At 44.2% G+C, this 140801-nt stretch overlaps 1 protein-coding gene and 1 long non-coding RNA gene across 9 annotated transcripts; both read left to right on the top strand.

Moving 5' to 3' along the window:
- Positions 1 to 19222: 19222 nt before the first annotated feature.
- SLC25A37 (solute carrier family 25 member 37) lies at positions 19223 to 62218 on the top strand. Of its 8 annotated transcripts, none has more exons than XM_038573790.1 (6): positions 19499 to 19637; positions 26566 to 26683; positions 28418 to 28511; positions 54421 to 54649; positions 56648 to 56704; positions 58582 to 62218. In XM_038573790.1, exons 4-6 carry the CDS (start codon positions 54427 to 54429, stop codon positions 59100 to 59102), a joined length of 801 nt encoding a protein of 266 aa, XP_038429718.1. In that variant the 5' UTR covers positions 19499 to 19637; positions 26566 to 26683; positions 28418 to 28511; positions 54421 to 54426; the 3' UTR covers positions 59103 to 62218. The 8 variants fall into 8 exon arrangements, with proteins under 8 accessions (XP_038429716.1, XP_038429718.1, XP_038429717.1 ...); XM_038573789.1 differs by having other exon boundaries at positions 28415 to 28511; XM_038573791.1 differs by lacking the exon at positions 28418 to 28511.
- A 29006-nt stretch (positions 62219 to 91224) lies between these two features.
- LOC111092402 lies at positions 91225 to 108220 on the top strand. The gene is made up of 3 exons (XR_005378240.1): positions 91225 to 91476; positions 96793 to 96841; positions 108025 to 108220. It is a non-coding gene; the product is annotated as an uncharacterized LOC111092402 (long non-coding RNA).
- The last annotated feature ends 32581 nt before the right edge of the window (positions 108221 to 140801 follow it).

Here is a 140801-nt window from a genome sequence, read left to right as displayed (position 1 = left end):
CCCCCTTTAACTGAAATATTGCTACTTTCAACCAGTTATCGGTCAGATTTTATGGACCTGGCCATCTTCTCTCTTTCAAATGACTACATACCTCTGATGTACTGTGTGTAGGTTTTTGAGTTTAGCACTCAGAAGAAAGCCAAATATTCCTCATGGTTAAGGTGGTGAGAAGCACCCTCCTGTAGCCCCCAAGTACTGACAGCAGCTATGAATCAGGCTTCTGGAGAGACAAGTGTAGGAATTTTAGTTTTACCTTTTTCTCCCCGACCCTCTCAGTGCTGTGGTGTCTAGTACAGAGAGCTTAGGTGGATGTTGGCCCAAACCTCCAATGTCACCGAAGGAGGCCACCGATGCTGAGGAAATCCCTCTCGGTATGGGTTCAGAGTGGGAAAGTGTAGTGGGCACAGCTTTGGCCCACCCCGCTCGTGACCATTCCCTCCCTCCCTTTCTTCACAACTCCTGAGGACTGTCTGACTTGTCTGAGGAGCCTCTGCTATCAGTTGGGAATAGACATTTTCAGGTTATGAAATCAACCTCGCAACAGAGAAAGCACCACACAGAGGTTATGGGGCACACACCAAAAAAGTAGAATTGGAAGGAAGCAACAATCAGAAAGCACCTAGAACAGAGACCAGTACTCATTAGGCAATTTTGCTGTTCATTGACTGGCTGAATGAATTCCTGAATACTTCAATTGGCTCCTTTCACGAAGGAGGAAATTTTAAGTCCTGGAGGGAGTGCTGCCAATTTGTTTCAAGTCACACCGCTGAGCCACGGCACCTGGGGGCAGACCTGTAGGGGTTGTGAGTCTCAGCTGTGTGATATTACAACAGTGGCAACTGGGTAAACCAAGAGCTGCAGGGGTGAAGAGAAGGGAATCAGGTTGACAATTAGAGATCATAAAAAGAGTAAAACTATTTTAAACAATTATAGAAGAACCCAACCAGCAACAGCCTGAAAGCCTGCCCTTGTCTTGGGATTTTGATACTGCTGGCCCTCAACTTCTCCTCTGTCTCCATTTTTTTTTTTAAGATTTTATTCATGAGAGACACAGAGACAGAGAGAGGCAGAGACACAGGCAGAAGGAGAAGCAGGCTCCATGCAGGGAGCCTGACCTGGGACTCGATCCCGGGACTCCAGGATCACGCCCTGGGCCGAAGGCGGCTCTAAATCGGTGAGCCACCTTGGCTGTCCTCTGTCCCCATTTCTATGCAGCTTTTTCCAGGATGAGGCACCATGATCGACTTCCTCTTGCTTCCATCTTAAGTTTCTCTGTCTTCTATCCCCCAGTCAACAGGTAATCACGCATTTTGTACCAAGGAAAACTCTCCCTAGATCCAGCTCCCCTTACATCATGCTTGGTTTCTCTTCCCTCTTCACCACCAAACTCCTTGAAAAGCAGAGACTAGACCTGTGGACCTCAATGGTCATCACCAGCTCCACTGCCTATTAAGCACTTGGAAGATAGCTAGTCTGAATCAAGTTGTGCTCTGAGTATAAAATGTGCACCAATTTCAAAAACAAGATGAAAAAGAATGTAAAATATGGCATCAATAATTATCTTGGAAAAACTGAGATGAATAAAACATACATATTACTAATATTAGCTTTACCTGTTTCTTTTTAGATTCTTTTTTTAGAGATTGATTTGTTTATTTGAGAGAGAGAGAGAGAGAGAGAGAGAGAGAGAGAATGCAGGGGGAGGGGCAGAGGGAGAGAGAGGATCCCAAGCAGACTCCACACTGAGCCAGGAGCCCGAGGAGGGGCTCCATCCCACGACCCTGAGATCATGACCTGAGCCAAAACCAAGAGTCAGACGCTCAACCGGACTGAGCCACCCAGGCACCCCTCTTTTTACATTCTTAATGTGCCTACCAGAAAATTTAAAATTACATATGCAGCATGTGTTGTATTTTTATTGGGCCGTGCTGGTCTAGACTCTACTTCAGAGTGTTTAAAGACTGTGGCAGATATAAAGCACTACGCTCATAAAATAAAAATGGGCTTTGAGTCTATGGAAGAGCTTTTGTTCTCAAACCATCATTTACAGTCAGCTTTTAAGTAAGGGAATGCAGAAGTTGTGACATGAGAAACTGTGAGGGAAATGACAAGGTACCCTGTTTAGCACTCCAGGAACTTGACCCTGAAAGAGCAGTGATGGTACAGCCAGTGCTGGGTCAGGCTTTCTGTCTATCATGACACCAGAGCAACCCCCTCAGAAGCTGTGTGAGGATGTGCCTTCCTGGGGGCCACATAGTGCCCTCTGTGACTGTGCGGGAATGCCCACATCGTGCATTTGATGCCCAGGGTGGAGCAGGAAAGAGCAGGAGGCAGCATGTAGTTGCTGGAGGAGGCCCAGACAGCATGGGAAGACGTGGGCTCTGATGCTAGCTTGGCATGACCTTGTGTATGTCACAAAGGCCTCTGGGTCTTGTTCTTGGCACAGAGCAATCGATGCCCGGTAGTACAGCACCCACCCTCGAATTCCCGCCTTTCTGCCTCATGCTTGGCACCTGGGAGGCCATGGGCAAGTTCCTGGTGGTCTCCAGGCCTCAGTGTCCTCACCTGTGAGCTGCAGACTATGATAATCATGCCTTCTGGAGTGGTGCAGCATGCATGAGCTATTCCGCGCACAGGAAGTGCCTCATCCATGTTAAAGCAAACAAACAGAACTGAAGGGCCGAGGGACTGTGAGGCCGTGCAGTCCGACTCTCACTCGGCCTCGAGAGCACCCTTGGATTTTCCCTGATGTCCAGCCACTGCTGGCTCACTGCCAATGGTGGAGGCTCACTGTCTCCCTGTTTCCTTGTTTGTTCATTTAATTTTCTTGCTGTGGTAAAATATATAGAACGTAAGACTTTCCATTAGGGATACTTAAGCACATTAAATATATTCACATGGTTGTGCAACCTTCCCACTGTTGAGCTCCAGGGTTTTTCATCACCCCAAACAGAAATGCTATACCCTTTCAACAATACCTTCCCATTCCCTGTCCTCCTTCCCATGCCCAGGTCCTGGTAACCACTGTTCTTTCCGTCTGTAGGATTTTGACTACTTTAAGTAATGGAATCCTCCAGTGTTTGTCCTTTTGTGATTGGTTTCTTTCTTTCTTTCTGAATTTTATTTTTATTTATTTATGAGAAACAGAGAAAGAGGCAGAGACATAGGCAGAGGGAGAAGCAGGCTCCCTATTAGGAGCCTGATACAGGGCTTGATCCCAGGACCCTGGGGATCACGCTTGAGCCAAAGGCAGACGCTCAACCACTGAGCCACCCAGGCATCCCTGTGACTGGCTTATTTCACTCAGCTTCATGTCTTCAAGATTTATCCACATTGTGGCCTGCGTCAGAATGTCCTTCCTTTTTAAGGCTGAGTGATATTCCGCTGTATGTATACACCACATTTTGCTTATCCATTCATGTGTTGATGGATCCTCGGGTTTTGAATGGTACTATCAACTCCTCCACACCGTGAAGTGGAACCTGCCTTTCTGTGAATCATGCCCATCTGCCCAGCTCTACCTTTGGGGCCCACAGCCTCCAACTGACCCCCTTCCCACATGAATCCCAGGATTTGAAGAGAAGTCCTGAATCTGCACTGCCAACTCCTCAAAGGCTAAGCAATCTCGGACTAGTTCATAATTTCCAGATGCTTTGCCATTGTGGAGTAGGTCATTAGACGCACTTCAGTTAACTGATCTCCTTCTCAACTGGAATTATCCGAAACTGAGCTGACTTCTCCTCTGTTTTGGGACTACAACCTCTGTTATCTCTTTACTAACATAGCCGGAGAATGCATTGCCTTTTTTTGGGCAGCCGTATTTCCTTGATTCATTTATTGGACGAGTTTTATTGGGTGCCTTGTAAAAGTGAGGCAATTCAGGGCAGTTGTTTGGAACTTGAGCTCCAGAGCCAGACTCTGTAGGTCAGATTCCAAGATCCAACCCTTACTAGAAGCCATTGGGCATGTTTCTTAACTTCTCAGAGCCTCAGTTTCTTTGTCTACAAAATTGGAGTAATAATAGAAGGCACCTCATTGGGTTGTTGTGTGGATTAAATGAATTAGTGCACCTAAAACATTAGAAGTGTGCCTGGTGCTCCATAAATGTGCTATTTCTCTGCTTGGGGCACTGTGCCCAGGGCTGGGGGCACGGTAGTTGACCAGGCAGACCAGCTCTGGGCTTTTTGTGGTTTGCAGTCTAGTGAAATGGTTGGACAAGTAAACCATTACATGACAACTAGACTTTATTCATGGGCAAACGTGTAATTAAAAGATATGTTTTTTAAATATAAATAAACCCCAGTTGTCCCACAGTGTATTAAATCTTCTGATGAGAAAATTACAGGGAGATATGGGAGCACAAAGGTGTGGCACCTAACTCACCTCCATTCACACTCACTTATTTCTTTTTTCCTTTTTCTTTCTTTTTGAGAGAGAGAAACAGTGTGCGAGCTAATGGGGGGGGGGGAGTAGAGGGAGAGGGAAAGAATGAATCCCAAGCAGACTCTCACTGAGCAAGGAGACCAATGCGAGGCTCCATCCCACGACCCTGAAGTCATGACCTGAGCTGAAACCAAGAGTCGGATACCCAACCCACAAAGCTACCCAGGAGGTCCCAGACACCCACTCATTTCTTTTTTTTTAAATTAAAGTTTTCAATTTAAATTCAATTTGCCAACATATAGTATAACACCCAGTGCTCATCCCATCAAGTGTCCTCCTTAGCTCTTGTCACCCAGTTACCCTATCCCTTACCCTCCTCCGCTTCTGCAACCCTTTGTTTCCCAGAGTTAGGAGTCTCTCATGGTTTGTCTTCCTCTCTGATTTTTCCCACTCAGTTTCCCTCCTTTCCCATATAATCCCTTTCACTGTTTCCTGTATTCCACATACAGTGAAACCATATGATGATTATCCTTTTCTGATTGACTTATTTCACTCAGCATAATACCCTCCAGTTCCATCCATGTCGAAGCAAATGGTGGGTACTTGCCCTTTCTGATGGTTGAAATGCTCACTCATTTCTTAAAGTTAAATACTTATTAGGTTCCTGTCATGTGTGAGGTACAGTTGTAAACTCAGAATTATCAGTGGAACAAAACAAAAATCTCTCTCTTGAGAAGCCTACAGGGTATTGGAGCGAGACAGACAATGGTGTATTGAATAAAACTATAAGTAGTGAAAGTCATATTATGCATTAATACATGATAAATACAACTATATTGTCTATGGGCAGGTAGGTCTGGCATGATTCTTGATAGGCAGAGTGTTCGATGTAAACAACAATGAGGACTTTGGGATAACTCCAAGGTTTTTGGCCTGAGCTGTCAAGGTGTGTGGGATCAGGATGGCTTCCCAGAGGAGGTGACATCTAAATGGGGATTGGAAGGACAAGTGGTAGCTATGCAATTGAAGAGAGCCAGGAAAAGTGCTCTAGAAGCAGGAGCTTGTGCCAAGCTTATGGGCAGCTACAGTCATGTGAAGACTCAGCAGTTCCGGAGGGCTCTATCCTGTTCAGCATATCCATGCTGTTTAGGATTGAAGTGTAATATTTTCTGTTTTTAGAGATTTTAAAAACAATCTTGACTGTTAGCATTCTGGGAAGCTACTCCTCCTGGTATTGTGTCTTCTAAGAGGTTGATAAGTCTGTCTTCCATGCTTTTTTCTCATAGTTGATTTTAAAAAAAATATAGTGGAATTGAACCTGGCCAAGGTCAGAGTCCTGTGTCATGCCTCCCTTCGAGCTGATACTGGTCCCATTAATCAACCCTCAGGGGACAACTACAGATCAACCCGACCATACGACAATATTACACAGCCCCAAGAATCAAATTAGATAAGACATGTCAAATTGCTAGAAAGTTCTCCAGAGTCACACAAATTGCCAATGTTTACTATGACTTGGCCACGAATTTCTGGGAATGGAGACACACATGTGCTAAGTAAGCAGGCTAAGTGTCACAGAGCAGATGAGGGAAGGATTCCTGCCCGTTCAAACGTGCTACAGTAGAGCGTCCCTGACTTGTGCCAAGCTGATCAGTTTGGACAGACTGCTATTGCTCTTGAGGTCACTTTTGTGCATGTGAAGCCAATGGTGAAAATTTGAATTGATCCTGTTTATCACAACATTGAAATGAAGCTTATTAAATTTAGCAAGTTGTGTTCATGCCCTGATTTTATACACTTGCATTTATCAAAAACACTTTGGTAAACATGTTATAGACTTGCCTCTTTTGGGGAAAAAAAAAGAGAACACCTAAAAAGCGGAATTAACTCCTGCTTAAGAGAAAGCCTTTGGTGATCGTAAGCATGCTATGAAATATGTCCATGGTTACAGTCATAGATGACAAACTTTTTGTCAAACATTAAAGGGGAATTGACATTTTGAATACACACACACACACACACACACACATTACTTTATATAACTTCTTTTTAAACCCTATGATAGGGATCCCTGGGTGGCGCAGCGGTTTGGCGCCTGCCTTTGGCCCAGGGCGCGATCCTGGAGACCCGGGATCGAATCCCACATCGGGCTCCCGGTGCATGGAGCCTGCTTCTCCCTCTGCCTGTGTCTCTGCCTCTCTCTCTCTCTCTGTGACTATCATGAATAAATAAATAAAATCTTTAAAAAAAAAATAAAAATAAACCCTATGATGTAGGAATGCCTGTACTCGTTTAATAATTGAGAATCTAGACTCAGAGATGCTAAGGAAATTTTCCAAGCATACTGCTAGGTGTTAAGTGGTAAGTGAGCACTTCTGATTACAAAGTTCACCTTTTCTATTGAGCTCTGCTTCCTCCTCGGTGGATTGAGCACATATTTATTGCTTTCCTGTTATGAGCCTGCTCTGAACTAGGTTCTGGGGATAGAAAGGAGTTTAAACCAGGAGCTCTGCCTTCCAGGGACTTAATATCTAGAAGGGAGACCAGGGCATGTACCGAAATGAACCACAGTATGAAGTAGTAAATGGTGAATGCCATGTGGGTGATGTAGCAAACGAATCCTAGAAAAGTTCAGTGACAGAGATGTGTGTGGGCTGTCAGGGTCAGGGAAGACTTCCTGGAGGAAGTGACATTGCATTTAGTCATTCACATCTATTTAGTGATAGCTGACTCTGTGCCAGTCATATTTCTAGGCACTGGGGACACGGCTTGGAAGATGTGACACCAGTGTCTGTTTTCTTGAAGCTTACAGTGTGTGAGCGTGTGTGTGTGTGTGTGTGTGTGTGTGTGTGTGTGTGTGAGAGAGAGAGAGAGAGAGAGAGAAAGAAAGGGAAAGGGAGAGAGAGACATATGGGGGAGGGAGAGAGAATAAACTAACAAACAAGATATAAATAACTATAAATAACTAACAAACAAGATAATTTGAAAGAACAATGGGTACTACAGGTTTTTTAAAAAGTGACTCGGGGGATCCCTGGGTGGCTCAGCGCCTGCTTTCAGCCCAGGGCGTGATCCTGGAGACCCAGGATCGAGTCCCACATCAGGTTTCCTGCATGGAGCCCGCTTCTCCCTCTGCCTGCGTCTCTGCCTCTCTCTTTCTCTGCCTCTCATGAATAAATAAATAAAATCTTTAAAAAAATAATAAAAAAAAAAAGTGACTCGGGAAGTGACTGAGTGGCTCAGTCAGTTAAGCGTCTGGCTTTGGCTTAGGTCATGAGCTCAGGGTCCTGGGATCAAGCCCCAAGTCAGGTTCCCACTCAGAGGGGAGTCTACTTCTTCCTGCACCCCTGCCCCTGCTTGTGCTCTCTCTCTCTCTCAAATAAGTAAAAATGTTTAAAAACTGACTTGAGGGGCCGAATGCCTGGCTGGCTCGGTCAAAGGAGCATGTGAATTTTGATCTTGGGGTCTTGAGTTCAAGCCCCATGTTGGGCGTAGAATTAAATAAATAAGCTTTAAAAAAAAGGGGGGGGGACTGGAGGAGCACCTGGGTGGCTCAGTGTCTGTCTTCTTCTCATCATCTGTCTTCCACTCAGGGCATGATCCGGGGGTCCTGAGATCAATTCCCGCATCGGGGTCCTCACAGGGAACCTGCTTCTCCCTCTGCCTGTGTCTCTGCCTCTCTCTGTGTGTCTATCATGAATAAATAAAGTCTTTAAAAAAAAAAAGTGACTGGGGACTGGTTTGGATTGTTTTCTTGAAGGATGAGACCTTAATGCTAATAGTGAAAGACTAAGAAGCTGCCCATGGGAGGAGTTGGCAGGGGGAACAGCAGGTCCAGAGCTCTGGGGAATACGTGGCTGGAGCCTGGTGTGCAAGAGTCTCAGAGAGTGGGGAAGATGAGATGGCTAAGACAGGTGGGGCCACACCACCCGAGCCCCCGGAGAACCAGCTCTGGAGGGTCTGGCTTCGTTCCTAGGGCAGTGGGAATTCCCAGGGGGCTGCATGTTCCCTGAAGAATGGATAGCTTGCAATAGCAAAAAGGAGTCTAGCTGTGTGTAGGGAACTTGAGGGTTCCACTGTTCCTAACTGGGGATAATCATGAGGGACAGAAGCAGCGGTCACCCTGGATTCAGTTCTAAAGTGTCGGGGTAGGAGGAGCACTTCACTGGATTTTCCGCACCCCTGGTTCTCCATATACCTCACTCTTCTCTGTGTGGAGGGCGAGAAACAAGATTAGTAGGATATTTCAGCTCTGGATCTATCATCTACAAGTCCCATCCATCCATAAGGAAAGATTCTATTTTTCCACCAAAATATACAAATATTTCCATATTTATAGTTATGTATTGACTTATACATGTGGAAGGGTGTAGAAATCATAAGGGCCCAATGAATTTGCACAAAATGAACACAACTGTGTGCCAGCATCCGGATCATGAAACAGAACACAACCAGAATCTCAGAAGGGTAACCCTGTACTGATTTATTTCTTTCTTTCTTTCTTTCTTTCTTTCTTTCTTTCTTTCTTTCTTTCTTTCTTTCTTTCTTTCTTCTTTCTTTCTTTCTTTCTTTCTTCTTTCTTCTTTCTTTCTTTCTCTCTTTCTTTTTCTTTCTTTCTTTCTTTTTATTATTTATTTTTATTTTTTCCCCCTGTACTGATTTCTAACACTAACGAGTAGCTTGTCTGTTTGGGAGCTTTATATAAAAAGAATTATACTAAAAAAAAAAGAAAAAAAAAGAATTATACTTTGTATTTTGTGTCTGGCTTCTTTTGTTCAATATCACATGTTTGAGATTCATTCATACCGCTGCCTCAAGCCAGACATCAGACATCATCCAATTTTACTGCTGCATAATGTTTTTCCCTCGTGTGAACATGCTACAGTTGACTTACCCATTCTGCTATTGATGGACATCTGGGTTGTTTCCATTCTGGGGCTGTTGTGAACTCTGTTGCCAGAAGCACTTTTGTAAAAGTAGAAAATGTGCATGTTATATATTTTGGTAACAAAGTACATGTTTTTGCTGGGTAGATACTAGGAGGATTGCTGGGTTAGTAGATACTGTGGACGGTTTTCCAGATTGGTTGTATCGGTTTAGTTAGTTTTAAAAACCAGACTAAAAATACTCCTTCTGATTATATTGATCAAACACCTTGGTTTTTGATAACCTGTCCTGGGTAGGCAGATTTCTTGGGAAAAACAGCTACATAGCACACTGCTTACCCAAATTTTGTGAATTATTACATTTAGGGTAACTTGAGAAGGATATGTGTCTCATAGCAAGTGAGACTCTACTAATTAACAAAGCAGAATTAAGGATTTTTAAAAAATAATTAATTTATTTATTTGAAAGAGACAGAGCAAGAGAGTTAACACAAGCAGGGGAAGGGGCAGAGAGAGGGAGAAGCAGACTTCCTGCTGCATAGGGAGCCCAATGCGGGGCTCGATCCCAGGACCCTGGGATCATGACCTGAGTTGAAGGCAGATGCTTAACCAACTGAACCACCCAGGTGCCCCTGGAATTAAGGACTTCACAGTTTATGTGAGGTAGAATTTTCCCATAGACTGGGGCTTTAATTTAGGGAAAGGTATCTTCCAGCCCATTCTAGCAAGGCCAGATTGGGAGTCTGGATATTGGTGCTCCACTTCCCAACAGTGTGGCTGAGAGGTTTGGACTGGCTGGTCTCTGAGGTCACTCTCAGGGCTCTTCTCTTCTACTCTCCATTTCTGAAAGGGACTGTGGAGATGGATAATCCAGTGGTTACCACTGGTTAACACTTCTCCTTGATCAGACTCCAAGTGCTAACTCAACCCCTGCTTTGTTCACTAGTGACCAGAGCATCTCCGTGTGTCTTTCACTTCTTAATTCACAATTGCTCTGCAATTATTCCTCAACAGCAGCTGAAAATGAGTCTGCACCAAAAAGACACCTGTAACCAGAGGTCAGGAGAGACATGCCATGCATAATAGGATACTATGGACAGAGGAAACAAATATGAAACCCGAATGAAAAATCCCAATGGTGGTGCTCCAATTTGCAAATGAGTTGCTTTGCTCAAGGACAATTCTTGGAAGCAGCAGGTATTTACTTAATTGATCTTGGTCTGTCTCCAAAGCACATGCTTTCTATTTCTTCTGTATTCCCTTAAAGAGCACCTCTTCTTAGCTCAGTAGCCTATTTGAGATGTTTGAAAATGGTCATTACGCTGTCTGAAGGATCATGAACTCTTATTCATAAGGCCTGGAGCTCAATGCAAAACTCACATGTGGAATTTGGCAAATGTGGCCATGTGCTAATGTGCTGTGTCAGGTAAACCTGGCCAGAGTGGAGGATTGATGACTATTGATTTTTATAGAGCAGCCATCTGAGATATGACTAATATGGCAGCAATAAAGGAGTCTTATCAGCCTCAGGGTTTATTTCAAAGGTGTGGAGTGAAAGAGTACTGATGAAACACCTGGGTTTTGATCCCAGTTCTGCCATTAACCACTTTGTGTCCTTGGACAAGTTAGTTTACCTTTTGGATCTCTTTTTGGCATGTGAGATGAGACTTAGAGACTAGATCACAGTCTAGGTCTCTTCCAGTTCCGGGGCTTTGCAACTTCATGTTTCTAAGAAAAGTAGCAACCTTCGTTAGCATTTGTGACATGTCCTTTGGAAGAAAAGAAAATGCCACTTTTTTCTCTTCTTCATGAACTGTATTCAGAGCCTTGGGATATAAAGTGCAATGTGCTTTAATTTTCTGGAGATCATGAGTCTGCAATGTTTTAATGTTATATAAGAATACGGAGCTCTTTGGAAAGAAATGCTTACTCCGTTAACAAATATTGGTTGCTTACTCAGGTTACATCCTCAAGGAACTTAGATTGTAGTGGGAGAGCTAAGAAGACATGGCCACTAGAACTGTAATGCAAGGTGAAAGGTAGCAAGATCCACGAAGGAAGGATGAAAGTGTGACAAGGTTCAGCTCACTTCTTCCGGGTCAGATAAGGCTTCATGAAAACAAAGCCATTTGAACTGAGAAATGGGTACCATTTCAGCAGGTGAAGACACGGAGAGTCCTCCCTTAGAAGAAGGTGTAAGGAAGGGACAAGGCCATAGGTTGACAAAGTTTGGGGGCTGGCTTTATGTAGAGTGACCATGTGTCTGAGTTTTCCTAGGACAGTCTCAGCTTATATTTTCTGTCCGGGTGTAATTATTAACAGCAACCCCTTTTTACTCTCAAAAATCTTCGTAATTTGGATGATAAACTATATAGCCACCATAGTTATAAGTGATGCTCTCTAAGAGGCCAAATCATCACATGGCTAATAAGATCTTCGAGGAAGTAAAGGAGTGTTACTGAACAACTAGTAGGTCAGTGAAGAAAGCAAAGAAGAAATCAGAAAATACTTTGAGACAAATGAAAACAGAAACACAACTTTCCAAAATCTTTGGGATGCAGCAAAACAGTCCTAAGAGGGAAATTCATAGTGATACTGGCCGACCTCAAGAAGCAAGAAAAATTCCAAATAAAGGATCTAACTTTACATCTAAGGGAAATAGAAAAAGAACAACAAACAAAGCCTAAAGTTAAAAGGAGGAAATAATAAAAATTAGAGAGGAAATAAATGAAATGGAGACTTAAAAAAATTGAAAAGGACAATGAAACTAAAAGCTGATTTTTTGGAAAGATAAAAAGAAATGAATAAACTTTTAGGCAGACTCACCAAGAATAAAGAGGGTTCAACTAAATAAAATCAGAAATGAAAGAGAAGTTACAACTGATGCCACAGAAATACGAAAGATTGTAAGAGACTATTATGAATCATGATATGCTAACGAATTAGAAAATCTAAAAAAAATGGATAAATTCCTCGAAGCATGCAACCTTTCAACACTGAATCACAAAGAAACGTACCCTTCTCAAATTATTCCAAAAAATTAAAGAGGACGGAATGCTTCCGTCCTCATTTTTCAAGTCAAATATCCCCTGATACCAAAACCAAAGATAACACACAAAAAAGAAAATTACAGGCCAATATCCTTGATGTAGTTGCAAAAATCCTCAACTAAATATTCACAAACTGAATTCAGCAATACATCAAAAGGATCATAAACCATGATCAGGTGGGATTTATTCCAGGGATGCAAGGATGTTTCAACATACACAAATCTGTCAAGGTGATACATCATATTAACAAAACAAAGGGTAAAAATCATATGATTGTCTCAATAGATGCAGAAAAAAAATTTGACAAAATTCATCATCCTTTTATGATTACAAAGTCTTAAAAATGTGGGTAGAGGAGGAATGTACCTCAACATAATAAAGGCCACCTATAGGTAGAATATAAGTAACAAACAGAACAGAAATACGCTCAACGATATAGAAAACAAACTGCTGGCTACCAGAGTGGGAAGGGGAGGGGAGCAGGCAAAGTAGGTGAAAGGGATTAAGAGGTACAAACTTGCAGTTATAAAATAAATAAGTTATGGGGGTGTAATGTACAGCATAAGGAATACACTCAATTGTATTGTAATAACTTTGTATGGTGACTAATTGTAGCTAAACTTACTGTGGGGGTCATTTCGTAAAGTATAAAAATATCAAATTACTGTAACATACCCTTGAAACTAATAAGATATTGTAGTTAATTAGACTTCAATTAAAACTAGGAGGAAAGGGACACCTGGGTGGTTCAGTGGTTGAGCGTCTGCCTTCAGCTCAGGATGTGATCCCAGAGTTTCTGGATCGAGTCCCACATTGGGCTCCTTACAAAGAGCCTGCTTCTCCCTCTGCCTGTGTCTCTGCCTTCTCTCTGTGTCTCTCATGAATAAATAAATAAAATCTTAAAAAAAAAAAAAAACCTAGGAGGAAAAAGAAGGGAGTCAGGAATGACTTTACGCTTGCCAGTTGGTTGCCTGGTAAAATACAGATAAAAATGACATTAGAAGAGTTGCCAATTAGTAGGAAAGATCATGAAAAAAAAATGCGGGGCTGAGCAGAAGGCAGACGCTTAACCAACTGAGTGACCCAGACACCCCAACAAATTCAGTTTTTGATCAGAAAGATAGAGCTGGGGGGGGCCTGTGCACCACTGACTCCACCCCCTCCTTTCACAGGCGAAAGGAATGGGGCAAAGGACGTTACTCAGGACAGGAACCCAGGTCACCTGCCCCCCTTTGCAGCTCTTGCCTCTCTACCTCACTGTATTGAGTTGAATAGTGTTCCTCCTAAATTCACGTCCGCTGAAATGGGACTTTATTTGGAAACAGGGTCTTTGCCAGATGTAATCAAGTTAAGATGATGTCATCCTGGCATAGTATGGGCCTCTAATCCAGTATGACAGGTGTCCTTATAAGAAGAGGAAAATCTGGACGGTAGACATGGGGATGCACATGGAGAACACAATGTGAGAGTCGAGGCAGAGGTTGGAGTGATGCATCTAGAAGTCAAAGAACATCAAGCCAAGCATAGCTGGGAGTCACCAGAAGCTAGGAGGAGACTAGGAGGGATCTTCCCTTCAGGCTTCGGAGGGAGCGAGGCTTTGCCAACATCTTGATTTTGGACTTGTCGCCTCCAGAACCATGAGAGAGTATAGTTCTGTTATTTGAAGCCCCCGTTTGTGGTATTTACTTATGGTAGCCCGGGAACACTGAGGTGCCTTCTGAGGTTTCGGTTCAGGTGGGGTATTCAGATGGCCCTGTCTGTGAGGCATGAGAAAATGTGGGGCCCACGTGCAGGGGAATGGTCAGGATTCAAACAGAGCCAGGGGTGGTGATGGGGATGTGGGAATGGAAGACAGGACCCAAGGGAGGAATAGAAAGGGGCTCTGAGGACAGAGTGTGGAGAAGTAAGACAGGAGGCAGACATCACTGCTGGAAGTTCAAGAAGAGAGAGGAAGTGAGGGAGGAATTCCAGAAGAGGCAGCGGTCAAGAGGTCAGGACTGGCCCCAGCTGATTTGGCATTGAGGTCACTGGTGACCTTTCCAAGAGCTCCTTTCGAAAATTGTAGCGGTTAGAATCTGGCAGAGGCTGCAGGGGTGAGGGTGTTATGAGTATGGAAAGATGAGGGGAGATTACTCTTCGGGATGAAGGGAGAAACCAGGCAAATAGCTTAAAGCGTGGAGCAGGGAAGAGGGATTTTTTTTTTAAGCTGTGGAGAATCAAGTGTATTTTTGGAGAAAGGTGAGGAGAGGGAGTAATCACAGATGTAAGGGGTTGTGGTGGGTGGCTAATGGATGGCCCAAGGTCCAGTCATGCAAACACACGGACATGGTGCCCCTCACTCAGAATTTAGCTGATGCGTCAGTACTCCTGTGCCACACCCCTGTCCAATCCTGGAGCCTTGAGCCATTCAGTAGGGGATGCGCTCTTGAGTGGAGTGGGCATGGCTGCAAGGCAGAGAGAGTCTGGGTCCTGATGTGAGGAGGGGGCAGCTGGCGTCATTGGGTCTCATTAGGGAAAGTGCATGGGGGCAGCTGCGAAGGTGGATGGCATGGGCATCCACAGAACAGGAGTCAGGGGACTGTCCCCCAGCTGTGGGGCCCAGCCTCCTCACCGGGACGATTACCAGTGGACTCAGTAGTAGAGTCTACAGAAGTGTGAGCAGGGCTAGGCTCTCAGGAGGCAGAGTAGGTCAACACTCCACTCCCAACCTGCTGATTAAACCCTCAGCTCTCACCCTTGCCCATCAGCATCCTTTGAAAAGATGGTAAAGTGAAACAGCTCCATGTTCTCTGGGCCTGATGGCTCACACTCACTACTTCTGTATTTGACATGGGGCTCTGGAGTAAGACTAGCTTTTTTTTTTTTTTTTTTAAAGATTAAAAAAGAATATTTGAGAGAGAGCACAAGCAGGGGGAGCAGTGGAGGGTGGGTTCGATCCCAGGACCCTGGATGACCTGAGCCATAGACAGATCCTTTTTTTTTTTTTTTTTAAGATTTTATTTATTTTTTTTTGAGAGACACAGAGAGAGGCAGAGACATAGGCAGAGGTAGAAGCAGGCTCCCCACAGGGAGCCTGATGCAGGACTTGATCCCAGGACCTTGGGATCACACCCTGAGCCAAAGGCAGATGCTAACCCACTGAGCCACCCAGGTGTCCCTAAGAAGCAGCTTTTTGTCTTCATCTCCTCTTCTGCTTATGGAGAGACTCATCTCAAAGTATGAGTCACAGAGCTTTTAGGAAACACAGTGCCGTCTTTGGGAAAAGTGGGAGATTCTGGGAATACATGGTCCAATATACGTATATATAGGAGGGATCCTGCACATCTAGAGGTCCTCCCAGCCTTTCCAGCATATAACCCTGACTTAAAATAAATGGATTTGTGGATGAGTGCACATTGAGAAAAACAAAGACAAAATGCACCCCCCTCACACCCTGGTACCACACCACATGGTGCTCTAGGAAACATCATACCAGCTGCAGTCACTCCAAGGCACAGAGCCTCCACTGGCTGAAATCTGGGTAGGGTGTTAATGTCTGTGTGTTGCACAGGTGGGCAGGTGGATGCCAGGGTTGGAGCAATTATTGTGAAAAAAAAAGTAAGATTTTGGAGAAAGTCTGGACCTCTTACCTCTGTACCATTAACTTTTTTCCATTTTCTTTCTTCTCAATACTCCTAAATTATATATCCTTCACCACGAGATTTTATTTTTTCTCTGTTTCATTCACCATGTGTTAGGTATGAATGCCTACCAACAGATGAGGAAGCAGGCCAACCAATGGGCAAGAGCCACATACCTAGTAAATGGTGGAACCAGGGTTTGAACAGGTCTATGACTCCAAGTCAAGTGTTCTTCACCCTACACCCTCTGTAGCTCCCCCTTTCTAATGAAGGCTGGCTCCCAGTTGGGAGAGGGCAGTATGATGACATCTTCAGAACTTCAACATTCAGGAACTTTATGTAAGACTCCAGGGAACCAGCAAATCATTTTGTGTCTCCAGGTCCACCCTACAGGACAGGATTGCTATTCTGCTCCTGGCTCCCCATGGTCCCCCCTTTTTGCCGACAGTGTGGCCAAAGCACTGGGTGATGGTATCTGGGATGTCCAAACAGGCATTCCACAGAGATCCAGAACCAGGGCTGGTGGCTGTATTCTGATATCCAGGAATGGCGCCTTCATTATCATGTCCTCTTGCTACCATATGCAATATTGTTAGAGCTGAAACCTAGACTGGGCCTCTGGGAATAACTCTCAGATCCACATTGCCAAACCGGCTTCCCGAGGGAACCTCTGCCATGTCTGAAAGGTGAGGAAGGCTACCTATTGAAGCTATGGTGCAGGGATCCAGAGGCTGCCACCATTCCTGCTGCCATTCCTACTCCACATTGCTTCTTGACATCCATGAATCTGGTGAGCGGACACTGCAGTGCTGTTGCAATAGGAAAGCCACTGCCTACCCCAACTGCTCCTTACCCAAGTGTCTCTGACTTTGCAAGGCAGCAGAAATCATCAAAACAGCAGGAAAGTGACCTCTGTCTCCTTACTGCCTCCCAGGTCTCTCCAGTTCATCCAACTAGCAGAATATAATTCACATCTGGACTACTAGCTGCAAAGATCTGATAAATATGGCTTAAAAAATGTCTGGCTGCTGCAAAACAAAAAGGTGTTTAAGATGGATGCTGAGAACTAAACCACCTTATATGATGAGAAAAAATACTGAATACTTATAACAAATGTACCAAAGATTTTCTAAGAAGCTCTGGCTTCACATTTATTTAATGAAATTAAAACATATATCTAATGTCTCTGAAGATTATGGGCTTGTTCACATTTGCCAAGAGTCCCCTTAATCATCCAGTGGGTGGCTCCTCTCTACAAATATCACCATTGCAAAGTTCAGAAGGCTTTTTCTCCATTAGGAGATTATATCCTAAAAAAGAATTAAGTTATAAAAATAATACAAGTATTATTTAGGTCTGAAAAATATAGCAAAAATACTTTTAATGCCAGGTCACTATCACAATGACCACTTCCTTCTTCCCATGTGCATAATATTTACATCTTTATAAATGTCATATTTATAGAGGTTTGTGTTTTTCTTCACCCAACGTTGTATCATACTCATTTCTCATCTTATTGCATAATACAACCACAATTTTTAATGGCCCCATAATAGTTTACGAATATACATGTCATAATTTACTCAGCCATTCCCTTCTAGTTAAACATTTCAATTGTTTCCAATTATTTAGTATTATAAAGAGCGCTTTGAAGAGGAGATTATGAATACTTAGACTTTTGTGGCACATTCCCAGAAGTGGAGCAATAACACATACTGGTTAAAAGGTATCCATTTTTAAATGAGTATCAATGGCTTTTGGTTAATGTTTCTTAAAAATCACCTATGGCAAAAGCAGGGAAAATTTTCTCTGCCAACCACTAAACAAAGAACTTCCTTCTCCCTGTGACATCCTTAAAGGGGAATTATGCCTTTGGCCTTGAAGCCTTGATGCACAATACATCACTGTATCTGAAATCCCTGAGAGGTGCCTAGGTTGCTGTGACCTGAATCTTGGGACCAGGGTGAGAGTAGAGTGGGTGCAGCATCTTCAGGCTCTCCCCCACCCTTTCATATCTTAAGGCCCAGCTCTTCTGACCAGAAGGCTTCTCTGGATAAGGTGTCTAGTACCTTAGAAGTGCCAAGTTGCAAGCCCCGGAACATGCACTTTTAGGTATGCAGATGCCATGCTTTCATGGAGACTTCCATAGACAGGTCATTCCTCTACTTTTTGATTTCTCCCTCTTCCCCGAGATAAAGCAAGACAGTATTGTTTAGGTTGAAATAAAGCCTGGGTTACACTTTTGGAAGTCAGCATGGGATACTTTAAGAACCAGGAGACCAGGGTCTTAAAAGGCAGGCAGATGCAATGCTGCAAGATTTTACTCAGGGCCACTTTGCACCTGAGAGACCAGCCTCCAAAGGCCTCGCAGGCATACCAGTCCTGAGAAAAACGCGCTTAAGAGGCCTCAGAGAGGTTCCATTCGGATGCCTACTCATGTCTTTTGATCAGTCCAGGGCAGTGGGGCTTTAAGTTTCCTTTTTTTTTTTTTTTTTTTTTTTAGATTTTATTTATTTATTCACGAGAGACAGAGAGAGAGAGAGGCAGAAACATAGGCAGAGGGAGAAGCAGGCTCCATGCAGGGAGCCCGATGAGGGACTGGATCCTGGGACTCCAGGATCATGCCCTGGGCCGAAGGCAGGCGCCAAACCGAGGAGCCACCTAGGCATCCCTTAAGTGTCCTGATGAGGATAAGAAGAGAAACAAATTTAGCTCTATGTGTTCTAATGAGATGAAAAAATTTCCACTAAACGAATGTTCTCTCCAACAAAGCAGCCTCGCACAGGACCTTGAGTTTCAGCTCTGTCTCCTCCACCGTATATGCCCTTGTGTCGCACAAAAGAGGCTGCTGCCCCCCAGATTTCGCGCAGTGTGTCTCCAATTCTAGAACTCCACTCCACCCCCACGTGGGCCCCCCCGCCCCCCTCCGATCCAGCCATCGGTAACTGCCCCATAAATGGCATTCGCAGTAACTGTCCCCACTCGAGGCCTGAGGAATGCCAGTGCTTGCTGAGCAACAACGTTTGCAAAACCCCGGGCTCCGGGGAAGGATTAACCGTTGTTCCTGCAGCCCTGGGCACGTCCCCCGCGCTGCGGGCCCAGACGACCCTCCCCAGGGACCGCCAGCCCCGTCCCCGCCCCGCCTGCGCCAGGCGCCGCAGCAGCCCCCGGGAGGCACTACAACTTCCCGGGACACCCCAACGTCTCCTCTCGCCCCCGTCCGGTTGCTTGGAAATTTGCACTGGACGGTGACGTCACACAGGAAGGCGGGTCCCCAGGGTCCCGCACGCCAATGGCGCGGCCGCGGGCGGCCTCTTCTTTTCCAGCGATTGGTGTCTCGGGCCCCTTGGCTCCACCCCAGCCCGCCATGGCGTCAGGCGCCGCAAAACCGGGGAGGTGGTTCCCACTTTAAGAAGTGAAGTTTTTCGCCCCCTCCCCCTCCCTGCCCACCTCCTGCAGCCTCCCGCGCCCCGCGGAGCCGGCGGATGGAGCTGCGCTGCGGCGGCGTAGGGGGCCAGGCTGTGGGGCGCAGGATGGATGGGGACAGCCGCGATGGCGGCGGCGGCGGCTGCAAGGACGCCGGGTCGGAGGACTATGAGAACCTGCCGACCAGCGCCTCCTTATCCACGCACATGACAGCCGGAGCGATGGCCGGGATCCTGGAGCACTCGGTCATGTACCCGGTCGACTCGGTGAAGGTGAAGCGCGCGGGGACCTCAGGGACCGGGCGGGCGGAGCGGGGAGCGCGCGCGCGCGTGCGCTTGCATCCCGCGCGAGCAGCCTGGGGGAGCGCCCCGAAACCACCTCCGCTCCCGGCGGCGCGGGCCCCCGGGTCTCCTTCCGCCGCGCGCCGGGGCCCCGCCCCGGGGGCGCCCCAGCCCGCAGCCCCCAGCCCCCAGCCCCCAGCCCACGAGGGGGCCCCGGCAGGCGCCGCGCACCGCCGCTCGCGCCGCCTTCCCGACCCGGGCTGCTGGCGGCGCTGCGGCGGGGGAGGAGGACTGGCGAGCGCCCCCGGGCTCGGCGGCGGCGGCGGCGGCGGCGGCGGGGTGCCCGAGGGAGGCGATCGGTGCGGCTTTGCACAGTTTTACCGCGCCTGCCCACGCGGTGCCGGGGCTTTGGGGTTCCCGCTGCCCGCGGCTCCCGCAGGCGCGCGCGCTGCCCCGCGGCTCGGTGCGGGGTGGCCCAGGCTGCCCACACGTGCGCAGTGTCCGGGGAGCCCGGCAGCTGGCCGCCCGCAGGCGCTCGCTCGGCACGCTCAGCGCTGAGAAACGTGGCCCCGGCCTGGGTGTGTGGCTTCTGCTCCCGGGTCCCTGGGGAGGCGTGGGAGGGGCAGGGGTTCTACCGGTTCTTGGCAGCTCTCTCGGGCATACCGGTTCAGCGACGCTCCGCGTGATCCCCTTTTCCCAGGGTGTCTGCGCCTCTTCCCGCAGAAGTTCGGGCAGCCGAGCAGCCCACAGGCAAGCGAGCCCTGCAGTGACATTTGCCTTCTCTTTTTGTTGCAGGGAAGGCAGGCAAGGAGAGCATATGCTATGCTCTACGACTCTTTAACTGTGGGTTGTGTAATAGGCACTCACTTGGTTTGCTCGCCCTTCCCCGAGGTAGTTTTACGTGCATTTTTTGCAAGGAGGCAGCGTTAGCCAGGCGGATTTTTCCTGTTAGGCTACAGCTGCCTTCTGCCCGCCTGTGTAGGACACCCAGCGGCAGGAAGGTAGTCCTGGTATTGATGTCTTGCACTTTTGTGGGCATCACTCATCGAATCCGTTCAGCAGCCCAGGGATTAACAGATGAAGAAACTGAGGCAAAGAGATATGAACTGATTCACCTGGCCAGGCTCATACTCCACCTGTTTTCTCTGACTCCAGCCTTAGAGTGCTTTCGGAGATTTTGGGGGCCTCTCCGGGTGGCAGTTCTCTTGAAAGGCAGGACCTCACAGAGCCCCCCTGTCGGTGGCTGTGTCTTGTTGCTGAGTGGGGGTGTGTGTGAAGACCAGAATGTCTAAGACAGGATTTTCCCTCCCCTGGGCAGCTCTCAGAGAGCTAGCAGTCAGTGCACAGAGAGGAATCCAGTGAGAGAAAGTGTGGGCATTTGTAGTAAGGTGAGGCCCAAGCCTTGGACTGTGTTTCAGGGCCTGGGGCAAACTCTTGGAGGGTCACTCTTCTGACCCTTCAGAATCCCCAGGGGGGATTAAGGGTTCGATGCCTGGGTTATGGAGGGCCTGGGGGCAGATCTTGCCCCGCAGGTTTTCACAGCTTCTCCAGGAAAGACCCTGGACACATACCAGGTGGCATTTGTATAGGAAAGAATCCATCTCTTGTAATGAAATTTCCCATATTCGAAGCTGTTGTCTCCAGTGCCTTGGACAGAGTATGGGGAAAGTTAGGGGCAGGGAGATGTTATTCCAGCAGGCACCAGACCCACAGGGTGGCTGAGATGAACGTCCCATTGGAGAGCTATATCACCTGTGAGATTTTGCTGAGTTTGGTTCAGAGCATCACTAGAGCTTATCTTCAGGGTTGGATGTAATTAGTCATGCCTTCTCACCTTCGTCTGTCAGTCTAAAGAGGCATCTGTCTTCTATGTTCTGTGTTTAGTTTCTTCCCTGCCTTGCCTTCTGCCCTGTAGACGTTTTATGTTATAGTCCACATGTCCCTGTGTGCTTAGTATTATTTTACATAGCAGTTTTCACCTCTGGATAGGCAACAGGATTGGCTGTCCCAGACAAGTCACTCACCTTATGGGGCGTGACATGAAGGCCTGGGTTAGCTCATTAGTGAGGGAGTCCTTCTTTGTTTAAGCATGCAGGTTGAGTTTGAGAGCACCTCATTTTTCATGACAACTTTCTTGGAAGGGGGTAGCAAGGATTATTCTTTTCATTTTCCAGCTGAGACAAAAGGCACACAGAGAGAGAGTTAAGCGGTGGGAGTCCTGTTGCATGGTCCCAGGGAGGCTGCTGCCAAGGCTGCCGAGATCAGCACAGTTGTCTGTGCCCAGCATGACATATCAGGGACGCATCCATGCCTCAGTCATGGAAATGCTTCTCTTGGGGAGACCTCGACTGTGTTCTTCTTAAATATTTTGGATGGTGGAGACCATGAGTAATGGAGACAGGAGCCCTGGGTGGGGTTTCCAGCCCTGCTTCTAACTTGCTTCATGCTTTAGGCACTGTTCTGTATCTTAGTTTTGTCACTGTAAAATGGGGGCTATGGGCCATTTGAGTATTTCTCCCCATTTTTAATCTGTCCCCCTTTCTGTGTACACAGAAAACCTATTGTCCTCTTTTACGATACTTGAAATTCCAAATAATTATTACAGTTGAAGCCATGGCAGTGTCAATTGTATGTCGGCAAAAATTTTTTTTCTGATTTTATAAGGTACACGTTTTGAGCTGTGAATATGTGAATTAAGTGAGGGTATCAGGTGGGCCTGCTTTTTCCAGTTTTTCCATCCTAGATGCTGTGGTCCATGGAACTCAGTGCTGGTCACTTTGACCACTGAGCCAGGAGCTGCTTGCTCTTGTGGTCATAAGGGCAGAAAGCCAACCTTACTGATGCTTAACATTATTATGTTAAATATGTTTCCCATGAAGTCCCATCCTAACACTCCCCACCCCCCGTGTGACTTTAATTACCTGTATTTTTCAAACTGTGTCTTGTGACCCCTTAATGACATCAACATTTTAAGAAAGATCAGTCTTTCTAATGGTGAGAGTACAAAATGCAAGTGTGTGTGTGCCATACAGTAAGAAGCCTTGCTTGGTGAAGTTGTTGGGGTTTTGCGTGTGTGTGTGTGTGTGTGTGTGTGTGTGTCCCCTGGATGGCTGTGTCAAATCCCCTTCTGACCGGAGGTTACAGCCAAAAAAGCATGAAGAACACTGAACCTGATGATCACTAATGTCTCTCAAGCTCCAGCAGTCTGTGATTATTAAAGGGTTATTTGGAAGACCTTTGGCAACTTTGCTGTTCCTTCCTGTGCCGCCTTCCCTCACTTAGTCCCTAGGGGTGGAGTGTGAGTGCTTACGAATCTGCAAAGGGCTAGGGCCAGGTCACTGGGACCTCCTGTCGGTTCCCACTCCCTGTCTGGTCTGCATGGTACCAAGGGAGGGAGCATATGGGGGCCCTGCAGCGCTTTCGCCAACAGTAGCAATTACTCGTTTCTTTCCAAATGGGGCTTTGCAGCGGGTTTTCCTTGATTCTCTAGCGGGTGCTCCCGAGTGGCCAAGTGGCGTGATCACCTAGACCCGCGCGTGGGGTGGCTGCGAAAAGCCCTGGTCGGGAGTGCTCAAGACTGTGGGGAGAATGCCAGGTGGGTGGAGGAGGAAATTCCAACCAGATTAGGCACACCACTCTAGACCATGCCGAATCCCGTGGTGGTGAAAGCGGGGGGCAAAAGGAAACAGGAAAGATTTGAAGCGAGGCAGCTTCCGCTGGCCCTTTCTCAGCCCTTCTCTCTGCTTCTCAGGGAAACGCGGTCCCTAAGTGTGCTGGGAGAAGCCCTGCTTCCCAGCCGGGCGCACAGTCCACGGGAGGAGAGGACCGCGAGGGCCTGTGGCTCGCCTTCTCTCGAGGAGCTGGTGGGTGCTGAGCCAGTTGGAAACCTCGGTTGGCCTCAGGGGTTTCTGGAGCAGCAGTGACCAGGCAGGTGCCAGGATGGCTCAGCATTCCTCAGCTTTCGAGTTTGTTCCACCACCCTCCCCGCCCCCCCCCCCCCCCCCCCCCCGGAGTCCCAGCCTTGCAGGCCTGCTGGGAGCCAGGGTGCTCAGCGGGGTAGGGGGGGAAGCCTGCACCCACTGCAGCTTTTCGAAACCAAGTACAATTCAGTAGATGCCATTCAGCTTCAAAAGGGCGTGAAATCCCAAATTGCTCGAGTTCTTGCGAGAAAATTATAGTGATTTTTCCGTCTCTCTTCTCCCGTCTTGTCTCCTTTAGGTCCTTCCCCTCCCCCCCCATTTTTTTTCTGTCCTTAAGTGGGTGATGCTTTTCTCAAAGGTGCATTTGGAAGGGGCACAGAATGAAGAGAGGTGTACTCTTGAACTTGTGTCCTTTTGTTTGCCTCGTGACTGCCCCTGCTGATGCCCGGAGCCTGGATCTGCACCTTTGCAGGCCTGCCCGGGAAGAGGGGGAGGACCTTACCCAGCCCCCTCAGCCCGGAAGTGGGGGAGGGGCGGGCTGGGGCAGGCCTTGGGGGGGCGCCCCAGAATTCTAATGGGCAGGGAGGGCGCCCTCCCCTCTTGAGTAGGGAGAGGCAGTGGGCCTTACTGGACACAGTGTACCTGACTGTGTCATTCAAGCACTCAGGGATGTGTGCGCGTGTGTCTGTGGAGTGTGTGTCCCAGACCTTTCCTTGGTTTTCTTTTTTTTTTTTTTTTTTTTTAAATTTTTTTTTTTAAATTTTTATTTATTTATGATAGTCACAGAGAGACAGAGAGAGAGAGGCAGAGACATAGGCAGAGGGAGAAGCAGGCTCCATGCACCGGGAGCCTGATGTGGGATTCGATCCCGGGTCTCCAGGATCGCGCCCTGGGCCAAAGGCAGGCGCCAAACCGCTGCGCCACCCAGGGATCCCCTTTCCTTGGTTTTCTTTTTTTTTTTTTTAAGATTTTATTTATTTATTCATGAGAGACACAGAGAGAGGCAGAGACATAGGCAGAGGGAGAAGCAGGTTCCCTGTGGGGAGCCCGATGCAGGACTTGATCCCAGGATCATGACCTGAGCCAAAGGCAGATGCTCAACCCCTGAGTCACCCAGGCATCCCCTTTTCCTTGGTTTTCTTGAGAGCTTCTGTTCCATCTGCTCTTTGGAGCACTGACCGACTGAAGTCCACTTTCCCTTTTTTACTTCCCTTCCAGCTTTAGGAGGCTGTCTTTCCCCAACCCACTGGATGAACTGGCTTCTGTGTTGAACGAAGCCTTTGGCAGTCTCTCTCCAACCCTAGAACATTCTGGCTGTCTCCGTATTTCTCCTAGTACCCGACATTTCCTTCTCAGGGAATTTCCTTTTTCTTTTTTTCATCCTCTGAGCCCTCTGGCCTCCTCAGGGCTGGCTGCAGCCGTGTCTCTACGGTCCTGCTGCTTGCGGGGGGGCTCTTGGGCAGGCGTGAGGAGCCCGAGCCTGCCCTTCCCCTCCCCGCCTCCACCTTGAGTGCTCATGGCTGACATTTTCTATGGGTGGGGAGAGGGTGGAATGTATCTAACCACTTTGTCTTGAACTACAAACCTTCCCCCAAGCTCTTTCCAAGCTGGAGAGATTCCGAGGGTTCTCTCACCCTCAGAGAACTATCTTGGGGAGAGATTCAGATCCCTAGTCTTTGACTTGCTGGTTGGGGCAGGAAGCTTAGCTTTGCTGAGATGTGATTGCTCTGTCTGTAAAATGCAGATCCTGATTTTCCCGCTGGTTTCTCCCTCCTGACCTAGCTTTCCACCGCTTGCTGCTTACCGTATTTCTCATCACACCCTGCGGAAGTTCCTTGGAACAAGCTCCCTTATATCTGCACTGAATGTTCCTTCCGTCTCCGTGTCCTGATAGAAATCCAGCTCTTCCCTTGAGGCCACTCCTTCCCTGAAGACTCTGGAGTGTAACATTCCCATGAGCTCAAGCCCAGGCACCTGTGGGGCTCCTGCCCTCTCACCATTACCGACCAGCCTCTTCTCAGCCTCTCCTCCTCCTTTGAGGCTCCTCCCCTTTCTCTCTCTCTCTCTCTCTCTCTCTCTCTCTCTCTCCATCTCTCTGTCTCTCTTTCATCTGCCCACCTCTGCCTCCAGCCTGACTTATACTGAAGGGCGGGAGGTGGAATGATGAGGAGCAGGGACCCTTGAGCCAGACTGTGGATTGGTCCTGGCTCCGCTTGGTGTGACCTTGGGCAAGTCCCTCCTCCCGTCTTCCCTCTGGGCCCCGGTGGCCGTCCGTGCAAAGGGGAATGTGGTACTGCTGCCCGGGAGCGACTGTGCGGGTTAGGTCTGGAGAACATTGCTGACAGAGCCTGCCGTGTGGTGAGTGCTCTCTGCGGGTCAGTGCTCCTATCTCCATCGTCGGCCACAACACAGCTGTGCAGCTCCCCTGCTCCGCTCTCTCTGGACTTGGGCGTCTGGCGCACAGACTGCTTCCACCACGAATGAATCCCGTCATCACTCTGAGGACCCCCTTCCTGGGCACCACCCGACTAACACCCAAATCCCTGTGTTCTTTATGCCCTTCAGGTCGGTGGCCTTACTAAATAAACTCCACAGGGGCCTTGTCCTAACCTAGAGCTTTGGCGCCTGAGGGCTTGAATCCAGATGTGTCAACCTGGCCACACTGGGCTAGGTCCCTGCCTCTTCTCTTCCCCCTCAGCCTGGCCCTGTCCTCCTCATCCAGACCGGGGCCACTGCAGCCGCTCCCGGGACCTCTCCTTCCCCTCCACACCGGCCTGCCCAAACCCCCATCCTGGATGGCCCATTACCCTGTTGAGCAGTCAAGCCCTTCTGGGGAAAAAATCACATGTTGTGTCCATTGGTGTCCTGTGTGCGCATGCCTCTGGGCCCTCAGCCTGTCCTTCTGTGGGTTCTGGTCATTCCGCTTCTAGTCCTCTCAACAGCTGCTCCAGACCATGTAGGCTCCTGTTTCTCCACTTCCCATCCTTCTGCTTTCTCAGCCTCTGCTTAGCATCTTGCTCCCGAGCTCATCCAGAAACCAAGACTCCGGTCAAGCTCACCTTCCTGTTACTGTCCTCCCAACCAGCATGCTGTCCTGTACCTTCCTACTGTCGTAAGGTAAGAGGGTCCTTCCTTTGCCAAAGGCGAGTCCGGTGGGCCTGGGGAAAGGGGGTGTGTGGGAACCACCCACATACACCCGCATTTCAATCCTGCCTCTACCCCAGTTCAGTATCCTTGTCTGCAGAGTGGAGATGTTAACACCAAGCCCTACCTTATAGGGCTCTTGAAAGAATTAAATGAGGCAACTCACATAAAGCTCTTGCTGCAGTGTTTCCTGCACAAATGTGCTATAAATGGTCATGGTGGTAGTTATTTTGGTCATCTCTCTGATGAGTAACTCGGCTTCAGTATCTTTAGCCTTCCCCTGACCAGTGATTCCTTCCTAAAAGCATTTATACAGTGCAGGCGTGTCCCATCTTAAATAACAGACAAACCCTAGACACCTCACTTTGACCCCGTGTGCCCCGAGGGTTTTTCTCCTTAGAATAACAAGTGTTAGGAAAGGATCATTGACACTTGGTCTCTGCTTCCTCACCTTATCCGCCTCCCAAACCCTCACAGGCCCCGGCCTTTGGCTTTGTGCCCAACCCTCTGCTGGAATCCTCTCAGAGGCTGCTAGTGATCTTGCTAATAAAATCAGTCACTGTTTTCCTGGTCTCTCTGATGAGGGGCAGCCGCCTGGTTTTCCTTGGAAGTCAGTCTGCCACCTTCCTTCCTTCTCCCAGGACACATGTCTCAGTTTCTGTCTGGGTCCCTGTTATTCACAGATGGCAGATTGGTGTCTCTGGTGCAGTCTTCCTGGAAGCTGGACAGCCTGTTGCCTCACAGACATGTTGGAGACTTGGCTGCCTCGGTGGCCAGGACGTCCAGTGTGGTCATCCTGGCCTCCCCTCCAGCCTGGCCCGCCCCCCCGCCCCAGAAACTTGGTGATCCTCTTCAGCTTTTCTCTCACCTCTGCCCACTCTCCCCAGCTGCCACCTCTTATGTTTTCAAGACCCTTCCATTTGTGCATCTCTAATAGCTCCAGCATGTATTTATTCTTCTCCCTCCCACCACACCTTGGTTTTGGGAGGACTCACTGTCTTCTTTGGATCGATGGCATCCCAACCACTTGAGACACTTCTTGTCCCCATTTCCCTGTGACCTGGCCATGCCATTCTTCTCCACAGCATGTGCTACCTTCTAACATGCAGTGCCATTTACTTATATTTATTACTTATATTCGTTGTATATGTTATTTCTATTTAGAATATTATGTGTTATTTATGGTCTGTCTCCCCTTATCTGAATGTAAGCTCCCAGTGGGCAGGAATCTTTTGCTCTTCTATTCTCTGGTATCTTCCTGTTGCCAGAAACCATACCTGGCACGTAATAGGGGCTCAGTTAGGAAATTGTTGAATGATTTACTGGAAATCATTCATAGCTGTTCACGCTCACCTCTGAGTCCTGTAGCTTGTGGGTGGCTGTAGTCTTCTTAAATAGGGACAAGTCACAATCCCCATCCTTTCAGGTCTAGTTCCTACATCTGGGAAGAAAAACCTGCAGGCAGGTTTGCAGTGAACTGTGTTTAAACAGTGAATGCAATTTAAAAAGTATAAAGCTCTCTGTAGGGGCCAGGTTGTGGTATTATCATACTGGGAGCCCGTTAAAAGGTAAGGTTAGTTGACTAGAATGAAAAATCTAGCCTGTGCTCCACGTGTAGCAGAGTCCACACTGGGGCCTGAGGGCCAGTGCCATCTTCTGCATCTCATATCAGCTGGTGTCTCTCTCTGCCTCATATTCCCCTAGCAGTCCCTGTTGCTTGCAGAATAAAGCCTGAACCTTGAGGAGTGTGCAGAGACCCAGATCCTTTCTCCTCTGACTTGTCCACCAGAGCAAGACAAAGGTATCGTGTGAATATCGGTTGAATGAGTGCAGGCTCCGTTGTTTTAAAGAGATGGGGAGGGGTGGCGCTGGGTGGTTCATTCAACTGGGCGTCCGACTCTTGACTTCGGCTTGGGTGGTGACCTCAGGATTGTGGGATCAAGCCCCCCAGCAGGCTTTGCACGCAGTGGGGAGTCTGCTTGAGTTTCTCTCCCCTGCCCCCACCCACCGCATGTTCTCTTTCTCTAAAATAAATAAATAAATCTCTCTAAAAAAAAAAAGGGAAGAAATGTGGGGAAAAAAAGTGCTTTGAAACATGCTACTAAACAAATGCTAGTTGTAATGTTTTTGTTTTTGTGCGTGTTATTTTTGAATCCACGTGTACCTTGCCCGTAGAAAGACTTTCTCAGCCCTTTTGTTTGTCTTTTTTTTTTTTTTTTTTTTTTGTAGTTGAATTCTCAAGCCACAGTTATATCGCCATTAAGCTGTTAATTCATCTGGCCACCCACTTCATTCCAGGCTTACTGAGCGTCTTTCCTGCCAGTCTCTGTGCTAGACACTGGACAACAAAAATAAGTCCTGGCCTCTGTTTCCAGAGCATTGCTCCCTATAATTAGATCCTGAGCTAAGGTGGCAGGACTGGCTCCCTTTGAGGGGAAGAATGGGCCAGATTGGTATTTACTTTCAAATGGGCACAAGGTCTGGGGTGTTTGGACTCTGGAGTGCCCAAGCTGCCATCTTGCAGGTCCAGTGACTGCCCAGGGAGCATCATTCAAGGCTTCTTTGCCACGCAGTCTTGAGTTGGCTCCTTCCCCTGTAGGAGACAGTGGCTGTCAGTTGTCCTACCCACCCCCCTACCCCACCAATCCTCTTGCTCACCCCCGAGGTTGTTAGTCATTCTGGAAGCTGAACTTGGCTTCCAGAAGGTGCCTCTGAAAACATCCTCCACCCTACCAGTAACCCCAGACTGTCGGGAAGGGCTGTTGTCCGGTCCCTAAGAGGTGTTATGGTTTCACATTCATGCTTTCTCTCCGAAGAGAAAACAAAACGTGTTGAAATAGAAATCCCAGCAGCAGCTTGGCTGAAGCAAGAGTTGCATAACAGATTTAAGAAATGTCTGGCCATTGTTGGGTCAAGTGGAGGGACTGTAGCTTCATGTCGCTGAGAGGACTTCCTCTGATGTATCGGACGCAGCCGGCGAGAGGCCCAGGAGGGGGCGGCACACCGAGGTCTGGCCGGCAAGAGCCCCTGCCCTGGTCACTCATCGTGGTGACAGCTCTTGTTCCTTGGCACCGCCATAAAGGCTGCATTTGAGATGCTCCGTGGGCCAGGGCTGGGAAGGGCCGTGTGTGCTGGCGTGGAGGCCCCTAGAAAAGGGCACTGCCCTGGGGCACAGGAGGCCCTGTGAAGTTAAGTCCTGGTCTTGCCATTGGCCAGCTTTAAAACCTTGGCCAAGTTACTTCTCTAGGCTAGGCTGGTGTCTCTTTGTTCTAGACTAGTTTTCTAGACTAACAGCATCTGCTTACTCCCTTGACGGGGCTGCTGAGCTCAGGTGGGATCGCGAGCTTGTGGGTGGCTTTCGTAAACCTGGGCATGCCCAGATAATGACAGATCCTATCGGAGGCAATATGCTTAATGATTCAGAGGAGGGCAGTTCAAGTTCACAGCACAGGGTCTGGGGCCAGCCTGCCTGGGAATGGTGCCTAGACAAGCTACGTCAGTAGCTTTACCCCTACTTTTTCTCATCGGCAAAACGGGGATCATCACAGTACCCACCTCAGAGGGTTGCTATGAGAATTAATTAGGATACATCTAGAGTGTTAAGAATAGCATCAGGTACCTGGTAAGCAGTCAGTTAAATTTAGCTCCTATATCATTTCTAAAAGTGTTACTACTTGAATCTCTGTTTATGCTTGTATGTTGCTTTTGCGCTTGTATGTTGCAGTATTTTTGAATTGTTTCTGCCTGCATTCTGTCATTTGATTCTCTAGATCTTTGAAGGTGGGAAAGGGCATGTGCTGTTTCTCATCTCACCCATGAGAAAACCGAGTTTCAGAAAAATAACATGCTCTGGAACTCAGGCATTTTCTGTTACACCAGAGCTAAAGCTGGGGACGGTGAGGAAGTAAGTGAGCTGCTAGGGAGTAGACTCACACGTTAATGGCAGCAGAGCCCCTGAGCTGGGTTCTGAGAGGAGATGGTGCAGCCCCAGCTACATTCTTGGGAAGGAAGAACTAGAGTTAAGGGAGTGCGAGCAGAAAATCAGAGTACGGCCTGGAATGCAGGGCTCTAACGTATAAGTAGGAGTTCTTTGATCAGATACTCCATCCAGTACAGAGGGCAAGGGGATGATGACAAATGGTCGTTGCTGTAGGTAATTCTTGGCTCTGTCCAGTTTCTCTCTCTGGAGTGACTTGCAGCTGCTGTGGCCCCTTCTCATTTCAGTGGGGAGTTGAAACATTGGGCTCAATATAGCGATTTGAATTTGGACTGGCGTGAGAATCCTTTCCCAAATCAAAGGATTGAGATGGCCTATTGGGAAGAGCACTATGTCATCGCTCCTTGGTCAGTTAGGACAGCTGTTTTCTTACCTCACCCAGGGAAGTGTAGCAGTGACCATCTTGCTTCCCTTTCACGTCTACTTACTGCATCCAGGAAGAAAATACAGCCAGGCTCGCAGCAAACCAACCTTTATACTGTTGAAGAAGTATAAAGCTCCCTGTAGGTGCCAGGTCATGGTATTTACTATCACACTGGGATCCTGTTAAAGGGGTAAGGTTAGCTCGTTGGAATGGAAAATCCAGGCTCTTCTTCCAGCCACTGTGGGATTCGCTACAGCTGCACGGCCATGGGCGCTTCACCTGTCTCCGCACACGGCGTCTCCCATCTGTTGAGTAAAGACCAGGGTGACCCTCTGCCCCCGCCTCTTGTGCTGGGTGATGCGGAAGGGCCAGTTAGACTCTGAGCATGCTTGGAAACACATTCAGAATTGTTTATTGTGGAACAGGCTCCGAGCAGAGCTGTGTGTGGCTACTGAGATCAGGCTAGTGAATGGTAAGGTCGTGTGCATGGAGGACAGCAGTGTGCCCGTTCATCTCTGTCGGTTGGCATCTTATAGGCCCACTTTCCTTTTTTTTTTTTTTTAAAGATTTTATTTATTCATAAGGGACACAGAGAGAGAGGCAGAGACATAAGCAGAGGGAGAAGCAGGCTCCCTGTGGGGAACCTGATGTGGGATTTGATCTCAGGATCCCGGGATCATGCCTTGAGTTGAAGGCAGACACTCAACCACTGAGCCACCCAGGCTCCTCAGCCCACTTTTACTTTTTAAGTGAGTCTGCCCTTTGAGTGTCAGGCAGATGAGGCTTTCCCACCTTGGGCCCTTGTGTCTGTGTTGTCCTTGTTTTCTCATGACCGCTGTCATAGAAAAGAAAGGGGAAGGGGGTAGGACATAGGTGCCTTTGTCTTGAGGTCCTCTGGTTCTTATTTCCTCATGCTGCCTGCTTTGAGGGTTTTGCTGGCGCCTTGCTGGCCCCAGGCCCGGCAGTAGGTGTGGAAGGTGGTGGTGGGTGGACACCAGCAGCCCGCAGGAAGCTTGCCAGCCAGGCCTGCTCGGAACAGGAATGTGCCAGACACTGCCATTGACTTGCTGGGCTCTGCTCCCCTGGGATAGGGGATGTCCCAAGGATGTCCCAGGGCTGTCACGAGACAGGGTGGTTTAGCTGATGAGCAGATCTGAGAACTCAGACTGGAACAGGGAAGCCTTTCCAACGGAAAGGTGTTGGTGTGTGTACACATGTGTGTGAGGGCCAAAAGGGCAGACCCAGGGCACGTCTTTAACTGAAGAATCAAGTCAGTCTCTTTCCTTAGTCACTGTCTCCGTGGCTTGTTTGCTAAATGTGGGCTTGTGTTAGCCTGATTCATAGAACCATGGAAGAGTTGAAAGGCATTTGCAACAATGCAGTTTCATCTCCTGAACTTCACTGAATGACTCCGTTAATTAAGGAGTGAGGACATTTGCAGAGTGACCTCATGGGAGCCAGAGTCTTGACACCTTGGGGATCTCTCCCCACAGAAGCCCTTGTCTGTCAGGGAGGATAGATATATTGACGAATCATTATTGTAGTGGGTGTTGAGCCTGTCCTTAGGGAACCTGAACCTCATCTAGAGGTTCAGGAAAGGAAAGGGCCTCTCAAAGAATTATCTCAGTATCTATATCTAGACCAAAGGAGATGTAGATGTTAGAACAGAGCCCTGCAATTGTCTGTCCCCTAGACTGTCACGTCCTGTCCCCAAGGTGCCTGGTCATGATCAGGATGCCTGTACCCCTCTGACACTCTGCTTTTGGGGTTCCACTCTGAGCCACTTAAAAAAATATTTTGTGTATTTATTCATGAGAGATACAGAGAGAGAAGCAGAGACATAGGCAGAGGGAGAAGCAGGCTCCATGCAGGGAGCCTGACGTGGGACTTGATCCCACAACCCTGAGATCACGACATGAGCCAAAGTTGGATGCTCAACCACTGATCCACCCAGACTCCCCTGCTCTGAGTCTTCTGACTGCAGAATCGGCAGAGATAGTTTTCATGGGGCCCTGCACGTGGAACCTGCCCCCGGTTCTGAAATTTTCTCGCTCCCCTTTTCTGAAGTTTCTTGTTTCTCTCTCCCACGTTCTGGGATTTTTAATTCCCCAAGTGACTGGCTGGTGGGTTTCCATCCCTGAGTGGTAACTTTAACCACAGTGCTAAAGACCAGAGGAGGGTGGGAACAAGGAGGCAGAGAGAAAGGCTGTCATATCAAAGGCATTTCTGCTCCTAATTGTCTCATAATTAATGGGTGGCCTTAGTGTCGAATGCCAGCTGCAGCAGCAGCCAGATAAGTGGCTAAAAATTAAATACCATCATGTGACTATGTGGAGGTTTAGGGTTTGCCTGAGTGACCTTTACTGGCACAGGTCACAGTTTGTAGGGTTATGAGGGAGAAACTTGACAAACAGTGTAGGTGCCTGGTGTGTATTCCAAAGGACAGAGACTGTTCCAGAGCCCCATGGCACCTGGACCTGTTCTTGACACTCAGATCTGCATGCCATTCCTTATCGCTTTTTATTTTTTATTATTCTTTTAAAAGATTTTTTTTAAAATTTTTATTTATTTATGATAGTCACACAAAGAGAGAGAGAAAGAGAGGCAGAGACATAGGCGGAGGGAGAAGCAGGCTCCATGCACCGGGAGCCCGAAGTGGGATTTGATCCCGAGTCTCCAGGATCGCCCCTGGGCCAAAGGCAGGCGCCAAACCGCTGCGCCACCCAGGGATCCCCTCTTTTAAAAGATTTTTTATTCATTCATTCAGGAGAGACAGAGAGGGAGAGAGACGCAGAGACACAGGCAGAGGGAGAAGCAGGCTCCATGCAGGGAGCCCGATGTGGGACTTGATCCTGGGTCTCTGGGATCACACCCTGGGCCAAATGCGGCGCTAAACCGCTGAGCCACCCGGGCTGCCCCCTTATCGCTTTTTAAAGGCAACTGTGTAGCTGGACATTTCCCCCGTTCCTTTCTTTCCTGTTAGCCTATCTGGCTCCGGTGGAGCCTTTTATAAAATACAGAGTACAGTCCCCCAGCTTGTCCCAGCAGCCCGTGGCTGTTTTGATAAAGAGCCTGAAACTGGGCTCTTGAGGAATGCTCCCCTGGTATCTGTATTACTCTAGGGTTTAGACAGAAGTTCCTGGAACTCGCAGGTTCTGGAAACCGAGTCCTGTTTCTCTAAAAGGCCAGCCCGGTGACATGGGCAAGAATTGGCTGACCCCGAGGCTGGCCCTCTGTTTCTGTGTCTGTGGATTTCCCTGGCACAGGAGGTCTTTGTTACCGAATCTCTTTGCTGAGTGTTTTGAAGGAGGGTGTGTGTGGGCCTTTTCAGTGTCGTTAGACAATGCTGAGCTGTTACCCAGAAGAAACGGTCAGGGTAGCAGCCAAGATTTGATCTGGTTCAAGTTATGCCATAGAAAGTGCCCTGTCTGGACAGGAGCCATCAGTGAAATAGTTAAAATCCTAAATAGCGTGTGAGACTTGAGAGCTGTCTTTTAATGTAAGTGTTTCATTTTTCCCCCCCTTGGAATCTTGGCTTCTCAGATAATAAACAGAATTAATGTATGTGTATTTATGCAGCCCAGGAAGGATGGGGGGTTCAGGGACCCGACTTTGCCAGTTACTGCATATTTCTAGTTAGCACTTAAGCTTTAAGAATGTCTGCTTCAAAAGTGACTTTTGATCGCACAAAACAATGTAGTAGCAATAAGGAATCTATTGACAAGTTGGTAGGACTCCTAGGTCCTTCTGTGCTTCCAGAAGAATCTTTTGAGTTTAGGAAGGAGGTAGAGAAGGAGCTGGCACTCCATACCAGTTTGTCCTGGGGTGTGTGTGTGTGTGTGTGTGTGTACGCGCGTGTGCATGTCAGGACGGCTTCAGGTGGTGGCAGGTTCCATTTATTCTTGGACTTAACACTGTCTCTCCCACCCCCCCACCCCCCACCCCCGCCCCAGGCTCCTGAGGCCTCTGGTCATGCTTTCCCTGACCTTGGGTAGGAATTCTCATCTGAAACTTTCCTAGTGTCTCTTTCCAGGGTCTTTTGTATTTTCTGACGATCCAGGCACAAGAAAGTTTCTGACGTTCTCTTTCAGACCCTAAGAACTGAGAGTCACTACAAAGCTGGACTTTTACCAGAAACTGCTTTAAATTGGAAACAGATTTCTGATCTCTGAGCAGCCAGTTTAAGAGACAGGGAGAACCTTTGTCAACCTAGAACTTGAGCATGGAGGGCAGGGAGCAAACTGAGGAAAAGCACAGCAAAAGCAGATTCTTTCTGTACATATGCACACATAACATTAGCATTGGCTTTTTCTTTTTCTTTCTTTTTTTTTTTTAGCATTGGCCTTTTAGAGCAAATTGTAATTAGCTTAAGATGAGAGGCTGAGCAACTAGTGACTCTGAGAAAAGCACTTTACTCGTGTGAATCTCTGTTTCTTCATCTGTAAAATGGCAAGATTGAGCTCAAACTGAATGATCTCTTAGGAAGCTTCCAGTTCTAAAATTTCCACCCCTTATTTCCATGGGGCATTTGGACATCATCGTCTTCTGACCTGGAATGTCTAGACTAACAGGCACTTCTGTTTGGAGGAGGATGTTGGAAGACTCCTGCCCTGGAATTGTACCAGGGGGCATAAGGAGCAGGGAGAGGGACCAGCCAGGGTATTGTTGGGAGTTCCTGCATCTCAGAGTGCCTGCTAGTCCTTACTAGACTACTAGAAATTATAGGCTGTTTGGTTTACTTGGAACCTCCAGCTACAGTGCTGAAAGACTGCAAACCATTCATTCAGGCAATTCCAGAAATGCTGAATGGCCACAGCCCCACCCTGGAATCAAGGGGAGCCGTGTAGCAGATGCTTCTGGAAGGCCCTGTTTATAACTCTGACTCCTTCCTGCCGGGGACCTTTAACAAGTTCACTACCAGGAAGCTGAGTCATTGAGGGGTCAGCTGGCACGGCCAAGGTCAGGCAGCGTTGCCAGCAGCACAAGTTGGGTTAGCCCAGAGGACCCGAGCGTTGTTGTGGATGGTGGGGTATGGGGGGGGGGGGTTCCTCACTTCACAGGCCTTTGGGTGTGTCCCTTCCTGGGGACCAGAGCACCACCACTCCTCGTGGTTTGCGCTTCCGTTTAGATTTCACAGTGGAAATGTTCCGCTGTATCCTTTACCTCCTTTCTCCCCACTTCCTCCTTCTCTGTTCCCTGATCCAAGAGAATCTTCCTCCAAAGCCAGAGGTCAGGACCAAACAGACCAAAGGGTGAACCGATCCTCCTCTGCTGCTGTGGTTTTCAGGGCTTACCGTGGGCCTGTGTCCTTAGGCCTTTTTCTGGGGTCACCTCCCTCTGCTCAGCTGGCTGCCAGCCTTCCGGGGGCCTCTGGCCACTTCCGACCTGCCACTCACTACCTGTGCCCCAGGTAGCCCCTTTGTCCTGAGCTCCACTTGCCTGACTCTCCCCAGGCCCAGGCTTCAGGGCTTGCCTCCACCGGGACGCCTCCCCACTTGTACATGAGGCTTCCTGCATTGCTCCCCAGCACCTTCACTTTCTACTTTGCCCTTAGACTTTGAAATTTTGTTATTTGTATGATTTTTGGTTTACTCGAGCTGTCCTTACTAAGACAACAAACCTCTCGAAGGTTTGTTCAGCCCCAGCACCCCCCAGGGGCACATTGATGTTTATGGACTTGGGGAGAAAAACCCGTTTTTTTTTTTTTTTTTAAGATTTTATTTATTTATTCATGAGAGATACAGAGAGAAGCAGAGACATGGCAGAGGGAGAAGTAGGCTCCCTGTGGGGAGCCCAGTGCAGGACTCGATCCCAGGACCCCGGATCATGACCTGAGCCAGAGGCAGACGTCCAACTGCTTAGCCACCCAGCTGACCCCCAAACCCCATTGTTTTACCAATTTGAGGCCTCTTGCTCTCGTCCCCCATGCGCATCTCCTGCTCTCACTTCTGGAAACCCTTCTCGTCAGACAACTTCATTTTAAATCCTTTATAGCTCTTGTTTCCAGAACGAGAGATTTAGTCAGCATGAAATCTCACCCATGATTGTAGGTTCCTGTCATTCCCTTCGGCATCCAGTAAAATTTAAATATGACTCCCCCAAAAGCTTGTGAAACAGTTTGTACGTGGCAGACATTTGCTACGTGTAAGTGGGTTCCAGAGGCTGAAAGGGAAATCTTTGGGATATTTCCTTTGGTGTCTTTCCCCTGAGACCCTTAGAACATCCAGCCTGGTGTTTCTGGTATTTTTGTCTTCTTTCTCTGTTACTGGCTGGTGTGCAAGGTGCGTGAAGAGAGCAGAACGTCCTCTCCAGCTGTGACCTGACTCCACCCTTGTTAATCAACGAACATCATGGAGACAATTTGATCTTAGCATTTGTGGGAAATCTGGCTTCAGTAGCATCTGAGAATTTACCCTGAACCCCTCCTTAGGCCTCTAGTATACACTGAACTCTGGAGCCCAGCTTCGATGGGGCTTATGTCCCCAGCTTTTACCCTGTGTGGTAGGCCCCCGAAAATGGTGAGGCTCATGGTGCTGCAGGACCCAGCAGGTAGATAGCCTTTGGTGGGGGGCGGGTAGGCAGCAAGGCAGCGGCTGTTTGGCAAGGGGAGTGCATGCAGGGTTTCAAGTGCCTACTTTCTGTATGCCTGTGGGTGAAATTTTGTATACCTCTGAGTCCTTGACAGGTGGTTATTGGGTGTCTGTTTTATAAAGCACATAGGCAGGGCACTGAGATCACAGATGCATGAGGCTGTCCCCTCCTTTTGTCCTCAGACTTTATTGGAAGACGGGCATGCAGACGCATCACCTGATATAATTATAAGTAGAGAAATGAGCAAGAGAATGCTGGTGATGGGGCTGCTTTGAAAAGTCTTTTCTTCCTGTGGATAATAGGCTAATAGTGGGGCATGCTTTCGAGGGTGTGGCCTCTGGGAAGGGTGTGGAAGCTGGTGCTGCAGAAGCTGACAGGACCACACTTGACTTGAGAACCATACGTAGGGCTTCTGAGGTGCCCGGCTCCCTGGGCCTGTCTCGGATGGATTCCAAGAGGGCTGTCACTCACAGCGTTCAGGGGGCCCCCTTCACTTCCTGGCTCTGATGGCTTGTCATCTGTGTCGTCACCCAGTCTGTCACATCCAAACACTTGGCTGGTTTTTGACAGCTACCTCCATGCCTGAGCAGTTGGGGTACTGATCCCTGGGATAATATCGTTTGGGGTGGCACAGGCTAGTGTGCATGAGACAGGGAAGTGCTACATCACTGAGGCTGGTGGGGGTCAGCCTATGGGAAAGGATGGAGATTCAAACTGCATCTTATCCATTCCTGCCTTCTGGTAAAGCTTGGCCTTCTGTCCAAGAGCCCCCTGGGCTGACCTTCCAGGTGCTTCCTTCCAAGGCAGGTTCTGGAACCAGAATTGTTGCTGTGGCTAGGGGATCACGCTGCACATTGGACATCCTTGGCTGCCAAAAACAAACAAATAAAAAAAAAATACTATCTCAGGTGTTACAGGAATTCTAGGGAATTATTTGATTGTGGCGGGATTTCAGATGATGAGAAGTGTGTGGCATGAGCTATTGATTTAGATTTAGGATTTTTAAAAGATTATGGTAAAATACATGAAAGATTTCCCATCTTGATATTTTTTTTTCTTATTTTCACTACGTCTTTAATTTTAATTCCAGCATAGCTAACATACGGTGTTGTTTTAGTTTCAGGCATCCAAGATCATCTTAGCATTTTTAAGTGTCTAGCTCAGTAGTGCTGAGTACATTCACATTGTTGTGCATCTACTCTCCAGAACTTTTTCATCTTCTCAGAGTAAAACTGTCTCCATTAAACAACCACTTCCCATTCCCTCCACCCCCCACAGTCCCTGGCAACCTCATTCCACTTTCTGAGATTGGCTTTTCTAGGTGTCTCATAGAAGTGAAGTCCTACAATATTTGTCTTTTTTGTAACTGGCTTATCACATGATGTCCTCCAGGTTCATCCATGTGGTAGCATGTGTCAGAACTTCCTTCGTTTGTAAGACTGAATAATAATATTGTATGATATACCACGTTCTGTTTATCCATTCACCCACGTATGGACACTTGGGTTGCTTCCACCTCTTGGCTATTGTGAATAATGCTGCTGTGAACATGGGTGTGCAACTATCTCTTTGGGACTCTGCTTTCAATTTTTGGGGGGTTATAAACCAGACGTGGGATTGCTGGATCATATGGTAACTCTGTTTTTAAATTTTTTTTTTTGGTAACCACTGTACTGTTTGCATAGGGGCTGTACCATTTTACATTCCCAGTGACAATACATGAGGTTTCCAATTTCTCCTGTATTTCTTTTTCTCTTTTCTTCCCTTCTCTTTTCTTCCCTGCCCTTCCCTTCCTTCCCTTCTTTTAAATACAGGTGTTTTAAAGCTGCAGGTAGGCCTGATGTACAGTAATGTAGATATATGGATTTATCTGCCCCCATATATGACACACCCACACATTTGGTTTTTAAAGGATTCTTTATCTAATTCTTATAAATTTAGACTGTATGAGGCCAAAAAGGACCTCCTTAGAGATATCAGTATTAACTCCATTGACCCATTTGACAGATATTTGCAAATTGTAATAGATCTGAGAAGAAAACGGAAGAAATCTCCCATCCTTTCTGGTGTTTACCTGGTGGTAGATATCCATGTTGATGCCCAGCTAGGCTAGATTGCTCCCCAGGGATTTGAGGGCACAACTGGCCTGGAGTCTGGGTCTTCTCAGTCTTGGAACAGGGCTCTGTCCATTCAGTTGTACTCACATTTAGGTGCACATTTTGGGATGATTGCCCCCATTTGGGCAAGTGAGACATCTGTGGCTAGAGACATCTGTGCCCTGCGGCACCATGTGGGTTTATTACCCAGAATCTGAGGGACTTGAGAGCCTGCCCATACCCAGGGTGGGGGGCCCACATCCTTCAGGGTGACCGTAGAGCACAGGATAGGGGGCAGAACCCACAGAGGACTCCCCATACCCAGTTCTGTAGCTCCTCTTGTCCCCATCTGGCTATTTCCCTACAGTTCAGAGAGGAGCCAGTCCTTGAGCATGGGGAGGGCCCTTTCCACAGTGGTGACCTCGAGGGAATGGGCTGCAGTCAGCAGTGTCCGGGAACCTTGGGACTTTAGCACTAGTTAAAGGTTTCTAGAACCTCCCTTGCCGCCCAGCAGCCAGGCCTGGCAAGCAAGCTTCCCAAGGCACAGTCATCCTGGACCGTTTGCGCCAGTGTAAACTGACACTGGTGAATTTTCCCTCTACCTTTCAGGCTACCCAAGTTCCCTTTGTTACATAATCAGGATTAATGTAAGCAGCCAGGTCCATCGATTTAGAAATTGAGAGCCAAGAAAAGCGAATGCAGGAGTGGAGCCGGTGGGAGGGACAGGGGCCCTTGTGGGTGCTGTGGGCATATCCCCTGGCCACACTTTTCTCTTCTGTTAAGAAGCAGCAGAACTACAAGCCGCTTGGGCTGTCGTGAAGGTGGCGCAGGTGGTCTGTGTAGTCTCAGCGCATGGTCATTGTGGGTGGTGGGCTGTTGCTCCCAACCAGGGCTGATCTTGAGGGCATCCTCCCCCGAGAAAATGGGAGTTTTATGAAGGAATTGGAGTAAAAATTACGTCTTCCTAGGAATTTGCTGTTTATCCCCAAAACAAACCAGCAAGCAAAAACCCCACCAACAAAGGAAAGCCACAGCTGTTGTAGGCCAGATCCCAGGCAAAGGGCTTGTCATTCGTTATTTCCTTTAATCCTCATGGAAATGTTAGGAGAGGGAGGGGCTGTTATGATCCCCACTCCCCCCCCCCCACCCCCCATTCACAGATCAGGAAACAGGCTCAGAGAGATCGAATAACTTGCCAGAGGTATAAAGGTGTGAGGAGGAAGCAGCAGAGTGGGGTTTAGACCTAGGTGGCTGGCCTTTGCGGGTCCGGACGTCAGTGCAAGCAGGAAGGCCACCTGCTTTGTCCAGCCTCTTTCTGACCAGAGGGGATGGGGCTTGAGTTTCACTCCTGTCCCTGCCTCTTGAGGTTATAGGAACTAGGGTGCAGAATCCTCAGCACCAGGGCCCCGAGACTGGCAGCTTCCTTCTGGGACCCTGGGGTCTATCGTGTGTGTGGATTATGGCCTGGCCCCCTCTGTGGTCTGATGTTCAGTTCAAACCTGTCATGAGATCCTTTGTACCAAAGAGCCATTTGTCAGCAAGCGGGAGGAAAAGCCTCCCACCTTCCGGGCAAGATGAAGCTAGTTTTGGTGGTGGTTCTTAATAAGATTTCAAAGCTGTTTTATTAACATAGGTGATGGTTTAGGGAACTGTTTAGGGATGGAGCTGGAGCCCTTACAGAAATAATTAACAGAGATGATACACATTTGTGGAGGCCTCCTGTACTCTGCGAGGTGATCCATGTGCTTGAACGTTTTCTTATGTATCCATTGCAGGAAGCATGTGAGGGAGGGGTTTTCACAGATGAGGGAACCACAGTTCAGAGAAGTTGAGTAACTTCCTCCAAATGCCTACAGCTGAAAAATGGAATAGGATTTCTGTTGAGAGGTGGCTAAAGACTGGGGACATCTTTGTGTCCTCGGGTCCTAGTCACAGAGTCAGGCCTGGAGTAGAATTTGTAATGGAATGGATGAACTTCAAACCCCAGGGACCATCTGAGCATCAGGCTGGTGGGTGGGCAAACAAGATTTCTTTGAGATTCCACCATTGGGATTTTCAGCAAAAGCTTGAAAGCTGGTCAGCTGGCCAGAGTCTGGGAGTTAGAGCCCTGGCCAGTCCTGGCACAGTGGTGACCAGCTCTGGGAGCTTGGGCTGGTCACATAACTGTTTCCTAATTAGAGAAAACAGTGGAGGTTGGGGGCTAGATGGGTGGTGGAACTCTGAAATCAAGAGAAACCCACGTCGGGCCCCACCCTGCCAAACCATGCTGTCCGAGCTGCCAGGACTGAAGTCGGGAGCAGGGCCCAGATTGTCACGTGGAGATTCAGTGCCCAGAGTTTGTACTTCTGCACTCAGGTAATCCTGGTGCCTTGGGGTGGCTTCATGTGCTCGAAGGGTACTTCCATGTGGATTCTTGCATTAAATTTGTTCTTTGATGTGGCGTTATGATGCTTCAGCGAGTTTGCCTATCTGTGAGGAAAATAAAACACTTTGGAGAATGAGGTGTTTCATTCAGTTCCGCCCCTCGCATCTTGTCCTTACTTGTAGGTGGGGACGTTTTTATAAGCCAATGACATAGACGAGGCTGCTGAGTCAGGGGAGGCTCTGGGGAGGCCCGGATCTAGCAGTGAATTAAATTCTTCCCAAAGGAGCCTGAACTCTGGAATATTTAGCTTTAGCCTTTGAATGCTGTAGGAGTGCCAGGCTTTCATCCATCAAGATGCCCTTCCCGCCCACAACATGGGCGGGCAAATGGCTCAAGCTCTTTTGGAGGAGTGAGAATGGGTTCATATAGAATGAGCCACTATTACCCGGTTCCACTGGGGACCAGTGGCCAGGTGGCCAGCGATGGGGAACAGTGAAGCTATGTGGTCTCCATGTGACTGGGTTCGTGACTCTCTGTAAGTACCCTGCTTGTAGGCTGGACATAGATCCCTCAGGAGCTTTGTGGTCTTAACTGGGGAGGATTTGGGTGACTTTGACAACGTCAGGACTACTCCCTCTTCACAAAGGTCAGGCAATAAGGGGTGGTATACATAGGACTTAGCAGAACACATCAGAGACAGGAAGGTAGCTGGAGATCACCTGTGATCCCTAACTGTCCACCCCCTTACAAGAGGTTGGGTGGCCTCCTGGTTCAGAGCATGGCTCTGGAGCCAGTCTGCCTGGCTTCCAGTCCTCTGTGTACTTTGTGACCCTGGAGCTAGTTGCTTATTCCTTCTCTGCCTCAGTTGACTTGTTTCTAAGATGGGGATAATTAGTCACTAGAATGACTGTTTTATTATTATAATTATTTTGTGAATAGAGGATTGGGGCTCAGAGAAACAAGCTGACTTTCTTAAGGCCACACAGTCCTTAATACTAGATATGGGACTAGAATCCTGGGCCCTGGGCCCTGCTTGTCTTGCCAGAGCCAGACAAGGATGGATAGGAGTGACTGGTGGTTCAGGCTTCCCCTCTCGCATCTCCCAGGGGGATCATAATCCCATCCGTGAACTCCGAGCCCTGTTACCTGGAATCTTGGCAATTTTTGCCATCTGTAAAGTGGCAATCATTTAATCCTTTGGGGCGACCACAAACTGGATGTTCTAAGTGTGTCCTGGGTACATTGGATCCGACCCAGACACAGATTCTTTCATCCCTGCCTGCATCTGCAGGAGAGTTTTCTAGAGAAGGGGAGGAGTGACCAGGTTTAAGCTCCCAGGATAAAGGGATGAGGGAATGGTGTCCTTTGAGCCATAGCAGGGCCGTAAGCTGCTTGCTGCCCGTGGCTGTGCGGTGGTGGTGCAGTGGCCTTGCTTGTTGGCCACAGCTTTGGAGAGAGCAGAGCGTGGCCGGCCTGCAATGAGCCCAGGGAGGGCTTCTGTTGCCTGGGCCTGATCCCTTCTCCCAGAAGCTGGCGATTTCATCCCATCTGTGTTGCTTACTGTGTGGCTCCTGCAGAGCTGCCCTCGAGTGCAATACGTAACCATGGAAAACACTTGACTATAAAGTAAATTCCAGATGCCTGAGCAAGCGGTTCAGGGTCTCCCAAGTCCAGCCCCAACCTGCCTTTCTCTCAGCAAACATTTATTGATTATATAATGCTCAGCCCCTCTCCTGAGTCCAGGACTACCTCTCCACCGCACCTTACCCCTGCCTTTCCCTTTAAACATCCCCTTTGGCCATACCTTCCGCTGGTTCCCAGACCCACCTGCACACTCCCCTCCCCCTAGCAGAATCAGTCACTTCCTCTCCCTCCCGGTTGCTTTTTTTTTTTTTTTTCAATCACAGTAACACATGCCCGAAGTCAAAAAATCAAATCGGATGGAAAGGATTGCAAAGACAGTTCCATTTCTTAGCAATCGCAATACTGTTCCTCTTTCGAGCTCAAGTGGCCCCTCTTCTGCCACCCTTTTCTGGGTTGGATGTGATCTGGGGTCTGACTCCTCCCGCTGTGGCCTGTTCCTAGGAAAAGTGATATTTGGTACTGTGGCTTCTCCCCTGGGAGGCCGAGAGGCTTGGTTTTGGTGGAATTTTTATTTCCTACTAAATACGTAGTCATTTTTTTTTTTAAAGATTTTATTTATTTACTCATGAGAGACTGAGAGAGAGAGAGGCAGAGACACAGGCAGAGGGAGAAGCAGGCTTCATGCAGGGAGTCCGATGTGTGACTCGATCCCAGGGCTCCAGGATCACACCCTGGGCTGAAGGCGGCGCTAAACTGCTGAGCCATCCGGGCTGCCCCGTAGTCATTTTATCCTTAGAAAAAGCAGTGCCCTGAAAGCATACTCATCCTGGGCCCTGAAGGTTTCGGGATTCTTTCTGGAATGTGGGAGTGAGAGATGGCCCAACCACTTCACCGCAGGCTAGGCCCCACGCTTCAGAGGCAGCCGGTAACCAGGAGCCCGCTGGACTGTGGCTGGTCCATTTCAGAAGGACAGAGGTGACAGTTCTGAAAGTCGCACCTCCTGTGGGACATAAGTGGAAGAGCAGCCTTGCTGGTTTGCTGAGCTTCCCTCCCCTGAGCATCAGGGTGACCTGGAATAGTGACCTGGAACAGAGGAGAGTCTGGCCCTTCTGATAGGTGAGGCAGGGAAATAGATGCAGGCACAATTTAGCTGCGGTATGATCCCACCAGCTCTCTGATTTGGTTTCTCTGTTTTGCCTTGGCACAGCCCTTCTGACTGTATAACGCACCTGCCCTTTGTTTGCTCTAAATGAGTGGTTCTTACCGGGGGCTTTCAGAACATACAGTTCAGGGTCTCCCAAGTCCAGCCCCAACCTGCCTTTCTCTGAGCAATCATTTATTGATTATATAATGCTCAGCCCCTCTCCTGAAGCCACCACACACCTCATTCTCCTGCCTCATGCCCCCCTTTTATTTGGGGCTGGTGCTGGGGAGGCATAGACTTTTAAGGAGTCATTTTCCTCTTGCTGGCTCCCAAACTTTAAGAGGATCAACGTTTCCTTGTGATGAAAAAAGAGAGACCAAGTATATTCTCTTTACATACATACTTTGGCCAATTTGGGAGATTTGAAAAGACATGATTTGGAATTCTGACCTTGAGAATAAACTTCGAAGTGCTTCTGCTTGCCGTGAATAGTGGGTTCTCCTTAAAGCATTTCCTGCAGTGCTCTGTTCCTGGTTAATGTGTGTGTGGTGGGGAGGCGGATGATGATGCAGGGCAGCATCCTCATGCTTCACTTTTGATGGCTTCTATAGGTATTTTCAAAGGGCCAGGGTGTGATTGTCCATCTTCTGTATCACACATAGTAAGGGCGAGATTGCAGGTTGGGGTGCAGATTCTGAGTTGGGATGCTGGCAGTCTTGAGCTCTAGAGTGCCGAAGGTGTGACTGTGTGTGTGGGGTTCTCCTGGATGTGGTTAGGGTTGCTTCTCTGTTGTGCATGCCTCCTAAGGATCTGGAAGGCTAGGATAGTCCTTTCTAAGCCCTTGATGAGGTCCATAGCTTCATTCTGGAACATGGTTCTTTCCTCACAGCACTGTGCCAAAAAGCCTTTCTTTCCTGACTGCCTGCTGGAGCCCATGCAACTCTGTGTCAGCAAGCGACACCCACGTGGGAACAGACTCCTTGGCTTGCCTCTCTCTGCCCTTCGTGGTTGTGGGTGGGAACTGGAGTGTCAGCAGCAGGCCCCAGTGCCATGGACACACCGTGCACATGGAAGGGGTGTGGGTGGAAGTGGGAGAGCTTCGGGCCACAGGGCTGGAGAGTGAGGCTGTGTGCCCATGGGTGGCTGGCCATGGGGCTTGGAAAATTGGGAGGTGGCTGGGGTTGGGACCTGCAGTCTGACTTGGGCTGTAGTTCCACTTCATGACTGTCAGTGCCACTTGGGAACAGTTAGCAGATGGGATAGAATTAAACTTATCGATTTGACTTTGATTCTGCAACGGACACTGGGCGGCAGACACTAATGCTGTTTGGTATCTTCCTAGCACCCTGTGGGTGCCTGAACTGAATTTCCTTTCTCTGGGAGCAAGCCTGGAACAGCAGAGACTCCTCGGTAGCCTTTTAGGGCCCAGTCCCCATCCCTTGGTGGGATGTTTGTTCACACCCTGAACTGGGAGCCCCACTCATACCCATTCCTGGCCCTGCCTCAGAGTAGGAGCTTGGCAACTGCTTTTGAATGGATGAATGGGTAGATTTCTCATTATCTCCCGGTCTTGAAAGTGCACATGTTTTTAACACAGGACGTTTTTAAGAAATACCAAGAAAGGAGGACTTGGAATCTGGGCCAGGTGGGAGGACAGTTGCCCAGTGGTGCTGTAGGTCCTTGGGTTGGGCAGGATACTGGAGTGGAGGCAGAGATCTTCACACCAGGCTCAGCTTGCTCTCTCCCTTTGCTTTTCTTGCTGGGCACAGTTTCCTACCTGAAAAGGCAGGTGCTGAGCTACATGTGTCCTCTGCCTGGGGCCCTTGCAGCTCCTGTCATTCGATCCTGCGAGCTCACCTGAGGCAGAGCACACATTTTCCACTTCTGTGCGCCCTCTCCTCCTCTCGAGAGGAGAGCAAGACAAGGCAGGCTCATCCTGATTTGTCTTCTTAGGGGGAAGTTTGGGCCAAGGGGCTTGCCCCTCACTCCAGGCTGGCCTTGCTAGCAGCTTATGGAGCCCGTTTCATGCGAGTACAGAGTTGGTCTCATTGGTGGAGCCCTGCTGTAGAATTGCCCTTCTAGAGCCGGAGGAGACTTGCTCAGTCACACAGTGAGTGAGAAGAGCCAGGCCTGAGACCCAGGTCTCCTGATTTCTGGGCCGGGGCGCTGGAGTAACACGGCCCAGAGGCTCCTCCTGCACCTTTGCCCAGCTGCTTCTTGGGCCTGCCTTCCAGGCTGCTCCTGCCAGCTGCTCTGTGCCCAGGCTGCCTGGGAAGGGGGTGAGGAGGGGGGCGTTGGGATCCGGGGGGCCGGATCCTGCTGACACCCGAAGCTGCTCCCTGTGTTTCCTGCTCCCAGGCCCAGCTGTTTTCTCAAAGTGTGTTCTGCGAGGCGGAACTGGTTATTCGGTGAGACAAGGTTTCTGTTGCCCAAGACGGACGCATGTAAAAAGTGCCTTGTTAAGCAAAATTCACTGGCCACTTTCCTGAAGGACTTCCCAGAGCCTTGAATGTGCTACCGAGCCTTCCGAAGTTCCCAGAATGCAGAATGAACATGTGAAGGATGGGAATTTATCATAAAGAAAGGGTGAGCAGCTAGGCCTGAGCAGGAACTGAAACCCAGGACAGGATAGGCAGTTTGTGAAATTCTCCGTCTCTGTCTTTTCGGTTTGTTTTGGTTATGATTTTTAATCTCTGCCCTTTCTCTGTGTCTTTTTCCTTCTGTCCCCTGTCACACCTGGGCTTTTTAAACAAATTGTGGTAAAATACACATAACTTGGAACGTGCCATCCTAACCACGTTCAAGTGCACGGTTCGGAGGCATTAAGTACATTGGCAGAACTGTACATCTTGCAGAAACGAAACTCTGTGCCCGGGGAGCAGCCCCGTTCCCCTCCCCCAACCCCTGGCAGCCCCATTCTACTTTCTGTTTCTGTGGTTTTGGCGGCTCCAGGTACCTCATGTTATGTGGAATTGCACAATATCTGTTTGCGGGTGTGTGTCACAGGCTTATTTCACTCACCATCATGTTCTGAGGTTCACCCAAGCTATAGCCTAGGCCAGAACATCCTTCCTTTTCAAGACTGAGTAGTGTTCCATTGTCTGTATGGATCCCTTTCGGTTTATGCATTCATCCATCGAGGGAAGGGCTGCTTGGGTTGTCTCCACTCACCCCCAGCTTCTTCTCGGTTCCACAAGTCACTTAAAAAATGCCTGGCCCTCAGTTGTACATTTTCCAAGTAGAGTCACTGAGAAAGAAAGAAAGAAAGAAAGAAAGGAGGGAGGGAGGGAGGGAGGGAAGGAAGGAAGGAAGGAAGGAAGGAAGGAAGGAAGGAAAGAAGGAAGGAAGGAAAGAAAAGAAAAGAAAGAAAAGAAAGGAAGGGAAGGAAAGAAAGGAAAGATGCTGAACTGGGGGGCTCCCCTGCTGCGGCCACTCCTGTGGCCACTCCTGAGCCACCTTGGCTTCTCTCGGCCTCCCTCCTGGGAGAGCTCCGGCGACCACGCTGGTGCAGATGGCCACCCTCGGAGATCCTCTGTGCCACATGGACGGAGAGTCTCTGTCATTCTCCCCTCATCTCCCATGTTCCCTGCTATTTATTTCCCCATCAACTTTTCCTTTCTGCATCCAGGTGCCCGATGGAGGGTAGGTGAACTCTGAGAGCAGATTGAAAAATGTAGGTGGCACTAAAGGGGCTCCAGCTCTGAACTTGGCCACTGTGGCCACGGTGGGCCTGAGGGACCTTGACTGGATCCTCCCCCTGTTCAGGGGCCACTTGCCTCCATCCCAAGCTTGTGTCACTAAACGTGGCCTCCTTTGGGGAGACCCTCAGAAGTCTACTGGACACAGAAGTCTACTGAGTGTGCAGAGACACCCAGTTATCTTTGTCTTGTTCACAGGGTGTGGTGCATTTTGGTTCAGTAAAATTTACTCTAGCTGCCTCACCCCTATTTATTTTATCTTATTTTTTTAAGGATTTTATTTATTCATGAGAGACACACAGAGAGAGGCAGAAACACAGGTAGAGGGAGAAGCAGGCTCCCTGCCTGATGCAGGACTCAATCCCAGGACCCGGGATCACGTCCTGAGCCAAAGGCAGACGCTCAGCCCACTGAGCCACCCAGACGTCCCATCACCCCTAATTTAAAAAGAGAGAGATGAGACATCAATCCCAAATTTCCCTTCTGAGTCCACGAGAGCTGGCCAGTGTGAGCAGCTTTGTCAGGGAGAAGCCTTCTTGACACTATATAAAGGGTGAGTGGGAGAAAAGATGGGCATTGTTGCCTGCCTCCTCCTCCAGGCCTTTCCCACGGTTACCTCACTCCGGTTTCTGACAGCTGGGGATCATTCCACACCCCAACCTTGAGGAACCAGCCCGAGGTCCCAGAGCTGGAGTCAGACCGACAAGGTCGGACTGGCTGGCTCTAAGGCTTCCTGCCTCTGCCCCCCGCTCTGTCCACACTGTGTCCCCCACCTTTCCCCCTTACTTAACCCAGGTGTGTCCCTTTCTGCCAAGGCTGGATACAGAATGTTACTGGAAAGTGCTAGGGCCGAACGGGTCCTTTATTTAGGAGTTCTCCACACTGATGATTAGAATCATCTAGGGAATTAAAAAAAGTTTTGAATCCACATGTGTTGGAGTGGTGCCTGGAAGGACATTTTTAAACATTTCCCTGTAATTCTGGTCATCAGCCACTGTTGCGATCCTCTCCTTCATTTTCCATTTGAGGATATGGAGGACCAGAGAGATGACATGCCATAGCCAAGGCCACTTGGCCCTGTTGGAGCTGGTGTCAGGTCCAGAATCCAACCTCTCCACTCTTCATTCCAGGTCTATGTGTTTTCTTACACTGCCACCCCTGCTTGTAAGGGTTCCTACTCCCTAGGACCCGAGGGAGGCCTTCGTCACCACTGCTCTTGCTGCCCCAGGCCAGAAACAGGGGGTGTGGGTGGTGGAGAAGGCAGCCAGCTTCTGCATTCCATCCCCAGGGGCTTCTCCTCTGAGAACAGGACTGCCAGGAGCTGCCCTTTATTGACAGGCCCCAGGGACAGGCTGCCTCTGGACTGCTTGTGGCTCAGCAGATCACAGTTGGTCTTGGGAAATGCAGTAAAACGGGAACTTTTTTTTTTTTTTTTTTAATCAATAGGGAAGGAGTGGTGGGAGGAGCAGGTAACTCCAGAAAATCTACTCATCATATTTTAGGGGGGAAGTGAAATAAGAGACATAGTACCCCATGACCCCAGTTGGTACTATACGTTGCACACATTTGTTTGTTCATCCATTCGTTCAACAAATATTTATTGGACTCCCTGGGTGAGCTAGACACCGTAATAGACGTCGAAGATATACTGTAAATAAGACACATGCAGCCCCTTGCCCCCATGGAGCTTAGACCTCTGCAGGGTTAGATGACTAGAACCACATCCTTTATTGTTATTAACAGTAATGATGGTCATAGACATTTAATTTTCTCAACCATTCTGTCACCAGAGGAAATGAAAGTAGGAAGAGTGTAAGATCCTGTCTTGCCCAGGGTCACAGCATAAGTGATGGGACCTGGTTCATCCCCATTCGCCCTATGCCGCCTCCTGCCTTATGCTCCTGCTTTTTATCAGGGGAAATTATAGGAAAAGGGCAGGGGAATACAAAGCTTTCTTTGCTCTAAAATATGAGCAATCTAAGTGTCTTTGAGAATTTAGTGCCGTAGGTAGCCACAGCTGTCCTGAAGAAGTAGGTGTGCCTCTTCCAAAGTGGGCACTTTGCACTTCCCATACTTCATTTGCCCCGGCCAGCAGGACACTTGGAGCAAAGTCAGGTGTCCTCTAGGTTGACCGTTTCACTTCTCCTTTGCTTATAATGTATCCTCCATTACTAAGCTACGTTGAATACATTGGAAACATGTTATAGGAAAAGGGCAGGGGAATACAAAGCTTTCTTTGCTCTAAAATATGAGCAATCTAAGTGTCTTTGAGAATTTAGTGCCGTAGGTAGCCACAGCTGTCCTGAAGAAGTAGGTGTGCCTCTTCCAAAGTGGGCACTTTGCACTTCCCATACTTCATTTGCCCCGGCCAGCAGGACACTTGGAGCAAAGTCAGGTGTCCTCTAGGTTGACCGTTTCACTTCTCCTTTGCTTATAATGTATCCTCCATTACTAAGCTACGTTGAATACATTGGAAACATGTTAGAATAGAAAACAGTTCAACCAAAGGTACAGTGACCCTGACCCCCATCCATTCCTGCCCTGCACTCCCCGAGAAGTGTGTGTCAGGTGTGCCAGGCAGCTACCTCGGGCTGGACCAGGGGGCGTTTTCACCAGTCTGTGGTAGAAAAGAAGGCCTAAAGTGGTGAGTTTTGGTTTTTTGTTTTTTTCTTTTTCAAGAGAGAGAGACTTGTGGGGAGGGGCAGAGGGAGAGGGATAAGCAAGCTCCATGCCCAGCACAGAGCCCACGTGGGGCTCACAACCCTGAGATCGTTACCTTAGCTGAAATCGAGTAGGACGCTTAGCCAACTAAGCCATGTGCCAACTAAGCCAGGTGCCCCAAGTGGTAAGTTTTTAATAAAGCTAAATTTAATTTACAGAATACTTTTATAATCAGAGGGAGTCTTTGCTTTTTTTTATTTTTTTTAAACATTAAAAATGTCCTTTCATAGAAAATGGTTGTAATGGAGGACATTGGTGATTGGTTGCTCATGTTGTTACTGTTTTATGCTTTCTTGGCAAAATGAAAAGTTGCCAGTGATGTGCCCATTTTCTTTGTGGTTTTTGTTAGCTGGTGAAATCGGAAAATTGACCATTAACTTTAAAAATTTATTTATTTTTTTAAATTCAGGTGTAGGGATCCCTGGGTGGCGCAGCGGTTTGGCGCCTGCCTTTGGCCCAGGGCGCGATCCTGGAGACCTGGGATCGAATCCCACGTCGGGCTCCCAGTGCATGGAGCCTGCTTCTCCCTCTGCCTATGTCTCTGCCTCTCTCTCTCTCTCTCTGTGTGACTATTATAAATAAATAAAAATTAAAAAAAAATAAAACTCAGGTGTAGTTAACATACAGTGTCATATTAGCTTCAAGAGTGCAGTGTAGTGGGCAGCCTGGGTGGCTCAGTGGTTTTTGCGCAGGCTTCAGTCCAGGGCGTGATTCTGGAGACCCAGGATCGAGTCCCACGTCGGGCTCCCTGCATGGAGCCTGCTTCTCCCTCTGCCTATGCCTCTGCCTCTCTCTCTGTGTCTCTCATGAATAAATAAATAAAATCTTAAAAAAAAAAACAAAAAACGAGTACCATGTAGTGATTCAGCACTTCCGTATGTTACTCAGTGCTCATCACCGTAAGTGGACTCTTAATCCCCATCACCTAGTTCACCCATCCTCCCACCCCCCTCCCCTCTGGCAAACACCAGTTTGTTTTCTGTAGTTAAGAGTCTGTTTTTTTCTTTGCTGTTTGTCCCTTTTTTTTTCTCTGTTTGTTCATTTGTTTCTTAAATTCCACAGATGAGTGTTAATTTAGATCATTGGTTTTCACCCAGTTCCTCTGAGCCCTAGAATTACCGAGGGGATGGATGTCTCTGCCTCAGAGTGAGGAGAGAGCTGGGGGCCCTTCCCCCATTCCCAGCTGGAGAAATTCTTCTTCCATTTTGTATATTAGTTTTGGGTATGATTTTTGTTTGGTGGTGAAAGGATATCCCCGCCAACAGCCCTCCCTTCTGGGCTGTGCATGTGTTGAGGGGAGCCGAGGAAGGCATGCTGTTGCTTTTGCAGGACAGAACCAGGGTGGGTCTTTCACCTGGCAGACATTATCTCCTGTACCAGTCAGGGTTCTCCAGAGGCCAAACCAGGTGAGAGAGAGAGAGAGAGAGAGAGTGAGAGAGAGAGAGAGAGAGAGAGAGAGAATGTGTGTGCGTGTGTATGCAGATCCACTATACTACACAGGGTAATTTGTTTTACTCAAAGTCTAATGTAGTGATTGATTGATTGATTGATTTTTAAAGATTTTATTTATTCATGAGCGACACAGAGAGAGAGAGAGGCAGAGACACAGGCAGAGCGAGAAGCAGGCTCCATGCAGGGAGCCCGATGTGGGACTCGACCCCGGGACTCTAGGATCACGCCCTGCAGAAGGCAGGCACTAAACCACTGAGCCACCCAGGGATCCTAATCTAATGATTTAAATGTTGATCTCATCTAAAGAAATTCCTCCACAGAACATCTAGATTAGTGTGTGGCCATAGTTGGAGCCATTGTAAGTACCATGGTCTTGCCATGTTGACTCGTAGATGAACTGTCACACCTACTTCAGCGCCCTGGTAGTCTGATAGGGATAACAGAGGTGGGGAAAGCCGAGCTTCTGTCTCAAGCAGGCAGGGCTGCACACAGGAACAAATTAAGAACAAGACCGTTTGTATTTAAAAGTGCTAACTTCTGGGAAGCCCTGGTGGCCCAGCGGTTTAGTGCCGCCTTCAGCCCAGGGTGTGATACTGGAGGCCCAGGATCGAGTCCCATGTCGGGCTCTCTGCATGGAGCCTGCTTCTCCCTCTGCCTGTGTCTCTGCCTCTCTCTGTGTGTGAATGAATTTATTCTCATGAATAAATAAATAAAATAAAAAAATAAAATATTTTTTAAAAAATATAAGTGCTAACTTCTAAAGGCACAATGTAAAATATAGAGGAGATGTGAGATGAGGCCTGGAGGACCTTTGGGAGATGCCCAGTTGGGGCTGAACAAGAGCATTCAGAACTTTCAGATAAGTGAGGACACAGACTTTAGGACCAGAAGTGGAACCATAGGATAAGAATACTTACATGTGGGAGCACCTGGGTGGCCCAGCGGTTGAGCATCTGCTTTTGGCTCAGGTCGTGATCCTGGGGTCCTGGGATCGAGTCCCACGTCGGGCTCCCTGCATGGAGCCTGCTTCTCCCTCTGCCTGTGTCTCTGCCTCTCTCTGTGTGTGTCTCTTATGAATAAATAAACTGTTTTTTTAAAAAAGAATACTTACATGTGACTAGGTCTCTGAGTTTATTAAGGAATTCTTATGCATTGTTTCATTTGATGTTTGTGGCAATCCTGTTTTTTTAATTGGGGGTCCTGAGGTCCAGAGAGATTAAGGGATCAGGAGTCACACAGCTTGCCAGTGGCAGGGTACATATTCCTTTTTTTTCTTTTTTTTAGATTTTAGATTTTATTTACTTATTCATGAGAGAGGGAGAGAAGCAGAGACACAGGCAGAGGGAGAAGCAGGCCCCATGCAGGAAGCCCGATGGGGACTTGATCTCGGGACCCCGGGATCATGGCCTGAGCCAAAGGCAGACGCTCAACCTCTGAGCCACCCAGGTGTCCCCAGGGTACCTATTCCTATCCCAAATCTGCCCCCCACCTGTTCCCCCTCTCCTGGCTGTAATGAAATCCATGGGAATGTGTGTCTGTGAGGGAGGGAGTCCTCCAGGAAGGAGGGAAGAAATGTTTTCTTCACCGAGGAATCCTGTGAAACCGACAATGGACAGCTCTCTCTCCCCCTGCCCCAGGTCTCCTTTTTCCTATCATCCTTGTTAACATCCACTGTTTTGTCTTCTTGCCCATCCCCAGACACGAATGCAGAGTTTGAATCCGGATCCCAAAGCGCAGTACACAAGCGTCTATGGAGCCCTCAAGAAAATCATTCGGACTGAAGGCTTCTGGAGGCCCCTGCGAGGCCTCAACGTGATGATGATGGGCGCAGGGCCGGCCCACGCCATGTACTTTGCCTGCTATGAAAACATGAAAAGGACTTTAAATGCCGTTCTCCACCACCAAGGAAACAGCCACCTAGCCAACGGTATTTTGAAAGCGTTTGTCTGGAGTTAGAGAGCTCTCTCCTTCAACAGACCCTTCCCCGGGGTTCTCCTCCCCGTGACCCAGCAGCCTGACGCCTCATCTCCGCCGCGCTTGCTTATGAATAAAGGACTCTAGAGTCGTGTGTGCACACACACCCAGACACACGCACGCACACACACACAGGCTTTTTCTGTTTCCCCTTCTTCGCTTTCTAAAGCCTGGGGGAAGTCGGTGACAGAGGTGTTTCAGTTTGCATTGTTGCGTGGGTTTTTCATTTTTTTTTCTTTTTAAGACATTGAAAAGCAGTTAATGATCAGATCTAGGAAAAAAAAAAAAAAACCCTGAATAGAAACAAAACTTTTCAATGCTGGATTCAAAAAAAAAAAAGTTATCTGGACAGCTTCTTTGAGACTATTTAAAAACTGGTTCAACAGGTCCCTGCAACGTCAAGATCTAACTAAGCTTTAAAAGGTCAAGAAGTTTTATGGCTGACAAAGGATTTGCTGCAGCGCAGGCCACCTTTCCCGTCTTAAGCCTCTGGGGATTTGGGGATTTCGACCCCATTCTCTTCTGTTGGTCTCTGGTCGAGGTTGCACATCTCTGCGAGCCCTGCGAGCAAGGGCTGGAGTGGTTTTCCTTTGTCGTTTTGAGGGAGCAGCGGGAGGGGGCTTGGGTCAGCAGGCGGCTCAGTGGTAGCTGCTCCTTCCCCCTCCTGTGGGTTTTGCTTTTGTTGGTTTTTCTTTGGGTATGGAAGGGGACTACGAAGAGCAGCGTAAGGTATCTTTATTTTAACAAAACTAATTTTTCAGCAACGAAGAGGTAGAGTGACCAGCGACAGCTTCCCCCCATTCTTTTTGTCCCACTAAGAGAGAACCCCAAAGCATCCCTTCCATCAGCAAACCCTGGTAATAATAACTACCTGGCTGGTTTGCAGACATTTATTTTGCTTTTTAAAAACAAAACAAAACCGGGTCCCTGGTTGCATTTATCAAGACAGCCCCAAAGGTCACACTCTGATGCTGTTCCCTGAGTGCGTGGCCTCGGGGCTTGCCTTTTGCTGAAACTGCCTCGTGTCATGGTTTAGTCCTGGGTCACTGAACCCCCTGTAGGCGGTTGGATGGAACACAGTTCTGCCCAGCGCTGTTACTGCTTTGCTGTGATGTATGCTGTGGTTGCACTTTGACCTTTCTGGTAGTAATTGTAAGTGTGTGTGGAGGGGGACGGGGGCTTTATATGCATTTCTGAAGCATTATCCTGCTGTTGCTCATTCCTTCCCCCTTCTGGTGCTAATCTTAATTGCTGAGCAGTGTCACCTGTCTAGGGAGGAAACCCAAAGCCAAAAGCCAGATTCCAGGCCTGAATTAGACTTTTAAAGTTCCTGGTTCTTGAAGCCAGGCCGAGATGAGAGCCTGAGATGGGGTCTGCCGTCTGAGACAAGTCACAGCTTTGCAGACCAACCCTGGAAACCTGCCGTATGCAGAGCTTCCTGACGTGTGCTTCCCTTGCCTGTTTTCTTGAAAATGCCTGGATTTTATTAAGGGTTTTTTTCTTTTTGAATTTCTTTTTGTCCTCCCCTCTTAGCTGTGTATATAATCGCATCCCCTTTGCTTGCCCCAGCTTGAGGGCAGATAAATTAATCTGTAGACAAAGGTGAGGGGACAGGAGAGAATTAAAACCTGGGCAGTTGTCCACTGGGAAGAGCCACAAGGTGTGGCTCCTGGGTACCATCTGATGTCAGCGGGTCTAGCCTTGCCTGGCAGTGACTACAGATCTGCAAGATGAAAATATGGCTCATGGCATCTGTGTTATCGTTCCCATTTTCCCCAACAGTTCAATCATCACTTTACGTTTTGAGGAGTCAGTGCTTACCTGGGTGCAGCCGATCATAGATTTTGCTTCTTAGAAAGCTCTCCTACAGCGTTCCGTCTGATTTTAGGTTCCAGGAACTTCCTCAGAACGCCTGGTCCCAGAGGGTAATTTTCTGAAGTTTGTTTTGCAGGGATAGCTGGGAGTATGGCCACCCTGCTCCACGATGCGGTAATGAATCCAGCAGAAGGTAATGCTTTATGGTCCCAGGGAATGGCAGGAGGGGATGTGCAAAGGGGCAGGAAAAACTGTGGTGGTGGGGACAGAAGGTCGGGACAGGGGACTTCCAGTCAGGATAAGCAGAATTCTTTACCACGTTAGCAAAGGCCTTGAAAAGGGACTGAGCATTTGAGTTTATGGTGTAGGTCCTGATCCCTTGAACAGAGAGTGGGACTATGATCCGGGGAGACCAACAGCGTTAGCATCTCCTCGTTAGCATCTCCTCGGAGCACCTCCTGGGAGCACGTTAGGAATGCTAATTCTAGTCCCACCCCAGACCTGCTAAATCAGAATCTCTGGGAGTAGAGACAGGGAGTCTGTTTTAACAAGCTCCCTTGGCTAGTCTTTGGCACTCCTCTAAAACCTGTGTGTACATGTAATGTACGTATACACACAGACACACACACACACACACACACACACACACACACACCCTCTGACCCTTGTTAACCTTTATCAATCCTAGACAAATTTAGGGGGAAGCCGTCAAAGGCCATTCATTAGGGCTTGGGTTCAATTTGCTTTTTTAAAAGAAATCTGAAATTCTGACCATTTCTAACCTACACAGTTGTAGAGAGAAGAGTGTCGGGAATGCCCACGTGTGCCTTACTCTCCTCATGAATTAACCTTTGGCCGTCCCTGTCGTAGCCAACTCCTCCCACGTTACTTTTTATTTTATTTTTTATTTTGATTTTTGGGAGCACTGGGAAACAGTTGTCAGCTGTGCAGACTGGAGTCCTTAGCCGACTCGTGTCCTCACAGTGAGGGGCTTCAGTGGGGCCTTGTCCTGGGCATCCCCTCCGCAGAGTTATTCCCTGTGTGCCATGCATATGACTGTCCTCCTTTGTCCCCATCTGAAAATGGTCCCTTGCCAGAAGGGAAAATTCAAGGTAGAACATCAACATTTCAAGTCTTGTGTTAGGAGTTTTTGTCTTTTAAGGTTAAAATTCCTAATTTGCTCTCAGTTGCCTCCCATCCCCTAGCAGACAAAGGACTTGTTCTGACCTGCAGGGATGTGATGGGTCAGGCTGGAAGAGGTGGGCTTCTGTTCTTGTGTGTTTAAGGCAGTGCATACAGGGACCTGGTTAGTGACCAGTTAATTAGCCCATGGCAACCAGGCAAGAATTCTTTTTCTACTTTTAAAAGAGAAATAAGTGAGGTCCAACTTCCTATCTTGTCTTTGTCGTATTGACCCAAGGACTTCATTTCTTGAAAAACAAAGCAAAGCACCTTGTATGTGTTCACCTGGCCATGTGTGGGGGCTGTTATTTCTCAGGCCCCAGCTAATGCCCGGTTGCCTCCTGTTCCTTTGAACCAGCCAGGCTCTTCACTGGAGTTTGTCCTGAATCCGGGCTGACTTAATGCCAGTGTTTCTCCCAAGAGCCCTGTGACACACAGAGGCTGTAAATGCTGTGTACAGGCCACGTGCAGAGAATAAAAGACGGGACACCTGTGCAGCTGGGGTGGCAGAGAGGCAGGCAGAGGGACCAGAGAGCAGGATTTAGTTCTGCTGCAGGTGCAATGCTGGAGGCCTCCGGGCCCAGGGGGATCAGATCAGTGGTGAATCTAGTCTGAAGTGGTTGCCCAATTCGAGGACCTCCTTACATGGGCTTCAGGCAGGGGGTGACCCAGCACAGGGTCCCAGGGCCACATTGGTAGGCAGGAGTGCCTGGAGCTGGCTCTGGTGTCTCAGGATGGGGCTGCGTGTGTGCTAGCTCTCTGGGACCTGTTACCAGTGTGTCTAAACTTGCTTGTTTCTCTTTATGGCTTGGCTTCCCCTCTCACTCCGACCTGGGGTGGGGCCAAACCCAACCAACCACCCATTGACTGCCGGCGGCCTGACCACAGTTGTGAAGCAGCGCATGCAGATGTACGACTCACCACACCGGTCGGCCCTCAGCTGCATCTGGACGGTTTGGAGGACCGAGGGCTTGGGGGCCTTCTATCGGAGCTACACCACGCAGCTGACCATGAACATTCCCTTCCAGTCCATCCACTTCATCACCTACGAGTTCCTGCAGGAGCAGGTCAACCCTCACCGAAGCTACAACCCGCAGTCCCACATCATCTCGGGCGGGCTGGCCGGGGCCCTCGCTGCCGCTGCCACCACCCCCCTGGACGTCTGTAAGACGCTCCTCAACACTCAGGAGAACATGGCCCTCAACCTGGCCAACATCAGCGGCCGGTTGTCGGGCATGGCCAACGCCTTCAGGATGGTGTATCAGCTCAATGGCCTCTCCGGCTACTTCAAAGGCATCCAGGCACGTGTCATCTACCAGATGCCCTCCACTGCCATTTCCTGGTCTGTCTATGAGTTTTTCAAGTACTTTCTCACCAAGCACCAGCTGGAGAATCGAACTCCATACTAAAGGAACAGGCTGTGGGCAGTGATTCCAGAATCTTTTATTTTTAAAAGGCTTTCCCTGCCTGCTTCCCTTCTCTTGTCCTCATACTTGGTTGAGGTTATCTTGGCAGGAGGTTTGCAGGGGTGGGGGGCCCTCTGCTCCCTGACGCCTCAGGGGACAATGGGACAGCCGCTTACCGGAAGGCCGTCCTCAGGGACATCCGAGGTGGTAGATGGGGAAAGACTTTGGAAGGGGAGCGAGGAATGGCTTTTGCTCTCCGTCCCCTCGACAGGAATGTAGCTTTTCTGCCTCACTGTAGCAGTCTCCTGCCCTAGAATCAGCTCCCACGGGAGGGGAGGAAATGTGCAGTGACTGGAAACATTAAAAACAGAGAATTCTGTACATAAAAGTTCTAGTACACAGTCGAAAATAGATGGATAATGTTTATCCTTTATTTTTCTATGTAGAAGTTTTTGGCGGGGGGTGTGTGTGTGTGTGCCAGCGTGTATGTGCAGATCAGTGGTACAGCTGGGAGTATCGGCTGTTCTTTAAAAAAAGAGAGGGCTGGATTCTAACATTGGGTTAAGTAATAAAAAGGCGCCAAAGTGATAAATTGCTGAACGTGGCCTAAAATTGTGTGGAGCCCCCAGATGGCAGTTTCACTTGAATGTAAAATAATAAAGTTTCTATTTTGAAGTTCTCTTTTCGTGGGGGTAAAAGGTACGTTGAAAACAAAATCCAAATGATGATGTATTACTTCCAGTTACTTCTTTTCTCCTTTTATTCAATCAGTCACCTTCATGTGCCTTTTCCCTCTGTCTTTCCTGAAAATTCCAGGACCAAAGACCTGGCCCTGGAGTGTCTTCTCTCGCTGTCAGCACACACGTGTGCACACATCATGTGGCAGGATGGGTTGCATTGGAGGCCAGCGGCCCCCAGTAGGATCGGGATACCTACTGACACCATTCCCTTCTTCGTTGTGAATGATGCGAGTGTGTGCCACTCTGGGCCAGCACTTAGCAGCTCTTGACATGCCAATCTTTTGTTACTTGTTGGGCAGGCAATGGGGGTAAGTCCTACCTTTATCCTAGGACTTATTTCTGCTTTAGCCTTTAACTCCGGCACTCCAGATAGTCTCGTTTTTGTGCGCGCGTGTGTGTGGACTAAATCCGTTTCCCTGTGTGGTTTCAGGGATTTTTGAAAAGCCTAGCAAGTATGTTGATGGCTTTTGTCCATCCCTCTGTTCACCATGAGCTCACCTGTCCTGTCACAGAGACTCTCGCCTCGCAGGGAGGGACTGAGGTCGGATCCTCTGGCCAAGTTCAGCTGCGGAAGCGAGGCCCAGACCCTCGTGCACAAGTCAAGCCGCCTCTCCAGAGCTGGCTGCAGCCTCACTTATCTGCATCAGCTGAGGACTCCAGGCCTAACTGCCTTGTTTTCTGAAATGGTACATCCGAGCCAGATGCTCACTAAGAAAAATGCAAGCTTGTTTCCTCTGGCCACGCCCTTTGATTGGCTGCCAGGCATCTCCAAGGGAAGACCAAGTGGCTTCACGGTTTCCTTCTGGAGCCCTTTAAAAATGAGTAGGAAGCACACGTATGTTCAATCTGGTGGGCCTAGCCCTGACCTTCGGCCTTTGCCCTTTGCCCCTCACCTTCCACAGGGTCAATGCAGTGCACCTCACTGAGATCCCCACCCAGACTCCTTTGGAGGCTATTACTCCTGCAAAGAACTCAAAGGTGGCACTGGGACAGTTTTCGTCTTGCACCCTGCATACTGCCTCCAGGAGTAGTTTTGAGATCAGAGACAGGACGGTGCCATATCGGGCAGCTCCCACTCGTGACCCCTGAGCAGGACCTTGACTCCTGGGCTGGGAGGTCTCGGCTGCTGACCTGTCCTACTTTGGAGCTGACCACTCCCACTCCCTCACCTTCCTCCACCCAGTCAGAAACCAGTTGCAGGATGCCTCTGTCCCACCTGGGGGTGCCAAAAGCCCATGGAAACCATGGTGCTCCGGGAAGTATTTGCATCTTCTAAAACATGCTGTGCGTTACTGTGAAATTCTGCAAAAGGAAGACAATTATAATTCTAAAATAATTATCCAACCACTGTTTTTCATCCTCTTAAGATATGCCACACTGCTGCAAAATATTCTTTCCTATGGGGTTTTGTTTTCGATGGTATTGAGAAAAGAAACTGTTCACTTCTCTAGGAAAACTCCTTTGGGTGAGGGATGCAAGAAGGAGAGGCAGGGAAGTGGGTTTGAAAGCTCTGTGGACTGAGCTGGAAGGTCTGGGAAATGGGGGGGGGGGGCACTCATCCTGCCTCCCCACCGCCCCGGACCGTCCTGAGCCTGGATGAGCCATGTATCTGAAAGAGTTTTGAAAGTTGTGAAGCACTGAACAAATGTAAGTTGTCTTAATTTTATGGGAATTAATTTTCCCCCTTTGAGCTCCAAAGTTTGTGTTCTTGCGCCGTGCAGGCTGCAGTCCAGTTATCAATAGTGACTTTGACATTGAGAAGTAACTAAATGGGAAGGTGTCCTCACCCCACCCCTGGTGATGATCACCTTAACGTAATCATGGCATGTGCTTGTTCGTTCGTGTCTTTGGGGTGATGTCCGCAGCCAGGCAGTGCCCCTTGAGTGCAGTGCTCAGTCACTGCGTGGGCATACAGGCATGAACTCCTATGCCCAGACCGTGGTGTGAGATTCAGTCCCTTGTAGAACAGGGTTTTATTAACTTTGTATTGAATCTAGCTATTTACTGGCCTCCATCCTGTGTGTTTTCTGTTTGTTTGTAATGATGTCTTATTCCAAGCACTGTCCTCCAAAGTCCCCCCTCCAAAGCTTCATCTCTAGCACGTTGTTATGCCAATAAGGTTTATTTAACTTTATTTAAGGATGACTGTGTCTGTTAAATGCGGATGTACTGCTGCTTCCTACCTGTAAGATGCACAGTGTAGAAGGGTGAGCAAGTATTGTTTCTTAAATGCCTGTAGTAAATAGCACAGTTTCTGCCTCCAATTGTTGCCAGCTCTCTGGAACAGGGACAAATGTGTGTTTATGTGTGGGGATATTTCAGATTTGCTGCTACCATTGTGACACTGGAGCTAGAGAAAATAAAGCCTTGATCTTTGAAGTGTTGTGGGCTCTGTGGTGGGAATATTGAAAAGAGGAGAGTGGATGGGGAGAAGGAGGCTGATCCATGGGGCTGGTGCTTAGTCCAGCCTCACTCATGCAAAACCAGATCCATGGCTGGGATAGAAAATGCCCTTTCAGCATTCCTAGAAATGGAAGCAGATCACTATGTTGGGCAGCTGAGGGACGGTCACATCATCATGCCAAAGCAAGGGCTGAGAGCCACCTCTCGCTTTGATCTCCACCCTGGGGAGGGTGGGAGTTTTCTTTCCTAGTGTGGGAGTGTGAGGGTGACAGGCTGTGAGGATATGGGATACACAGACCTGGTACCTGGAATGTGCCTGTTTCACGCTTTGTGTGTGGGGGGGGCATGTGTGCGCATGTACCTCCCCCACCCCCACCCCTCTTAGAAGTTCAGTGAGGGTCCCTCTTCATGGAAGGCCCAAGAGCAACTAGATTCCTCACATAATTCCTGAAGATCACAGGTTAAGCCAGATACCTAACCTTTTCTGGAGGTAGGAGAGGGGTGGAGAGAGACCTCAGACCCTTTTGAAAAGCCAGGGACAGGTCTTGACTCTTCACAAAGCTCGGAGGTCAGAGAACCTACTTGCAGCATCACCACTGAAGGCCATAGCAAGGGTGAAAAGTCAAAATCGAGGGCAGACCTGAGAACCAGCCATGGGCAAGGGTGCGTGAAGTAGGGAAAGGGATTGGAGATTGTGGAACACTCGAGGTAAACTGGAAGCTGTGGCCTTTTACCAAAGGCCAACCCGAGCTTCTCAAAGCAGATCTGTGGCTTGTGGTTGCTTCCACTCCTCTGGGGTGGGTGGCAGACATGGGAGCAGGGGGCTGTTTCCAGAGCATACATGTCCATCCTCCTCTGTGTGCCCCATGAAGTCCATCTGCCACCCAGGCTGGAGTCCATCCCGTAAGCAGAGCACCGTGTCTGGGGCCTTGGGGAAAACAGCCAAGTATACCCTGTGGTTCCTGCCCTGTCCAGCCTTAGGCAGCCCAATAGGGGAACATAAGGGAATACACAGAGGTAAAACAGTAACGTAATGCCCGCTGGGTCAAACTCCATGGCCATGATTTTCCTGGCCCTCTTATTCATGACTCTGTCCCCACTGGTAGTTTGCTAGAGCCAGCCCCTGCACCCAGCTCCCTGGGCAGACTCTAAATTTCCTGCCAGCTTCCTGTGCCATGCTGTCATGCTGCTATTTTGAAATCAGGGATGGCAGGAATATTTGCACCACAGAAATAGGCATGCACTACAAGTCAGGGCTTTTTTCTTACCAGCTTGCCAGTCTGCTACAGCTGGCGCACAGCCCAATGCTCAGCACATGGCAGGTGCTTGGAAAATGTGTGCTGAGAGAAACTTTTCATCTTCCTACCGGTTCCCCTTCTAGTGCTGGACCCTCCAGTTCTGCCCATGGCAGAGGCCCTGTTCATCCCAGTGGACCCTCTCCAGCACATCCATGCTCCTCAGATGCCAGCCCTAGAAAAGCCATCAAGGGAAGCAGGTTCCTTTCCTGCTGGGCCTAGGTCTCCTTTCTATCTGAGTTCTCGGGAGAGATGCCAGTCCTACCCACGAGAGCAGTCTTAGGGAACAAACAGCTCCAAGAAGAATGTAACAGGCCCAGAGTTGTGCAAGAGAGAGACAACCACTGGGAGGGTGTGCAGGTGGGCTGGTACTGCTCACAGGGGAATGAAGAGTGGTCTTTGGTCTGAGGCAGAGGCAGCCGTGGGCTAGGAGTGATGAATGCAACTAGAGAGAACAACTTAGTGTGTGGCCATCTGAGCATTGTAGGGGGTGCTCCAGTGGTAAGCTGCAAATCAGAGCTTTGACTGCCATCAGGAGTTTGACCTTGAATCAGTAGGTGATGTGGAGCCATTAAGGGTCTTGGAGCAGAGGGCACCGTGAGCTCGGCTTTAGGAAGAGTCTCTGGCAGGAGTGGACAGGATGAGGTGGAGAAGGAATACTGCGGCCACAGTATTGGTGCCACAGTGAAACCACCAGAAGTGGGATAATGAAGGGAATGGCAAGGTGACCAGAACAGAGTGCATGTAGCTGATAAGCGTGTAAAAGTGGTATCTACAGGGCTTGGGGGCAGGGTGCACGTGACTGTACGGAAAGATGAGAACAAGAGCTCACTGTCTGAGAGCAGGGGCGGTGTCAAGGGGGGGACTTGGCCGAGAGGAATAGCAGGTGGTGGCAGAGAAGGTACCTTGTCTCTACGTTCAGCCTCTCCTCCAGCATGCACAATACCAGAGCTTTGAGCTCTTAGCTAAGAGCTGCCTCTTTAGCTCCCCTCTCCTGGCTTCCATTTTCCCGCCCTCCTTCAGGGTTGTCCACCTTGACTACCATCCCCTGGCTTCAGTTCCTTTCTGGGCCACCTAGCGATGGCTGCTCGGGAAGCTTCTGCCTTTGCACCTTCCTGTCTCTCTTCCCTCTTTTGGTGCTGGCCTGCCTTCATAGCTTCAGCTGGCCCCTTGAGAGAGATGGTTCCCAGATGTGGGATATAGCACCCTCGACTTCTCTCCTGAGCTCCAGATCTAAATGTCCAGGTGCCTGCTGGGTATCCTCCAAATCTTAACATTTGTACCCTAGTTCCAAGAGACTCCTGCCCCCTGCTGCCAGAGGCTTACCTGTGCTACTCACTTGCTCAAAACCTTCCAAGGCTCCTCATTGCCCATTGAATTTAAGAATAGGCTCTCCTACATATGCCAGTACCTGATTTAGCTTCCTGTGTGAATGAATAAAGAGAAACAGGATAGGATAGCAGGATAGATGTATGAGATCTCAGGTCTCAATCCCAAACAGAGCAGTGCTGCCTTCTTTCCAGAACTTTTTTTCTAAATTTTATTTTATTTAAATTCAGTTAATTAACATATTATGCATTATTAGTTTCAGAGGTAGAGGTCAGCACTTCATCAGTTGCATATAACACCCAGTGCTCATTACATCACATGCTCTCCTTAATTCCCATCACCCGAGTTACCCCTATCCCCCACCCCCTCCCATCCAGCAACCCTCAGACTGTTTCCTATGATTAAGAGTCTCTTGTGGTCACATTCAATGCAATCCCTATCAAAATACCATGGACTTTCTTTTTAATTAATTTTTATTTTTTTAAAATGATTTTATTTATTCATGAGAGAGACAGAGAGACAGGCAGAGACATAGGCAGAGGGAGAAGCAGGCTTCATGCAGGAAGCCCTGATGTAGGACTCGACCTGGGGACCCTGGGATCACACCCTAAGCCAAAGGCAGACACTCAACCACTGAGCCACCCAGGTGTCCCTGGTGACCATGGACTTTCTTCAAAGAGTTGGAACAAATAATCTTAAGATTTGTATGGAACCAGAAAAGACGCCAAATAGTCAGAGGTATGTTGAAAGAGAGAACCAAAGCTGGGGGCATCACAATGCCCGACTTCAAGTTGAATGACAAAGTTGTGATCATCAAGACAGCATGGTACGGGCACAAAAGCAGACACATAGATCAATGGAACAGAATAGAGAATCCAGAAATGGACGCTCAACTCTGGTCAACTCATCTTCAACAAAGCAGGAAAGAATATCCACTGGAGAAAAGACAATCTCTTCAATAAATGGTGTTGGGAAAATTGTACAGCCACATGCAGAAAAATGAAACTAGACCATTCTCTTAACCACACACAAAGAAAAGCTCAAAATGGTTGAAAGATTTAAATGTGAGACATGAATCCATAAAAATCCTAGAGGAGAACATAGGCAACAACTTTTTGAACTTGGCCACAGCAACTTCTTGCAAGACACAATCTATGAAGGCAAGGGAAACAAAAGCAAAAATGAACTATTGAGACTTCATCAAGATAAAAAGCGTTTCCACAGCAAAGGAAACAGTCAACAAAACTATAAGACAACCTACAGAATGGGAGAAGATATTTGCAAATGACCTATCAGATAAAGGGCTAGTATCCAAGATCTATAAAGAACTTCGCAAAGTCAACACCCAAGAAACAAACAATCCAGTCATGAAATAGGCAGTAGACATGAACAGATATTTCTCTAAAGAAGACCTACACATGGCCAACAAGCACATGATTAAATGATCCATATCACTTGCCATCAGGGAAATACAAATCAAAACCACAATGAGATACCACCTCACACCAGTGAGAATGGCTAAAATTAACAAATAGGAAACAAATGTTGGCAAGGATGAGAAGGGGGAACGCTCTTGCACTGTTGGTGGGAATGCAAGCTGGTACAACTACTCTGGAAAACAGTGTGGAGATTCCTCAAGAAGTTAAAAATAGAGCTATCCTATGACCCAGCAATTGCACTACCAGGTATTTACTTCAAAGATACAGATGTAGTGAAATGATTGGGACATCCACACCCCAATGTTCATAGCAGCAATGTCCACAATAGCCAACTGTGGAAGGAGCCACGATGTCCTTTGACAGATGAACAGACAAAGAAGATGTGGTATATGTACACAATGGAATATTACTCAGCCATCAGAAAGGACGGATATCTACCATTTGCTTTGATGTGGATGGAACTGGAGGGTATTATGCTGAGTGAAATAAGACAATCATTATATGGTTTCACTCATATGTGAAATATAAGAAATAGTGAAAGGGACTATAAAGAAGAGGAGGGAAACTGGGGAAAAATTAGAGAGGAAGACAAACCACAAGAGACTCCTAACTCTGGGAAAGAAACAAAGGGTTGCTTTGTTTTGAAGGGGAGGAAGATGGGGATGGGGTAACTGGGTGACAGGCACTAAGGAGGGCACTTGATGGGATGAGCACTGGGCATTACACTATATGTTGGTTAATTGAATTTAAATAAAATATTTTTTTAAAAAAGAGTCTCTTATGGTTTATCTCCCTCTCTGATCTCATCTTGTTTTATTTTTCCCTCCCTTCACCTATAATCCTCTGTTTTGTCTCTTAAATTCCATAAGTGACATCATATAATTGTCTTTCTCTGATTGACTTATTTCGCTTAGCATAATACCTTCCAGTTCCATCCATGTCATTGCAAATGGTAAGATTTCATTTTTGATGGCTGAGTAATACTCCATTTTGTATGTGTGTGTATCTGTATCCATTGTGTGTGTGTATGTATATATTTATATTTATCTATATATATCACATCTTTATCCATCCATCTGTTGGTGAACAGATGGACATCTGGTCTCTTTCCATCATTTGGCTATACAGATCTTTGTTCCCATTGGAATGTCCTCCTCCCTCTCCTGCTTCTTCCCTACCTCCTCTCTCTACCCATCAAAGTCTTATATTTAAGATGCCCTGATGATGGCATTTCTTACTCCATTGGAAAGTTCTTCCTGTCTCTCATATGAAATGTGATCTCTCTCTTTCTCTCTTCCTTGTCAGTACCTGGCCTAGAGCCACTGGGGCCTACCTTGCTTTGCACTTTTGCTACCATCTGTCCAGGATGTGTGCCCCATGAGAACAGAAACTGCTGTTCATTCATTCTTTTCTCCACAGCACCCCCCCCATCCTATCATGTCCCTCATTCTGCATAAGAGCAACAATCATTAGCTGTATTTAGCAAACTTCTGAAGTCCTGTAGAGTTTGGAATGCCTATGGGATATCAGAGGTGGAGATACCTACTCAGAAGGAATAACAATATTGGTGCTCAGGAGCAAAGCTGGAACTGGGGCTAAGGATTTGACAGTTACCCTGAAGGGATGTGGTGGCAAAAGCCATGCACACAGATGAGAACTCCAAGAGAGAACAAGAACTTTCTGGAATGCTCAGATTTAATAATGAAAAAATTAGGAACTGGGAGACACTCGAGTGGTTGGAAAACCATGAAGGTCGCCAAGAGCTGAAGCTTTTCAGAAGGAGGAGGTGTCATCAGTTCTACCTGCTTATGTGTGGTGGGGAAACAACTGAAGCAATTAAAAATTTCCACATTTTTCTCCTTGCTCTTGTCCTTGGTTTGTTCGCCCCCCCCCTTTACTCTTGTCTTTACTAGTTGCCTTATAAATCCCACCTTTGCCAAGTTCACCTGCTTTCTCTCCCAACGCCATTCCTAACGTATCTGACATAATATTCCCGTAGGTGATATTTAGGTACTCAAAATTGCACATCTTAGGATTGTTCATGATTGTTCATGAAATTCAAAAGCTGGAAACAAACGATATCTATCAAGAAGTCAGATAATTTGTAGAACATCCAGGCTATCCCAGTAGTTTAGTGGGAAGGAAGAAAATTTCATGAGGGGTCTCCAGCCAGACACCATATTTAAAGTACAGACTCCCCAGTACATTTATACAATTTGAGAATACTTCCAAACTTACTTCTCTGGCCTTGCCTCCTACAAGTAATATTTCGGGGAACATGTGAGCTTTTGCTTTGGTAAATGTATGGCTATGAGATGATACTTTAGAATTCCAGTTTTCTGCTGATAGGGCTTCATTAGGAAGCTCTTTGCTGATGTTATTATTTACCCATGGTGGTCCTGATCTTTCATTTTCCATTGTAGGTGGGGCACCTGGTGAGAACCACTGGTGGCTTTGCTGAGTGGGCAAAGTGCCACCCTAAGAGGGACAGCCTAGCCCATGTTCACTGTTATCTGAAACTCCTCTGTGGGAAGAAAAGATAGAAATCCAGGTGATCCACTGTTTTTGTCTTTGACCCAGGGCATTTGAGGCCTGCCATTGCTTTAGAATCCTCATGAATTTCTATTGTTGTGAAGGACTCACTGCTGACAGCCTTTACTAAAAAGCAGAACCCAACTGAAGCTTCGTGAAGCCCAGAGTGACAGAAGTGACCCACTGTGGATATGTGGGTTCCCCATTATTGTCACACTGGCCCTTGTGGCTGCCTTTAGGCAAGAGGTAGCTTAAAAAAAAGAAATAAAGAGTAGTTCTGAGAACGTTTGCTCTCTTCTGTTTCTGGACTTATGGAAATAGATTCTGGCTTTCTACTGAAAAATGAGAATATCCTCCTGGTGGACGCCTTTAGCTCAGGATGACAGGTGTCAGACATGTTTCCTGAGAGTCATATATTTACCTTAATGCAACCATGTGAGTGAAATATTTCAGCAAATTGTCTCCCTTTAGCTAATTGTGTCTGTGCAAAGTTTGGAATAAAATAATAGGCAAACTTCAATGAAAAACCCATAATGCCCTTTTTCTGGAGTACTGGGCTTCACGAGGTTTTAATGGGTACTGCTTTGTAGTAAGTACTTTCCATAATGAGAATCCTAGGTGAAAAAAATACCTAAGGATTCAAGGCAATGTCCAAACTTCAACTGCTTTGGGTCCCAGACTGAAAAAACATCACCAGCCTAAAAGCTGGTAAGACCCGAAGGCTCACAACTTTCTTTGCTTCTTGCTTATTTTCTAGCATTTCCAGTGATCTCATTCATGATTTAGTGTATGTCCATAATAGGGAAACTTTATGGTCAGTTCATGGTATTCAGGCAGGATCCTGGATCTGATGGCCAAGTGTAGTGTATGATCCTCACTTGCCTCCCCTCAAACTCATGACATGAGTGACATCTGGGTGAATGATACAGGAGTCATGGCTAATGGTACTGCAAGGGCAATTATACTGAGAGGAGCAGCCAGGAAAAGAGAAAAGAGAAAAGAGAATGTTCTAGATGGAAAGATTGTACCAGACCCTGAGACTATTATTCATCATGATAGAAAAACTTCCTTCACGCAGAATGGAATCTGAAGGTCCTAAGCTTCATGGTGTTCCAATGAGCGAGGGTTGTCAAATGTACGTCAAATGTTCTTAAATTCCTAGTGTCATGCTTCATCTGAACCAGCTTCTTATTTTGAAGAGATTGTTTTTGTTGGTTTGGCTTAGATAAAAATCTTTGTTTATTGACGCTCTCTTGAATGTCCACCTTGGCCTCTGTAAGGCTTGTGTTTTTAAGATCAGCGAGTTTCTAAAAACCAGATTTGAAAAGCATACAATTATCTTATGGTGAATACTAATACATGGATAATTTTATTTGTTGTTATAATGAAGTAATTTATTTGCTCTGGTCCATTTTAACCATTGAGCACATAGCAGATGGGTCAGCATATCCAAAGGTCTGGATGCTAGTCCTGGAGCTCACTAACTGGTTGGACAATCTTGAGTGGCCTTGGCCATATCATTTAATCTCTCTGGTCTGTAGTTTCCTCATCTGCAAAGTGAAAGGAGTAGGCCAGATGTCCTGTAATAGTTCCTTCAGCTGCAGTAGCCTCTGTTCATATAGTATAGGCTCCACCTTGTCTCTAAGTCTATAATCAAAAGTATGATTACATGCTTTTTATATGAGATTGGAAAGAGAATCTCCACAGACCTTTTAGCCTGCCTGCCATAAAGAATCATTCATTATCATTTTTCTTTACTACTATTCACTTCTCGTTTCCTATACAATCAAATATAAACATCCAGAAAATTGGTATAGGAAAATGATGGATGTTCAGTGTATTTCACATCCTTCTCTGTAATAGGCTTTTAACTGCTACATCTCTGTGCAACTGTAATTAAATAACTGGTTTACCTATATGTCTATCTAAATTCTGAGTGCTGGGATCCCTGGGTGGCGCAGTGGTTTGGCGCCTGCCTTTGGCCCAGGGCGTGATCCTGGAGACCCAGGATCGAATCCCACATCGGGCTCCCGGTGCATGGGGCCTGCTTCTCCCTCTGCCTATGTCTCTGCCTCTCTCTCTCTCTGTGACTATCATAAATTTAAAAAAAAAAAATTAAAAAAAAATTCTGAGTGCTGACTCTTCCTCTGTGTTGAACTCTAGGCTCTGCACAATGCCTGAAACAAAATAGGTCATAATGTATCAAGTGCCTGCAACTTCCGGAATGTGATAGTAGTAATGCCCTTATTTTCATCTAGTATATGCCTATAGGAAGACACAATGTAGTTTTTCTGTGGCTTTTTTTTAAATTGTAGAGACTGTTTAAACTTAAAATTAGACATGGGGGTTTTAAAAAAGATTTTATTTATTTATTCATGACAGACAGACAGACAGACACACACACACACACAGAGGCAGAGACACAGGCAGAGGGAGAAGCAGGCTCCATGCAAGGAGCCTGACATGGGACTGGATCCCGAATCTTCAGGATCACACCCTGGGCTGAAGGTGGCGCTAAACTGCTGGGCTACCGGGGCTGCCCTATATTCGGTTTTTAAGAACAATTTTAGGTTCACAGTAAAGTTGTGAAGAAGATAGAGAGTTCCCATATACCACCTTCCCCACACATGCACAGCCCCCCCTCATTATTTTTTAAAAGATTTTATTTATTTGAGAAAGAGTACAAGTGGGCAGAGGGAGAGGGAAAAACAGACTCCCCGCTGAGCAGGGAGCCCGATGTAAGGCTCAATCCCAGGACCCTGACTCTTAATTGACTGAGCCAACCAGGCGCCCCAAGCACCCCTCATTACTAACATCCCACCAGAATGGTACATTTGTTACAATTGATAAATGTATATTGACACATTAATATCTCCCAAAGACTGTAGTTTACATTAGGGTTCATTCATGGTGTCGTACATTCTATAGGTTTGGACAGATGTATAATGACATGTGTCCATTATTATAGTATCATACGGGGTAGTTTTGTTAGCTTGAAAATCCAATGTGCTCTACCTATTTATCCTTCCCTCCCCTAACTTCTGGCAACTACTGATCTATTTACTATTTCCATAATTTGCCATTTCTAGAATGTCCTATACTTGGAATCATATAGTATGTAGTCTTTCAGAGAGGCTTTCTTTCACTTAATTAATATACATTTAAATCATTAGTTAATTAATTAATATACATATTAAATCATATAGTATGTATGTATGTATGTAGTATGTATGTATGTATGTAGTCTTTCAGAGAGGCTTTCTTTCACTTTTCTTTCACTTAATTAATATACATTTATTTTTTTTTTAATTTTTATTTATTTATGATAGTCACACAGAGAGAGAGAGAGGCAGAGACACAGGCAGAGGGAGAAGCAGGCTCCATTCACCAGGAGCCCGACGTGGGATTCAATCCCGGGTCTCCAGGATCGCGCCCTGGGCCAAAGGCAGGCGCTAAACCGCTGCGCCACCCAGGGATCCCTTAATATACATTTAAAGTTCCTCTATGTCTTTTCATGGCTTGTTGGCTCATTCCTTTTAGTGATGAATAATATTCCATTGTCTGGCTGTACCACAGTTTATTTATCCATTCACCTACTGAAGGACATCTTGATTGCTTCCAAATTTTGGCAACTAGGAATAAAGTTGCTGTAAACATCCATGTGCGGGTTTTTGCCTTGAAAGTTTTTAACTCCTTTGGTTTGAAGAACGTGATTGCTGGATTGTTTGGTAAGACTGTGGGGGTTTTTTTGGAAAGAAACTGCCAAACTGTCCTCCAAAGTGACTACTATTTTGCCATTTTGCATTCCCACCAATGAAGGAGAGTTGCTGCTGCTTTACATCCTTGTCAGTGTTCCGGATTTTGGCCATTTTATTTTATTTTATTTATAAAAGATTTTTTATCTATTTATTTGAGAGGGGGGGGGCATGAACTGGAATGTGGGGAGTGGACAGAGGGAGAGGGAGAAGCAGACTCCCCGCTGGGCAGGGAGCCCAACCCAGGGCTCTAGTCCAGGACCCTGGGATCATGACCTGACCTGAAGGCAAATGCTTAACTGACTGAGCCACCCAGGCACCCCAGATTTTGGCCATTTTAATAGGTGAGTATTTCTGTCTCATTGTTTTTGCATTTCTCTGCTAACATAATATGAAGCATCTCTTCATATGCTTATTTGCCATCTGTGTGTGTGGATAGATAGATAGATAGATAGATAGATAGATAGATAGATAGATAGATTTCTTTTCTTTTTTTTTTTTTTTTTTTGGCAAGGTATCTGTTAAGGTCTTTGACACTTTTTTTTAATTGGGTTGTTGAGTTTAAGAGTTCTTTGTATGTTTTGAATAACAGTCCTTATCAGACATCTTTTGAAATATTCTCCCAGTCAATGACTAGTCTTTTCATTTTCATGACAGCATCTTTTGCAGAGCTGAAATTTTTAATTTTAATAAAGTCCAGCTTATCAATTATTTCTTTCATGGATCATGCCTTTGGTGTCATACCTAAAAAGTCATCATCAAACCCAAGGTCATGTAGGTGTTCTCCTATGCTATCCTCTAGGAGTTTTGCAGTTTTGCATATTACATTTAGGACTATGATCCATTTTGAGTTAATTTTTGTGAAGGGTGTACAGTCTGTGTCTAGATTAACTTTTTTTGGCATATGGATGTCCAATTGTTCCAGTACCATTGTTGAAAAGACTATCTTCATTGTATTGCCTTTGCTCTTTTGTCAAAGATCAGTTGATTATATTTACATGGGTCTCTTTCAGTGTCCATTCCACTGATCTATTTGTCTATTCTTTTATCAATACCAAACTGTCTTGATTAGTGTGGCTTTGTAGTAAATTTTGAAGTCAAGTAGTGTCGGTTATTTGACTTTGTTCTTTTTTCTTCAATATTGAATTGGTTATTCTGGGTTTTTGCTTCTCCATATAAACTTTAGAATCAGTTTGTTGATATCACAAAATAACTTCTTGGGAATTTTGATTGAAATTGCATTGAATCTATAGATCAAATTGGGAAGAGAGTTCTCATTCTGACAGTACTGAATCTTCCTTTCCATGAACATAGACTATCCATCCATTTATTCATTTCTTCTCTGATTTCTTTCATCAGAGTTTAACAGTTTTCATCATATAGAACTTGTACATATTTTATTAGATTTAAAATTAAGTATTTCATTTTTGGGGTTGCTAATGTAAGTGATATTGTGTTTTGAATTTCAAATTTCATTTGTTTGCTGCTGGTATATAAGAAGGTGATTGACTTTTGATATTAACCATATATCCTGCAACTTTGCTATCACTAATTTGTTCTAGGAATTTAAAAAGATCAATTCTTTCAGATTTTTTGCAAAGACAATAATGTCATCTGTGAACAGAGACAGTTTTATTCCTTCCTTCCCAATCAATGTAGTTTTCATTTCTTTTTCTTTTTTCTTTTTTGTCTTATTGCATTAGCTAGGACTACCAGCAAAATGTTGAAAAAGTGATGGTAGGGGACATCTTTGCTTTATGTCTATCTTATGCCATCTATGCTTTTAGGGGACATCTTTAAGATCCTTATCTTATTGGGAAAGCTTCAAATTTCTTACCTTATGTTAGCTGTAGTTTTTTTTGTAGACATTCTTTATTGAATGGAAGAAGTTCCCCTCTCTTCCATGTTTACTGCAAGTTTTTATTATGAGTGGATATTGGATTTTGTCAAGTGCCTTTTCTGCAACTAATGATATGGTCATGTGACTTTTTTTTTTTTTTTTTTTTTTAGCCTGGTGATGTGATGCACTACATTAATTGATTTTCAAATGTTAAGCCAGTTTTGCATACCTAGGATAAACCCAATTAGTCACAGTTTATCATTCTTTTTATACATTGTTGGATTTTATTTGCTAAACTTTTGCATCTATGTTCATGAGAGACATTAGTCTATAGTTTTCCTTTTCTTGTGATGTCTTTGGTTTTAGTATTAGGGTAATGCTGTCCTCATAGAATGTATTAAGAAGAATTCCCTCTGCTTCTATCTTTTAAGAAAGATTGTAGAGAACTGGTGTAATTTCTCCCTAAATGTTTGATATAATTCACTAGTAAACCCATCTGGGTCTCATGTTTTCTGTTTTGGAAGTTTATTAATTATTGATCTAATTTCTTTAAGTAGATATAGACCTATTCAAATAGTCTATTTCTTCTTGTGTGAGTTTTGGCAGGTTGTGTTTTTCAAGAAAATGGTCCATTTTATCTAGGTTATCAAATTTATGGACATCAGTTTTTCATAGTAATGCTTTATTTTTCTTTGACTGTCCATGGGATCTGTAGTGATGTCTCCTCTTTCATTTATGGTATTAGTAATTTATGTCCTCTCTCATTTTCTTAGTTAGCCTGGTTAGAGACTTAACAATTTACAAAAGAACTGGCTTTTAGTTTGATTTTTATCTATTGATTTGTTTTTTATTTTATTGAATTCTGCTCTAATTTTTATTATTTCTTTTCTTCTGCTTACTTTGGATTTAATTTACTCTTATTTTTCTACTTTCCTTAAGGTAGAAAGTTAGATGATTGATTTTAGATTTTTCATTTCTTTTCTTTTCTCTCTTTATTAAAGATTTTATTTAGTTATTTGAGAGAGAGAGAGAGAGTGAATGAGACAGAGGGCTAAAGCAAGGGGAGGAGTACAGGGAGAGGGAGAAGTAGACTCTCTGTTGAGCAAGGAGCCTAATATGGGGCTCAATCCCAGGATTCTGGGATCATGACCTGAGCCAAAGGCAGAAGCTTAACCAACTGAGCCACCAGGGTGCCCCTATTTTATTCATTTCTAATAGATGCATTCAGTGCTATAAATTTCCCTCTAAATATGACTTTTGCTGTGTCCCATTAGATTTTTTTCACCTTAAATATATACAATTTTCATTTGCCAAATATACCTCAGTAAAGCTGAAAAAAAAGAGGAAAATGTAATGCAATGGGAAATTAGAAATTTTGTTTTGACAGCTTATTAAGCATTTAGTAATGATTTCATGTTATAAGAGACTCAATTTGTTATAAAATTGCCATGTGGTTGTGATGAGAACTTCTGCATCATAGGTAATGAATAATGCCTGATTGGGGTCTGGTGGTCATTGTAGAAGTCTTTTGAAAGCACTTTGAAAGGACCATCCTGCATGGTGTGGAGTGTCTTGCCTCTATTTCTTCTGCTCTCACTCCCTGGTCTGCAGAGCCACTTGGAAAAGCCTCAGTATCATTCTGCTCATGATGCCCTTTATGGGAATTCAGCCACCTTGTGAAGGGTGCCAGCTCCTACTACAGCTAAGATCTAGCATGCTGGGTCTCCCAGAGCCGTGCGGGAAGGGGAGTTTTTTCTAACTCTCTTTGAGTTCTATCTGCATGGAGAATTTTATCAGATGTCTTATAATAAGATCTCTTATAACTCCATCTCACAAATTTTGATAAGTTGTGCTTTAATTTTCGTTTAGTTCAAAGTATTTCAAAAATTCCCTTGGATTTCTTCTTTGGCCCATATGTTATTTTGAAGTGTGTTGTCTAACCCCCAAGTATTTTCCAGCTATCTTTTGTCACTGATTTTTTTAAAAAAGATTTTATTTATTTATTAATGAGAGACACAGAGAGACAGAGAGAGGCAGAAACACAGGCAGAGGGAGAAGCAGGCTCCATGCAGGGAGCCCAATGCGGGACTCGATCCCGGGGCTCCAGGATCAAGCCCCGGGCTGAAGGCAGCGCTAAACCACTGAGCCACCTGGGCTGCCCTTGTCACTGATTTCTAATATAATTCCACTGTGGTCTGAGAGCAGACATTGTATGATTTCTATTCTTAGAATTCTTGAAAGTGTACTTTATGTCCCAGAATGTGTTCTACCTTAGGTAAATGTTCTAACTGAGCTTGAGAAGAATGTGCATTCTGTTATTGTTGGATGAAGTAGTCTGTAGATATCCATTATATCCAATTGATTCATGGTGTTGTTGAATTCAACTATATCCTTACTGATTTCCTCCTCACTGGATCTATTTCTGATAAAGGGACATTCAAGTCTTCAACTTATATATAGTAGAGGATTCATCTATCTCTCCTCAGTTTATCAGTTTTTGCCTAATTACTTTGATGCTCTGTTCTTAGGTACATATACATTAAGGATTATTTTCCCTTCTTGGAAAATTGATCCCTTTATCACTATGTAATGCTTCTCCTTATGCCTGATAACTTTCCTTGTTCTGAAGTCCTGTATGTCTGAAATTAATATAGCTACTTTTTTATTCTTTTGATTCATTTTGCATGGTATATTTTGTCCATCCATTTACTTTTAATCTATATGTGTCTTTATATGTAAAGTGTGTCTCCTGTAGACAAAAAATAATTTAGGCTCATTTTTGATTGCTCTGACAGTTTCTGCCTTATAATTGAGGCATTTCTAAACTTAAAAAAATCATCCAAATAGATAATACCTGCAGCAAGGCATGATTATGTTTACATTGTTCTTTTTTCTATCGGATCACTCTTAGTTTGAGGGAAATTCTGAACTTTGCAATGCTGTGAAAATTGGTCACATATGTGGCGAAAAAACATCACAAATTATCAATTTTGTAAAAGAAAAACAATTTAAAATAATATCACAAAATATATTTAATGTATAAAATAATACAAAATGTAAGTGTTACAAATTATAAAATATTTTGAAATTACTTCCTTTGTAGACAACTTTTAGCAAAGCATCCATTCTCTTGTTACTGATACAAGTAACAAGATACCAAAATTTCCCTGAGAGTTTTTCAGGGGTTAATCAACACTGGATGTTGGGTGAGGAGACAGCCAGCCCTATAAGTTAGAGCAGAGGGGCTTTAGAAAGCTTGTAATTGTCATGTATATATGAATTAAGAATTGTGGAAGCAAAACCTCAAAGATTAGATCAAAGAAGTGCTTTGAGAGTTAATTTGGGAATACACTACCTCTACTAGCATGGAGCAGATTGCTTGGGGAATGCAATTTTATATCTGATTCCCAGAGCGATCAGTTCTTGTGCCCAACTAAATTCTTGAATTTTTATTTCTGGCCACAAGATGGCATCTGATTTTCATTAATACAAGAATCACTCACCTCACCCCTCAAACTGGAAACCCACACCTGTCTCAGTTTTGGGAAGTTTATTGTACCAGATTATTTTTTCAAATGGCAACATCTCTAATGGAAATTGCATTAATTTATGTTTGTCTAGCAGCCTTGAACCAAATTTTTTTTTGTCTGGTGTTCATATCTGTATCAAGGTGTGCTCGTGCATTTTAAATTTTTGTGATTGATCATTGTGTTGAATATGTATCATACTTTGAGAACTTTCCTCATGTCTTTCTTGCCTTACAGCCAAGAGAGAAGACATGAAGTATTTTGACATATATGCTACACGCATTTTGCTTGTGAGTGAGAGGGTACAAATAAGCATTATTCAAATCTAGCTTTCACACTGGGTCTGTACAAGGTGCGTGAATGAAATAACCATAAAGGAAAAACTCACAAGGCAAACTGTCTAAGTTCCAGAGCATTATTAAGAGTAACATCTCTAGATCCATGAGGAGAGAGAGATCAAGTCCAATAGGCTCACCATTGCGCCCCCTATAGCTTGCACAGAACTGGCACCTTGTAGGTACTCAAAACCAACAAACAAAAAAACAAAAGAACTACAACAAAACTTATGAAATGCATGGGTGAAGAAGGCTGAGAAGTGTTTCATGGATGAGTAGAGTGAAGCTGACTCTAAACTATGGGTGTGAGTCAGATGGAGAAAGTCGAGGTGGGGATGCGTGTTACAACTTGGGGAGTCAGCACGACCACCAGGGCCATGCTGAGGAGCTGTGTTTTCTCCAGGGGGGAGTCAAAGACCATTTTAATGGATTGTCAAGATGCAAAGTACACCAGGGGGAAGAGGGGGGACACCATGAAAGACACATGATGCCTATGTAGATGATAATACCAGGCAATATGGGACACCTAGACTTAGGTGGTATAAAGCCTGCGTTGGATCTCTCAGAGAGGGAAGTGATCCACCTGGCTGAGTACATCAGGGCTTCTTGCAGGGTGAGGTAGCCAGGCCTGCTATGATCATACCCGATATTTGAATAGCCTTTTACAGTTTACCAAGCATCTTTTCAAACACCAGCATGTTTAATGTCAACAATATCCCTGTGATGTCAACACAGTTACTATCTCTGCCTTATAGGTGAGAAAGTAGTTGAGGCTCAGAGAGGTGAAATGACTTGCCCAAGGTCACTTGGCCCTCTTGTCTGACCCTGCTTATTGAGGGATGGGCAGAGTAAGAGTTAGACAGGATCTGATAGACCAAAGTAAGATTTCCTCATTTCTTTTTCTGTATTATTACAGCCAGGATGCAGCAATATACACAGCTGTTGCCTCACAGAGCAAAAGGAGACAATTATTTTTCTTCTATTTCCTTATCTGATATTTTTGCCATAAAAATAGTCCAAAAAGGTCTCATTTTTTAATGAGAGCATAGGGGTAATGAATTGGTAAAATGCCACCAAGTTAAAACAACAAAAAGCAAGCCATCTCAAAGGTTTTTTAAAGCCAAGATCATATTAATTTACGATTGAAACCATTTGCATCATTACCATTCCCCTTTTAGGATCTTTACACTCAAGGAGCTTGCTATCTAGCTGCACAGAGAAAGCACACACATGCTCAGTGTAGCAAGTCTTGTGACCTGTAGAGAACTGTACAAAAAACGATGCAGCCCCTAGCTTCCTCAGGGCTTTCTCTGAAGAAGAAGAAGTTTACTCAGCTGTGGCAGGTAAGACCTGAAGGACAAAGGGTGGGATAGCTGAAGCCTCCAAGGAGGCATAACTCCTTGGCCATAGGCCCTAGCCTCCCATCTTTAGTTAGGACAATGCCCAACACACACTCCATGGTTCCTCAGAGGATTCTGGTGGGTGTGAGGCCCATTGATGAAGGTGGCAGCTGGTTTATAATGCATCCTTGGCTGGTTTTCTTTCTTCTTCTCTCACATTGTGGACTGTCTTACTTCTGTTTTCTGGTATCACCTTCCAAATAAACTACCAGCACTGAGGTCCTTGACTGAAGCTCCACGAAGCCAAAAACATGCACATTTGTTTACACATGCTTCTAGAAAAGCTTGCCCTACAAGACAGTAAAGTGGCTCCCTGGCCATGCCTGCATCACATCTTCTATGAGCTCAGAGGAGCTGAGGGGGCCACTAAAGGTGTAGGGGTGGGTGCTCTGTGAGTGGGGAGAGATTTGCCTGGAAACAAGCCAAAAGAACCAAGAGGACTGCTTGGCTGGAGTAGAAGTTAGACTAGGGAAGGAGATGGGTGTTTAGATGGGGGAGCAGACTGAGCTGTGGCCGTGTTGGGCCTTGAGCCTAGGTGGGCTTTCTTTGCTTGGGATTCTATCACAGGTGGTGGCTCTGCTTTTATTTGGAGTCATGAGTGGAGGGAATTATTTTTCCATCATAGACATTTTCCCAGTGAATTCCTTCTGTTAAGGCCAGATTGACTAGTTGAATCAGATTTTCCCTTTCCTGCTGGCTGGGGAGCCTCCTTCGCTGTCATTCACTCCTATATCAGCTTTCTCCAGTTTTCATTGCAATTAGCCTGTCCTACCGTGACAGTGTTTTCACTCTGACAATTTGGGGCTTTAAGAAAAGGATTTGGCAAAGTGCCCTCTTCGTGTACTGGCGTCTGTGCTTGCACCTGTCATGCTTTCTTAAGGTAAGCACCGAGCATAGGGTGATTGAGTGTTGGCAATACCTCTCAGAACATTCTAGGTGCTCAGCAATCAGATGGTACCAGTCAGGGGTTGAGTTTCAGTATCATTTCTTGAGGGATCCAGGAGGTTCACAAAGGTCTCATGAGAATGTGGCTGCCTGACGATTTTTCCTTGTTCTTCTGGGACCCAGTTGCTGACCCAGCTGTCACATCATAGCTGATCCATTGGTTCACTCACCTGCCATGACCTTGGGAAGCCCAACACAGTAGCAGTGTAACTGTTATTGTCTATGAACTTTCTTAGTTTGGCAAAAGACTCCAGGAACCTGCTTCTTCTGTCAGTGACAATCAGTAATACTTTTGACTAATCACCCTGCATATGTGCATAGTTATTTTCTAGATTGCAAAGCATTTACATATGTATCAGCTTATGTGTTCTCTCTCTCTCTCTCTCTCTCTCTCTCTCTTTCTTTTTTGTGAGAGAATGAGAGCACATACACAGGAGTGAGAACAAGCTGGGGGGTGGGGAGCAGGGGAGGGCAGGGACAGGTGGGGAGGGGCAGAGGGAGAGGGAGAGAGAGAATCTTAAGCAGGCTCCACACCCAGTGTGGAACCAGAAGTTGAGCTCAATTCTCACAACCCTGAGATCATGACCTTAAGCAAAATCAAGAGTCAGATGCTTAACTGACTGAGCCACTCAGGCACTACTCAGCTTGCTTTCTCATCTTTAACTAAGCAGGGTAACTATTGTTTTCATGTTATAACTGGAGAAACTCAGAAGTTGGGTGACTTGCCCAAGGTGACATAACCGAGTAGCTTCACAGTGGGAATTGGAAGCCAGGACTCATTTACCACTAGATCCCACTGGTAAGGGAGATAGCAAAAAGCATAAGACCCCATCTTTGCCTAGCAGATCCCAGAGTATAATTTAAGAGAGACCAGATGAGTAGAAATAAAAAAATGACACTGGGTTCCAAGTGCCAAATGAGTTTGAAAGATGGTGTGTGATGTAGGCATCCCAAGGAGAATTCCTCATGAGATACAGTAAGGCTGAGAGAGAGAAGATGATTCAACTCTAGCCCCTTGAAACAACACAACAGTTACATGAGGAGTACTTTTTACAGCTTAACAGGGTCATTTTGGACCAAAAGATAAAGACGGAAAAATATGAATGAATAGCTTCTTTTTTTTTAATAGTTTTTATTTTTAATTTTTATTTATTTATGATAGTCACAGAGAGAGAGAGGCAGAGACACAGGCAGAGGGAGAAGCAGGCTCCATGCACCGGGAGCCCGATGTGGGATTCGATCCCAGGTCTCCAGGATCACGCCCTGGGCCAAAGGCAGGCGCTAAACCGCTGCGCCACCCAGGGATCCCTGAATAGCTTCTAAACAATATAAGCAGATCTATGAATGACAGAATTAAGTCATCAGTGAAATTGGCAATATTTATTTAACTATAAATGTTAGGAAGGACAGCTGTGACTTTCTGCTACCTTTGCAGGAGACAGGACTCAGTTGAAAACTGTGCATTTGGGGGCCATGTGAGACCTGGGTTCAAAAGCAGGAGGATCTTGGACAAGTCATTAAGAACTTTTGTGCTTTATTTTTCCCTTTCTTTACATGAAGATGAAACATGAACTTTCTTCCAAACATGAAAGAGTGTTGCAAAGAATTGAATAGATAATATAAGTTAAGCTGACTGCCACTAGGTGTTCGAAAGCTGAGTTCTTCCTCTATTCAAACATTTTGGCCCCTGGTTGGTGAAAACATCTTGAGCTGGATATACCACAGATTTGGTCCATTTCTGGGTTCCTCTGTGCAAGGCCATTCATTGTATGCATTAAACACTATAGATCCAGTGCCTTAGGAGGACCAGCTTTACAGGGGACAGCGGGAATGTGTGGAACCCAAAAAGAAATGTGTTAACTTCAAAATATGAAAAGAAAATCACAAAATCAAAATTAAATGAACATTTAATCAAATGTCTATAAAACATTGTGTCAATGAATTAACTGCTTATGTAGCCATGTAGAAATCCTATTTAATGTGGTATGTGGGTAAATTTAAAATGTCTGATTTGATGTGGGGTGAGGACATAGGAAGTCAGGCCTATAAAGTCATTGAAACTGTTCTGCTCCTATGGCTGGTTCTGCCATGGAGTCCTTAAGGATGAACGTGACTTGGCAGCCAGGTGAAGCAGGGTCTGGGGGTGTGAATCAGCCCTCCTGCCTTGCTACTGTCCTTCAACCAGTGGACCAGATAGCATAGGGCTATGCTGAGCCCGGCACAGGAAGGGGAAGGAAGTGGACCAGGGGTCTGTGTACTTCCTTATTAGCGGATACTCTTTGACACCTTCAAAATAAGATAATTAACAATTAAAATGTGACTTGCACTGAGCTTTGTTTTAAAACTTTTGCAATATGGGCAGCCCCGGTAGCTTAGCAGTTTAGCACCGCCTTCAGCCTGGGGCCAGATCCTGGAGACCAGGGATCCAGTCCCACGTCGGGCTCCCTGCATAGAGCCTGCTTCTCCCTCTCCTGTGTCTCTGCCTCTCTCCCTCCCTCTCTGAGTCTCATGAATAAATAAATAAAATCTTTAAAAAAATAAAAAATAAAACTTTCACAATATTCACTTACCCTTGCAGTTGGAGTGAGAGCCCCAGAAAAGGAAAATAAACTCTGGTGTATTTTGGTTCAATGAAAGGACATTTACACGTTACAACCTATTTCTTCTTGTTTCCTAACTGCACACTTGAGTAGATCCTCCTTAGTTATGCCACTACCTTCTTCCATAAAGGTGGAAACTGCTGGATGGGGCTAGGAGATAAGCAGAAGCTGCTGTGTGCTGCAGACTGAAGAGGAAATACTTCTGTCAGGAGCTTGGAGCTCTGGGGAGTGGTTTTGATATCTAATAATTCAGCTGAAGCTTAATTGCCTCCCAGAAACACTGCATTAAAGCATAGGTAATTTTAGGAACTCAGGAGAGTGACTCCTCACCATACAAAAAAACCACTTTGTGTCAATAAGGATTTAATAGCCAGAGAAATTGGTGTGTGTGTGTGTGTGTGTGTAGAAAGGTGGATTAACTCCTTTACAAAAGGAGACTTCAATTTGGTTTTCTTTTCTTTTCTTTTTTTTTATTGGAGTTCAACTTGCCAACATATAGCATATCACCCAGTGCTCATCCCGTCAAGTGTTCTCCTCAGGGCCTGTCACCCAGTCACCCCATCCCGCCACCCGCCTCCCTTTCTACCATCCCTAGTTCGTTTCCCAGAGTTAGGGGTCTCTCATGTTCTGTCTCCCTCTCTGATATTTCCCACTCATTTTTCTCCTTTCTCCTTTATTCCATTTCACTATTTTTTATATTCCCCAAATGAATGAGACCATATAATGTTTGTCCTTCTCCGATTGACTTATTTCACTCAGCATAATACCCTCCAGTTCCATCCACGTAGAAGCAAATGGTGGGTATTTGTCATTTCTAATGGCTGAGGAATATTCCAGTGTATACATAGACCACAGCTTCTTTATCCATTCATCCTTCAATGGACACTGAGGCTCCTTCCACAGTTTGGCTGTGGTGGACATTGCTGCTAGAAACATCGGGGTGCAGGTGTCTCGGTCTTTCACTGCATCTGTATCTTTGGGGTAAATCCCCAGCAGTGCAATTGCTGGGTCGTAGGGCAGGTCTATTTTTAACTCTTTGAGGAACCTCCACACAGTTTTCCAGAGCGGCTGCACCAGTTCACATTCCCACCAACAGTGCAAGAGGGTTCCCCTTTCTCCACATCCTCTCCAATATTTGTTGTTTCCTGCCTTGTTAATTTTCCCCATTCTCACTGGTGTGAGGTGGTATCTCATTGTGATTATGATTTGTATTTCCCTGATGGCCAGTGATGCGGAGCATTTCCTCATGTGCTTGTTGGCCATGTCTATGTCTTCCTCTGTGAGATTTCTGTTCATGTCTTTTGCCCATTTCATGATTGGATTGTTTGTTTCTTTGCTGTTGGGTTTAATAAGTTCTTTATAGATCTTGGATACTAGCCGTTTATCTGATATGTCATTTGCAAATATCTTCTCCCATTCTGCAGGTTGTCTTTTAGTTTTGTTGACATAGGAAACTTCAATTTGTAGATGAAGCCGCACTGGGCTTGCTCTGTAGGGAACTCCCCCAGGCTTTTATTATGCTCCATGATTGATAATAATGAGATTTGCATCCATTATTTTTTCAGGATGTTATTGAGCAACGTGAGGAACACTTTCCTAGTGGGGGCAAGGGCAGAGCTGTCTGAGTTTTTGGAAGACCACTGAACCTGAAACACAACTTGGGAAAGTGAGACCTGAGGAAATGTGACCAGGATGTGCAAACTGGTGGGGCAGGGCACCTGAGCTAACTGTAGGGCTTGAAGGCAGCCAGAACAAAGTGCACAAAGTTTACCTGGTTTGTTGAACAGGTGTCATCTCTGACATACATCACGAAGCACCAGGCTGAGACAAAGGCAACTTCCTCCTTCTCATGGGGTTGCTGTTTGCTCTTGACATCAGGGCATTCGGAAGCTGGCACAGTGAGAGGAGGGATGTGGCCATGATCCAGCTCAATGGGGCTCAGCCCCAGAGACCTTCAGCTGGAAGTGCAGTCTTACAAAGGATGAGTCCTGGTGCCCTGGGATCCCCCAGCCCTGCCTTCCAGTGTCCTCTTCACTAAGTTCGACAACATGGGTTTCTCCAGTGGCAGGTCTTGGGGGACGTGAACTACCTGGGAGTGTTCTAACTCTTTCTTCCAGTCGTGACACTGGGACAGGCCATGAGAAAAACTCACCCAACCCACCTTAATCAGAGCTATGGAAAAAGAAAGAAGAGCCTGAAAAATCTTGGTGTTACACATCCACTTCCCTTTAAGCAGGTGATGCAATTCAAATCTCTGGTTCACATAGATAATAGTTGAATTTCAGATGCACCCAGTTTACTTTGTGAAAGAATTCACACTAAGATTCTTTTTAAAAGCAAGCTCCCTTAGTGGATTTTTAAATATTTAAATTTACAAGAGTTCAGTTTGCATTTAGCTTTTAGAAACATGTATGTTGACTTAATGGAGGGACATTAGGAATTGAAGGCATTAACAGTCTGCTAAATTTTTAAAAATGTATTTATAAATTTACATAAAGAATGATGAAATATGTTGGTGTTCAGTTCAGAGTTTTGAGAAATACAGAGTCCTGTAATCACCATCATGATCAAGGTACAGAATAATTCCATCACTTCCTCCAAATTCCCTTGTGCTTTAGAACTTTATTTTTTTTTAAACATTTTATTTATTTATTCATAGAGACACAGAGAGAGAGAGAGAGAGACACAGGCAGAGGGAGAAGCAGGCTCCATGCAGGGAGCCTGATGTGGGACTCCATCCCGGGTGTCCGGGATCACGCCCTGGGCTGGAGGCGGCGCTAAACCCGCTGAGCCACCAGGGCTGCCTGCTTTAGAACTTTTTTTTTTTTTTTTTTAAAAAAGGTGCATCATTTTCTATCCCTACCAATTCCATCCGCACTAAACAATATAAAATGATTTTTGCTATCCATGATCACACATATTTTTAAGAACTTAAGAAAAACAGTCTATTAATTTTTCTAGATTTTATCTGCTGCTGCTCATCTTTTTTTGTTCCCAAAGTTCTAGATTTCCCTTCAAAAAATTGTTTTTAAAGATTTTATTTATTTATTCATGAGAGACACAGATTGAGAGAGAGAGAGACAGAGACGCAGGCAGAAGGAGAAGTAGGCTCCATGCAGGAGCCTCCTGGGACTCCATCTGGGACTGGATCTGGGACTCCAGGACCATACCCTAAGCTGAGGGCAGACACTTAACCGCTGAGCCACCCAGGCGTCCCTCTAGATTTTCCTTCAATATCATTTCCTGTCAGCTGGAAGAACTTCCTTTATTATTTCTTGTAGAGGGCAGCCTGGGTGGCTCAGCAGTTAGTGCTGTCGTCATCCCGGGGTGTGATCCTGGAGATCTGGGATTGAGTCCCGCATCGGGCTCCCTGCATGGAGCCTGCTTCTCCCTCTGCCTCTCTCTCTCTCTCTCTCTCTGTGTGTGTGTGTGTGTCTCACGAACAAATAAATAAAATCTTTATAAAAAAAAACATTTCTTGTAGAGCAGATCCTCTGGTGACAAATTCTTAGTTTTCTTTCATTTGAAAATGTCTCTATTTGCCTTCAGGAGTATAGTCAATGGAAACGAAGCTTGGTTGATAATTCTTTTTGAGCATTTCTCTGTTCCATTTTCTTCTGACCTCCATGGTTCCTGGTGAGAAATCTACAGTAATTGACTAGTGTCTCATATACATAATGTGTCATTTTTTCTGGTTATTTTCAATATGTGTGTGTATATATATTTGTATTTTGTTTTTGTCAATTTGATTACTATTGGTTGCTTTTCTGTGTTTGTCTTGCTTGGGATTCATTGATATTTTTGAATTTTATATCTTTATCTTTCACAAAATGTGGAAACTTTTCACCCTTATTTCTTCAAATATTGTTTCTGCATTAATATCCTCTCATTCTGGGATTCCAATGACTTAAGTGTAGAATTTTAATATCCCATAACATCCCTAAAACTCAATTTGTGTGTTTTAAAATGTTAACTTTCTTTTCTTCAGATCAAAAATTACTTTTGAGTTATCTTCAGATTAACTCACTTTTTCTTTTGTATCTTTTTTCTGCTATTGAGCCCATCTGGTGAATTGTTTTGTTTTTTTGTTTGTTTATTTGTTTAGTTCTACTAAGACTCTCTAGCTTTTAAAAAGTGGGCTATTTCTTCTGATGAGAATATCTATCTTTACATTCTTTTCAAAAGTATATACCTATATCTCATGAAGTATGGTTATCAGTCTGCTTTCAAGTTTTTGTCTGATCATTGTAACATCTGGGTCATCCAGGATTGGCATCTATTAATTATCTTTACTTGGGTATTAGCCACATTTCCTTGGTTGTTGGCAGGTTGGATAATTTCAGATTGTTTTCTGAGTACTTTAAATAATATGTTGTGAGACTCTGAGTCCTATTAAAATCCTCTGAAGAATATTTATTTTGTTTCAACAGGTAATCAATCTGATTATGTTCAGACTGCAAATTCAGTTTCAACTACTATAGATGATGTGTCCAATGTTAGTTTGCTGGTCAAAGACTTTTCTGTGCTATGTCACTCTGCCCTATGCATGTGCAGTTTCGAGTTTATTCTGGTACTTGGTCAGTGTTTATATCTTAGTTCAGTTCTCAAAGCCTTTACTATGCTTCTTTGCGTCTGTTGGTTCGTATACAGAATTATGGTGGTCACTTCTCCAGCTTTCTTCTCTAGAATTACTGCCACCCGCCCCCCGTCTCTAACTCCATGGTCTTTTTGCTCTGGTTTTTCTGACCAGAAATATAAGTTTCTCTAGGAGCTTTAGCACTCCCCACCCTCCCCACCAATACTCATAGCTCTACATCATGGGGTAACCCTAGGGAAAAAGTGGCAAAGGAAAAGACAAAAGAGTTGGAACTGTCCCTACTTTTTTGGTCCTGATCTTAGGATCAGAGGAACATCTTTCTCCAGTTTTCTGTGTCTATGCTACTGCTGTCATTGCAATAGGGGTAGGAAAGAGACGGAAAAAAACAAAAAGAAAAAGAAAACAACGAAAGTTTCATCCATATTTTCTGGCCCACAGGGACCCTTTTACCTGGTTTTATGGCCAGGAAAAGGAGATTTCTCTCAGAGCTTTGGCTAACTGTACCTGCTGTGCAGTTCAGCAACTCAGACTTCCCTCAGGACAAAGCCAGGAGATAAAAGAGAAAACAAAACAAAGCAGACAAAAAGCCAAGAAACTCACTGTCATTTAGGTCTGGACTTCTCTCCCCAGTTTGCCTGCTATTCTGTACTTTTCAGAGCCCTCAAGTATTTGCTGTTCTTTTTGGTCTAGAATTTCTGTTGTAATCAGTAGTAGACATAGACCATATAGTCTATTTATAGCAAGAAGATTTCATTTTGGCCAGCACTGGACGTTTTGGGGTTGCTGAATTTTTTTTAAAGATTTTATTTATTTATTCATGAGAGACACACAGAGGCAGAGGCAGAGGGAGAAGCAGGCTCTCTGCAAGGAGCCTGATGTGGGACTCTATTCTGGGACCTGGAGATCACTCCCTGAGCTGAAGGCAGACCCTCAACCACTGAGCCACCCAGGCATCCCTGGGTTGCTGAATTTTAACCACAATGAGGGACTTGTTGCTTGTCTGCTCTCTTGGATTGGAACCCCCTTAAGAAGGATAATCAATTCCCGTTGTGGTAACTGCTCTCCAGCTCCATACTTGCCTGTGCACCATGGGACTCTGACCTTAATCCTTTTGGAAACTTTGCACCAGCTAACATGTCCACATCTCATAGCTCTGTGAGGGGGATAATTGGGGGCTTCCCTGACCAGCTATCTGCTTCAATGCTCTCATGCCCATTGTGCTTAGAGCCTCATCTCCGTGACCCAAACTTTTACAGCACCTCTCACTCCTAAAGATTTCCACAGGGCCCTTTTAGAACACATGCTCCTACATCCCTAGTCTCTTCTCACAATGTTTCTTTTATCTTCTTATCATAATTAATCTTAACCTGAGAACCTGAGAACCTTATGCCCCTGCCATCCTCTCCAGAAGAAGTTGCTCATTCATTCATCTCCTTCCTCTACTTCTTCATCCATACTCTCTAAGAAGATGATCTTGTCTCCTACTCCACAGACACATGAACCATCAGAGGAGAAGGCCTTCAATTCCCTGCCTTCCAATTTCCTACTTTTCTGAACCCATTCATCCTTCCCTTAATGCCCCAATGTAAAGAGTACTTCTCTCCTTCTAAGGTGAGGCCCCTTTATGCACTTGATTCCACCTTTTTTCTACTTCTTCATTTCTAGCCAATGGAATAAAACAAGGAGTGAAAGCAAGAACAATAAAAATTCTTTTAAAAGTGGACAAAATTACCAGTATTAACAAGCACATTGGAAATGTAATTGCTTCCCTATGAATAAAAAAAAAACAGCTAAAAACAATGGAAAAAAATGAGTCAATTAAAATATGAAATTATCCCTAAAGCACCAATACTTAAAAGCCAGATCAATGTAACAGAATAGAAAGCCCACAAATAAACCCAAGTTTGGATGCAAATTTCATATATAATAATAGTAGAATTGCATACTAGGAGATAAGGGAAGAATTAGCCAATGAAAGATGCTAGGACACTTAGAAATTTTCATAGAAGGGGAAAAATTAAATTCTTAAATTGTGAAGTATCACTCTCCAAATCATATACCCAAATAAATTAAGATGAATTAAGTAATTCAATGTAAAAGGTGAAACAAAAAAAAATAACAAAAACAATGGACTTTTTCTGCAATAGTTGAAATTATAAGCAAAAATAGAGTTGACTACATAAAAATTTTCAATGTCTATATTAAAAACACGCAGTATTGTTAGAAGTCTGGGAACTCTGTGTTATCTTTGCAATTTTTCTATAAATCTAAAATGATTCCAAAGCAAAAAGTCAAACACAGATACACACAATATCTATTAGAATTACAAATCCATATATCCTTTTCCACCTTTGAAAATTTGTTTTCCAGATATACTTGCACATGTGCAAAATGGCCATGCTGACAAGCTTCTCCTGGACCCGTTTTTGCCACGTTATTTGCAAGATATTTTATACAATCTAAAGGACAATTATAAGAAACTGTTTTAAAACAATGAGGAAACTTCTGATATGGAAGTATGTCAGACATCCACTTTTTAAGTAAAAATTTTTTTAATTTAAAAAAAATCTCAAAAAATAAACAAAAATAAAACAAAACAAAATGTTATATAATATGTTGCTTTTGAATATAGGACGGAAGTGAGGATATATTTTTATATTGCTTGTATGTGTAAAAAGAGATGTTACGAGGATACACAGAACACTAAGGAAAATGGTTTGGTGAATGGACAAAAACTGGGGAGGGGATAGCCGGAGACTTTGATGTGTATCAACTAAAAAATTACATCAATAGTGCCACTACCATGTGGATGCAGTATCTATTAGAAACAACCTCCAACCAGAAAAATACTTCAAAATGCCACAAACAGCATTAAGGAGTATGTAATGGCAGGATTTCAGACCTCCTATGCCTCTATCAGAGGCATACATTAAAGAAATATTTTTAAGTCCTGGGATGTTCCCTTAGAACTCAGAACCTCTCATCATATTGACACCCATTTACTCTGCCTTCCTGAAGGTGCTGTTTTCATTTCTGTATCAGGCTGGTTATTCCAGATGCTATTAGGACGAGAAACCCCAGGATGGGAACATCAATGAAATTCCTGTCCAAACGTAGCTGATGAGTGCTCCCATGATGAGCAAGCTGTCTACTTCTCTCTCCTTTGTCTAAGAAATCACTCAAGATGTAAGCATCCAGAAGTGGGATTTCCAGCTGTCCAGATATGAATTCATCCTCCTTGTAAACTCAGTAAATCCAATCATATACACACATACACCAGTGTTTCCCAAGAATGACCAGCTGGTGTTGGACTGGGTGTCCAGCAGAGTCATGATACTTGCAACAAATTAGTATTTCTTTGACTTAATCTCCTCTTCAAAACCTTGATTATTCTAACCCCTCACGCCTTTGTTTGGTCCTTCAGAGTTCCTGGGATCTTACAGCTCAAGAATGGCCATGTAGCCTTGTTCATCTTGTCCTCCTCCTTGGTGGCCCCGACCTCATCAAGCAGCTTTCATTGTCTCTGCAAGAATCCCTCCCCAGGGTCCTATGATGATGCTGGGTCCCCAAACCCCAAAGGGCTACTGATGATCTCTGCATTCTTGTGGCCTTGCTGCACTTTCTTGCTGTGTGCCTACAGGTAAATGCAAGTGTTGAAACTGCCTTCTACCTTTACAAAATCAAATTTGGGACTGCAAAATCTGTGCTCCATGTGGTGCTAAGACTGACAACCCCAGGACCCCAGCATCAACCACCAGAGAAGGGTCCAGAAAATAGTCCTAATGCATGTCTTGCTGTACTTCAATCTGCCCTTCCCCCAGTACCAGCCACTTACCCCAGACACCGCTACGATCCTTGCTACACCATGCACCTGTACTGATGATTTCCATATTTGTCCATTTGCCTTCCAGGTGAGTCAAGTGGAAGGCCTTGTTTAGGAGGTTTAAGAGTCTTTGTCCTGAGGGCTGGGATCAGACTCAGGAGCCATTTACCAGCTGCTTATGGGTGTCTGGGGATCACTGGATTTACAGTGAGCGCATGATTTAGGTCTTCCCTCCATGTGCCTAGTAGACACACACACACACAACACACACACACACACACACAAGAATGCACCAGTATACACTTAATTATGTATTTACAAACATGTGAACACTGGTATGAATTTATATGCATTAATGCATGACATATTATTAACATCTAGAATATCTCATTTTTTAACTCCTTATTGCTTATCTTCAGAGTTAGGGCTGATTTGAGACATGTGGGCATCCAGAGCAGGCCAGTAAATTGACATCCCTTTAAACCATTATTCTTCAGATGTTTAGCATGTATTTAGGGCCCAAAATTCATGTTCAGAAGGCTCACGTGTTCTCTTGCTCAGCAGATCAGGAAATCCTCATGTCAAGTCTGGGATGCAGTTGGAATTAAGTATATTTTTTGCAATAGAATATCTTAGTATTATCCCTAATATCACTATAATATTACAGTCTTAAAAATGTCTCAACTCTGCTTTTTCAAATCACATTCATCCCTTGAGGGCCCACCAGAGTGCACTTAAAATAAATAATACTGACCATCTACTATGTGGCACTGGCTGAACTCTGGGGAAAGACAGCCTGGGGAGAGGAGGCCATTCCTGATCTCAAACCTAGGGATAGGATGGGATGGACAAAAATAATTACATGAAGTATACAAGTATACAAGATTTTAGAATATAAGAATTATATTATATAGTGGCCATATCATGTATTGCCCTAATCTGGATATTTTCGAGAACAAAAAGAGGGAATTATTAGTAAATTATCAGGTGGGCACCTGGGTGGTTCAGTTAGTTAAGCGTGTGACTCTTGGTTTCAGCTCAGGTCATGATCTCAGAGTCATGAGATCGAGCCCTACATCAGGTTCCATGCTGGGTATGGAGCTTGCTAAAGATTCTCTTGCTCCCTCTCCCTCTGCCCCTCCCCTAGCAAACAAACAAATACATAAACAAAAATCAGGAACATCAGACATAAACCAGGACTGTCCCAGGCAAACCAGAGGGTCATCTTATTAATTAACAAAGTGACACATGAACTTGGAGAACAGAGCATAAATTCAGATTGAGAAGATGGCAGAAAAGTTAACTAAAGAACGGTAATGTTTGAACTGGAATTGGGATTAAAAAATTGGCCCAAGCTTGGGCCTTTCCAGAGAAGGGACACAGCAGGGACATTTGGGGGGAATTCCAGGAATACATTTAATGAATACTCCAAAGAGGCCTGAATGCAGAGTGTAAGGTAGAGTTCGTGACAGGTGGCGCAGGAAAGCTGGATCAGGTCCTGGTGGTGTGTCTCGCAGGTCTCACTGAGGTGTTTGGATTTAAAATTTTCAATAACGGGAAACTCCTAGAGATTATTGAGCATGAGCAGGAACAGATCAGTAAGGATGGGTAGGAAATAAATTAGAGAAATTGAAGGCTGGAGTCTGAGAAACCAGTTGGGATACAGTTCAATAGTATAAGTAGTGTAAGGCAGGGAATGGGAAGAGTGCGGAATTCTGGTCTAGACTAGAAGTCTTGGCTCAGTTGTCTATGAAAAAGGAGGGGAAAGGTTTCTGGACTGGTGGATGAGCTTAGTGCTGCCATTAGCTGAGGCAGTGAGCATTGAAGAAGCCAGTTGTTTTGGGGCAGACTGAGGGATGAGTTAGTGCATTGTTAGGTCTGCTGAACTTTGTGGTGCTGGTGGTGTCTTCTGTGCAGAGACAGAGGCAAACAGCCCCACCGACATCCTGGGGTTTGCAGGGGGACCCTGCTGAGAGCCACCCTCTGGTGGCATGCTGAGAGAGAGAGCAGTGCAGTCTGGTCCCAGAGCCTTCCAGTGGTTCCAGAAACCAATGGTGTGAAGATGTGAGGGAAAGACTATTGGGAGCACAGGCCTCACTGCTGTGAGTTACTGACAGCCCTGGGTGCTGCGGCTGCACACAGCTACACAGGTTGGTAGTAGAACCACTGTGCTGGGCTGTAGCTGATGGGCTCCATGTGGAGCAGCCGCCAGGGAATGCTGGGGAAACTCACTCTCCATCCACCTAGTCTGGGCTCCCTCTGTCACCATGACACAGCCACCAGCAGCAGGAATTGTTGGATTTCCCTCATGTTCCATACCAAGGAGCAAGTAAATCTGGTAGAATGGAGGCCTGGGCACTGTGTAGGCCTGCACCTGGCCTGAGAACCTAGGGATGCCCTGCCCTCCCCCTTGAGTTAGTCCCTAAAAAATGATTAAGGGTGAGACCTCTGTGTTCCCAAGGGCAGAGCGGTCCAAGGCTTCTGGGCAGGCTGAAGTAACATAACTAATGGTGTCTAGAGCCAAGGGCACAGCCCAGAGGCGATAGCATGGATTCCTTGTTCTCTGAGATGCAGAAGCAGGCGGGTCCCTGTCTTTCTGAGCGAGACAGCACATCCCTAGCCTATTGGCTCCACATGCTGATGTGTCGTTCTTCATGTCTACATAAGAGGAAATGGTGACCGCCTGGAAAACCATCAAGTAAGAACCAAACCTTGGTCTGGAGACCTTGTATTTAGCTCAAGCTTCTGTAACAAAATACTATAGGCTGGTGGCTTAAACAGTAAACATTTATTTATTTATATCAAGCCTGATACAGACTCAATCCCAGGACTCCAGAATCACTACCTGAGCCGAAGGCAGATGTTCAACCACTGAGCCACCCAGGCATCCCAACAGTAAACATTATATTCCCACAGTTCTGGAGGCTATGAAGTCCAAGATCAAGGGGAATTCCTGGTGTGGCCCACTTCTTGGCTTGCTGATGGCCACCTTCCCTCTGTGTCCTAATGCGGCAGAGGAGAGAGAGAGAAAGGGAGCACTAACACATCTGCTGATCTCATCGTGGGGCCCCACCCTCATGACCTCAACTAACCCTCATTACATCCCAAAGGCCCCACCTCCAAATACCATCATGTTGAAGGTTAGGGCTTCAGCATATGAATTTGGGAGGATACAAACATCCAGTCCACAATACCTTGGGACTGATTTTAGCCTTATATTGTCACTTGCTGCAGGAGCGAGGCAGCAGGGGTGAAGGTGCCAGGGAGTGTCATACTTTCCTCTGTGTACTCTCTCTTTAAAAAAGAACCCTGAACAGTATAATCAAGATTAATCCCTATCTTAAGTGTGTCTCTTAATTGCACCAGAATACACTTTAAAATGGGCAAGTCTTATCCCTGGAATGTACGTTTAGGATTAGGATCAATTTTAGACATGTCATTTCTTTAGCTAAAGTGAAGGGAAAACAAATTTTATTTGATCTTCTATAAGATCTTTCCTTAGCGTCTTTTACTTCTCCTGCCATCAAATTCTTACCTTGATTGAAAAGCCACGTTAAATGCAAAGTGAATTCTTTACCTCTTTGCACAGAGATTAGCAATCTCTGGGCGATGGGAGCATCCAGTGACTCAATACCGCCAGTACTAGATGTGAGACCCGAGAAAAGTCGCTACACTTTCTCATCCTTCATCTCTCCAGTTACAGGTCATCTCTGTTACTGAAATTGAGTATACTTGATATTGAGAACAAATGTCTGAATTAAAAAGTGGTGGGAACTAGATCTTTAAGAATCAAACAAAACCTTAAAGATAATTTTATCCTACTTTATATAAAAAACACATATTTAAATTAAAACCATGTTTTATTCTGAGCATGAACAAAGGATGACCTAAATATTCATTCTTTCTTGGAGTGTGTGATTTTTCTGAAAAAAAGTATACTCTGGCAGAGTACAATGGCTTCCACTTCTTGATCGAGTTTCATCCTGTAATTATAAAGAGGAACATTCTTGGAAAGATATTTAAGAACTTTATTAAGTTTTTCAAGGGCTTCTCTTAATTTAAGGATACTCAGACTTATTTTTTTTTTTTAAAGACAAAGAGAGCTCACACGTGCATGAGTGCAGGGGTGAGGTAGGGGTGAGGATGGGGTAGGGACAGAGGGAGCAGGGGGATCTTAAGCAGGGCCCATGCCCAACACCCAATGTGGAGCCCAGGACAGAGCTTGATCTCATGACCCATGAGATCATGACCTGAGCAGAAATCAAGAGTCGGTGGTTTAGCCAACTGAGCCACCCAGGTACCCCTGGACCATTCCTTTTTGGAATAAATTTTAGTCACCATTCTTAGGATTTTCTCTCCCATTGACCATTTTATTTTTAGCAGCTCTTCATTTATCAGTGGTCTTGCATGTAGTTGAGCAGTTCTTCCACATAAACTTGATTTACTTTATGAATTCTTTAGGTAAGGGATTCAATTTTACTTTGCAACCAGTTGGCATTGTGTGGATGTTTTTAATGATTGGGGAAAGACTGAACAACAAAAATGTTGGCCCAAAGGATGAATATAAACACCGTGCTGAGTGAGAAGGGATATTTAGTCACTAGTTTTCAAGTGGGCATTTGTCTAGTGAAAATTTTCTTATTAAAAACACTCTTGCTTCCTTACAGTGTCAGAGCTTGGACACCTGGATGATTCATATTGGGATAATGAGGATCTCCTTTAGTTTTTAGGATCTGAACCATATTACTGCCATCCTTCTTAAATTGAAATAGTTAAGAAAGATTTTTTTTAATCAAAGAGAGTATTACATATTAAATATTTAACATTTTTCTAAGATCTAACTCTAAGCAATCGTGAATGTAAACTTCTTGAGTAATTTTTTCCATCTTGGTAAATCCAGAGGCAAGAACATACAAATTCTTAATATAAGCAAGACATTGAACAAATAAATAATTTATTGAATGTTCACTAGGGTGGAAGTGCACATAAGGATTCTTCTCCTAATTAGCTATGACATTACCTTGATAATCTTTTAATCTCTCAAAATCTCCACTGTAAAATGGAGGAATGGGACATGATAATCTCCGAGACTCAGGCACAGCTCTAATATTCTATGATTCTGTTCTATCCTAGGTGATATGTAGAGAGAATCATTGTTTACCCAATTTTCTGGAATCCCCTGGTAAGTTACAATGTTTGTGATTTGGAAAGAATTTTAGAAATATTAGCAGGCCAGTGAATGAGCAACATTAGAGTGGACATTCATTACCTTGTTTTACTGTTTTTGAAATTTGATTTGAGAGAAGCAAATAATATTTAAGCTGCAAGGAATTTGAATTTCAAAACTAAAAACTGTAGGTTTGAATTGGAAGATCCTAACTAATTGCAAATTCTTGGGCCTAGAGTGGAAAGCAGCCCTGATACCACTTCATGAAAAGAGAATACCACCCACCCAGTATCAAGGTAGCAGTGCTCTTCATCAAGTGGGGAAATTTGGCACATATCCCACACACAGAAGTGCACATTTTTTAAAAGATTTTATTTATTTATTAATGAGAGACACACACCACACACACAGAGAGAGAGAGAGAGAGAGAGAGAGAGACAGGCAGAGACACAGGCAGAGGGAGAAGCAGGCTCCATGCAGGGAGACCACATGGGACTCGATTCCAGGTCTCCAGGATCAGGCCCTGGGCCGAAGGCAGTGCTAAACCCCTGAGCTACCCAGGCTGCCCAAAAGTGCACATTTTAAAAACTTCCCAGCACAAATATTCATGACTGCTTGCTTATCTCAGGCTGCCATTTGTTCAGAGAGAATCCTTGAGCTGCAGAGTGTTTTAACAACTGCCCAAATGTTCAGGCCTAACCTTGAGTTTGTTTTGGCCAGAACTCTACAGAGGTGTCGAGCTATATCTAAGCAGTGGCGTAATAGGAATAAAGCTTTGAAAAACCTCTCATAACCCTACTTATTTGAAGGTTTTGTTGCATCACAGTTGATGGGCTAAGAATCCTTGTCTCCCACCTGCTCAGTGAATGTTTCTGGTGCCAGGAACATTTCCTCAATGCTTGTTATCCGGCCAGCGGGTCATTAGAAGAGAGGGTCTTGTTTTTTGGATAGTTTCTCATGCTTTGGGTAGAGTACCTTAAAGCACTTTGGGAGGCCAAGATTCTATAGGGTCTATTCTTTATCTCCTTTGTAAATACTACTCTGTAAATACTTTGTAAATTCCATTTAGCACTTGGAAACTATGCATGGTTTCACCTCATTTTGAAACTACATCAACTGTGTAGCTCTTGTCTTCTCCCACCGAGATCTACAACTCTTCCAGGGAGGAGCAGGAACCAAGTTTTCTGCTAGGTACTGTGCCCATAGCACTTTGAAAGTCTATACAAATCATCTTGTCAGGGTAGTAAGAACATGGAGCATTTTTCCTTGTTTTGAATTTGCCAAGATTATAATGTGTTTTATTATTATATTTGTACAAAGATAAATCAAATATATTAAATACTCATGTTGAATCATTCCACTGGATTCTATCACTTTGTTATCCTCTCCTTCACATAGCTCTACATGAGCTGTGTAAGAGGTACACAATAGACCTGTTGACCTGTCCCAGAATTTTACAGGAGAGTCGATCACAAATGAACACTCTCCTTTATTCATTCTAAAATATTTTGTTGTCAGAAAGTATCCAATGAAAATATTATTTTAGAAGTGCTTGAATCCTTGACTCCTTATTTCATATTTCTTAAGACGTTTTTATGCACCTAATTGCCTACAGGAAACTATAAAAAAATCATTACAAAGGTACATTTCACCAAGACACTAAAAACATGTAATATAAGATAACCATGTGATGTGAGTACAGAAAGAGAAAAGAGAAGTCAAAATGTAAATCTTAGGCTCAGTCTGTAAACTATTTGTGTGAAATATGAGTCAGAGATCAAAGAAATTTTGAGTTCTTCTCCAGCGCTAGAACATTTTGGGAAGAGCATAGGGACAAAAGCCATGGAAGTTTGCAATCTACTCCTCGTGTGATTAGAGAGAAACCATCAGACCATTTCAGGAAAATCTTTGGGAATTTGTGGGATTTCAGAAACTATTTTATGTAGGGAGGATTAGTAAACTTTTTAGAGAGAAAGGATGGCACTCCAAGCATGTTGCACAGCTTTGAAGAAAGCACAGGTATCTCTAAATCAGTAATAATCCAAGCACTTCTAAAACTGCACAACAAACTAACATCATTCATTCTGCCAACACTAACTGAGGACCAGCTATGTGCCAGCCTCTGTCTAGACACTAGGGTCCCTTTCCTAAACTACACCCACTGTGAAGGTGTATCACTGGTCTCACAACATAGATGAAGACAGTTGTATGGGAGGCACAGAGCGTATATGACCTAGCCTTCCCCTCATGTAGCTTCAGGTTGGTAAAGAACATAACATTTACATGTATGAAACAGCTGCTAAATAAAATATGCTATAGTAAACAGCAGCTTTCCAAAACTGTCAAAAGTTGAGTCATTCTGGAGAATCCATCCAGTTTTCTGGATGTCTGGGAGACTGTCCCTTAGAACACAAGATAGTAGTGTTAATGAGATCAGTAACTGTATTTAGCTCCAAAATACCAGTACTTGCCTTAGGATCTATTGGAAGTATGTGTTCAGAACAGTTTATTTTCTACAATAGAACCATCTGGGTATTTTATTGTACCCATATTTTATGGTTTTTCTACGTTGTCCTTTGTAATTGCTTTGTCAGTACCTTTTAATTTGCTGATGATTATCTAGCACGGTTTTGAGAACAAATTAACTAATTTTATTAGGTTTGGATGTAAAGTTCCCAGCGAGTTAACCCTAAGGAAGCCTATAGATTTCTTCTTTTAAAAAAATTTCCCAATCTTTGAATAGACTGCTCAGAGCTCCTCTCCTCCTCCCTCTTTCAAAGCTTTTAAATCTGATCCTTGATTTTTATTCTGGAGAATTGAGAAATCAGGAGAGCTGAGTGCTAGGTGGATAAGGTAGTATTATATAGTAAGTCTACTAAATTGAATGTGATTGGGCATTAAAATATCACAGACATGATTTTTGAAGTTATAAATAGAAAGCAGATGCACAGTTCTAAACGATTCTATAAGAAAAGAGTAGGAATCGTGTAGAAGTCTTTCCTCTGGAAAGTGTGGACTCCGATTTTATTGGAAACACTTTAGGAATTATCAATCTTTATTTTTTGAAGGATAGTATTAAGGCCAAGGATGTTAAGCAACTTGTTCACTTCTTCAGCCTCACATGGAGCCAGTTCTAAAATTTGGTCACTTGACTTCTAAGTCCAGTCCTTGACATATTTATTGTCACTGATAAATGAACAGATGTTTCTGACTAAGCCATAGAGAGTCTATCTGGAGGCCCCCCTTAGGCCTTCACTCACTTGACAAAAGCATTGAAGGAAGGAGGAGCCTGGAAGCACATGCTTCACCTTTTCTCAGAGACCCCACATGGAGAAAATGACTGACCCCCATTTCTGGTGGTGGCAGGCCAGGGCAATTGGACCAGCCATCCAGAGTTGACGTTGTATTGTGCTAAGCTGTCACTAGGCTAAACAAGGAAGATGAAAGAGGAGACCTAGGGAATGGAGAGGATTATAGAAGCTGCTTTTGCTATGAGGGCATTTGCTGATCTGGGCTGAAAAAAAGTTTTAATGAGCTTTATTAAGGTATAATTTACATTAAATGAAATCCCCCCATTTTAAGTATACCGTTTGATAAATTTTGTCACATAACTACATCCACTATTAGGAAATGTAACATTAAAAAAAAAGAAATGTAACATTTCTCCAACCACTATTTTGTGCACCAGAAACTAATATAACATTATATGCTAATTATATTCCAATAAAAAAAGAAATATAACATTTCCATCACACCCAAAAGTTTCCTTGTACTGCTTTGCAATACATCTTCTCTTTCCATCCCAGCCCCAGATCTGCTGATCTGCTTTTGGCCACTCCAGTTTTGCCTTTTCTAGAATTTCATATAAATAGAATCATATGGGGCAGCACAGGTGGCTCGGTGGTTTAGCGCTGCCCTCAGCCCAGGGCATGATCCTAGAGACCCGAGATCGAGTCCCACGTTGGGCTTCCTGCATGGAGCCTGCTTCTCCCTCTACCTGTGTCTCTGCCCCCCCCTTTCTCTCTGTGTGTGTGTCTCTCATGAATAAATAAATAAAATCTTAAAAATAAATAAATAAATGGAATCATATAGTACAGTCTCATGTCTGAGTTCTCTTATATTAATGTGTTAATATGGTTAATATGGTGAATTATATGGATTGATTTTTCAAATGTTAAACTGACATCCAACTCCTGGGGTGAACAACACTGGCTTATCATTTATTATTATCCCTATTGACAGATTTCATTTGTTAATATTTTGTTAAATATTTTATAGTTATGTTCATGAGGGATATTGGCCTGCAGTTTCCATGTAATGTAATGTAATGTAATGTAATGTAATGTAATGTAATGTAATGTCTTGGAATGTTCTTGCCTTGTCTTGATATCAGGGTGATGTTGGCCTCATAGCCTTTTGAATTAGGTAGTAGTTCCTCCTCTTCTGTTTTCTAGAAAAGTCTGTATAGACCTGGTCTTATTTCTTCCTTAAATGTTTCATAGAATTCAGTGAGATCCTCTGGGCTGGGAGTTTTCTTTGTGAAAAGGATTTTGATAATTAATTAAATTTATTTAATAGATGTAAGGCTATTCATATGATTATAAACGTTATTGTGTTAAGAGTTGGATTTCGTTGTATTACATTCAAGCATGTCCGACTGAAGGGGAGTTAGTTAAGTCACTTGTAGATCAGCTTGATGCTTTTGAGGCTTGCCCTTTTAGTTTTTGTTTTTGTATTTTTTTTAGGGCAGATTTTGTCCTAGACAAAACTACTAAACTACTAAAGCATAGTTCTTTCTAAAGACTCTACACCAAGCTCAGTGGTGTGCTGGTGAATATTTAACAGCTTGTTCTCTAAGAAAAAAATAACCCAATTTACAGCGCTTGTTTACTTTCTATTATGGCCAGTTTCTTTTTTTTTTTTAATTTATTTATGATAGACATAGAGAGAGAGAGAGGCAGAGACACAGGAGGAGGGAGAAGCAGGCTCCATGCTGGGAGCCCGACGTGGGACTCGATCCCGGGACTCCAGGATCCCGCCCTGGGCCAAAGGCGGGCGCTAAACCGCTGAGCCACCCAGGGATCCCCTATGGCCAGTTTCAATCTACCAATGTGACATCAAACATCTGTCAAAATCCCTGAAAGTTAACAATCAGCTACCTCAAGTTTGTGCAAGCCTGCTCCAGCATCCATCACCCATGCCCACGTATTAGGAGTTCTCTCTACCCTGACTGGTCAAAGCAGGAATGATCCTTAGCTTTACACGAGCTCCAGAAATTGTTTCATCAAATGCTTTCTGGTGATTCTTTGCCTGTCCACGTGCAATCACACTTCACACATGTGCAGCTAGGTATTCAGCCAACGACTCAAATAGAGACACCTCTGTATATCCCAGAGCTACTTTACTCTCTCTCTCTCTGTCTTTGTTTAGCTCCCTTCGGTTCCTGGAGATGCAGATATGACTAGTACATGGTTCTTACAATTTAGATTCAGATTTAGACCTATAAACAGATAGCATCAATATGATGTGGCGAGTGATACTGTAGAAGAATGTAGAAGCCTTCCTGGGAACTCAGACAATGAACAAAGAGAGAGGAGAGGCACCCTTCAATGATGGTGACACTGTCCACAGCTACTGCACTGTGGGCTTTAATTTTGGTGCTTTGCATTTTAAGTTTCTTATCATCCTGAGCAGGTTTTTCTTCTCTTTGGCTCCATCTGCTTTATCTAGTGGAGATTCCTTCCAGATTTTTATGTTAGAGTGTTAATTAATTTCCATTTCATTTTTGTATTTTTCTAGGTCTCCTTGGATATTTTAATGGGAAATTGAGAGAGTTAGAATTAGACTCTGTGTCCAATTGCCAAGTCATTATTATTATTATTATTATTATTATTATTATTATTATTATTATATTAAAGTTATAGTGCTTCTAAGGACTGGGTTCTCTTGAGGAGGTGTTCCCTTTGGGGTTTTGGATGCTATGTCAACACAATGTTTAAAAAAAGAGTCTTAAAAAAAACCCCAAACACAATGATTTCCAAAAACTTTACCACCAATGACCCCTTTCATTTTTTTCTCCCTTGTATAAAACAGGTTTTAAGAGACATCTTAGAAATACATTATTTAATAAGTAATAAAAATTAATTTGAGACATATACCATTGCCAAGTAGAGTTTCTTATTAGTGTAAAATATTTTATTGGACTTCATGTAATTTAGCTAAAAGCAAAAAGTTGTAAGAGGCATTTACTGAGAACTTATTGTATGTCCCAGCACTATCCTAAATGCCTTCAACTCAGGTAAGCCTCCCAACAATCATATGATACTGTTGTCACCCTCATTTTACTGATGAGGAAACTGACGCTCAGGATGTTGACTACATTGGACAAGATTTCACAGCTATTGTGTTGAGTTTTAGGCAGTCTGGCTCCACCCTGTAAAATCTTAATCTTTATAATGCATAGGTGATGCTTGAATGAGACCATTGGTTACGTAGGTGTAAATGACTGATTTCTGATAGACTTTATGAAACAAGGAAAGCAACACATAGACATCTATTACTAACTCTGGGGGCATGTCAGCAAAAGCCTCTGCTCTGGGACTTAGAATATTGATTCGTATCCTGAGCTTTGCATTAAATAAATGTCACATACTCCGTATCATCCTTCATGAACCCAAAGAATGCCAAGACACAATAAGATACAACCATGATATATTAACTGGTAACATACACAGAGGAGGGCAGACTTACCCAGCATGTTGTAACCTAACCAGAATTTCCTTTAAAAACGGAGCTTAAAAAAAAAAAAAAAAAAACGGAGCTTATGTAAAAGAGGAACACCTCACCCAATAGCTTATTATCCTGCAAATATGTATTTAGGGACATTTGAAGTTATTCTATTTACCTAATCATTACTAATGGCTACTTTGGATCTATGACAGCTGAACATGTAAATACGGCTCTCAGATCCTTCTCAAAGTATGATACTAGTCCAATAGACCATAACAGCTTCTTCAGAGAACAGGATTTCCTGGAAGCAAAATCTGTTGAGTATCCAACAGCGCTCATCATAGGGCTTAGGAGTTTCTTGTTACAACTTTCATGCTGTTTTCTTCCGAGCTAAATGTCAAAATTTACCGGGAAATTTGGGTACCACCAATATCTGATACCAATAAATGTGAAAGCCAAACTATGATTTTTTTTAAAAAGATGAGAACAGGGCCAGCATGATTCTTCATGGGAAATAAATAGATAATAGGCAAGGAGAAGGGTTTTAAAAAGGGTCTGTGCAGCCAAATCAAATATACAGAGTAGTAAAGTTGATGATACTGATCACTAGATAGTAAAATAGAAATTGCTGATCTTATCCAGATGGAACACAGATATTTTTCCAGCATGTTATAGCACACTGAGAAATGATTAACTTGACTGGTGAATGTTCCTCTGTGATCTCATGTCATACAGAGAATATCCTTCTCTTCTGCTTTGCCTGTGGGAATAAAGCATGGCTCACGAGACCCTGTTCAGCTCCTGTTTTCATTTCCAAGGCCTGCTTGAACGGTGCCCCATCTGGGTGGATTGAAACAATGGAAATCAGTCTCACAGTTCTGGGGGCCAGAAGTCTGAGGTTAAGGTGTCATTAGAGCTGTGCTCCCTCTGAAATCTGTAGGGGAGAATTCTTCCTCGCCTCTTCCCAGCTTCTGGTGCTAGTCAGCAGTCCTCAGCCTTCCTTGGCTTGTGGCTGCATCTCTCCAGTCTCTGCCTCTGCTGTCACATGGTGTCTCTGCTCGTGTGTGTGTATGGTCACGTAGTGTTCTCCCTGTGTCTCTTTCTGCCCTTCTTACAAGGACACTGGTCATGTTGGATTAAAGGGCCCATCCTTATCCAGTGTGATCTGATTTTAACTAATACATCTTGCAAGAACCCTCCTTCCAAATAAGTTCACGTGTGATGTCTGGGGCGGTAGGGCTTCAACATATCTTTTTGGGGGACACAATTTAACTCCTATAAGCTCCCATCTCTTCAATGGGGACTTCCCAAATCACTCTATGGTCTGTATTTTTGCTCCCATCTCTTTAATGGGAACTTCCCAAACTTCCCAAATCACTCTTCAGTCTGTATTTTTTTTTTTTACACCTTATAGGTCTGTAGCTATTCATTTATGTACCATACCATATGCATCTACTCCTTATCCCATGTTGTCTCCTATTACTAGCTGTTCTTGACTACTCTATGTCTGAACTCCCTGATTTTATTGTGAACTCTTGGATTGGTAAGGAATTTGTACTCAAACTTATATCCACAGAGCCCTGGAGCAGTAAGTTGATATCAGTAGCTCCTTCCACTCTTAGAGCAATTTATACCTTCCAAAATGTGTTCGCATACATTATCTAACATGATTCTTTCAAAATCATGGGTTAGATCACTAGCATTATCCTATTTTGAAGTCCAATAGAATTCAGATTCACAGAGGGGAAGCAACAGACCAAATTAATGATATGTGGCTTGGGCTAGTCCCAGTGCCTTTGATTTAAAAATGTCTCCTTCCTCTCTACATTCCATATAACTTGATTATTAGTGAGCTGAGAGTCCCTTTGGAAAAACTTCTTCCTTGGTTTGAAGGCCAAGTGTGTGAGACAAGAGAGAGAAGAAAAGGGATATGAGTCCAAAGCATCCTCTCACTAGCATGAGCAGGCTGGAAGAAGTCACAAAACCACCCAGCCCTCCTTCTGTGTCTTTGATCAGTGGTCACACAAAAATGTAAAATCTCCGCTTTTCTTAGACTTCAGACCCTACCCCTTCCTCTCCTGGGCTAAGACAGATGCTCTTCCTCTGGCTTTTGTTTTGATAGAAAGTATTGGTGGAAATTCCTTCAACCCTCCTTCTGCCTACCTGACAAATGGCAAGAAGCGGGGTTGGAAGAGGGGGGAGGTCTGTGAGCAGGGACAGAAATTAGTGGCTTCCTAAGCAAGGATTTGCATCAGCTGTAGAGACTCAGCGGCCTCCGTGTGCATAAGCACCGAGGGTCCCCAAGCTCCAGCCCCTGGAGTCATGAGGAACAGAGGGATGGAGCGGGACAGGTGGAGGAGCCCCTGTTGGGAATAGGCTCGCATACCGGACACCTGTTTCCACTGTCTTCCTTTCTTTCCTGGGACTCACAAAAGAGAACTTGGAAAGTGATAATCAGCTTAGAGAAAATGCAAGAGGTCGTCTCTGATGGGAGGCGGAGAGGAGAGATGAGGAGGGAAAGGAGACAGTGGACAGGGGAGAGGGGAGAGGAGAAAGAGAGAAGTAACAAAGAGATAATGAGAAAATGCTAAGGAGAAAAACGAATAGCTTTTCTCTGAGAAGTGGCAAGCTGATATTTAACTGTGAATGATGCTCCCTACTCCAAATGGATAAATTGTAAGCAGAATTTTACAGATGCATTGAATTTTACAAAGCATCTGAATTTTTTATTTTTATTTTATTTATTTATTTTTCAAGATTTTATTTATTCACGAGAGACACAGAGGGAGAGGCAGAGACACAGGCAGAGGGAGAAGCAGGCTCCCTGCGGGGAACCTGATGTGGGACTTGATCCCAGGACCCCGGGATCACGACTTGAGCCAAAGGCAGATGCTCAACCCTTGAGCCACCCAGGTGCCCCAACATTTGCACTTTTTAAAAAACTGGGAATTCCCTCCTCAATACTTTTGCCTCAAGACTTTCCTTCTATTCCTATAAGCTGGACATCAGCTAGCAGTAGTCACTAGTGAGGTGATTTAATTTAAGAGAGAGAGACAGAGACGGGCGGGGGTGGGGGGGAAGTAACTGAAAGTAATTTGAAAGTAATTATACCAAAAATAACGGAATAACTTCCATTGAAAGACAGTCCAAATGTAGAAGTACCATCTGTTTGCACAGATGAGAAATGCAAAGAACATTTAGGGACAGGTTCTTTGGGACTCTGTGACAGATTGAGTGGGTGGCTGAGGCCCTTAGCAGAGTACTAACTCTAAATCAAAAGACAGGTAGAAAAGCAAGATGTGCATGTAGTGTGGTTCTGTCTGCCTTGTAAACCCATCCTCACCTCATGCTTGTGTGCACTCTGAGACACCACACACACACACACACACACACACACACACACAATCTAGCCCTCCTACACTCTTAGAACTGGGGACTGGCCAGAATCTGAGGACTGAAGCTCTTAGCAGGATCAGGGCGGGAGCAGCTCCACGCTCTGGGTCAGATATAATCTGAGGATCCCCATTCCAACATGAACAGAGAGTCCTGAAAAAAAAAAATATGTGCCAAGTGTTGAGGATTCCAGGAGGCTCCGAACCCTTAAAGTAATGAGGGATTCAGGCCATGTGTCCTTGTCCTGTGCTACTATGATAAAACAGATCAGGGTTAATAAAAAGTTACTGGAAAAGTTAGTAAAGGGCTGGAGCTCAGGAGGCCCAAGTGCAACCCCGCCTCTTCTCTAAGCACAACACTTTCCTGTGTATCTGTTTTCCCTTCTGCAAAGTGAAATGTGTTCTTCTGTGCTTTAGGGCAGTGCTTCTCAGATTAATGAGTGTTCAAGTCACCTGGGATATTGTAAATGGGAAGTTTCTGATTGAGCGGTTAGGATGGGGTGAGGACTTGAGGTTCTGCATTTACAATAAGATCTCAGGTTGGGCAGCCCGGGTGGCTCAGTGGTTTAGCGCCGCTTCAGACCGGGGATCGAGTCCCACATCAGGCTCCTTGCATGGAGCCTGCTTCTCCCTCTGCCTGTGTCTCTGCCTCTCTGTGTGTGTGTGTGTGTGTGTGTGTGTGTGTGTGTGTCTCATGAATAAATAAATAAAGTCTTTAAAAAAAAAACAAAACAAAACCTCAGGCTGCCAGGAGTCTACATGACACGTTGGCCTGAATTAGGAAAAGGTGCTACCCCCTAGGAAGATGCAGCCCTGAAGAAACGTTTACAAAAAGAATCCTTTTCTCCACACAATTTGGGAGTGATAGGCTGGCTAGATTTCAGCCTGGGCACTCTTTTCAGATGGTGCCATTGAGCAGTGCCCAAGCTGTACAGGGCAGTCCTGACTATGTAGAGGCAGCTTTTTCTTGGACTATTGCTAAGACAGCCCTGCATGTGATCCATCAGAGATGATCTGCTACTCTCTCTCTCCTTCATGGCACAACTCAACCCAGCCCATTCTCTCATTCTTGCATAGGAATACCTGTTTTTCTTCAGATACTGCTAGAAGGACATATGGGCACGAACTGATTTCATCTCTACTCAAAGAAGAGAGTTTGGCCTCTGGTTTCCTCACCCTCCAATGCATCCTTACTCAGCCTGGAGCTCAAAGTGGAGTCTATATTGTTCCCAATGCACTGCTTCTGCTGGAGTCTTTACATTTGAAATTTTGTATCCCATTGCATTTATTATTTTTTTTAATTTTTATTTATTTATGATAGTCACAGAGAGAGAGAGAGAGGCAGAGACACAGGCAGAGGGAGAAGCAGGCTCCATGGACCAGGAGCCCGATGTGGGATTCGATCCTGGGTCTCCAGGATCACGCCCTGGGCCAAAGGCAGGCGCCAAACCGCTGCGCCACCCAGGGATCCCCCCCATTGCATTTATTAAGCCAGGAACTAAACAATTAAGCTCCTGTATCTACTATCAGTACGTGATTATTACCTGGTTTGCTCAAATCTTTTGTTCCTCATCAAATATCACATCCTTTTATAGGGGATCACACATAAAGGCAAAGAGCCAAGGGCCTGAAATTTCACTCAGCTGTATGTTTACCTTGGATGGTGGGATTCAGCCCAATGCTGGACTCTGAAGCCTTCCTGGCCACACCTCTGCCCCGGTTGCCTTATTCTGTGCTATCACTGGAGAGAAATCCAAAATATTTGTTTCCTACCCAGTGCTGCTGACCTTTTTCCTTTATAGAAGTTCAAGGTCAAGGTTGTGAGAGTCAGGGAGGCAGTTAGGAAAAGCCCCCCAGCAAAACTGAACTCAGCTATCCCAGGCTTTCTTCAAAGGTTTGGCACTGCCTATTCACATATCTTTAGAAAAGAAACTTTCAGCCAAGGACAGAAAATTCTGGTTTCTCTAAATAGCAGATGAAAAGGAACAGCAAAGTAGAATGCAAAGATCCCTGGGCTAGGAATCTGGAGGTTTTCTATTCTACTAACTAATTCTATCAACTAAATGTGGAAGATCTCTGATCTTTCTAGTCTTCCGATTATAAGAGTTTCGTGGCTTCGGCAATGTATTTTCTGTTCTGTTAAGTTAAATTTATAAAGTAAGAAAAAATGCTGCGTGTTAAGACAGTGGAGTTGATTTGCCATCTAAATATAATTACATTGTTTTTTGCTTCAGAAATTTTTAACAAGTTTTAATTCCGTTGCTTTTCAGCCCCCAGATTTAGAGGTTGGTTTCCTATCGCTAATAAAAGACCAAGAACCTAATGGAAAAAATGGAAATGTATATAAACAGGTTGCTTACAGAAAGGAAAATACAAAGGTCTCTTAAATACATGAAAAGATGTTCAGTTTCACTCCTAATAAGATAAATGCAATGAAAAGTACTCCGAATCATCATCTATCACCTATCAGGTTGGCAAAGATCAGAAAGTTTGACAATGCAACCTAAATTTTCTATCATAAGGGACTGTTTAAATGAATTATGATACATCAGTATTATGAAATAATATAGAGCTGTAAACAAACAAAACAAAGAATAAGAAAGCTTCTCTCTGTACTGATAGGGAAAATGTTCAATATCTTATAGGTTATGGTTAAGAGATAGAGTGAAATAGCAAGGTACAGAATGGTGTGTGAAGCACGTCACCATTTGTTTGCTTTGTGCAGACAGCATGGATTTCTGCATGTTTCCCCATGGGTCTCTTGTTGGGGGTGGGGACAGAGGATGGGACAATTGTCAGGGTTTTTCTTTAAAAAAATATTTTATTTATTTATTCATGAGAGACACAGAAAGAGAGGCAGAGACATAGGCAGAGGGAGAAGAGGCTCCATGCAGGAAGCCTGATGCAGGACTCGATCCCAGGACACTGGGATCAGGACCTGAGCCAAATGCAGATGCTCAATCACTGAGCCACCCAAGTGCCCATCAGGCATTTTTTTTAAGGTGTGTAGATGCCACACAAGCAAGATGAGAGGGCCATATTCATAGTATGGAAGGCTCTGGTGTGCTGCCCAATGTGCTTGCCTCTCCAAAGGATTCCCCCTCTCCTTCCATTTTCCCTTCACATTTGATGTGGTGCTATGAGCTGGGGCCCTTTTGTTTTTATTTTTTAAAAAAGATTTTAGTTATTTATTTGAAAGGGAGAGAGAGTGAGCATAAGGTTTTTGTGGGAGAGGCAAAGGGAGAAGCAGACTCCCTGCTGAGTGGAGGCTCAATCCCAAGACCCTGAGATCATGACCTGAGCCAAAGGCAGATGCTTAACTGACCGAATCACCCAGGCACCTGAACTGGAGCCCTTTTAAACATGTATCCACTGCTCCCTTAGTCTCTCCCACCCACACTTAGAAGCACCCCGTGCAGGTAGGCACCTCACTGCAACTAGAGCCTGAGCAAGAACAATGCCCAGAGAGGAGGTGGGTGTGGGGATTGGGAAGAACCTAAATGGTCTCATTATTCTAGAAACAGCTCCAGAGCTAGATTTGCTAATCAAAGGAGAGCAGAGATTTTTTTAAAAGATTTTATTTATTTATTCATGAGAGACACAGAAAGAGACAGAGACACGGGTAGAGGGAGAAGGACGCTCCCTAAGAGGAGCCTGCTGCAGGACTCAATCCCAGGACCACGGGATCACGCCCTGAGCCAAAGGCAGACAGACGCTCAACCACTGAGCCACCCAGGCACCATTCAGAGATTTAAAAAGAATATATCTCATTGATAGAAATACTGAGAATATATTTCAAGGAAAATGCTAGCCAAAATGCAGAATATTTTGGGTCAGCTGATATGGAGAAAAGAGTTAATTCTCTCTCATTATGAACCCTGATAACTGCTCTGGAGGCTCACTGTTTCTCTTCCCACATGTCCCCAGCCTGAAGGTTCTCTGAGATGCTCTTGGAAAGGATCTCTTTTGCTTCCAGTGATTTGGTCTGTGACTTCCTGGCTTGGCTTTTTCTGATCACACAATCTCATTTAAAACAAAATTGTTTCCACCACTGTCACTAGTCTTCCAAAAATAAATTTTCTGATCTTTCAAATGGCCTGGGGAGGGAAGAGGGTTATTATTGAAAGAAGTGTTTCTGGAGTAATTGCACGCCTCCAGGCTTCACTATACAGGTGGCCAGAGGGACAGGAGGTTTCGGTGCTGCTTTTCCTGGCTGCTTCTCTGCCAGGTGGCTGCATTGCCCTTTTTGGGCACCTCTCCATTCAGCTCTCGCTGCTGCTGTCAGCACCTGCTCCCTCTACCTTCCCTTTAGGCCTCTACCTGGTGAGGGATGTCCTTGCTGCTCCTGCTCGTGCAGGTTCCTGGTACATCATCCCTTTAGGCTTTTCCTAAACCCTGCTCACACCCTTGTAAACAGTTCCTTAACCAACTCTCAAATTACCCTTTCGGAGAGTGCCTCACATTTTCTGCAACCCCCTGGCTGAGACAAACCCCACTTAGAAGACAAAGAATCACTGACAGCTGCCAATGTTTGTAAGATTTTTGGTGCAGTTTTTTTTTTTAAGATTTCTTTCTTTTTCTCCTTCTCCTTCTCCTTCTTTTCTTCTTCTTCTTCTTCTTCTTCTTCTTCTTCTTCTTCTTCTTCTTCTTCTTCTTCTTCTTCTTCTTCTTCTTCTTCTTCTTCTTCTTCTTCTTCTTTCTCTTCTTCTTTAGAGCAAGAGAGAGAGCACAAGCAGGAGGGGCAGGGGGAGAGGCAGAGAGAATCTCAAGCAGACTGCGCTGAATGTGGAACCTGGAATGGGGGCTTGATTGCATGACTCTGAGATCATGACCTGAGCTGAAACCAAGAGTTAGACCGCACCACCTATGCACCTGCCCATTTATGAAAGATTGATTGACTGATTTATTTAAGAGAGAGAGGTGCAAACAGTTTTCTTAAAGCAAAGTCAATTATATTACCTAGATGGCACAGTGTTAAAGAAAATATTTTATTTTTGTCTGGCAATTATGAGGTTGAGTTTAGACAGATTCAAGGCCATTTGTTCACACAATTGTTTTGCAAAGGACTTACATGGCCACCGACATACCATGAGCTCTGATTAGATCTCAGTGAGTTTGTAAAAGGAATAACATACAGGATCTCTGCCCACCATGTGTTTTCAAACTATTGGTGGAGTCAAGACACTCACAGAAGATAGAAAACAAAGCAGTATGTGAAAGCTGACTTGTTCAAAATTCTAACACATAAAATAGAAGAATCATCTGATTCGGTTTTCCTATCTACAGATGCGTCCAGCGTTCTAATCAGAGCTAAGGCCTGAACCCAAGTCTGGGTATTTCAGGGCAGATCTGCTTATCTACCCTACACTGCTTCCCCTTTAACGTAATTCCATATACACTGGTGGTGTCCTCTAGTGTCCCATGAGAGTTATCTAAGGCAAGATTGTGACTGATTAAAACTTTTAATAAATAAATACACAAGAACTCATGTGTGTTTGAATCATAATAGCTTTCTATTCTATTTTAATAAAATAGCTACGGTTACTTTGTAATCTCAGATGTGATATATACAATGTAATAGGTGGGTCAGGAGCCCCACAAAGAGGGGGGTTGATCTGCTGCTCTGAAGAATCCCTCTGCAGTAGCTGCTTGTGTGGGGCAGCCCTTTCTCTGGCTCCAATGGGACATCCCTGGGGACTGCTGGTGCTCATATATCTTGCCATGGCCTCAGAACTACAACCATTCTGTGTGGATGCATCGCTGAGGGGATCTTCCTCTCCCCTCCTGGGAGCTTCAGAAATCTATGTGTGTCTCAGGACCAGTTTACAGAGCTAGAGAGCAGAAGCAAGAAGGACAAATGCCTTTCTGAAAGGTCACAGTCATGGCCGAAAGCCCATGTTTCTTTGTGGTGGTCTTTCTAATTAGAATCCCACTTATTCTCTTCTGACACAGCTCTTCTCAGATCTTCAGAGGGTTCCTGTCATTTCCACAAAGACTTTCCAAAGACTCTTGGCCTTTCAAACTAAAACTAACAACCTCAAAGACAACATCCAGGATGAAACTGGCATTCAGAGATCCCAAATTGCTCCAGATGTGACTAGCACCAACTGAATCAATGACACTCAATTCTTAGAGAACATTCTCTGACTGCACCTATGTTCCTGAATCCACACGTGGACAGCTTCTGCCATTCTCCATGATCTCAATGAGATACCTCACAGCTTCACTCACAGGATCTAATTAATTGTGAGACAAAATGTCAAAAGATAGTTACTGGGTCCTTCTGAAAGAGGGGCTCTTCCCTTCCACTCATTGATAAAACTGTAGGATTTTAGAGTGATAAGATTATGTAGGGGTTGAAACTTCATTTCAGAGAAAATTTCAGCTCAGAGAAACTGAATTGATGCTGACCAAATTTTAATGTGCACACAATTCTCCTGCAGATTTGTTAGAATGCAAAGTCGGATTCATTAAGTCTAAGTTAAGGCCTGACATTCTTCACTTCTATCAAGTCCCCCCATAATACCCGGGCTGCTGGTCAAGAACCATACTTTGATTAGCAAGAGGCTGTATTTCCTGCCAGAAGTGTGACCAACACCACATTACCTGACTCTTATTCTACATGATCTTTTGCCTCATGGGGCAGAACTTGGGAGTCCCCTCGACCCTGCCCCCCCCCAAAATAGGTACATGATCATTAAAATGGGGGTAAATGGAAAGAGAGAGAGAGAGAAGCTGCTTTTGTACTAACAGGCATCACAGATAAGATCTCTCTAGAAGAGAGATTTGAATATGGAGGGAGAAGAGAATATGAAGAGAATAAATATGGAATTATTGAGGCTAAAATTCTGGATTCAATGCCCCAACCATTCCAATTGACTTACTTTGGTTACAGCCCAGAAAATGATGCCTCCACTTAACTGGTCATCTTGACATTGTGTAATGCTTACCTCAAGCAGGAAGACAAAAACAGATTCTCATTTAATTTTTTTAAAAAAGTGATGGCTGCTTTAAAATTTAGAATATGTATCTTATTTTTTTTAAAGAAGGATTTTATCTTTAAGTGATCTCTGCACCCAACATGGAGCTCAAACTCATAGCCTTGAGATCAAGAGTCACATGCTCTACTGACTGAGCCAGCCAGGCACCCTTAGAATATGTATCTTATAAAAATAAACCTTACGATTATCTGTTTCTCTGTTGGTCACAAATATGCAAATATAAAGTCCTACCAAAAGAATACATCAAATTGAAATTGATGTAGAAACTTCTACATCGAGTAGAATCTTGGAAATATCAGTGATTAATCATGATGCATACCCATAAAATACGGACATAAAGTGTGCCATGGAAAATGAAAAAATTAGTAGAACAATAACATGCTCTTGGGAACTAAAAAATGTGGTTTCAGAAATTAAAATATCAGTGTAAAGAGATGGAAAGAAAGATAAAGGATCAAGTAAGAATGTTCAGCATCAGATTAACAGGAATTTAATCAAAGTATTTAGGGAAGAAACATTTCCAGAGAAAAAAATGAAGTGTGAGCCTCAAAATGCAAGAGGCTTCCCAGAGCTGAACAGGATATATGACTAGAGACTCTCATCTATTGTATCACTGGGCAATTTCAGAGCACAAAGGATGAAGGAAAGATCGTAACAAATTGCTTATGAGAAAAAAAAATGAGTGAAAAATCAGACTAGTATCAGAATTCTTACCTGCAACTTCTTGTCAGCAATAATAAATGCTAGAAGACAGTGTGCCAAAATATTCAAAGTTCAGGGGGAAAATAAATTTTCTGTTAGAATTTTATACCTAGTCAAACTACCAGTCAATGCAGGAGCAAAATTAAGATAGTTTCCAGACATAAGAGGACTTTTGGAGATAATTTCTGTCCAAAAGACAATATGGAATCCAAGAAATGGTGTCTCTTACTCAGGAGTTCAAAGAAATCCTGGAATGATACTTGGGCAGCAGTCTAAAATTAAATCTATCAAATTACAACCAAAGTCAGTGAGCTTTAAAAAGAAAAGTCTTCGAGAAGAATGGAATCCAAGCAGCAGATAAGAGCAGGCAGGGGCCAGCAAACTTTTTCTGGAAGGGCCAGATTATAAGGATTCTAGGTGCAGCTGGACCTAGGGTGAGGCAAGTGGGGCAGGCACCTGCTTTTGGTGCAAAATTTACCAAAAACCTTGGTCATCAAAATAAATCATATTCAGTGCAATATCTTGTAAAAATCTACATTAATGCAAAAAGATCCATGATGAACAAAATATTACAATTTTAAATAAAGGCAGGACTCAACCCTGCCCCTGCATGAGCCTGTCTCATTCTAATCCTGACCCTGGTTCCACTAAGCCTGTACAAAAACAGGCCATAATTTGCCAATTTGATTTCTTGTGTGTTATATTAAAATATCATAGAGTTTTTTTGGCTCCCCCTTAAATTTTGTATCCCAGGTGAGTGCCTCATTTGCTTCACTCTGTATGGTCTCTCCCCTCCCCCTTCCGTCTTCTGCAAACCTTTAAAAATGTAAAAAAACATTATTAGCTCCCAGGTGCTGCAAAAAGCTAGCTGCAGGCAGAAGTTGGCCTGTAGGGTTGACTCCTGGATACGGGTATGACGCTGGAAAATGCAAGAGACTTAGTGAAAAAGGTGTGGACTTGCTCTCCCAAACAAGAAATAGAAAGAGGTTTTAAAACTTTAGAAAAACAAAACAAAAAATCCAAAACTATCCAAGCTAGTTGTGACCCACATGTGAAACTAAACTGGGGTAGCACTTTGAAACTTTGGTGAGTGTAAAACAGCACAACCTGAGTGAACAGGTCATTAGGAACCATCTTGTTTAAGTAACACAGGGATGATACAGGATACTTTAAAGGTAGTAGACTAACCCACAGCACCCTGTTTGCTCTTACTATTTTACATAAGAAGAGGTACTGATGAGAATTTTATAGAATTATGAAAAACACTTATACTCAGACCCAGGATATATAATGAGTCTTGAGTGGGGTAAATAAAAATAAATCCACACAAAGTCATACGATAGGCAAAGGTGCGGATCAGGGCTGATGGGGATAACATCTTAAAAGCATTTAGAGAAAAAGACACATACATCCTTTACCAAGAAATGACCATTAGACTGACAGTAGACTTTTCGACAATGAAGGCCAGAGACAAATGAATAATAAATAAAAGTGCCAAAGGAAACTACATGTGAACATAGAATTCTATACTCAAACTACCATTCAAAGGTCTGAGTAAAATGAAGGTGTTTTCAGAAAAGTAAAGTGAGAGTGCTTACCCTTCACAGAATCCACAGAAATAAAGCGAGAGTATTTACCCCTCACAGAGAAACTCGGGAAAAATTAATTGTAACTGAGAGGTAAGAAATGTTCTTTAAGAAGAAATGGTGAAATATGATAAACCACATGTAGACATATATAAAAACTGACTTCATTAGAATAAACACAATTAATGCAGCAGCTATAAAAGTAATATGAAACTAAAAGATTAGACAATAGTCATGTGTAAGATTGAGGGACACTGTGAGGAATTAAAGCATTCTAAAGTCCATGATCCTGCAAAATATTAAAAAAAAAATGGCCTTGCAAGATATTTTATTTATTTATTTATTTGTTTGTTTGTTTGTTTGTTTTAAGATTTTATTTATTTATTTATTTATTTATTTATTTATTTATTTATTTATGAGAGACACAGAGAGAGAGAGAGGCAGAGACACAGGCAGAGGGAGAAGCAGGCTCCATGTAGAAAGCCGGACATGGGACTCGATCCCAAATCTCCAGGATCACACCCTGGGCTGAAGGTGGTGCTAAACCACTGAGCCACCCGGGGTGCCCCTTGCAAGATATTTTAAAGGATGGCCAGGGAACTCTATTGGCCTTAACTAATCAGAAGCCAGAGGGCAGGGGAATCCAACGACTCAGCCCGCACAGGTGAGGTCTTTGCATATTTTGGCAGCAACATTGAATCAAAACAAAAAGAATGACAGAGGGAACAGACATTATGATACCATTAAAAACTCAACTGGGCTGGGTGGCGTAAGATGTCTCAATCACATATCCGGTGGTTGTTGCCTGTGGTTGGCTGGGTGATGTGGAGGGCCTCCCTGGGGTAACTGTCCCTGCTCTACTCAGTTGGCCATCCTCAAGCAAGCTAGACCAGACTTCTTTGAGTGGCAGTCTCAGGACAGCTTTCTAAGGGAGTGGGGGTAAGAAGTAGCAAGGCCTTCGGAGGCTAGGTTTGGGAGTCACATGCTATCACTTCTACCACATTCTGTCGGTCACAAAGTCATTCTGGATTCAAAGGATGGAGAAGTAGCCTTCACCCCTTGATAGCAGGAGTGGCAGAGTCACATCACCAAGGAGTATTTTATATAAGGATGTGCCTATATTTTATGGTCTCTCTCAATCTACCCACTGAATGGATCTCTCCACTGAAATTGTACTCAGTCCATGGTCTTCTCTACCAAATTGGTGGTGATTTGAGCTTTCTGGTTGTTCAAGCGAAAAAACAATGGGATTTACCCTTGACTTCTCCCTTTCTTTCACATCCCACATCCTAACCACTATGAGATAATGTTGGCATTATATTAGAAATATATCCAGTATCTGATCCCACACCCCTCCTCAACCAGTCAAGTGTGAGCCACCATCAATTCTCAATTGGATGATTAGAATAACTTCCTAATTGCTTACATTTACTCTTACAGGATCCCTTTAAAAATACATTCAATCTTGATGTATTGTATATCCAATCTTGTTTCCCCAAACATGTCCATATCCTAATCCCTGGGACCTGTGAAAGTATTACTTATCTGGCAGGAGAGACTTTGCAGACGCAATTAAGGCTATTGAGAGGGAGACTCTCAGAGTGGGTCCAGTGCAATTACAATCCTTAGGAGAGGAAGGCAGCAGAATTAGAGTCAGAGAGAGAAGGCAGTGTGATGGTGGAAGCTTTGGAGCTGCTAAACCACCAGCTTTGGAGACGGAGGTTGGAGCCAAGGAATGAGGACTGCCTCTAGAAGCTGAAAAAGGCAAACAAATGGATTCTCCTCTCCAGCCCCCAAAAACAACCAACCCTGATGGCTTGATTTTATCCCAGAGGAACTATAGAATTGTAAGTTAATACATTTAGGTTTTTAAGAGCCACTAAATGTATGGCAATTTGTTACAGCAGCAATGAGAAACTAATACATCACTCTTCTGCTCAAAATCCCTACATAAGCTGTACCCACCATTCACCCCTCACCTCCACCCCTTACCAGTACCTTCCTGATCATATGTTCTACTATTTCCCCTCTATGCTCACTTTACTTCTACCACAGGGGCCTCTTAACTGTTTTTCAAACTGTTAGACATTTTCCTGCCTTCAAGCCTTCAAATGACTCTTCCTTATACCTAGATTACTCTTCTCTAACGTAGTTTCTTGGCAAAACTTCCCATCCCATACCCTGTTCTCATTTATCTTACTCAACATTTTTTTCCCATAACAATTCTTGTCTTGGAACATGCCACCTAGTTTACTTATTTATAATGTTTTTTGTTTATTATTTGCACTACCACCACTGACCCCTGGCAAGTACAGGTAAGCAGGGAGGGATGTTTTATTCACTGATGTATCCTAAACACCCAGAACAGTGCTTGAGACATAATAGTGAGTCGATAATATTTGTTTAGTGAAGGAATACTTATTTTTAAACTTCTTGTAATTGAACATAAAGTAGATGCAAACTAAAACAGACACAACGAATATGATTCATCATCCAGTGTAATAAAAATTACATTACCATTACCTTTGAAATTCTCCTATACATATCCCTGAACCAGATTCTGTTTCCTTGCACTCAGAAAGGATCTTGCATTTTAATTTTATTTTTCCCTGACTTTTCTTCATAGTTTTACCAACCACATTTGCATACCTAAACAATATATTGTTCAGGTTTATCTTTATTTGATGTATATGTAATCATTACATGAAACTGCATATCATTATGCAAGACTGTTGGCCTACTTTTTTGACTTGCTCTTATTTTTTTCCATTAATATTTATTACACTATTTCTTTTTTTTTTTAATTGAGGTAAGAACATTTAACATGAGCTCTACCCTTTTAACAGATTTTTAAGTGTTCGATGCAGTATTGTTAACCACAGGCACTATGTTGTACGGCAGATCTCTAGAACCTACCTTGGCCAAACTGCAACTTTATGCCCATTGATGAGCAGCTCCCCACTGCTTCCTCCCCTGACCCCTGGCAATGATTTTTTACTCCTGACTTGCTTTCTTGCTTAACATCATGTTCTTAAAGTTCAACCTTGTAGCATGTAAACTGTAGTTCATTTACTTCTCTGTTATACAGTATGCTACTATAAGAAAATGCCCTAATGTTTTAATAACAATGCTGTTAATGAAGACTTATTTCTACCTTGTTGCTATTGCAGAAGGGCTACTAGCCATTCTTTCCTGTATCTATCTCCCCTAAGGATGCAAAAGTTTCTCTAGGGTACAGATAAAGAGTGAAACTGCTGGGTCACAAGGTTTGTGCATCTTTTAAGGACTTTTTAAGAAATTTTAAAGTAGGCTCCATGATAGTGGAGCTCAACGTGGTTCTTGAACTCATAACACTGAGATCAAGAGTGCCATGCTCAAGGGACCCAGGTGCCCCCTCATTACAGTTTAAATGTTCATTTCTCTGATTACTAATAAGGTGGATTATCCATTTTCTTACTTTCATTGGCTCCTTAGCTTTTCTTTTCCATGAGTCTGTTTGAGTCTTTAACCCATTTGGGGGGATTGTTTATATTTCCCTTTTTAATTTGTAGGAATTCTTTGAATATTCATAATGTGGATGCTGAAATTGACACATATTCTCAGTTTATATTTACTTTTTTCATTCTTTTAATGATTTTTTTGATAAATGAAAGTTCTTAATTTTCTTATGGACTTTTGTAGCTTTTGCAGTTCTGTTTTTTGGGCAAGAAATCCTCTCCTACCTCTAGATATTACATATATTTTCCTACAGGGACTTCTGGAAGTGTTCTAGTTTTGTCCTTCACATTTAAGTCTTTAATTTACCTGGAATTTATTTTTGCGAATTGTGTGAGATAGGGTCCAATGTCAATGCTTCTATATAGATATCCAATTTTTGTAGACCATCCATTCCCCATTTGATCTATAGGACCAGTTCTGTAGTGAATCAAGTTTCTATTACTCTGTTCTCTTAGTCAGTTTGTCTACCCATTGCCTTAATTATTAGAGCTTTATATTAATTCTTGATATTCAGAGGCAAGTCTTTGTAGTTTTTTTTTTCAACACTGTACTGGCTATTCTGGGTCCGTTGTTCTTCCATTTACATTTTAGGATTGTTTTGTCAAACTTGATAACATTTTTAATGTATTAATTATTTCTCTCCACAAATTCAGTATGCCTCTATATGAATATCCTATAGTGTCTTTCAATAAAATTTTTATATTTACTCTATGAAGAGATGGACATCTCTTGTAGATTTACTCGGTATTTCTCTATATTTTTAAAGATATTGTAAATGTTATCTCTTAAAATTTGTTATTTTCTATCTGATTGCTGCTGACGTATAGAATGACAATTTGTTGTTTGGAGTTGGAGTCACAATTCAACTCAAAGATTTTGGAATTATAATTGTTTATTTATTTATTTATTTATTTATGATTTTATTTATTTATTCCTGAGAGACATACAGAGCTAAAGAGAGGCAGAGACAGAAGCAGGCTCCAGGAAGGGAGCCTGATGTGGGAACTATATCCTGGGTCTCCAGGATCACGCCCTGGGCTGAAGGCGGCGCCAAACCGCTGAGCCACCCAGGCTACCTCATAATTGCTTTTTAAAATCTACTATTTTTTAGAGCAGTTTTAGGTTCACAGCAAAATGTACTGGAATATACAGAGTTCCCATACATCCCCTGCCCCAAGGATGCACAGCCCTCCCTCACTGTCAATACCCGGCACCTGGGGATCCCTGGGTGGCGCAGCGGTTTGGCGCCTGCCTTTGGCCCAGGGCGCGATCCTGGAGACCCGGGATCGAATCCCACGTCGGGCTCCCGGTGCATGGAGCCTGCTTCTCTCTCTGCCTGTGTCTTTGCCTCTCTCTCTCTCTGTGTGACTATCATAAATAAAAAATAATAATAAAAAAATCCATATTTAAAAAAAAATACCCCGCACCTGAGTGGTACACTCGTTATAACTGATGAACCTACACTGACATGTCATAACCACCAGGGTCCATAGTTAGGGTTCACTCTTGGTGTACATTCTATGGATTTTGACCAATATAAAAATGACATGTACTCATCATTCTAGTATCATACAAGGTGGTTTTACTGCCCTTAAAATGCATTTTGCTCTGTCATTCATCTCCCCTCCCACCCCCACTGCTGCATACCCCAATCTCTGGCAACCACTGACCATTTTCTTATCTTCATAGTTTTGCCTTTTCCAGAATGTCATATAGTTGAAATCATACCATATGTGGCTTTTTGAGATTGACTTATTTAAATTAGTAACAACTATTTAAGTTTCCTCCATGTCCTTTCATGACTTGATAGCTCATTTCTTTTTAGGACTGAACAATATCCCATTGTCTGGATGTACCACAGTTTATTTGCATATTCACCTACTGAAGGACATCTTGGCTGCTTCCAAGTTTTGACAGTTATGAATGAAACTGCTACAAGTTATCACCTGTATGCAGGCTTTTGTGTGGATATAACAGCATAAATTAAGTATAATTATTAAATTAAGTATAACAGCATTAATTAAGTATATTTGATTGACAATTCATAATTGATCTGTTAATATTCCTTTAAAGTTTCTTTTTTTTAAGATTTTATTTATTTATTCATGAGAGACACGGAGAGAGAGGCAGAGACACAGGCAGAGGGAGAAGCAGGCTCCATGCAGGGAGCCTGACATGGGACTCGATCCCAGGTCTCCAGGATCACAGGCTGGGCTGAAGGCAGCGCTAAACTGCTGGGCCACCTGGGCACCCCTCCTTTAAAGTTTCTTTAGATTTTTGTAGTTTCTGTAGTTAAATCTCTCTTTTTTTACTCTCATCTCTAATTTTTTTTTCTTTCTCTCTTTTTTGGTAATTAATCCTGCCAGTGGCTTGTCAACTTCGTTAGTTTTTCCAAGAAAGCAACCTCTGGCATTGTTGATATTTGTGATATGTTTGTATTCTCTAATTTTCATCATAATTATGTCTTTCTCCTACTTCCTTTGAGTGTATTTTGTTTTACTTTTCTATATCCTAGACTAGAGATGGATTCTTAGATAATTAATTTCAACTTTTCTCTTTCCTAATATTTACTTTTAAAGCTATCCACTTCTCACCCTATGACCCAGCAATTGCACTAGTAGGTAGTTGCCCAAAGGATACAAAAATGCTGATTCAAAGGGGCCTATGCACCCCAACTTTTATAGAGCATTATCAGCAATAGTCACATTATGGAGAGAGTCCAAATATCCATTGACTGAGGAATGGATAAAGAAGATGTGGTTTATATACACAATGGAATATTACTCAGCCATCTAAAAGAATGAAATCTTGCCCATTTGCAACAACTTGGAACCAGAGGGTATTACAGTAAGCAAAGTAAGTCAGTCAGAGAAAGACAAATATCATGGGAGTTCACTCACATGTGGAATTTAAGAAACCAAACATAAGGGAAGGGAAGGAGAAGCAAAATAAGATAAAAACAAAGAGGGAGGCAAACTATAAGAGACTCTTGACTGTAGACAACAAATAGGATTGCCTGAGGGGAGGTGGGTGGAGGATGGGCTAGATGGGTGATGGATATTAAGGAGGCCACTTGCTGGGATGATCATTGGGTATTATCTGTCAATGATAGATCACTAAATTCTACTCCTGAAACCAATACTACACTATAATTTAACTAACTTGAATTTAAATAAAAAAATAAAACAGTAAGATAAATAAAGCTATGCACTTTAATTATCAGTCAATAGCTACATTAATAAGTTCTGATATTTAATATTTTTTATTGTTCAGTTCTTGCTATAGACTGAATTGTGTACCCCCAAAGTGACTGTATTTTGAGACAAGGCCAATACAGAGGTAATTAAGGTTAAATGAAGTCATAAGAGTGGGGCCTTGATCTGATAGAAGTAGAGACACCAGATCAAGCTCCCTTCCTCACCACCCCTGGCAATGTGAGGACACAGCAAGAAGGTGGCCATCAGCAAGCCAGGAAGAGAGCTCTCTCATCAGAAACCTAATACTGCTGCATCTTGATCTTAGACTTTCTGGTTTCCAGAATTGCAAGAGAATACATTTCTGTTGTTCAAGCCATGTAGTCTGTGCTTTTCATGGCGGCAGCCCACAGCTGATTAATACAGTTCCAATATTTTCTAATTTCTTTTTTATTTCTTCTTTAATCCATGAAATATTTAGAAGTATATTTTTTAAATTTCAAGTCTGTCAAACGTTGCTAGTTTTCTTCTGTAATTTTTTCCACTTAACTACACTATTGTCAAAGATGCAAATCTTTTGAAATTTCTTGACTTACCTTATTTGGCTGAGACTTACCTTAATGTACATCTACATCTACTGAGAGAGAGATTGAGATTTATAATAAGGAATGACTCATGAGAAAAAATGAGTGGGAAATATCTGAAAGGGAGACAAAACATGAGAGACTCCTAACTCTGGGAAACGAACAAGGGGTGGTAGAAAGAGAGGTGGGTGGGGGGTGGGGGTGACTGGGTGATGGGCACTGAGGGGGGCACTTGATGGGATGAGCACTGGGTATTATTCTATATGTTGGCAAATTGAACACCAATAAAAAATTTTAAAAAAAAGTCAGATGTCAGTTAAAAAAAAAAAAAAAAGGAATGACTCATGCAATTTTGAAGGCTGGCAAGTCCCCAGATCTGCAGGGTGAGTCAGCAAGCTGGAGACCCAGGAGAGCCAGTGCTATAGTCCCAGTCTGAGGCCAAAGACCTGAGAACCAGTAGAGTTCATGGTGTTTCAGTTGAAAGACCAATAAGCTTGAGATCCAGGAAGAGCCAGTATTTCAGTTCAAATCCAAAGGCAGGAAAAAAGCTAATGTTTTAGTTCAAAGGCTATTAGGTAGGAAGAATTCTCTCTGCCTGGAGGAAGATAAGTCCTTTTGTTCTATTTGGGCCTTCCACTGATTGGATGAGGCCCACCCACATAGGAGAAGGCAGTCAGCTTTACTCAGTCTACCAATTTAAATGTTAATCTATCCAAAATCACACTCGCAGAAACATCCAGGGTAATATCTGGCCAATATTGAGGCATCCTATGGACCAATCGAATTGACACACAAAATTAACCATCACAGTCTGTCTTTGGGCAATTTTCATAAATACTTAAATGTGCTCAAAATCAGCAGGTCTTCTTCAGTGTTCTATTTTTGTCCAGTAGCTCAAGTTGATTAATTTTGTCATTCAGGAGTCCAGTACCCTTACTATTTTTGTCTGCTTGATCTCTCTACTGATGTGTGTTAATGTATCCCTCTATTGTAGTTGTTTGGAAGTTATGTGCTATTTCTATCATTTTAGATGTTACCCTATAACATTAAGATGTATAACTTAACTTTCAAATCTAAAGTTAATCAATATATTTTTTTAATTTTTATTTATTTATGATAGTCACACACACACAGAGAGAGAGAGGCAGAGACACAGGCAGAGGGAGAAGCAGGCTCCATGCACCGGGAGCCCGATGTGGGATTCGATCCCGGGTCTTCAGGATCGCGCCCTGGGCCAAAGGCAGGCGCCAAACCACTGCGCCACCCAGGGATCCCTAAAGTAAATCAATATTAACCATCTTCAATATCTATATAAAAACCTTAGAACCCTAATTTAGCAAACTTTCCTTCTGACTTACAAGCTATTATTTCTGTTAAAGCCCACTGGCATGGTTATTTTAACCAATAGTAAGATTTACTCACATATTGCTTTCTTTGCTCATCATTCTTTTTGTATCTCAAAACTTTGCTTGGGATTTCATTTTTTCTGAAACACACTTGTTAGAATTTTTTTTCTAAATGATGTTTTTCCCTTGGCATGTTAAAAAATATTACTTCAATGACTTTTTGGATCGTGTTGAGGAAATTAGCTGTCAACTTTATTGCTAATCCTTTAATCTTCCTGAATTCTTTGGGCTAGAGTCTTAGTCTGTTCAAACTGCTGTAACAGAATACTGTGGACTGGGTGGCTTAAGCAATGGAAATTTATGTCTCACAGTCTTGGAAGCTGGAAGTCTAAAATCAAGGTGCTGGCAGGTTCAGTGTCTGATGAGAGCCCACTTTCTAGTTCATAGATGGTGTCTTCTCACTGTGCCCTGGCATGGTGGAAGGAACAAGGGACTTGTCTAGGGTTTTTTTTTTTTTTTATATAAGGGCTCTAATGCCACCTCTAAGGGTTCTGTCCTCATGACCTAATCAGCTCTCAAGGCCTCACCTCCTTATACCATCATGCTGGGCAATAGGTTTCAACATAGGAATCTAGGTGAACAGAAACATTTGGGCCATTGCAATCTGCTTTCTAGTTTTTCTTTTTAAAAAAATAAATTTTGTTTTCTTTCTGGATTTTTTAATGATCTTCTTTGTCTTTGGTATCTGCAGTTTCCTCATGATGCATATGAGAATAGATTTCTTTTTGTTTTTTATGCCTTTTCTTTTTCTTCCTCAAGTGTTTGGGTTAGGGTCTTTTTACAAGCTCTGAAAAATTCTCAGAATTTATTCCTTCAGATATTGTCCCCTCTTCTTTTGGAACTCTGATTATGCATCTGTTAAATCCTCACACCTCATTCTCCATGTCTCTTAATCTCTGTCTTGTACGTCATGTCCCTTTATCTGTTTGTGATGCATTTGGATAATTTTTAAGATCTAAGTTCACCGTATCTCTCTCCAGTGGCTTTTTTTTTTCTTCAGTGGCTTTTAGTATGTTACAAGCTCATTAAATTTTTATTTTAAATCATTAAATGTTTTCATTCCTCAAAGTTGTATTTGGTTCTTTGTCAAAACTGATAAATGCTTTCAAATCTGATTTAGCTATCTGTTGTTTGTGCTTGATTTCACTCATGGTGCTTTGTTTTCTTGTGTATTTTATGATTTTTTTTGTTTTTGTTTTTGACTGAGTCATACCCCTTGGAACTTTAGCTTAGGGAATTCTGTGAGAATTGGGTTGAAGGTAAATTCCTTCAAGGAGGAAATTCAAATTCGTTTCTTCCAGGCATTTGGGAGGTCCTACCAGCTCAAAAACATTCTAAAAGAAATGTCTGGCTTGAGATATATTAGTCTATCCTGACAGTGTGCATTCAGGCTGCAAAACAGACCAAGAAACAAACAAATAAATACAATCACTCCTGTGGCTACTAATTCCCAAGGAGGATTTTCTTTTTCTCTCCACTCAGCATCAAGTTTTGAGACAAACAACTTTTCAGGTAGTCCCTTGTTGGAGGACTGGGAAAAGCAGGTTTATTTCTGACTTACCCTTAACTGAAGGTGAAATCCACTGGGGTCCTAATTTTATGAAAGACATACCCATTTAGAGTTTCCAAATTGGGCTTTCTTTTTTGTCTCACATTAGCCTCTGGGCTGTGTCATCCAAAAGTCAACCAAACCAGGATCAGAAAATGGCGGAGTTGGGCAGCCCGTATGGCTCAGCAGTTTAGCATCTGCCTTCAGCCTGGGGCATGATCCTGGAGACCCAGGATCAAGTCCCACATTGGGCTCCCTGCATGAAGCCTGCTTCTCCCTCTGCCTGTGTCTCTGCCTCTCTCTTTCTCTGTGTGTCTCTCATGAATAAATAAATAAAATCTTAAAAAAAAAAAAAAAAAGAAAAAGGAAATGGCAGAGTCCAGGTTCAATGCATCTTTTACTTACCAGATCCAGATCCGCTCTCATTTAGCTTTTGGTACCTGACTACTCCTTACCTCACAACTCATCCATACACTTAGATAAAAGGGTTTTTTAGGCTTAATTTGTATTTATTTTCAGTTGAGGTATAATTTATTTATAACAAAATTTACTTCTGTGGATGTGCAATTCTAGATTTCGACAGTATATACAAGTGAGAATTCACCCCAACAAGTGTAAAGGTTAAGGTCTTAGCACCCTCCAGAATTCCCTCAATTTGGCTCTTTGTAGTCAGCCTACCCCATGACTGAGGTGTTTTCTGTCCCTATAGCTTTGCTGTTTCCTGAATGTCATGTAAATGGGATCAGACAAGATGTAGCCTTGCTGAATCTGGCTTCTATTGCTTAACATAATACACTAAAGATTTACAGGAAAAGATTTTAAATTTTTATTTATTTTTAATTGAAGTATAATTCACATATGATGTTATATTAGTTTCAGGAGGTTTTAAAATATTTTATCAAGCCCTTTATTTATGTTCACGGGGAGGGTCTGTGAAGGTAGGCAGGTCCAGTGAGAAGGGCCTGGTGAGGTCCTGCTGTCAGGTGAAGGCCCACTGCAGACTCTAGAGATTCATCTCTCACTTAAAGTTCTATGGTACTTAACTTCTCTAGCATACTTACTGGATGCTAATTGCTTTTCACATCAGTCTTACCTTCCTAAGTAAATGGTAAGTTAGTTGAAGTCAGGGACCATGTTTTTTGCCACTGTATTCTCTCTCTCTCTCTTTTTAAGATTTTACCCATTTCTTCCATGAGAGAGAGAGAAAGAGAGAGAGGCAGAGGGAGAAGGAAGCTCCATGCAGGGAGCCCGACGTGGGACTTGATCCCGGGTCTCCAGGATCACCCACTGGGCTGAAGGCGACGCTAAACCACTGAACCCCCCAGGCTGCCCTGCCAGTGTATTCTCAAAACACTGCTTTACTGAGTCAGTTCCCTGCTTGATATTTTTCAGTGGATATAAATTGCCCACATGGTAAAACTTTGTGTTGACTAATGTGATGGATGATTAGTTTTTAAAATTTCAGTGTATTTTTTTTTCTAAAGCAAAACTTAAAAATTGCTATGATTGTCCTAATAAGTAGAAACTATTCAGGGACACTGCAATTTCAAAGTTGCCTGATTTTCCTTCTTTAATATTCCTTTTTGACTTGACTTTCAGATGTTTGTAATTAGGGCACAAATTAAATGGCTTTGTGTTGGTTAAATATTTGGTAGAGGTAATACATAAAGCCATCATTGGTCTTTTGTATATGACAATAAATGAGTTTATCATATGTTTTCATGAAAGAGAGTTTTGCTGAAAGGATTATGAAGGAACAAGTGGGCATAGGACTCGGGAAAAGCACCCCCCCCCCATATGTTGGATCAAAAGTATGAAACTGAGGGAATTTGGAGAAAAAGCCATAAAAGGGTGGTAAAGAAGGGCACATTTTCTCTACCTCACAATTTTGCTAAGCTTGGCTTGGACTTTGTCCAAGATACCAATCTTGTTTTCTTCTAGGTTGTACTCTGCGGCTTCAGTTTATTCACAGAAGAAGAACAAGTTTTAGGACAGAAACCATGAGCCCAGCTCCTCAGCAGAACCAATCTGGGAGAGCAGGAAGGAAGCATCTCTCTGTGCTTCAGGGGAGCAGATTGACTGGTTCCAAAGTGCACTGGGCTGGATTGGCTGAGTTAAGCAACTTTGCTCAGGAAGTGACTAAGAGAAGGGATAAAAAGTAGCAATCAAGATGACTTTGATTCAGTGGACCTAACCCTCTTGGACATGGATTCTTAGCAACAGAAGGCTTGCTAGTGCTCAGCTCAGGAGGGAGGTTCTAACCAGGTGTTGGAAGATTTTACCTCTCTCCTCCTCTTCCATTTTGTCTGGCTTTGCCAGTTTCCCAAGTGTCGTGCTGAGGCAAACAAGCCCACCTAACCTCTGTCGTTTCTTTGGTAGTTACCAGTCAGCCAGCTTACCTCCTCTTGCCTTTAAGACTATGAGTTTGGAGTTCTAATCCTGATTTCAACATTTGTTTATCTGCTGAGCAACACGAAAAATGTAGAAGAATGCTCTGAGTTTCTCGACCTACAAAAATATGAATAATATATGTACTAGACCATTCTGACTATGCTATGGAGTTGCGATGATTAAATTAAATGTTTCTAAGCACATGCTTAGAAACATAGAATATATCTTGTAAGGATGCCTGGGTGGCTCAGTGGTTGAGCATCTGCCTTTGGCTTAGGGCGTAATCATGGAGTCCTGGGATCGAGTCCCACATCGGGCTCCCTGCATGGAGCCTGCTTCTCCCTCTGTCTATGTCTCTGCCTCTCTCTCTGTGTGTGTCTCATGAATAAATAAATAAAATCTTTAAAAAAAGAATATATCTTGTTAATGTTAGTTAACAGTACTTTGTTCTTCTGCAGACTTAATCCCATGTGTCTAGGTATAGGACACCAAGGCTTTAACTCTGGCTGCAGCCTTCCTCCACAGAACTAGAATCCCCTAACTGCCCACTAGACATGTAGGATGTTCCAATGCCACTTCTAACTCACTATAAAATAGTCTCCCCTTATCTGTGGGGGATATGTTCCAAGCCCCCCAGTGAATATAAATATATATATATACACACACACATACACACACTAGGTTTTTCCCCATAATACCTGCCTATAATAAAGTTTAATTTATAAGTTAATCACAGTAAGAAATAACAATAACTAATAATAAAATAGAACAATTATAACAATATACTGTAATAAACATTATGTGAATGTGATCTTTCTTAAAAATATCTTATTGCACTGTACTCATCCTTCTTGTGATGATGTGAAAAGATAAAATGCCTCGGTGATGAGATGAAGTAGGGTAATGACACAGGTGTTGTGACGTAGTGTTAGGCTACTAGTGGCCTCCTAATGATATACTGCAGGGAGGATCATCTGCATCCAGACCACGGTTGACCACAGATAACTGAACCCGGGGAACGAGAACTGCAGATAAAGGGGACCTCTGTGTTCCAGATCAAACTTTCAAATCTTCCCAACTTCTCCATTAATTTAGGAGAAACCCTGGTGCTACTTTTTAGTCTAGAGCCTTTTGCCCTGTTGCCCACATCCAATGAGCCAGTTTTTTGGGTCTCCTTGTTCACTGGTATTCTGTGTTCCTTCTCTAATCCCCTTCCCTGCTCCTGCCCTCACTGTGTCTAGCAGGGATCATTGCCTAGCCTCCCTACAGACTTATTTTTAGTCCTTGACTCCATTTATCTGCTTATAATCTGGCCCTAAAGTATCTGCCTGAAGACTTTTTTAAGTGCTCCAACTTCAAGAGATTTGTGTTTCTTTTGGATCTTTGTGGTATTTATTTTTTACACATACACATTCCAACCCCCTATGTTAGCACCTACCCTATCCTACCTTACCTTCTAGTTATCTCTTTGAGTGTAGGTTTCAGGCTCTAAACACAAACTGAGTCTTAGGTTTGTTGCATCCCTCCCAGTACCTAGATACTTGTTGCCTAATAAGTAGGTGTTGGGTGATTGAAAGTGAGTCCTGATGGGACTCACATTTATTACCCTTCTTGAGACTGTGAGAGAGGACTGTATTCTGAGTTTAGGGACTATGCATAAAGCTCTGCTTGACTTGCAGATATGGGAAAAGAGTTACTTTTATTTGAAGTATTAATATCAACTCAGACTTTTTGGTACTGAAAGCACTGATTTTCTGTATTAAAGGTACTCATGGACAACTTAGTCTTTGACAATGGCCATTACAGCCAATATCTCAGCACAGATTTATATTCAACCCTTGGAATTTGGAACTCTGTACAGTGGAACAGAGAATAGTGGAAATATCCTTCATACATTGGTCTTTTGACTTCATGACCAATCATGGTTTTTCCTTTTCCTTTTTTTTTTTTTTTTTTTTTTTTTGGTAGGTGACTTTGGGCAAGTTACTTGACCTTAATGTCTGTATTTTTTTGTAAAGATTTTATTTATTTATTCATGAGAGACACAGAAAAAGAGAGGCAGAGACACAGGCAGAGGGAGCCTCCATGCGGGGAGCCTGATGTGGGACCCCATCCGGGGACTCCAGGATCACACCCCGGGCTGCAGGCGGCGCTAAACCACTGCGCCACCAGGGCTGCCCTATGTCTGTAAAATTTAAATTAAAATACCTATTGCTAATTAAGCCATGTAGGTAGGATACTGGCAACTGCTATTTCATAGTGTCTAGCACATAGTAGGCATTCAATAAACATGTCTGAATTTGAGTTGGACAGCAGCAGTCAGGGAGACTTATCTGTTTATCTCCTAGATAAGCACCAGGATTGACTTACAGGACACAGGGAACGTTCCTCCTTACTTTCGTCCTCTGAGTATCTCCTTCATCAATGCCTGGAATTCCATGCTGAAGATTCATTCTCTTGGTCTAACATTGCCTTTGTTAAGCTGTCGTTTTTAAAAAATACTCCTAAAATGCCTTAAAACTGTGCAGACTTACAAATAAATCTTGACAACATACTATTATTCATTTTCAGGGAAACAAAAGACATCGTGATTTTATGCCTTGGGCAGCTATGGTATTTGGCTATGGGGGAAAAAGGGAGTGTGGGGTTGGAGGAGGGAGCTCAGGCTAAGGTTACAAATTTTCCCTTCTCACCATTTTCAAAACATAGACTTTTTTTTATATATATATAGTAGTTTAAGATTCACAGCAAAATTGACTGGAAAGTATTGAAATTTTCAATATGCCACCCCATCTCCACACATACTTCATAGCCTCTCCCACTATCAATACCCCCACCAGAGGGGCACATTTGTCACAACTGATGAACCTACACTAACATATTATAATCACTCCAAATCCACAGTTTACATTAGGGTTTTATTCTTGGTCTTGGGTGTTCTTAGGTTTGGACAAATGTATAATAGAATGCATCCACCATTGCAATAACTTACAGAGTAGTTTCACTGACCTAAAAATCCTTTGTGCTCCACTTATTTATCCCACTGCCTGCTTAATGCTGGCAACCACTGATTTTTTACTATCTCTAAAGTTCTGTCTTTTCTGGGATGTCATATTGTTGAAATCATACAGTGTGTAGTGGTGACATTGTGATTTATAATGAGAAATATGTATTGGGTCTTTGTCCCATTTCTGTCAGATCCTTGAAATTTTTGAAGTGTTGAGAGCAGTGATGGTGTCTTTTGTTATGCTAAGGAGGCGACTTCTGGAAAAGTGTAAGGATAAAGTCTGCTTGCCAGGGAACCAACTAGGAACAGAGGGGAGTGAGGCTACATGTCTAGTGGGCAGTTATGGGAGTGGGGCTGGGAGGTGAATCAATCACCAAAAGCCATTGATTTAATCAATCATGCCTGTGTAGTAAAGCCTCCTTGAAAACCCCAAAGGTGGGGATTTGAAGGGTTTCCAGGTTGGTGATCCAGAGCGCTTCCACATGCCACTATGCCAGGCTCTGAGCTCCACAGGTACAGAAGCTCCTTTGTTCAGAACCTCACCCTTCCTATCTCTCCATCTCGCTGTTGATTTTTGTCCTTTAATAATAGCCTTTATAATAAATAGGTAATCTAGTGAGTAAACTATTTCCTGAGTCCTTGTGAGCTGCTCTAGCAATTTAAACGTAAGAAAGGGGCGGTGGAAACCTTCATGTCTGATGTATAGCCGATTGGTCAGAAGCACAGGTAACAATCTGGACTTGTGATTGGCATCTGAAGCAGAAGGCCATCTTTGGGACTGAGCCCTCCACCTGTGGAATCTGATGCTATCTCCAGGAAGATAATAGTGTCAGAATTGAGTCGAATTGTGAAACACCCAACTGGTATTGGAGAATTGCTTGTGGAGAATCATGTGGAGAAAAATCCCCACATACTGGAACTCATGGCTAGAATCTTGGTAGCCTTTTCAGATGGGCTTCTTTCATTTAGAAATATGCATTTAGGTTTCTCTATGGCTTTTCATGGCTTGATAGCTCATTTCTTTTAAGTGCTGAATAATATTCTATTATCTGGATGTACCAGTTTATCCATTTACCTACTGAAGGACAACTTGGTTCCTTCCAAGTTTTGTCAATTATGAATAAAGCTACTATAATCACCATGTTTAAAGATGGTTCTGGAAAGGGGTCATTATGATATACAGACAGAAAACTGGAACGGAGAGCACACTGACGAGCCTGAATCTGTCCATCCATCAGTATGAATCACAGTCAATCACGTGTGCTTGTTTCTGCCCCAGGAGTGTAATGGGAAAGGTGACTAGAAACCTCGAACCCACGCAGCAGAGTGAAAAAAGCAGTTCAAACCCCATGTGACCCTTTCACCGAACATGTACAGCATAAACACATGCCACACCAATTAATGTGCGCAATTCCCACTTCCAGAAAAACCTTCCAGTGTTGGATGAATTGTTTCATGTTGGGAAACCACTTTTGAGAATCCCCACACCATGGATGGTCAACAGGCATGGGCTTTTGACAAACAGGCATGTTTGATAAAATTCATCATCTAGTCAACTTACTGGTACTTTCGAAGAGGACAGCAGTAGAACTGGTCTTCGGAAAGAAACAGCACAGAGTCTTATGCAGACTTGGCTTGGCACAGAATGCCAGCATGGGAGAGGGGTAGCCCTTAGCAGGGAGGAAGGGCTGCTCTTGTGTCTGGAGCCCAGCTTCCACTCCGCTCTGCAACAGCCCGCAGGGTGACTCGGGGAGTCCCCCAGTCACCAAGGCCCCAACCACGTGATCTGTGAGAAATAAGTAGGGGCTCCTTATTTTCCAAAGGCTTTTCCCAGCTTTGACAGCCAGCTGCTCCCTCTAACTCAATGCAAGCTGCCCATCACCTGATTGCATGAAGTAGACAAATGTGAAAGTGCCCACCCTGCCACTTGGCCCCACATCTGCCTTTGAGAGATACTACTTACATTTTTCCTCTAATTTTTGGTTTGAGCAGGTTAGGCAGTCAGTTCTGTAATATGATTTTGAAGGGCTGTTAAGGTTGAGTGCTCCAAATGTCTCCTCTGAAGCTTTGACCTTGATGGGAGTTCCCTGCCTTGAGGTCCCCACCACTTCCTCTAGTGGCAGAGGTGATGATCTTTAGTGCACTACGGAGATCTTTCACACTAAACATCTTTCTCTCATTAGTGCCTCGTGAGCAAGTGAGTATATATATAGCCAAGGGCCCTGGGGATAGGCTATGCTTAGTAAAAACAGTGGAATTAAGAGACAGAGGGTGGGAGCACCTAAATCAGGAAGGCAAATCTGGGTAGTTCTTAAGAGGTAAAGATGACCAAAGTTAGAGGAGGGAGCCCCAGGCTAAATTTACCCCCTGACTATTTTGATTCTGCATTGTAATAGGTTTGCACAAATTCATGATCATCTGTGAGGTGTTCCTGCCCCCTTTTCAGCTGCCCTCCCAGACCCAGAGGAAACGGACAGGACACCCAGAGGAGGGGGGACTGAAGCCGGTGGGTGGGGTCCCTGACTTTCCCACGCTGATTCTCTTTGCAGTAATATGCACTGCAGAGGGCAGCCTGGGTGGCTCAGCGGTTTAAAGCCACCTTCAGCCCAGGGCCTGATCCTGGAGACCCAGGGATCGGAGTCCCACTTTGGGCTCCCTGCATGGGGCCTGGTTCTCCCTCTGTCTGTGTCTCTGTCTCTCTGTGTGTGTCTCTCATGAATAAATAAATAAAATCTTTAAAAATATATATATATGCACCGCAGGCAGCACCCCAACCAAGGGCAAACTCAGAGGACACCAAAAAGCCTGCACTGATTTTGACCCCAACAGGACATCGGCCAAAAAGGCTGCCCTAGGAAGCCTCTTAAGTGAGCAAATCCATCTGGCTATATGGATGTGGCCTTCTTGTACACCGGCACTTCAGTGTGTTAGAAGAAAGTCCAGAAGATGGCAATGATGTATGCACATCGATCTTTCATTGGGTATCTCACACCCCCTGCGTAGGCCGGCTCGCAGTTACAGGAGGGCGGTGGGGCTGCCTGGTAGGGCTTCCAAGGGCCACAGACAGTCCCATTCTCATTCTGATTTACTGGAGGTGTATTCCCTACAGAAATAATAAAAGCATTTTCTGTGCCGCTTATGGGTTCAAATTCATGGTTTAGCCAATACCCTACTCCTCGGTGCAATCTTTCTGTTTGGGGTTGGCTTCCTTCTACCTAAGTCCTCCTTTTCTGGGTTTCTCTGAAATGTTGATTAAAGGTACAGTGGCCTCTGTTTTCGATGCCCCAGGGCTGGCAGACCAGTAAGATACTCCGTCTAGGGCAGCCCAGGTGGCCCAGCGGTTTAGCGCCACATTCAGCCCAGGGCATGATCCTGGAGACCAAGGATCGAGTCCCGTGTCGGGCTCCCTGCATGGAGCCTGCTTCTCCCTCTGCCTGTGTCTCTGCCTCTCTCACTCTCTCTCTCTCGTGAATAAATAAAATCCTTAAAAAAAAAAAAAAAAAAAAAAAGATATTCCATCTCAGTGTGTTCACCTGGAGAGAGATTTTATTAGGTACACACGACAGCAAGTCACCTTTTCATCAGAATACATACAAGGACATTTGACCTTTTGTAATTACTCCTCCTTTGCCAATGGAAGCGATCCACTCACCTCCCTGAATTCTTCCTCCTGTGGGTTCAGAAGAGGCAAGATGTTCTGAGCCCTGAGGTGTGGGGAGAGGGCGGGGTGGAGATATGGTCATTTGCTCACAAAGAAAACTCCTGAGTAGAGGCTTCTGGTTTTAACTTCCCAGGCTGGAGCAGGCCACTCTTCTCTGACTGTAAATCTGGGTAAATTTACAGCCTTGCTCCTCAGGGGATGAAAAACCAAATCAGAGCCCTCAGGCCTGTTCTGAGAGGTGGCCAGTGAAGTGAGAAAGTCACCATCAGACAGAAAGAAAAGATCTGAGACTCCGATGTAAGTAATGAACTTGTAAGCACCTGAACACATCAGAGGTAAAGCTGATCGTCCTCTCAGGCTGTGTGTCGCGATCATTTTTCCCCTTTCAGCTTCTCTGGAAGCTAAGTTAACAGGTTACCCTTAAGTAAACATATTGTGGAGGTGAAGAATCAGATAGCAACATGACGCAATTTGCTTCTGACCCTTGAAGCCTCTTGGGGCCTGGGGACACGGGACAAGGTGGAATGGGGAAAAGGCGAAAGAAGGTATCCTTCTGCTCGGGGCATGATCCTGGGCTCCTGGGATGGAGTCTGCATCAGGCTCCCCGCAGGGAGCCTGCTTCTCCCTCTGCCTGTATCTCTGCCTCTCTCTCTCTCTCTCTCTCTCTCTCTCTCTCTCTCTGTCTCTCATGAATAAGTAAATAAATAAAATCTTAAAAAAAAAAAAAAAAAAAAAAAAGAAGGTATCCCTGCTCTTGTCCCCTGCCCTTGGACATAGGAGAGCTGATGGGAGAAATGGGACCTCTTCCAATGGTAGTTGCTGACACAGAAAACCTAGATTAAGACATCTTGTGGCTGATTATATTTCAGAAGTGCTGAGAGTCAAAAGAACAGTGGCCTGAGAGAAAAGGTGGCAGGAAACAATGGGCATAAGAGGAACTGCATTCACTTCTGTGGTTTTTGTCTCCTCCCAGGTCCAGCCAGCTGGTGGCCTATCAGGCTGGCTTTGCAGTAAGAGGTATGAAGAATGTTTCATCTATGAAGCCTGATCACGGTTTCTCATAAGGTGAAAGAACTCCAAAGAACTCTCGTAATTTCTAATAGCCATGCCCTGGGCAGATAAATGTTACTGGTTTACCTCGTTGTTTTTCTGTTTTTTTCCTCACTAAAGATTGCCTCTTTTTTGTTGCAAAAGTGTATAAATAAGCAATCTTGCATCTTTATAGCCTGCGAAGGGATGGTGTTGTTGGGAAGAGATTATTGTTTAGACGGGGGTCAGCAGACTTTCTCTGGAAAGGTCCAGGCAGCAAATATTTCAGGCTCTGTGGGCCACAGGGTGTCTTGCAACTACTCAACTCACTCAACTTGCAGTGAGAAAGCAATGAGGCGGGCTGTGTTCCAATAAAATATTATTATTTGAACTTCACATCAGTTTTGTATGTAATATTGTATGTATATTCTTTTGCTGTTTTTCAGCCATTTAAAATTAGAAAAACCAAGGGTGCTTGGGTGGCGCAGTCAGTCGAGCATCCGACGTTTGGTTTCAGCTCAGGCCATGATCTTGGGGTCATGGGATTGAGCCCCAGGTCTGGTTCCATGCTCAGCGTGGAATCTGCTTGAGACTCTCTCTCTTCCTCTCCCTCTTCCCCTCCTCCTCAAATAAATAAATAAATCTTTTTTAAAAAAGTAGAAAAACCATACTTAGCCAAAAGACCATACACATCCAGATGATGGGCTGGATTAGCCCCAGGGACCATAGCTTATTGACTCCTGGCCTAGGGTAATGGCAAAAAAAAATATTATATATATAATTAGTTTCAAGTTCTTATTGAAATTCCAGTTAGTTAATGTACAGTGTAATATTAATTTCAGGTATAGAATATAGTGATTCATTACTTACCCACAATACCTGTGCTCATCACAGCCAGGGCCTCCTTAACCCCTATCACCCATTTATAGTTCAATCCCCCTCCACCTCCCCTCTAGCCACACTTTTTGTTCTCAAGAGTTAAGTCTATTTTATTGTTTGCCTCTCTCTTTCTTCCCCCCCATAAGTTCATTTTTTTTGTTTCTTAAATTCCACATATGAGTGAAGTCAGATGGTATTTATCTTTCTCTGACTTCTTTTGCTTAGCCTAAAACACTCTAGCTCCACCCATGTCATCGCAAATGGCAAGATTTCATTCCTTTTTATGTCAGAGTAATATTGCATTATATATACCACAATTTCTTTATCCATTCCTCAGTTGATGGACATGGACATTCAAGCTTTTTTCCCCATAATTTGGCTATTGTTCATAATGCTGCTATATATATAGGGGTGCATATATCCATCCAGGTGCAAAAATCCAAGTTTTTTTGTATTCTTTGGGTAAATACCTAGTAGTGCAATTGCTGGATCATACGGTAGTTCTATTTTTAACTTTTTAGGGAACCTCCATACTATTTTCCAGAGTGGCTGCAGCAGTTTGCACTCCCACCAACAATGTAAGAGGGTTCCCCTTTCTCCCCACCCTCACCAACATCTATTGTTTCCTGCATTATTAACTTTAGCCATTCTGACAGGTGTGAGGTGATACCTCACTGTGATTTTGATTTGTATTTCCCTGATGATGAGTGATGGTGAACATCTTTTCATGTGTCTGTTGGCCATCTGTATGACTTCTTTGAAGAAATGTCTGTTCATGGCCTCTGCTCATTTTTTTTAACTGGGTTATCTGTTTTTTTGGATATTTGATAAGTTCTCTATAGATCTTGGATACTAACCCTTTATCAGCTATGTCATTTGCAAATATCTCCTCCCATTCTGTAGGTTGTCTTTTAGTTTTGTTGGTTGTTTCCTTTGCTGTGCAGAAGTCCCAAGAGTTCATTTTTGCTTTTGTTTCCCTTGCTTCTGAAGATGTATCTCGTAAGAAGTTGCTATGGCCATTGTCAAAGGGGTTATTGCCTGTGTTCTCCTCTAGGATTTTGATTGTTTCCTATCTCATATTTAGGTCTTTCATCCACTTTGAATTTGTTTTGGTTTATGGTGTAAGAAAATGGTCCAGTTTCATTCTTTTGCATGTCCCTGTCCAGTTTTCCCAACACCATTGAAGAGACTGTCTTTTCCATTGGATATTCTTTCCTGCTCTGTTCTAGTTGACCATAGAGTTGAGGGTCCATTTCTGGGTTTTCTATTCTGTTCCATTGATCTCTGTCTCTGCTTTTGTACCAGTACCATATTGTCTTGATCACTACAGCTTTTAATATAGCTTGAGATCTGGAATTGTGATACCTCCCATTTTGTTTTTCTTTTTCAGGATTGCTTTGGCTATTCGGGGTCTTTAGTGGTTCCATACAAATTTTGGGAAATATCTGTTCTAGCTCTATGAAAAATGCTGGTGGTATTTTGATCAGAATTTCATTAAATATGTAGGTTGGGTAGTATGGACATTTTAACAATATTTGTTCTGCCAATCCATGAAAAGTAAATGTTCTTGAGTAAGAAAGACACTTTAAAAGTCAACTGTATTGAGATATACTTTATATACAATAAAATATACACATTAAACATTTTTAATAGACTAATTTTCAGAGCAGTTTTGTTGACAGCAAAATTGTGCAAAGTACAGACATTTCTCAAATATCCCTTCTTTTGTTCAGCTTGATATTTTTGAGATTCGTTCATGTTGTTGCCTGAATCAACAGTAGTTGTTTCCTTTTTAATGCTGAATACCCTTCCCCGGATATATATATTGCATTCCTTTACCCATTGACCTATTGATGGACTTCTGAGTTCTTCCACCATTTTCCCTATTATGAATAAAGCTGCTATGAACTTTCATATACAATTCTTTGCATAAATATATTTTCATATGTCTTGAGTCAATGTCTAAGAGTGAAATTGCTACATCACATGCTAAATGTACATTTGACTTTATAGGAAACTGCCAAATTTTCCAAAGTGGTTATACCATTTAATATTTTCACCAGCAGTGTGTGAGTTCTGGTTGTTCACATCCTCATGAGCACTACTGGGTATGTGATCATCTCTTATTGTGGTTTTACTCCACATTTCTCTATGACTAGTAATGTTATGCGTATTTCCTTGAGTTTCTTTCCATCAGCATGTATTCTTTGTGAACTGTCTATTCACATTTTTACCCTTTTTTCATTGGGTTGTTTGTATTCTTGTATTGAGTCGTAAGAAGTCTTTATATTTTTTGTATGACGTCCTTTGTCAGATATATGTATGGCAAATATTGTCTCCCATTGTATAGTTTACTTTCTTATTTTCTTAATAAGATTTTTTGATGTGCAGATATTTAAATTTAATAAAGTCCAATTTATTACTTTTTATTTTATGACTCAAGCAAAAAAGGCTTTTAATGTTAAAAAACCTTGTGGATCCTTTTATGATGGTGGGTATACTTTAGAATCTATCAATTCAGAAAATACATAATACAAAGATTACTCTTATTTTTTCTTTTCTAAAAACAGCTTTATCGAGGCATAATTTACATACTATATAATCCACCAATTTAAAGTGTACAGGGGATCCCTGGGTGGCGCAGTGGTTTGGCGCCTGCCTTTGGCCCAGGGCAAGATCCTGGAGACTCGGGATCGAATCCCACGTCGGGCTCCCGGTGCATGGAGCCTGTTTCTCCCTCTGCCTGTGTCTCTGCCTCTCTCTCTCTCTCTCTCTCTGTGTGTGTGTGTGTGTGTGACTATCATAAATAAATAAAAATTAAAAAAATAAAGTGTACAAATTCGGTGGTTTGTACATTAGTATATTTACAGATATGTGCAACCATCACCACTTTAAAACATTCTCATCATCTTAAAAAGAAACCTCATACATTTTAGCTATTACCCTCTCATCTCCTCATTTTCTTCCCCCAGGTCTAAGCAACCATTAATCCACTTTCTGTCTCCATAGATTGCCCTAGTCTCGACATTTCGCATGGATGGAATAATAGAATAGATCTTTTATGTATATTGGAAACTAATATATCTTTTAATATAATAGAAGCCAATAGACTGGTTTCTTTCCATTAGTATAATGTTTATAATTTATAAAGTTGATCCATGTTGTAGCATATATCAGTACTTCATCCCATTTTTATGGTGTGATGGAATTTACTATATATATATATATATATATATATATATATATATATATACCACATTTTGTTTATCTGTTCATCAACTGAGGGATAATTGGATTGTTTTCATCTTTTGGCTATTATTAGCAATGCTGCTCTAAATATTCACGTACAAGCTTTCGTGTGGACATA

The sequence above is a fragment of the Canis lupus genome, chromosome 25, assembly GCF_011100685.1.
Source record: "Canis lupus familiaris isolate Mischka breed German Shepherd chromosome 25, alternate assembly UU_Cfam_GSD_1.0, whole genome shotgun sequence".
NCBI classification, from domain to species: domain Eukaryota; kingdom Metazoa; phylum Chordata; class Mammalia; order Carnivora; family Canidae; genus Canis; species Canis lupus.
The sequence above is the reverse complement of the archived record's forward strand: the minus strand, read 5'-3'. Positions and strand labels throughout refer to the sequence as shown.

Excerpts from the sequence above, each read along its gene's own strand:
- SLC25A37 (XM_038573788.1), top strand. The coding sequence starts at position 19,425 with ATGGAGCTGCGCTGCGGCGGCGTAGGGGGCCAGGCTGTGGGGCGCAGG. Across the intron at positions 19,638-54,420 it reads ACCCGGTCGACTCGGTGAAG|ACACGAATGCAGAGTTTGAA; the intron begins GTGAAGCGCGCG and ends GCCCATCCCCAG. Across the intron at positions 54,650-56,647 it reads AAACAGCCACCTAGCCAACG|GGATAGCTGGGAGTATGGCC; the intron begins GTATTTTGAAAG and ends TTTGTTTTGCAG.